Below are 144,179 nucleotides of genomic sequence, written 5' to 3'. Positions count from 1 at the left end.
TAGTCTCAAATGAAAAACTTGGCCAATGTATCCTGGTCAAGTAAACACAGAAAATAATGAACAATCTTATCATTGACCTTTACCTAAATAATCTGGAAAACTCAAGGTAATCAGTTCCTGAGGATACTGAGAGTCACAAAAATATGCTTCAGTATCCTGATTTGCAATTCTTTAAATGACTAATTTGTTATGTGCCTTTTCCAATGTTTACTGCATAAATTGCAATGAGCTGATTTGTGATAACCAAGCAAGCAGGAGGTTCCAGGTGCAATGCCATCTCAGGTAGGCTGAAACCAGCATCAGCACCCGAGGTGCGATGAATAGCTTGGCCAGGAGTCTTGCTTCTGAGCAGCTTCCAATTGCCCTAGTGGAGAAAGTGCAAGACTGTCTGTATGGTTGTTACCTAGCCTTAACTGAACTACTTCACAGGCACGGCTGGTAGAGCTGCTGCCTCACAGCTCCAGCATCCCTGGTTCGATCCTGGTTTCTGGTGGATCCTGGTTTCTCGCTGTGACCCGTGTGGGATTCTACCGGGTGCTCCGGTTTCCTCCCACATCCCAAAGTTGTGGGCGAGTTGGAAGGTTGAAACGACGGACATTAAGTACTGCTCATGTACAGTTGAGGGATGGAATCTGCAGGGGAGTTGATGGGAATTTGGGGTGAATAAAATAAGTTGTGGGAGGATTAGTATTAAAGTTAAAGCTTACTGGTTAGCGTGGACTCCATGGGCTGAAGGGTCTGTTTCGGTTCTGCCTCTCACTACAACCATGTATTTGCCAATGTATTCTCAATGGACTGAGCACTCTGAATCAGCTCAGAAAGCAAGGAAGTTATTCTCTTGGATACACAACAATGTTAATCCACCAGTGGGGCATTGGATCCAATTACGGTCAACACACTCCTGGAAGGATGCAAGGGCCCCAGAGAGGGCACAGAAAAGGTTTGCTGAAATAGTCACCGGGATGAGGGATTTCAGTCAAAATGTTCAACTGGGGAACCCGAGGCTGTTCTTCTTCAAGCAAAATAGACTGTGAGCAGATTTACGAAAGGTTTACAAGATCATGGTGAATTTAAATAAGCTGGCTCGAAGGAAGCTGTTCCCATTCACAGATGGTCCATGGAGCAGAGACACTGATTGGAAATGAAGGGCAAACGATGGCCAGAGAAACATTCTTATACAGAGTAGTTACTATTGGAACTCGCTGCCTGGAAGGGAGGTTCATTCATTCATTCATTCATTCATTCATTCATTCATTCATTCATTCATTCATTCATTCAAGTGGAAACCCAGTCAATGTTGCTTTGCAGAGCCACTTGAGGGAAAATTATTCGGGACAGCACAGTGGCAGAGTCAATGCCCCACATCGACAGACATCTGGGTTCAATGCTGACTACGGGTGCTGTCTGTACGGAGTTAGTATGTTCTCCCTGTGACCGCATGGGTTTTGTCTGGGTGCTCTGGTTTCCTCCCACATTCCAACGACGTGCAGGTTTGTAGGTTAATTGGCTTCTCTAAATTGTCCCTTGTGTGTCAGATAGAACTAGTTTACGGGTGATTGTTGGTTTGTGCAGACTCCGTGGGCCAAAGGGTCTCTTTCCGCACTGTATCTCTAAACTGAACTAAACTAATTTGCAGGACTTTGTGGAAAGAACAACAACGGGTCTGTTTGATTTACTCCACGAGGTGGCTGTACAGCCTCGATGGGGCATATATCCTCCATCTGTGCCATCGCTGCTCAAAGATTCCAAATAATGGAGCATAAATGCCAGCAAGGACAGGGTGGGTTGTGTGGTCTGTTCGTATTTTCTATGTAATCCTCTGGAAAGTTGATGCATCTCAACTCCACCTGTACATTCACTTGAGCTTTGGCTCCTTACATGGGGGGGGGGGGGGGGGAGCTGTATCCTTACAATGCCAGAGACCGGGGTTCGATCCTGACTGCGGGTGTTGTCTGTACGTTCTCCCTGTGACCGTGCAGGCTTTCTCCGGTTGCTCCAGTTTCCTCACACACCCCAAAGACGTACAGGTTTGTAGGTTAATTGACTTGGGTAGAATTGAAAATTGTCCCTAGTGTGCAGGATCGTTTTTAGTGTAAGGGGTGATCGCTGGTTGATGCGGAGTCGATAGGCCAAAGGGCCTGTTTCCACGCTGTATCTCTAAAGTCTAAAGTGTAGATGCCTTTAGACATCATCTGGAATAAAATATAAGTGATTAATTCTGATGCTGAGCTGGATATTGATGTTGATTCTTCTACCACCTATCCACTGCAGCTCAGAGGTAGCGCTCTTGTAGGGTTGCCAACTTCCTCACTCCCAAATACGGGACAAGGTGACGTCACCGCCCCGCGCCCCACGTGACCTCACCGGGTGGGCCGCCATTGGTGGAGCGGGAGCACCTGGCTGGGTGAGGTCACGTGGGGCTCGGGGAGGTGACGTCACCATTTGTCCCTTACTTGGGAGTGAGGAAGTTGGCAGCCCTGCTAATATGGGACACGGGCTGTCCCGTACGGGACAAACTCATTTAGCCCAAACTCCGGGATGTCCCGGCTAATACGGGACAATTGGCGACCTTACGCTCTTGCCTGAGATCAGGAGGCTTTGGGTTCACTCCCGACTCCACGAACCTGGAGCCCCTGGATTCTCAAATAAATAGAGAGCACACTGGTGCAAATCGGTGCCGGCTGTGATTTGTTCTGAACATTTTCATACCTCTACTTTCCCTCCCTCCTGACTCTCAGTCTGAAGAAAGGTCTTGACCTGAAACGTCACCTATTCCATTTCTCCAGAGATGCTGCCTGACCCGCTGAGTTAAAGGAAAATGACACTCCTCGGATATGGTTCCCTGCAGTGCCCAGAGCCCAGTCTCTTTGATTCCAGCCTTTTGCAAACTGCATTGAGTTGGCAAGGGCTGTGCTGGGTGCCTTTGTTTACTGGATGGGAAACAAGAGCCCCTCAATTTTCAAAGCTTTGCAGACCATAACAGTAGTATTGCAGGCACTTACAATGTCCCCGGGCTGCCTGCAAGTTTACAGTACTGACTGTAATTGCCTGATAATGAATATCTAGCCTGGAATAAACTGGCCGCAGAAAGCACACATCCTTTCTTTTAATAGTTTAGTATACCACACTCTCATATCTCTCCTCAGCCATCTACTAAACAATCAGGCATTTTTTAAACTTTATACATAAACTCCTAAGGCATGCTGTTCTTGATGTAGTGGCTTCAAAACACTCTGTAGTGGGAGCCATTAACAGTTGACAAACACAGTTAAAAAGAGTTGGATTTCTCTCTAAAAGGTTTTCAACATCTGGTTTGCGCTGTGCTTTTGAGGTTCCTCCAAGGCCGTCCGTAATTTACAATCCAATTAGAACAGCTACTTTATAGTCCCTCTGTCATTACTTAGAACTGGCTCCTCAGTCTGAGCTTATTTCCTCTGTAATTGCTTGAAGCTCAAAATCGATCAGCTCTGGAAACTATTCTGACAGACGACTTTGTAGAAACAGGGTATGATACAGCAGGAAGAGGCCATTCGGCCCCTTGAGCTGGAACTGACACTTTGAAAGAGCTCTCCAATTAGCCCCACTCCAAATAATTATCCAATTTCTCTTTTCAAATGTTACCGTTAGATCTGCTTCCACCGCCCTCTTGGGCAGTGCGTTCCAGATCACAGCAACCCACAAACAAAACAACTGAAAAGATGGTTTCCTCATGTCGACTTTGCTCCTTTTGCCAATTGCCTTCAGTAAGTTACTGAACCTTCAGCCATGGGGGAACTGCTCATATTATTTATCTTTCCGAGCCCATTCCTCTACTTACTGACTCCTTTTATGGTTGACATTAAATCTTCTTTTAAGTTAAATTGGGGTGTGGCGGGGGGGGGGGGTTGCAGTTTTTGATTAATTTAGAGTCAGTCCAACTAATTAGCCCTTTTGGAGTTGTTACTTTCTTCTTTAAGTGTTGAACACTGAATGTTAATAGGACCGAGGCAGGCAACTCAGCCCATTGAGTTGGCATGATTCTTTTGACAACAACACTCTCCATCTTTCCTGCTTTCTTAACTTTTGTTCTGTGAAGAATATAGGCATTAATGTGCCTGGAAACCAGGTCAGAGAGGTGTTCGGGGACATGGCAGTTCTGGATGATGAGAAAGGTTTGCATTTCTTTTGTGCCTTGCATCCGATCTACTTGCACTTTATTCTGTTTTAAAACTGTTACAATTTGTTTCATTGGGTTGTTTAAATTAATACTGACTAGCTAATTAAATTATTGCATCGTATGGGAGGCGCATTCCCAATCTCGTTGTACCCCTGTACAATGACAATAAAGATATATTGTATTGTATTGTATCATCGCTGGATGCACCAATGTGTTTCACAACTAATGCAGTAGGTTTTAAGTGCACGTGGTGCTGTGGAATCGTGGAGTTGTATAGCACAGAAACAGGCCCAGTGGCCCACTATGCCCATGCTGACCATTGCACCCATCTGGACTAGTCTGGACTTCACTGGCGATTCAATTGTTTGTCTAGATGTACAAGTATCTATGAAGAACAACTGCCAATTTGTGCAAGGCATATGGTCATGCAAAAGAGCACCACAATAATGACCAGGTAATCTGTTTTAAAGAGTTTGGCTGAAAGATAAATATCATATCATATCATATCATATATATACAGCCGGAAACAGGCCTTTTCGGCCCACCAAGTCCGTGCCGCCCAGCGATCCCCGTACATTAACACTATCCTACACCCACTAGGGACAATTTTTACATTTTACCCAGCCAATTAACCTACATACCTGTACGTCTTTGGAGTGTGGGAGGAAACCGAAGATCTCGGAGAAAACCCACGCAGGTCACGGGGAGAACGTACAAACTCCTTACAGTGCAGCACCCGTAGTCAGGATCGAACCTGAGTCTCCGGCGCTGCATTCGCTGTAAAGCAGCAACTCTACCGCTGCGCTACCGTGCCGCCCAGTGAGCAGGACACTGGGGATAACCAAAAAAAAGCAGAAGGTACAAATGAAAAGTGGAATACAGGAGCAGTGGTTGTAGGAGGCTTTAACTCTTCCTCATTTGATTATTCGTTATTGTACCGCGGTATTTTGTTTGCACTGCTTCAGATTGCACTCCAACCTTTGACCCATTGTCCTGTTTTGCATTCATAATTGTACTTATTATTGCAGCTATCATCACCATGTATATTATTTATTCCGAGAGCTTCATGAGAACAAGGAGTTTCATTGCACACTGGTGTATATCACAATAAACCAAACTGAATTTTCATCTAAATCGTTAATGTATATTGCAAGCAACAGAGGTCCCAGCACTGATCCTTGTGGAACACCACTGGTCACAGATCTCCAGCGAAAAGTACGCCCCTCGACCACTATCCTCTGCCTTCTATGACCAAGCTAATTTTGGATCCAATTTACTGACTCAATTGACTAACTTTCCAGACCCCTGAATTACTCACTTTAGGATTCAGCACTTATAGAACTGCCTCTTCTCAGGCTGGGTATGGTGCTTCCAGCTGCCAATACCTTCCACTTATCTCCTCTGGGCATGTACGAACCTGTCACATCAAATCCCAACCTGACCTTTTACTGAAATACAAAACATCTGGCGAAAAACATGACAGAAACGTTCTCCCAGCACAGGCAGAGGGAAGTTGGGTCTCTGTTGCAGTATGTAAGATTCTAGCCAGGACATTCAAAAGGTGATGTCAAAGAGAACTCTTCACCCAGAGACTAGTGGATGCCAAAGCTCTCAAAAAAAGAAACCATTGAGAGTAGTAGTCAAATTTCAAAACAAAAGTAGGTAAGATTATGTTGAGCAAATTTATCAAAGCTAAGGCAACAAATGGTGTGGACATACAGGTCAGATCCTGTAGCTGATCTGCCATTGCCTGTCGTGACGTTAGGCAAATCAACATCCCAAAGCAAGCATGACCTTGTCAGATTGTCACAGGGAACACAACTGGTTCATTGATTAGTGCGGGTGTCAGAGGTTATGGGGAGAAGGCAGAAGAATGGGGTTGAGAGAGAAAGATAGATCAGCCAATGATTGAATGGCGGAGTAGACTTGATGTGTCAAATGGCCTAATTCTGCTCCTATAACTTATGAATATATGAATTAAAGCTTCTTCAGTGTAGGGAACCTGTCACTTTTGCCCAGACTGAGTCTACACAACACCTCAGTTCCATGACGATCGCTCTCCAAAATATACCAATCCAGTCCGTTAATCAACCTACATAGTCACCATCCACCGAGGGCAGTTGAGATGTGCAACCACCATGGGTTTTTCAAGCAATGTCTGTCTTCAAAGGACATTTTTTGTGTAAATCCCACCTGCATTATTTGCACAGGATTCATGTTTTGGTTCAAGGAAGCTGAAGGCTTGACTAAAGAAGTGGATTTTTTTTCCACTGGGCACAAGATAAAAGCCTCTAAAGTGATCTCAGATGGCAGTCATTTGCCCTTCACTCCCATGAATCATGCACGTGTTGCAAGGTCATTCCTTCAGGCCATGGTATTGGCACATAATCTGTGCTGGTCTTTCACTGCAGTACTGAGGGAGCACTGCCCTGTTGGAGGTGCTGGATTGTTTTAGACAAAACATAAAACTAAGGTCCTGTCTACCCCATCTGAATGAGAAGCATTGTAAGACACAAGTCAAAGAAATTGTTTGTCAATATTAATTCTTCAACTAAGATCACCCAAACAGATTTTTTGCTCATTATTGCAGTATTGATTGTAGGGGGTTTGCTGTGCACATTTTGGCTGCCAATATTTCTACGTTATGACAGTGCCAACACTGCTTTGGTTATGGTACACTTTTGAATGGCCTGGATCATAAAGTCCCTCAATAAATCCACATTCTTTCATCTCATCCGGTGCCAGTGCAGGGAGTTGCTTTGGAACCCATAGCCTATAGGGCTAGTAGATACAGACTTCATCCAGTATTCATCCCTAAGGGAATTAGGTCAGGCATTTCCAGAAGAAAAAAAAACTTGCCTGGCTGTGTAAAGAGGAGGAATAGGGACGGGGGGCTTCAGTTCTGAAGGAGCCAGTGCAGACTCAATGGCCAAACGACTCGAGTCATAGAGTCATACAGCGTGGAAACAGGCCCTTTGACCCAATTTGCCCATGTCAACCAACATGCCATATCTACACCAGTCCCACCTGCCTGTGTTTGGCCTATATCCCTCTAAACCTATCCTATCCATATACCTGTCTAAATTATTTAATGTCATGATAGGACCTATCTCAACTACTTTCTCTGGCAGCTCGTCCATACACCTACCACCCTTTGTGTAAAAAAGTTGCTCATCAGGTTCCTATTAAATCTTTCCTCCCTCACCATAAACCCATGTCCTCTGGTTATCTATTCCGCTACTCTGGGTAAAAGTGTGCATTTACCCTATCAATTCCTCTCATTATCATAAAAATGTATGTTGATGGTCATCTCTTCCCAATGGAAGCTGAATTCTAACACTCACCTTTATCTTCCTGGGGATGTTTATTCAGGCCCATTTTGCCAAGTCCATTGGGACGTCTATACTAATAACCAACCTCAGTAGACACTATATTGATCCCATTATCTCCTCTCCCAGGGCCACGTTGCTTCCAAATTCTACTTCACCATTCATTAATACACTAAAGAGCACAGGTAGGCCTAATCAGACCTCCCAAAAAAAGTTGTCCGATTCAATTAAAAAATATTAAATTCAACACTGGCATTTCACGCACCAGTTTATGCACTAAAGCAGGACATGTGAAGTTCCCATCAGAAAGTGTGCACAGCATGAGTGGTAGTCCCATGCGGTGGAACCAGGTCCAGCAAGTCTTGCATGAGATGTGGAGATACGAAGAACTGCCGACACTGGAATATTGAGCAAAACATAGAGTCATGCTACTTATCCTCTCCTCCGTCGTTATGATACCCATCGACTCCACCCACCCCTCACACAGGAAAATGGTCCAGTCCCAAATAAGATCAATTTAGTTTAGAGATCAAAACATGTAAACAGGCCTCAAGGCCCACTGAGTCCACGCCAACCATTGGTCACCATTCACATTATGTTATCCCACTTTCCCTACATATTAGGGGACAATTTACAGAGGCCAATTAATCTACAAACTTGCACGTCTCAGAGATGTGGGAGGGAACCTACAAAGTCACAGGGAGAATGTGCAAACTCCAAACAGACAGCACGCAAGGTCGGGATCGAAACCAAGTCTCTGGCGCTCTGAGGCAGTGGCTCTACCAGCTGTGCCACCCTTTGAGTCTTGTGCTGAAATAGTTATTGGTCCTGTGGCTTAGCAGCGCATAAAGCACATAGTATGCAAACACATTGTAAAGCAAACACGTTCAAACAAACATTGAACATACAAATTAGGAACAGGCACAAGCTCGTCTACTCTCCAGCCTGATCTGTTGGCACCTCAACTCTCCATTACTGAACACCTTTCACCCCTTGATAAAATCAAAGATCTCTGCCTTAAAGATATTGAAAGTCTCTTTTCACCTCCCTTTCCTGATCAGGGATACAAGATGATCCCAAGATTCAGAGTGTCAGTGTAATGGGGGGAGGAAGGGTGAATGATGAAGGTAAGAAATTCACCTTCAATTTTAATTATTGTTGGAGATTTAAAATATACATCATTTTTTAAAAGTTCCAAAGACTCCCAACTCTCAGAGAAACAAAAGTTTGCCTCGTCTTGTGTTAAATGGCTGACCCCTTATTTTCAAACTGATGCCCAGCTCCACATTCTCCCACAAAAGGAAACATCCACATCGTCAAGCCCCTCAGCATCGTCAATGTTTAAATGTCCTCTCATTCTTCTAAACTCCGCTATCAAACCATCTAAGGGTTCTGGGCCTGAAACGTACCACAGATGCTGTCTGACCTAAAGTCATACGGCATAGAAATGGGCCCTTCAGCCCACCAGGTCCGTGGTGACCACCAACCACCTATCCCATGTTAATCCCTTTAAAAAAAAAAATCCCCACATTTCCATCAATTCCCCCCAGATTCTACCACTCACTTGCACACTGTGGACAAAGTTCAGCAGCTGTTCGGTAGTCTTGTTACTTTGTCGGCGCCAAAATGTGGCGACGCTTGTGTACTGCCGAGGTTGTATGTAAAACAGAGCATTTCTCTGTGCCTGGGTACATGTGACAATAAAGTCTCTGTCTGTCTGTCTGTCTGTCTGTCTGTCTGTCTGTCTGTCTGTCTGTCTGTCTGTCTGTCTGTCTGTCTGTCTGTCTGTCTGTCTGTCTGTCTGTCTGTCTGTCTGTCTGTCTGTCTGTCTGTCTGTCTGTCTGTCTGTCTGTCTTACAGCAGCCAAGCAACCTACCAACCCACAGGTCTAGGGAGCAAAGCCAAACAACCAGTGACCATGGTCACTGGGAGAATGTGCAAACTCCACACAGACAGCACCTGAGGCCTGGATCAAAACCTGAAGCCTTGAGGCAGCAACTCTGAAACTCCTGCTGAGCGTTTCCAGTAATTTTTATTTTTTTTAGATTTCAAACATCTGCAAGCTTTTGATTTTCAGTTGCACCAGAATCCTCTCCTTCTCGTCTCTGGGTTAAGGAGGACTTGCTTCCACCTACTTGCATTTCCCTTTGCGCCAACCACCACCAGATCCCTTACATGTTTAGGGTTTTTTTTAATTCCTCATTCTCTGGTCTGTTTCTTTCATTGCAGCCACAGTCCACATATCCCATTCCCCGAGGACCGATGTGTAAACCTCTTTGCAAATAAAACTTGATGTGTTTAAATACCTCACCCTTGACGATAGCACGCTATTATAATCGGAAGCTGTCTGTCAACTTCTGTCTGCAGAACAGCCATGAGCCTGTGTGTTTGGCTGGCAATGCATTCTGCTCTGCCTGGTCCCAGCACACTCACTTAATGGCTGCCAGTTGTGCCCCTACAAACTGTTGACCTCTCAGGCTATTTAAGGTAATTTGTTTGCTGGGCAAAATATATTTAATGTACTTGTTTTTTTCCTTTATTTCCACCTATTTTGCAACTCCCCTCCCACCAGCAACATCACACAATCTCCCTCCCTCCCCCCCTTCATTTAGCTGTGGCTCGGTACACCCCCTCCTCCAAAGGACTGGTCTTTAATGAGGCGGCTTCAAAGTGCGATTGCTCGGCAGCCTTGCATGTTTGGGACGGAGCGAGGGTTGGGACTGATGCACAGTGACTGCATTTCCGCCAGTCTTTCCTACTTAGTCTCCACAATGTGGAAAGCATTAGCAACAAAATACACTGATTGCCCGGGCTTCACTTTAATGTTTGCAGTTCTTTGGGTTTATTATTTTATGACTCTGCAGTTAAAAAAAAACCTTTCTCAGGTCCTCCAAATTACCTCCTCTCTTGGGCGAGAGTCTGAGAGCCCCATTAAACCCAGCTCTTGTGCTGTGTCGTTAAGTCGTGCCAAGACCACTGGGCTCTGGAATCCTGGTGGGGGTGGGAGAGAGCCGAGTGCCTTTGTGCGCCCCAGACCACGGTCATTACCTGTGTACGTTTCACATGGTGCGGGTAAATGTCAGCCTGGTCCAACGCAGGACGGGCGCCAGGGAGGTTCCGCGGATTCTTGGAAGCGGAGGACTCACTCCGAGTCGTAACTGGGGATTCCGTGCCGCGGTCCAACCGCACTGGCTTCAGCTGTGGTCCCCGCCTCTCCCGTCAGCGCCGGAATGAGATAGGAATCCAGAACAGAGCGAAATCATCTGCTGCAGGATGCAGTGGGTCAGGCAGCATCTAACCCAGTGGGTCAGGCAGCATCTGACCAAGTGGGTCAGGCAGCATCTGACCTAGTGGGTCAGGCAGCATCTGACCCAGTGGGTCAGGCAGCATCTGACCCAGTGGGTCAGGCAGCATCTCACCCAGTGGGTCAGGCAGCATCTCACCCAGTGGGTCAGGCAGCATCTGACCTAGTGGGTCAGGCAGCATCCGACCCAGTGGGTCAGGCAGCATCTAACCCAGTGGGTCAGGCAGCATCCGACCAAGTGGATCAGGCAGCATCTAACCCAGTGGGTCAGGCAGCATCTCACCCAGTGGGTCAGGCAGCATCTGTGGAGGGGATGGGCAGACAACGTTATGGGCCGGGACCCTTCTTCAGACTGATATAGTAGGAGGGGGGGGCAGAAAGCTGGAAAAGAGAGGCGAGGACAGGACAAAGCCTGGCAAGTGACAGGGTGGAGAACCAAAGAACTGCAGATGGACTCAAAATGCTGGAGTAACTCAGCGGGACAGGCAGCATCTCTGGAGAATGTGGACAGGCAAAGTTTCAGGTTGAGACCTTTCAAACTAAATGGGATGGGGGGGGGGGGGGGCGGGCGAAGGGGGGGAGGAAAGCTGGAAGAGCCTTATAGATAGGTGGATACAGGTGAAAGCGGTTGATTGGAAGTAAGTGACCAAAGTTAGAGATGAAATGCAGACCAAAGGGCATCAGACAAGGAGAACGAGGAGGAGGGAAATGTAAAGCCAGAGGGAGGAACATGGTTGGAAGGGGACGGAGGGAGGTGGGTGGAGAAAAGAAGGAAACTGGAGCGCCCGGAGAAAATCCACACGTTCACCGGGAGAACGTGCAAACTCCGTACAGACAGCACCCATAATTGGGATAGAAGCCAGGTCTCTGGCAGCACTCTACTGTAAATGTATTTGAATATCAAAGGAGCTTTAAAATACTATTACAAGCTCTTCACACTAAAAAAAATGCATCTACTGGTAATCCGAATCAAAGCAAAATAAAAATGCTGGAAAAACACAGTTGGATAAACTGCACCAGTGGAGAGAGAGAAACAAAGTTAAGATTTCAGGTGAATGGTCTCAAACCATAATGTCAACTGTCCACTTCCTCCACAGATGTTGCCTGATCCACTGAGTTTGTCCAATGAGGTTATATTTGTTTAAGGTTTCACGATGATGACCCTTTCCCTGTTCTGATGAAGAGTCTTTGACAAAAAACATGAACCCAGTTTTTCCTCTGTTCAGATGCTGCCTTACCTGATGAGTATTGTAAGCCTTTTCCCCTTGTTACAAACCCATTTCAGTTTAGACCGGTGGTGTTGCTCCACCTCTCCCTCCCCCAACTTTATCTCCTGTCACAGAGTGCCAGGGGGCGTGGGAACAGGATCTCAGTAACAATCTCCTGACTCCTTGACTGGAGACTCAGCTGGAGTGATGCTGCCACCCTGCCAGATAGGTGTGGTCAGGAGGCAATTCCAGGGACCCGACCCGAAACGTCCCCTGTCCATCCCCTCCACAGATGCTGCCTGACACAACTGAGTTCATGCAGCACTCTGTGTTTTGCTCAAGATTCCAGCATTTACAATTCCTTGTGTCTCCAGATTAAAGTTCCATTTGGCCCAAAATATTTGCTCGGCTCTTTGGGAATTTGGGGGAATGACTTCCATCATTTGCACCAAACGGGATATCGGTCGTGAATCTGCAACACCTGGTGCAAAGAGAAAATCTACCTCTTGTCACAAGTGGATAATGTTGAGAGAAAAGCACACACTTTATAATGCAGCCTTCAGGAAATTAGTGAGTGCGTCTGCCTTCTTGAGTCAGATGGTTGTAGATTTGAGCCTTTCTCCAGGGATTTGAGCAGTAAATCGAGGCTAGCACTACCGAGCAGCAGAGAAGGAGAGTTATCTGCCAGGAGAGATGGCCAACCAAGGTCTAGTCTTCTCTCTCACGAGGATGTAAAAAGAAAAACCATTGCATTATTACAAAGAAGAACAGGAGAGGTTTTCCCCAGGATCCTGGCACCTATTTATCCCATCTATATTTGTGGTAATCAAAAATTGTACACGCCCCGTCCAATGGTTCAATTGGCTACCAGCCTGGGTTGATTCCTAGGGCCCATTAAGTAGCAAAGGTTTAATGTCCAATGTGTGGTGCATTTTACTGAGCTTAGCCAAAATGACTCAAGGGTCACTCTAATTGTCCTAGCAGCCTAGAAGAGAAGGAATGTCAAAATGAGTTATGGGTTCAATGCAAGAACAGTGAAAGAAGTTAGTTCCAAGTCAATGCCATGCATATAATTGATAAGCTGTTCCTGTACATTAGGTGTCATCTCCAAGCACCCGAACTCAACCTTGATCCGTCCAAATGGCCATACAATTGACATCTGTCATTGGGTTGTGGTTCTGTTAGTTTGCATTAAGTGCACAGTTCAATATCCCCTTCTATATTAAGCTGCTGACAAGCTGATTTCATACAGCATTTCTATTCTACTGTCAGCGTTGTCCTTGAACCTTTAGCACCGTGTCTGAAGATTGTTCATTCTTGGACCTTTACAGAGAATGAAAACAAATGAATTCTTTGAAAATGATAAATAGAAAGAAAGGGTTTGTATTTCTATGATACTTTGTGTGGCTTCATGATTTCCCCAAGTTCTATTCAGCCGATGAATTGCTTTTGAAGTGCACTCGTTGGGATGTGATAATGCAGTGGGGAAGAGGGAAACCTGTAATGAATCTGACAGTTTTTCTCTCTAGACTTGTTGGATTATCACACAACTTTCCCTTGGTCCTTGCTCCCTTTTTATCATTGATCACTCCTTGTCTTCCAACCTATTACACACCTTCCCTTTACTTCCCTCTTCCTCTCCCATTCTCCAACACTGTGCTGTTTTACGCATCATCCCATCTCTGATTTCTCCAGTCCTGATGAAAAGGCATGGGCCTGGCGCAAGAACTCTGTCTCCCCATCAGAATTGCTGCCTGACCTGTGAAATATTTCCACCGCTCTCTCTCTGTATCTGAAGTGGTCTGCAGCTTTGTTGCAGCCCGGTGCAGTTGTCTATATGAGTGTTTCTGTTTAGATGGGGGCATGGGTGAAGAGTGACTCATGCACAAAGGCATTTTACCACAGCATATGCACCAGCATGTAATAAAGGCCTTTGAAATCTACTAAGCCATCAATTACATGCTTATAGTAAAGTAAATATAGAACGTCAGTGGAAAAGTAGCTTTGTGTGAATGTAAGATAATTGTGGCACTTGGGTGCATAATAAGATAATACTGGTCTGCAACAGGCAATCTGAAGTGGCTTATTGTGACTTGTTTTGTTTTTCCTTGCTACTTGTAAAACCGACCCATGATAAAGGTGCTCTCTGAAAACTCAATAAGTCTATAAAGAGTTATCCCTACTTGAAAACCTGTCCCAATCCGTTTCCCTGACTCTGGACTCAATGCAAAGTTTTTTAGTCTAAATTATCCAACATTTTCCATCTTTTTAAACATTTACACGCTCCCTCTTTCTGTAGATGCTCCTTGATCTAATGTACTTGCACTAAACTAGTTGTCACTGTGAGAGCAGTAAGTGTCAACACAATTAGCCATAATAGCCGTAGGCAAAACAGGGAGTGGAAGGGTTTGTGATGAGATGGGAAATGATCCCAAATCTTTCTCCTATCGCCTCGGAATGTTTAAAAGTTCAGTGAAGGGGAACAAAGAGAATCCCAAGATCAGGAGACCAGAAGCATAGGGGCAACACATTAAAACTGGAGATAGACACAAAACGTTGGAGTAACTCAGCGGGACAGACAGCATCTCTGGAGAGAAGGAATGGGTGACGTTTTGGGTCGAGACCCTTCTTCGTCACCACCCGAAACGTCTCCCATTCCTTCTCTCCAGAGATGCTGCCTGTCCCGCTGAGTTACTCCAGCATTGACACCAGCATCTGCAGTTCCTTCCCACACATTAAAACTGGAGGCGGGCTGCTCTGTGGTGATAAACATGGAGTCACAAAGGAGAGTAAAAAAATCAGACAATCCAACGGTATGAACATTGAATTCTACAATTTTAGGTAACTAACCAAACCGGGTGGCGAAAATGCCAGGAAATTATGTGTTGGATGTGGAGTGATGCCACATGCAAACTGGAGGAACAACACCTCATATTCCACTTTGCCTGTTCAATTCCCTCACAGATGCTGCCTGACCTGCTGAGTTCCTCCATTACTTGGTGCTTTGATATACAAATGGAATGACATTGAAGACAAAAGGTGATAAGAACATCAGAATATGGCAAACTGCATTTTGAAATTAAGGTCCAATTTGAAACGTCAAGGGCAGCAGCATGTTTGAAATCAATAGGATGGAAAGTATAAGTTGGAAGATTGGATGAAGCCACTCTACCCTTCAAGCCTATTCCATCATTCAATAAATTCTTGCTTGCTCTGTATCTTAAATCCTTGTCCTATCTGGGCTCCCATATCTATGGTTCATAAAGATTATCGGGCTTACATATAAAAAACAAACAGGAGAATACAGATGGAGTTTTGGTTAAACAAATCTTCCAGCCTCAGATATAAATTGTTGTTTGCAGAGCAGAAATCCAAACATTCCCATCTTTTGCTTAAGCCAAGGAGTCAGAGTTGAGTGGAAAACCTGTTTCTGTACAAGAACCAGCACTTCCAGAGGGAGTGGGAGAAAACCGGGCTACAATTGAGTGGAGGTGATAACTCAAATGTTTCAGCAATGGGTTAACATCTGTCCTTTGCAAACTTGGCAGGTTTCCCCTTTCTAGGAGTGCATGATGCGAATCTGGGTGCTTGCCCGGCTCTCTGTATGAGCTCCTGGCATGCAAAGCTCTGTGCCAAGATAAAAAAAATTACTCTCAAATAGGAAGGCTGACCTGATTAGAAAGATTGTGTCTTCCAGCAATATTTGTTGTGCAAAAAGGAGAAAATAAGTGTCCTATGCTTACAAATCATTACACAATCCCAGTGTTTCCCAAACTGCTTTGAAGGTGTGTCTCTGTCGTACTTGTACAGTGACAGTTCTGTGCTATAATCTGCTTTGGGAAACTGGATGTTGAATTTAACTGAGACACATCTGAGAAGCTGGAATGCAAGAAGTAACCACTGCTGCTTAGTGTAAGCTACCAAAGTGATCTTTCTCCACCCCCCCCCCCCCCCCCCCCCCCACCCCCGTGTCTTTCCAGCATCTATCTTTCCATGACCTCACATTGCCTATTCCACCCATAGTATTTTTGTATCAAAGGGCTGGTATCTGCACCTAAACCCAAGAACATAGAACATAGAAAACATAGAAACATAGAAAAATAGGTGCAGGAGTAGGCCATTCGGCCCTTCGAGCCAGCACCGCCATTCAATATGATCATGGCTGATCATCTAAATCAGTAAATCATCTAAAATCAATACCCCGTTCCTGCTTTTCCCCCCATATCCCATTCCCCATATACTGTCCTCTGTGGCAATTTAAGGGTGGTGTGTGATTCCCCCATGTGTGACAACTGCTGAGCTTTCCAACTGGTGCACACCTTGACAAATTGACCGTGAAAGATATCATAATTTCACACCCATTGGCTAATTTGCTGCCATGACATTTGCCTCTGCAGAAATAAGAACTCCCAATAAGAACACTGGAGCAATTTAAGAAAGTCACTATCATCACCTTTACTCCTGCAGTTAGGGGTGGACAATCAATGCTAGTCATGCCAGTGATATCTACATTCAGTGAATGAATGCTAAAAAAATATATTACGTGTGTGGTCCTTCCTTATACCTGTCCTTGCACCAGACTGAGCTCTGGTCCTGAGATGGGACCTTGTCTCCTGATTGTTTCCTGGTCAGGTCACTAGCCCACCTAAGTGAGGTTGGGCATTATCGTGGGCAGCAACGTATCCTTTCCTGATTCTGCTCTATCTCCCAGATCAGAAGGGCGATTACACCTCTGTAGTGAGCTGGATTGCGAACAATGAAGAGGGAGTAGAGGCAGGAGATAGAGAGTTTAGTAACATGGTGGCAAGACAACAGCCTCTCCCTCATTGTCAGCAGGATAGAAGAGCTAGTTATTGATTTCAGGAAATGAGATCGATTATACACCTCAATCAGCATCAATGGTGCCAAAGTAGAGATGGTCGAGCTTGAAGATCCTGGGTGTAAATGTCACCAACAGTCATTGTCCTGGACCAACTACATTGAAGCTACAGCGGAGAAAGCACATCAATGCCTCTACTTCCTTAGAAAACTGAGGAAGTTCAGATATCCCCAACAACTCTTACCAACTCCTACTGATGCACCGTGCAAAGCATCCGATCAGGATGAATCCCAGCTTGATTTGGCAACAGCTCTGTCCAAGACCACAAGAAATTGCAGAGCATTTTGGACAGAGCCCAGTCTATCGCACATACCAACCTCCCCACCATCAACTCTATCTAAACTTCATGCTGCCTTGGGGTGAAGCTTGAAAGCACCTACCACCAGATTCAGGAACAGCTTCTTCCCCGCTATCACCAGACTACTGAACATTCACTCATGTTCGGGCGATCTCCCAACTTACGTCATTATAGAATTTTCGCTGTAATTGTAACGCTATAATGCTGTAACATTATATTCTATACTCTTCTATTTTTCTCTTTGCACTAGCTGTTGTACTGTGTATGGCTTAATTGTACTAATTACTGTAAGATTTGACAGTATAACACGCAAGCAAAGCTTTGCACTGTATCTCAGAACATGTGTCAATAATAATAAACCAAAGCAGGCATCAGTTACCTTGCTTTGAATATTTGCTCTAAATGGAGGACCACATGTAGGCATTATTAACAAACCCTAGAACATTGGAGTAAAGGTCGTCTTTAGTTTAGTTTAGTTTAGAGATACAGCACGGAAACAGGCCCTTCGGCCTACCAAGTTTGCAACAACCAGCCTTCCCCGCGACATTAACATTACCCTACTTACACTGGGGACAGTTTTACATTTATACCAAGCCAATTAACCTACAAACCTATATGTCTTCAATGTGTGGGAGGAAACCGAAGATCTCAGAGTAAACCCACGCAGGTCACAGGGAGAGCATACAAACTGTACAGCCAGCACCTGTGGTCAGGATCGAACACAGGTCTCTGGCGCTGTAAGGCAGCAACTCTACCGCTGCATCACAATAACGCCCTTGATGACACAACATGACAAAGCAAAGATAGCACACTACCCACCCCAGGCCAAGTACCAGTTACAGAGTCACCACAGAATATAGTCAATGTTCAACTAAGGGCAGCCATGAGAACACCAAGGACAATCATTTAACTTTGCTTCCTGTTCTTTAAAAAAAAATTATTCATGTGACATAGATGTCACTGGCAATATCAGTATGTATTGCCCGTCACTAATTCTTCCTTAGGAATTAGGAATACTTTATTGTCACATGTGACTAGCCACAGTGAGATTCTTTGCTTGCATACCTAATGTATACAAATAGCAGCCACCTACGGCGCCGACAAAGTTACAAAGCACGCCGGCTCCCCCTTTTGTCTCCCCCCCCCCCCCCCCCCCGGAACTAAGATGTAGTTAATGTATCATGTTGGGGGATTGGATGTCAGCTGGGTAAGGCAGTAGATTTCTCCCCTGAAGGATGAGTGGGTTTTTGTAACAAATATCCGATTACCACCAGCCAGAAGAAGGGCACTAACCCAAAACATCACCTCTCCAGATTCTCCAGAGATGCTGCCTGACGTGCTGAGTTACTCCATCTCTTTGTGTCATTTTTGGAAACCTGCATCTGCAGTTCCTTGTTTCTCCAATTACCATTACTGGTACCACCTTTTGTCCCAGGCTACTTTAAACCTGAATTCCTCAGCTGCCGTGGTGGGATTTGAACACGTCTCTGGATCAACGACCAGCCCTCCAAGTTCCAGCATTTTCTGTTTCGTATTTCATTTAGTTTCACCTTCCCTAACTTAACCATTGCAATGTACGGACTTAGATTATATTCTTCAACTCTTGAGGTCAGAGTCTTACAGCAGGAAATAATTTAGCCAGCACGAGCTGCATCTTTCACATGTTATTTTCAGTTGGAGATGTTTTGTCTGCAGTGCTGGAGGAACACTCAATGGTTGCATCCTTCAGACGTGCCCTTCCAAATATAAATAAATATCATGACAGAACTCGGCCAGGCCAAACTTTAGAAATCATTAAGAGCTACGTTATGTGAGTTGGCAGTCAAGAAATCTATTGCTTCAGAGTCCTCTTTGCTTCCCGTCTGATCCAAAACATTTTTTTGCCGGTGGGTGGCAACCATTTAAACTTAAAAGACCTCAGCCTCATGTTTTTGTCTCTGCTGATCCAGTTTGTCTGCTCAGTGCAACAACTCAACTATACTGTGTTAGGCCAACGCCAGCTCTTTGAAAGGGGTTTCCAATGAGTCGCATTCCTCTATTCCCTCCAAAGCTCTGCAAATGTTTCAGGTCCAAGTCCATATTCCAGTTCGCTTTCAACCTTCCCAAATTTTTTACATAGCAACATAGAAAATATTTGCAGAAATTGGCATTCGGCCCTTTGACCCAGCACCGCCATTCAATATGATCATGGCTGATCATCCAAAATCAGTACCCCGTTCCGGCATTCTCCCCATATCCCTTGATTCCGTTAGCTCTAAGAGCTAAACCTAACTCTCTCTTGAAAACATCCAGTGGATTGGCGTCCACTGCCTTCTGTGGCAGAGAATTCCACAAATTCACAACTGTCTGGGTGAAACAAAATGTCATTGGTCATTTGTGGGCTGTAGGCACCGATGACACGGCCAACAGTTTACACGCACTCACACAAGCATAAAGGTGAACAAATGTATACATGCACACGCACACATACATGAGTGCATACAAACACAAATATGCACACCCAAACACATGGACATACATATGCACGCATGCACATGCAGACATGCACAATTAATCCTGAACTGAATATCAGTGTGGGCCATTTCAGAGTTAAGAACCAACTGCTTGCCGAAGTCTTGAGTCACATGTAGGTTAAACAGAGCATGGACATCTGAATTATTCTGCTGAAGGATATTAGGAGACAAAATGATCTTTATATTAGTTCAGGCAGCTGCCTCTCTCTAGCCTCACAGAGGAGTTCAAGTGCACTAAAGTCAGACTAGAGATGACCCTGTCAGAATCGAGGGACACTGTCATCCGAGCTGCTGCCCCAACCCTGGCAACAGGAAAGAAGTGGACGGCTAAGAATGCGACACAGCAGGCAAAATCTGCGCTCCACCAAGGCGACATGATAGGGCAAATCCAACATGGAAGAAGTGGCTTGGGGCTTGGCAGAAAACGACCTTGCTGGAACAAGGCATCCTCACTGGAGCGCCGGAGGTTGGTCACGGCTGAAATCCGCCGACAGGAGGAGTCGAGTAGGTGTGCCAAGGCTGTGTCCCAAGCTAAACAGGGCCAGTGGATGAGATGGGAGAGTGTGGAAAAGTGGAAGATCAGCTGGAAGGACATGTGGGAGATGGAGGCGAGCAGGATATGCTTCCTCATTCGGGCAACCTATGATGTCCTTCCTAGCCCAAAAAATCTCAACCAATGGCTGGGCGAAGATCCATCATGCCCCCTGTGCTCAACACCAGTCACGCTTAAGCACATCCTCACTGGGTGTAAAGTGAGCCTCTCCCAAGGATGGTACGCCTGGAGACATAATCAAGTGCTCAAATGCCTGGCAGCGACTCTGGAAATCAGGAGAACAACCAACAATGCCCTGCCGCCCAGAACAACCAACCCAGTTATACCAATTGCCTTTGATCTGGAGGGAGAACAAAGGCAACAGAAAATTCCACCAAGGACCAGGTTTGGACAGCTGGAGGCAGCCCGGGATTGGCAGATGCTGGTGGATGCCAACGGCTTACAGTTCCATCAGAGATAGCCATCACAAACTGGAGGCCTGATCTTGTCCTCTGGTCGAACTCTCAGCGCATGGTGTATTTTGTGGAGCTCACAGTCCCTTGGGAGGATGCTGTGCAGGAAGCCTTCGAAAGAAAGAAACTGCGCTACACAGACCTTGCAGCGGAGGCAGAACAGCGGGGCTGGAGAGCAAAGATCTGCCCGGTAGAAGTTGGATGTCGAGGATTCGTGGCAAAATCTACCGTAAGACTGATGAAGGACCTGGGGATCAGTGGACAAGCCCTACGCCAGGCTATCAAGGAAACATCACGGGTGGCAGAGCGGAGTAGCCAATGGCTCTGGCTGAAGAGGAAAGACCCCATTTGGTCTCCCAAATAAACCGGCTAGGCAGATGCAGAGGGGGGTGGTTCTGGGACGCCAGAATGCACCGCTGAGCCTACTGGAAACGTCGTGGGTCCAATCAGCGAAACGGCGATGAAAGTAGGTGCCCACTTGATAACCCCAATGACGTGTCTGCCTAGCCTTTCTCAACATCAGAGGAGCATAGGTGAGTGCATAAGCCTCCCATCACCACCGGGAGCAAGTTGACATTTGGCACTTTGGATTTTTTACATCTTGTCCTGTGTATTTGGAAACAGGAATACCAAGTCACCGTAGCTGATACTATTTAATAGGTCAATGTGAAAGATTCCACAGTGCTACATCAAAGGAGACAGAAGACTTTGATGAAGCTGTATAATGGTCTTGAGGAGTTTGGACAATACATAGAGGAGAGCCACCCCTTCACTGCACGAGGATCTGCACAAGCAGAGATGTCTTGCTGCAACTGTACAAAGCCAAGTTGGGCCAAAGGGCCTGTTTCCATGGCGCTATAGCTCAATAACTCTATGGCTGAGTTTTTAATCATCATGGAAACAGGTCCTTCGGTCAAAGATCACGACGAACAGCAATCACCCTGCACGCTTGCACTATCTTACACACTGGGGACAATTTACAATTCATAGAAGCCAAATAACCTACAAGCCTGTACGTCTTTGGGATGCGGGGGGAAACCGGAACAACCAGGGTAAACCCACACAGTCACAGGGAGAACGTACAAACTCCATACAGACAGCACCTTTAGTCAGGATCGAACCCAGGTCTCTGGCGCTGTAAGGCAGCAGCTTTACCACTGCGCTGCTGTGCCGCCCTTAATCTTTCCTAAAAGATCCTGAGACAGCTGACATCAACCTTTGCTTGATAATGTTTCCTTGAAGCACCCAAGTATATTTTGCAATCTTAAGGGTGCAATATATACAATGTTGTTGTAATAAATTATCCCACAGGACATACAAAAATATCAACTCAGTCAGGGAGGGAAATAAATAATACTTGCTCGGGTTTTGTGGGGATTTGGTGTCTTAAAGGGCAAAAAGAAACAGACAAGTTTTATTTCATTGAACAAAAGCATGGTGAAGATTAATGCTGAGTGTTCCCACATATAAATAGATTGCATCTATCTTCCACAACTCAGTGGGACAGGCAGCATCTCTGGAGAGAAGAAATGGGTGACGTTTCGGGTCGAGACCCTTCTTCAGACTCCCTTGGTTGGTATGGATGACTTGGACCAAGCTGTTTCCCAGCAGTTTGCCTCTAACTCCAACTCCATTGTAGCACAGGGAGAGTGCCGCACAGTTGAAGATGGAAACGTTGGGATGTAATGTTAAACCAAAGCCAGTCTGCCTTCTCAATTGACAGGAAAGGTCCTATCATTACTTCAGACGGCAGTTTTCCCTGCCGTTTTGTGGCTGACATTTATTTTTTAACCAAATTTTTTCACAAAAAAATGTAGTCATTATCGTTCTGCTATCTACGGGGGGTTGCTGCGTACAAATTGCCCGCTGCATTTCCTGCATTGCATCAGTGAACACACGAAAAAAGGATTGGAAATGATAGAAAACATTCCTCCTACAACTCTCACCATCCCCCTCCTTCACCACACCACACCACACCACACAATCTGTCCATTATCACATGCCACACACCCACCCACACAAACATCTCCCCAATTTGCACCTCCGCAACGTAACCCACTCTCACGTTCCCCGCCCGCGAACCCTTGCCAACCAAACATTTCCCTCTCCCCCTCCATTCCTGACATCCCCACCACATCCACCACCCAAACTCTATCTCCCTTTCCACCTCAATATACCCCTTTCTACCATCCACTCCCACCTCTCCAATAATCCTCACCGCTCACTCTGTCCCTCCTCCCTCTCCTACTATCCTCCACCAACTCCCCCCCCCCCCCACCCGTCACATCCCCTTCCCCCACCCCCCAACCTTAACCACAGTGATCTGCCCCCACCACCACTCCTCCAAGCCAGGTATCCTATCAGATCAAATTGCACCAATGCGTAGAACAGGGGAAACAGCTTTGATGTCGGACTGTGGAGTGTCCACATACTGAGAGGTGCCGTGGGGTTTTTTGTTTTGTTGCTTGTTGTTCTCACTGGAGCCTTGGCCAAATTTAGAGCCAACTACAGGAGCCAAGTTGGACAGGGAGATGTTTCTGGAGAAAACAGCCAGTGAGCGGGTCACGTGGTCCACACTGACAAGCCTGGAACTTCCAATGTTAGGAACATCCAGGTCCACGGTGCGCATGGGCCAATAATCTTGGCAGGGGCTGTGTTTGTTTTGTCACACTATTTATCCTTCCTTCCCTTGTAAACAATTGTTTAACAGGATGCAGTGGTTAAACGTATAGTTTAAAAAAATGATTGTTTTAATAACACAGGCATGAAAGGAACAATCCTTCACCATCTGGATTCAATGTCATCTTTAGAGAGACGCAGTTCTTCCATTGCTTTAAACCCCACTCTTCTTCCAAGGAGAAAAGGAAGACTTTGATTTCTATTGAAATGACAACACTCAAAAGCATATCTTGCAGCTAAAATATTTACAGGTTGCAGTTAATGTTGGAATATCAGAAACAAGCAGCAGGAATCCAGGGTAAATAGCCATCGAGCTCTACCGCAGGGAAACTGGCTGTGTAGCCCAACTTGACAATGCCGATCAAGTTGGCATTCTGAGCTACTACCATTTGCCTGCATTTAGCCAATCGCCCTTTAAAGCCTTCTGTCCAGATGCCTGTCCAAATGTCTTTTGAAGGACCAGAGACCTTGAAAAAATATCAGGTGTGGATCTGGAGAAGATGGAGGCTAAATTCAATAACCCTGAACAAAGGTATGACGAGAGGCACGATTGGCATTTTCTTTCTGTGTCTTTCTTCTGTACTACTTTGCCAGGATTTAGGTAGTTCCTGATTCATTCCAGGTAGTTGGGTGTTCATCACAGAGGGATAGCATCAGAGAGGTATTGAATTGGGGAGGCCTGAATCCTAACCTCACCACTGCACATACATCTATTCCAGTGAGTGACTTGGTTTATTCATCCCCCTTCATTGGGGGCATTGTCATGCCCCAAGCATCACTGCATTACTCCCCCGCCTCCTCAGACCCTCAGACACTGCACTTTTTAGGCTTCCCTTTGCACCCTTCCTTAAGCTTATCCAACACACACTGCTGCCCATATCCCAGTGCACAGAACGTCCCATTCACCCGTCACTCCCTGGGCTTACTGACCTAAATGACTCCATCTGCAGTGTTGCACAATTGTACCCACATTGAAGGGAGACATTCAACTCAGCCAGCCCTCTAAACATCAGCCCCATTCCCTGTAGCTTATTCTCTCTCACATGTCCATCAATTCCCCAATGACCCTACTGCCAACCAACTACATCAGGGGCACACTAAAGCGGCCAGTTAACCTTCAAGCACATCTCTGCAATCCTTCCGGTCCGCTTTTCAACTCCGTCCCAACCTCAGCAATCCCCCTTGCAGCCCCCACGAATGGGTGGATCATTCTTCAGCCTTACAAACCTTCCAAGGTCACTGCACCCCTACAGTTCGAGCCTCTTGCATGCCTGATTCTATTGACCCACCATTGGCGACCTTGCCTTCAGTTCCAGGGGCCCTAGGTTTTTAAATTCCTTCCTTAAACTTCTCTGTTGTTCAATGTCAACATCCTTTCTTAAGGCAGACCATAAGGGCCACCTACTTAACCAACTGTCAGAGTTGTTGAGAGACCTCCTTACATGGTTCAGTGATGAATTCTGTTTGGTTACTCTAACCTAAAGTACTTTCGAATATGTTAAGCCTTTGAAAGGTCCATTTAAGTACAAGTTGGGTTGACAACCAGTTCAGCAGAAACCATTGAGTCGTAGAATCATATAGTACGGAAACAAGCCTATCAGCCCAGACGTAAGAGATCACATTTCCAATAAGCCCATTTTATTCTCCCCACAATCTCATCAACTCCCTCTCGATTCTGGACCTACCTGCACAATGAGTGCAATTTACAGTGGCCAAATAACCCACCAAATAACCCACCAAATAACCCACCAAATAACCCACCAAAACACCGCAGCGAGACTCCTGACGGGAACCCGTAAAAGGGACCACATCACGCCGATTCTGGCCTCTCTCCACTGGCTCCCTGTACGGTACAGAATCAACTTCAAGCTCCTCCTATTCACATATAAAGCCCTAAACGGACATTCCCCCCCCTACATCAAAAATCTTCTAACCCACCTCTCTAACTCCAGGTCCCTCAGGTCGGCCGACTTGGGGCTACTCACTATCCCGCGGTCTAGGCTTAAGCTCAGGGGTGACCGCACTTTTGCGGTTGCAGCTCCTAGACTGTGGAACAGCATCCCTCTCCCCATCAGAACTGCCCCCTCCATCGACTCCTTTAAGTCCAGGCTCAAAACCTATTTCTACTCCCTAGCGTTTGAGGCTCATTGAGGAGGTGCTGTGAACTGTTTTGTATGTGCTGTTATGTTCATGTGCCACTGTATGTTTCATTTTTTCCTTAGTACCTAATCAGATGTACAGCACTTTAGTCAACGTGGGTTGTTTTTAAATGTGCTATACAAATAAAATTGACTTGACTTGACTTGACACCAATCCACGTCTGCCAAATAACTCACCAACCCGCATCTGCCAAATAACCCACCAACCCGCACGTCTTGGGTATGGAGTAGGAAACAGAAGCACTCAGAGGGAGAACAGGAAGAACATGCAAACTCATCGCAGTCAGACCGAAGTAAGCATCAAATCTGGTATTGGTTTAGCACTGTCATGTATACCAAGAAAATTGTTTTGTGTGTTATCCAAGCAAATCATACCACACATGAGCATATTAGGTAGTGCAAATGAGAGCAATTACCAACTGCAGAATATACTGTTGCAGCTGCTAAGAAAGTGCAGGTGAAAAAATGTAAGGGCTGCAACAAGGTAGATTGGAAGATTGGGAATTCATCCCTAGCATATGAGAGGCCGATTCAGTAATCTGATATCAGCAGGGAAGAAGCTGTTCCTGAATCTGGTGGGACATCCTTTTCAACTTTTCTATCTTCAGTCTGATGGGAGAGGGGAGAAGAGCAAATGACCAGAATGTGAATGATCCTTGATTATGTCGGCTGCTTTTCCACAAACTGTTGATGGAGTGAGACTGGTTTGCGTGATGAACTGGGCTGCACCCACAACTCTGTAATTCCTTGCAGTCTTTGGCAGAGCGGTTGCCAAACCAAGTTCTGAAGCATCCCAGTAAGATGCTTTCTATGGTGCATCTGTAAAATTGGTCAGAGACACTGAAGATAGGCTGAATTTCCCTTGTCTTCTGAGGATGTAGTGGCATTTGGTTTGCTTTCTTGGCTGTAGTGGCAGAAGAAATTGATGGTGATGAACTTGAGGCTCTCGACCATTTCCACTTCAGCACCATTGATACAGTATGTACTCCATTTTGGTTCCTGAAGCCAATGACCAGCTACTTTGTGTGGCGTACATTGAGGGAATGGTTTTGTCTTGACACCATGATACCAGGCACTCTACCTTCTCCCTGTACTCTGCCTTGTCATTGTTTGAGATCCAGACCGCCACGGTGGTGTTATCTGTAAGCTTGTAAATAGAGTTAGAGCACAATTTGGTTGCACTGTCGTAAGTGTTTTGGGAATATAGCAAAGGGCTGAGAATGCATCCTTGCTGATGCAGTGTTGAGAACTATCATGGAAGATGTTTTGTCGCCTATCCTTACTGACTGCAGTCTGTAGGTCAGGAAGTCGAGCATCCAGTTGCAGAGGGAGATGCAGATTCAGAATGACAGGAATTTGGAGATGAGTTTGATTGCGATTATGACGTTGAAGGCAGAGTACAGTCAATAACTGTGAGTCTGACATAGGTGTCCTTATTATCCAGTTGTTCTGGGATGAGTGTAGAGCCAGGGAGATGGATCTACCATGGATCTGTTGTGGCAGTAGTGAACTGCAGTAGATCAAGGCTGTATGGGAGGCTGGATCTAGATGACTGTTGTTGTGAGGCAGCAGCTCCACAAGCTGCATCACTGCGCTGCCACTTTTAGAAACAGGATCTATTGTCATTTGTAAATCTCATACCTATGCCAGTCGATGACATGACCATTCAGTCTAACAGGAGGCACCTATTGCAACACCTTCTACTTTTTCTAGGCTGCTGGATATTTAAGGTTGTTATTCCGATGTTTCCTTCGTACGCTTAGACCTTCCAATCCCTGAGGCAACCCCTATGTCTCTTCCCAGTCATGTATTTCTCTCTGCTTTAATCTGTTAGCCCAGGACACACACCGTCCTATCTATGGGAAAACCAACTTCACAACTGCTCGGAAGGGCTTTAGAATTTTGATCCGGTTGCCCTGGGAAATAACAAACAATGCCCTTCACCAAATAAAACTTCTCAAACTGCAGAACAAGATGGCTGGATTCAACTTAGTATTTTTGCCAATGTATGACCAAGTATGATCCAAATTTGTATTCGGTTGTATGAGTTTAACTGTACCTGGCAGTGTTGTGACATAGAGGCATGGAGTTGCACTCCTGAAGTTTGCTTCCAGTGATATCAATGGCAGTGGATTCCACATGCACATGTGCCTCATATTGTAAATGGCCCAAACACACAATAAAATGTATATCCAATTTTACTCTATATGTTAACTGTTGTGGTTGAATTCTGTTTAACCTCTGCAAATTACTGAGGATGACTGAGGAAGAAAGATTTCCATTTTCAGCGTGCCCTCAAGAGGGGGGTGGGGGGGGGGGGGGGGGCACCGAGCTCACGAATGTCTGGTCAGTCTTGTAATGCTGGAAGTACAGAGACATGAAGAGAGCTGGTAGAGGAGTCACTTCAGCACATGGTGACTCCTCTACCAGCGTGGAGGTAGAGGAGTTGCATTTCTAATTTTATGAAAGCTGTGACTTTCCTCATTCCTTGTCGATTTGAAGCCAACTCAAGACCACCAGCAAACAAAAATTGCTTATGATAATTGTTCAAGAGCAGAAATGTAATTCTTTTTATAATCCACACGTCGGTCTTGATGCCCAGCCAACAAATGTCTCTCGCCTGAGACATGCATATGTGTACATGCACGAGTTGGCTGCCTTTAGCTTGTTGATATTTGGAGCTTGAAGGTCAGCGAATACTTTACAAAGGATCTGTGCCATCAGGATTGTACAAATTCCAAGTGCAAAATCTTCAGTCAGTGCACCCACAATGCAGTTCCTTGCTAAAATACAATTATGGCCAGTTCTATCCATGTACCTGTCTAACTGTTTCTTGAATGTTGGGATAGCCCCTGCCCCAACTACCTCCTCTGGCATCTTGTTCCATACCCCCACCACCCTGGTTCGCCTACTCTGGGCAAGAGACTCTGTGCATCCACCCAATCTTTTCCTCTCATGATGTTATCCACCTCTATAAGATCACCCCTCATCCTCCTGCACTTCAAAGAATAGAGTCCCAGTCTACCCAACCTCCCGATAGCTTAGATCCTCTAATCCTGGCAACATCCTTGTAAATCATCTCTGTACCCTTTCCAGCTTGACAACATCTTTCCTATAACATGGTGCCCAGAACTGAAGTGGTGCTACATAAATGCAAGTTATTCTTTATAATTAATTGTTTCACTTAAAGATTGATTGGAAGTGAGGGGGTTAAAGCAGAGCATTCCAAGCTATATTCCTGTTACATGCAATGGGGAGCATAATGTTATTGAGGTCTGTGGTTTCCTGTGAACTTTAGAGATGTTTTAAAACCAGCAAAGAAACCAATCTGTGAAAATGTTTCCTGTAATGATTCAACTCCAACTTTCAGATCCAGTTCTCCTTTAAAGAGTATGTTGGTCAGAGCCAGAAGCCTAATTCACTTTATAAGACAGGTATGTGCTTGTTTCTCAAGTTTGCATTCCTTCGACTGCAGGCAAAAGAAGCTGAAAAACCTCTTAAGGCAGATAATGCTTGTTTAAAACTTGCCTCTGCCAACCAGCAGGGCCAACCTGGTCACGTCTCACTGAAAGCTAATACCGCCTGTTATTCTAAGAGGCAATTAGTGGTGAGGCCTCTCTAACTTCAGAGATGGGAAAGGAGAAGCTTTAACAGAGATTAGTGTAGGAGATGCAATGTAAAACTAATAGGCAGAAACTGGACCTATTTGCACACATCGATCTGGCTATCAAAGCTGTTTTGCGCATTGTGGATCACACAGGCAATTATTTCCAGGTTGATTAGCAAACATTAGAGAGATTGGCCCGAGCAACTCTGGGCATTTAATAGCCTCATCTAATGGGCTTTGCACATTTAGTAGTGGAAATTGGGCAGCAAGTACAACCTGGGTCCTGAGTTTTTCCGCTCATAGTAAAACAAGGGATACGGACAAAGAGATGTTGATTGAAGGATTGTCACTGGAACATCAATGTTCTGGACACAGCCACTGCTGCCATTAAGCATCACTGACAGAGATCACAGAATCTCTGCATTATGCACTTCACTGCAATATTCGCAACCACTGGCCCCTTGATGACCGTGTAACATGCAGTGTTTTGTGTCTTCTCACGCATTGGGTAACAAAGTCTGACGGGTGCCTTAACTCAGGGAGAACCCCATGTTATCTTTTACTCTGCTCCTTTGCAGCAGTTCATCCTGCCTTGTACATGTTCTGTAACCATTAACTCGTGGGGAGCATGGGAATAATGTGACAGTTGCCACTGGAAACCAGTGTCACACACTGTCTTCCTGTCTCCACCTATATCCTTTCTTTGTCCCGCCCCCCTGACATCAGTCTGAAGAAGGGTCACGACCTGAAACGTCACCCATTCCCTCTCTCCTGAATGCTGCCTGACCCGCTGAGTTACTCCAGCATTTTGTGACACCTTCATAGAAACATAGAAACATAGAAAATAGGTGCAGGAGTAGGCCATTCGGCCCTTCGAGCCTGCACCGCCATTCAATATGATCATGGCTGATCATTCAGCTCAGTAGCCTGTACCTGCCTTCTCTCCATACCCCCTGATCCCTTTAGCAAAAAGGGCCACATCTAACTCCCTCTTAAATATAGCCAATGAACTGGCCTCAACTACCTTCTGTGGCAGAGAATTCCACAGACTCACCACTCTCTGTGTGAAGAAATGTTTTCTCATCTCGGTCCTAAAAGACTTCCCCCTTATCCTTAAGCTGTGACCCCTGGTTCTGGACTCCTCCAACATCGGGAACAATCTTCCCGCATCTAGCCTCTCCAACCCCTTAAGAATTTTATATGTTTCTATAAGATCCCCCCTCAGTCTTCTAAATTCCAGCGAGTACAAGCCCAGTCTTTCTAGTCTTTCCTCATATGTAAGTCCCGCCATCCCAGGGATCAATCTGGTGAACCTTCTCTGTACTCCCTCTAAGGCAAGAACGTCTTTCCTCAGGTTAGGAGACCAAAACTGCACACAGTACTCCAGGTGCGGTCTCACCAAGGCCCTGTACAACTGCAGCAGAACCTCCCTGCTCCTAAACTCAAATCCTCTTGCTATGAATGCCAACATACCATTCGCTTTCTTCACTGCCTGCTGCACCTGCATGCTTGCTTTCAATGACTGGTGCACCATGACACCCAGGTCACGTTGCATCTCCCCTTCTCCCAATCGGTCACCATTCAGGTAATACTCTGCTTTCCTGTTCTTGCCGCCAAAGTGGATAACCTCACATTTATCCACATTATATTGCATCTGCCATGCATTTGCCCACTCGCCTAATCTATCCAAGTCACTCTGCAGTCTCCTAGCATCCTCCTCGCAGCTAACACTGCCACCCAGCTTCGTGTCATCCGCAAACTTAGAGATGTTGCATTCAATTCCCTTGTCCAAATCATTAATATACACTGTAAATAACTGGGGTCCCAGCACTGAGCCTTGCGGTACCCCACTAGTCACTGCCTGCCATTCCGAAAAGGACCCGTTTATTCCTACTCTTTGCTTCCTGTCCGCCAACCAATTTTCTATCCACCTCAACAGTGAACCCTCAATACCGTGTGCTTTAAGTTTGTACACCAATCTCCTATGTGGGACCTTGTCGAAGGCCTTCTGAAAGTCCAGATATAACACATCGACTGGTTCTCCCTTATCCACTCTACTAGTTACATCCTCGAAAAATTCTATAAGATTCGTCAGACTTCGATTTGTACCAGCATCTGCAGTTATTTTCCTACGCCACTGGAAACCATATGGGTCTCGTTCCACTGCCTGACTCTGAATGAAAACCACCCTGATGATTTTTTCTCTGTGGATTTTTCACTCACCTGCCTGTTGGTTGAGAATTATCTAACTGGCACTGACACTGCACACAGTGCAAATTCAGAGTCCCAAAAATTATCCTATTTCTAGGCACATATCTTCTGAATGCATAAATTATGTTTGTGCCAAGACGACATGTGGGAATTGGTGGAGATCTGACTGACCCCAAGACCACATCTGAGTATCTAAATTTTGAGGAAGTTTGTCGCAGAGTTGCTGAGCTGAAGTCTGAGCTGCTGATATTACAGTGAATTGGGGGAAGGGAAAATGTACATGGAAGCTTGATCGAGGTGGAAGTCATGCCCTTTACGTTAGAGAGGGGCTGCATTTGGCAGGTGTCTGGGACAGAAGAATGTGACTATAAGGCAGGAAATCTCAGCCTTCAATCTTGCTGACATCTATTGTACTAGATGCCTGTTTAGATGTGAACCAGACAGTCTGACAACGAGTAGTTAGTTGTTAGACTCCATGATCACACTCGTAAGCTCATAAGTTATAGGAGCAAAATTAGGCCATTCCGCCCATCAAATCTACTCCACCATTCAATCATGGTTGATCTATCTTTCCCTCTCAACCCCATTTTCCTGCCTTCTCCCCATAACCCCTGACACCCCCAATCACTCATGGCTTGATGGTGTTGACAATGTCCCTCTTCAGATGTTCGTTCGCACACTCGTCCACGCACAATTACCTCCCTCATTATGGCACTGGGAGGGATGCGCTAGGTGGGCCGATGTGCTCTTTCAGATAAGACTTTGATAATGGTCCTGTCTCCACCGTCAACTGCTGGCTATCAGTAACATCACTGACACCCACAGCACTTTGCAGCACATTGATTAAACAGTAGGTTTAAGCTTATTATTGTCATGTGTACTGAGGTACAGTACAAAGCTCTGTTTTGCATGCTATTCAATCAAATCAGATAATACTATAAGAAAATAACTACAGATGCTGGTACAAATCGAAGGTATTTATTCACAAAATGCTGGAGTAACTCAGCAGGTCAGGCAGCATCTCGGGAGAGAAGGAATGGGTGACGTTTCGGGTCGAGACTAGAGACTGAAGAAGAGTCTCGACTCGAAACGTCACCCATTCCTTCTCTCCCGAGATGCTGCCTGACCTGCTGAGTTACTCCAGCAATTTGTAGATAATACTATGATACAATCAAGCCAAACTCAAGTGTGTAGGAATGAACTGCAGATGTGAGTTTACACCGAAGATGGACACAAAATGCTGGAGTAACTCAGCAGGTCAGGCAGCATCTCTGGAGAAAAGGAGTAGGTTAACGCTTTGGGTCGGAACCCCAAACTCATGTAGTGCTTTCTGTGTGCAGGATATACCCTGGTGGTGAATGCAGAGGGTCCTCTTCAGTGATCTGGTCAACATTCATCCTTCGATCAACAGCATTAAAACAGATAATATGGCTATTATTTTGCTCTTTCTGTGGGATCTTGGCTGAAACAGTGGCCGAACTTCAGAAATGTTTCTCTATGAAATGCTTTGAGAAATGCTTGGATCCTGAAAGGTTCTTTAACAACACATTCAGGGAGGACTGAATGGGGCAGCAGAGGTGTGAAGGGCCAAATGATCTCGTGTCTTGCAAAGCCCATCCTGGGAAGCTAGTGATGTAATTAAATTTAAACCCCAGACCAGCTTTCCAGTGACATCATCGGAGCAGACATGATGGATGGTTGAATATTAGCCAAATGCAGAGTAATTTTTAACAGGAGGCTGTCAGTTGTGTTTGGATTTGCACATACCTGAGTTGGTGTGGGTCCTAAATACCTGGTAAAGAAAACAAAATGCCTAAGCTTTTGTTGACAATAAAATAGCATGAAATCCAGCCTTTTATCCCACCATTTACACAGCATTACTGGAGTAAACAATGAAAGGCAGATTGCTACATGAGGGCCCACCTAATTGTGCAAAGGCTTCCCAAACAACGGCCCTGTAGAACAAATGTCAGGATATCAGGCATGGATAAAATCATATTCTAGATTCTCATAGTGTGCTGTGAATGACCTCTCTGGCAATGTACTGGTTTCTGCATTGTGCTTCAAACTGCATTTCTGTCTCAAGTGCACCATGTGCCTCAGTCTATGTCACACAGATATGCAGGCAACAGAAGGATATGGATCGTGTGCAGGACGATGAGATTAGTTTACCTTGACATTATGTTCGGCACAGGCAATGTGGGCAGCAGGGTCTGTTTCCGGGCTGTACTGTTCTATGTTCTATGTCTGTGCATAGCTATGTAGCTGATGGAGTCTCGATGCCTTTGTGTCGATGCATTTCCACCTACCTGACCCCAACACAGAAACACTGCAGCCTGACAGTCAAAATCCATGGACGGATTTTGGAAAACATCAATAATTTTCCATAAAATGCTGGAGTAACTCAGCAGGTCAGGCAGCATCTCGGGTGAGAAGGAATGGGTGACGTTTCGGGTCGAGGCCCTTCTTCAGACTGAAGAAGAGTCTCGACCCGAAACATCATCCATTCCTTCTCTCCCGAGATGCTGCCTGACCTCATGAGGTACTCCAGCATTTTGTGAATAAATACCTTCGATTTGTACCAGCATCTGCAGTTATAATAATTTTCCATACCTCATAATAAAGGCAGGCATTGGTGATTAAATTTACCACCAGTCTTTGGCTGCCTCCATTTATCCCTTGTATTCTACAAATCTTCTCTAGTTGGTTTTCTATGTGCTTTGAGCTGACTGATGAGGCCAATATGCAACCCACAGATGATCGATCACAGGTCAGGCAGACCGTTGGGAAATGGAGCACCACTTCCACCATTTATGCTGGTTTCTGTGTGCTCCCAAACCATGGACAATGCCCTCACTACCAGCTTGAATCCATCTACACTTTGAGTAGTCATGGCCCAGAAATTCCCAGGAGTCATTGAGAATGATACTTCTTCAATGAGGCTTTGACATCTCCTAGAATCGTCTTCCAATTGGCTCTCTGCCTCATAGCCTCAGAATTAAAGGACATTCTTTTAGGAAGGAGATGAGGAGAAATTTCTTTAGTCAGAGGGTGGTGAATCTGTGGAATTCTTTGGCACAGAAGGCTGTGGAGGCCAAGTCAGTAGATATTTTTAAGGCAGAGATAGATAGATTTTTGATTAGTACAGGCATCAGAGGTTATGGGGAGAAGGCAGGAGAATGGGGTTAGGAGGGAGAGATAGATCAGCCATGATTGAATGGCGGAGTAGACGTAATGGGCCGAATGGCCCAATTCTACTCCTATCACTTATGACACCAAGATTAGTTTATCCTGTGAAGAGTCTGGGGAACTTTGTGGAAACCATTTCTGGGAACAGTTGCTAAATCCTGTGTAGCCCTTTTAAATTAAATTGGGGCAGTGACCTGGGACCATAAAGGTAAGCACTGCAAAGTGATTTGATATTTTTTCTTATTTTAATTAATATTTTAAATATATTAATATCAGCCACAGGCCCTTCAAATACATTGCATTTTAAAAAATGTTTAAATTTATTTCGGTTGTTTCTAAATATCTGCAATTTTAATCAGATAACATGTTATCAATGATATCGACGGAGGGATCAGCCACTTGAGGCCTAGTTGTCATTTGCAGCCTACTTTAGCTCATCAGTCAGTCAGAGCACAAGGTCCATAGCTCAGTTAGGCCCGGAGGCTGTTTAAAGTGAATAATGTCCCAGGGATTGCCCAGGGTTGGGGATTAGACCAGGTTCAACATTATCTGACGTATTCACCTCATCTCTCTCTCTCTATGTGATCCATTACGTATTTTATCTTCTTTTCAGATTTCCAGCATATGCAGTGTTTTGCTTTTGACCTTCTGAAGACCAGTTGGCCACATCATAAAAATCCAAAATATCTTCATGTAACACCTTACCTCACACAAGTCCTATCCTTCTCCAGAGAGCAAGTCTCAAATTATATCCTCAAACAACAAACACCGAGTGTCTCCTTGGATTGCCTCCAGTAGTTCTTTACATAATGATGTGACCAAAACTGATGTAGCGTCGACAAGCCCAAATATTACTCCTACATAACCTTAAGATAATTATAGATCATACCCCTGTGCACATTCCAATCGTTTATTTGGTGCTATTTCACCACCTGCAAACAATGAATCAATGATTTATTTCAGACAATCCAATTACTTGGTTTTATCCATTTACAAAAGTGGCCTTAAAGGTGTAGTCCATGTTAACAACTGAACATCATAATTATGCTTGCGTGTTACCACAAGCAATGACATGGAGATCTGTCAGTTGGCCTACAGAAAAAAAAAAAATAGCACTTCAGTAGTGCCTTTCAGATGTCGCACAGTGTTCTATATCCAATGATGTACAATTGAAGTAGAGGAAATCCAGATTGTGTGCCAGTTTTTGCACAGCAAAACCCTGCAAATAGCTTTGCAGTAATGACTGGATGATATGTTTTTCGGTGACGATGATGGAGGGGAAAATATTAGGCAGGTGACCACAAAAATTATCCAAGTTCTTTTTCTATGGAAATCTTTTACATTCACCTGTGACAACAGATGGATCCTTGGTTTAGTAGCTCACTGGGCAGTGAGGTGATCCCTCAGTACTGCATTTTGATGGCAGTCTTCATTCTTGTACACAATTTTCTGAATTTGTACATCAGCTTCAGAGGTGAAAAGAATGCCTCCCAAAATGTGTTTGACTCAACACGACCTTCTGACCTATGAAAACACTAGAGACTGCTGACGCTGGAATCTTGAGTAAAACACAAATCGCTGAGGAACTCAGCAGGCCAGGCAACATCTGTGGAGGGAAATGGACAGACAATATTTTTAATCGGGGGACAGAAAAAACACAAAGTGCTGGAATAACTCAACAGGTCAGGAAGCATCTCTGGAGAACATGGATAGATCACTTGTGTCTTTTTTTGTAAACCAGCATTTGCAGTTCCTTGTTCCTACATTTCTAGTCAGGACACTTCTTCAGATAAATTGTGCATTAATAACAATGCTATGGACATCTACCAGTTGACCTATAGAAAGAATAAAGTTGCCCTTCAGAGGTGACTTTCAGATGTCGCAAAGTGCTGTACCTCTTGGCCTTTGTATATACGAGTGATTCAAAGAATTGCAATAAAAATTAAATTACTTTGAAGTGTATGATAAACAAGTAGGCAGGGGTCCATAAACCATCAATGAAGCAAAAAACATTTGCTCCATCAATTAATCTTAAGTATTTGCAAAATAATTCCTGTCGTTTTCTCCTGTAAGAGCCTAGAAAAGCTAGCCCATGTTGAAATATTACGCTGAGATTGAACCTGTTGTAATTAACCACATTCAAAGGTTTCAAATGTCTTTTATTGTCACGTGTACCAATTAAGGTACAGTGATATGCGAATTACCATACAGCCATACTTAAAAAAAGCAACAAGACACACAATTACATAAAAGTTAACGTAAATATTCACCACAGCCGATTCCATACATTCCTCACTGTAATGGAAGGCAATAAAGTCCAATCTTCTTCAAAGTGATTGCTTAAATAATTATCAGGTGTAAATGAATGAGTTAAAACTTTCTTATAGGGGCTCCATCTTCATGGAAAAGCTGGAAAAAAATTGTTTACAATACAATAACATGGCCCCTACTGAGGCATGGGCTCTCTGCAGGGTTCTGCCAAACAGGCTAGGCCAGTCATCCCTTTTAACCAATGCTTTCAAGATTTCAAGATCAATTTATTGCCACGTGTACCAATTAGGGTACAGTGACATTTGAGTCATCCTCTATTTAATTTGCACTGTTGTTGCAGAAAGATAAGCAGGTAGGCGGGGTAACATTAGGAGATATATTCACAAAATGCTGGAGTAACTCAGCAGGTCAGGCAGCATCTCGGGAGAGAAGGAAGGATTAGGAGAGTTGTACCGCTCATTGGCACCATTACATCTGTACCCTGCAACACGGTACCTTTGACATTTTAAGTCAATTTGCAAAATCTGAAGTTGCAACCGAGGTATTTGAGATCAAAAGCTTTATAAGTATTAAGGATGGTCTTAAAGGAGGAGAGGTGGAGGGGACGAGAGAGGGAAATGTACCTGGACCAACAATGAAGAGATACAGCCTGGAGACATTATCAAGTGACTCCAGTCCTGTGTGTTGTGTATCTAGCTGTTTAATCAACAGATGTGGCATTGACTTTAATGCTTTATGTGATTGAATAGCTTGCTAACAGTGAATGTCTGGGTCTCACCCGCACGAATATTTACATACCTGCACTCAAACACACGTACACTAATGCAGGCACATGCTTGTATCGACACACATAGACAGACTTGCTTTGACATGCACACTCACGTGCACATACACTCACACAGACCCATATGCATACATCCATGCTGACTGATACGGACAGACCATACACACACGTCCACATAGACACACACCCACACATGTTCACGAACTTACGCACTCAATACACACGACTCGCTGGCAAAGATTCAGCTCCTTTGGGAAAGGTGTTGAGGGTAGTCCTCACCCACAGAATCACTGTCCAGTGAGAGAGGAACATGAAGTTTGTGGCAGATTTTACCCATATCACTGTCACAGGGCAAAAGACATACCCTTGGTGCTACTTACATTTTTCTGACATGAACTGCGCCCTGTTTAAAAGACATCACATGAGGATCAGGCAAGGGTTTAAATTATAACAGTGAGATTTTTACAAGGTGCAGACATGATATTGGGGCTTGTGTCCTTCTGATGTGCCAGCTGTCTGCTCCACTCTTGTTTCCCCAGGGTGCAACAGCCCTTGTCTTTATTAACTCCTTTCCAGGCTCCAGACTGCAGTTCAAGGACAGTGCATGCTACAGTTCAGTGCCTTGTCAAAATACCCCACGTGTCAGGCTGCAGAACCCTGGAGTCGCATGCTGAAGCGTGAATAATATTATTGAAGCTGGGCAGAGGAAGGACAATGGGCTGGGTAGGTGAGGGGATAAGGGGAGAGTAGGGTGAGTGCAGAGGATATGAGAGGGCAGGAGAGTTGGGGAGGAGAGGATAAAAGAGGGAGAATTGGCAAAATGAGAGTGAGGGGTGATGTGGGAGGAGGGATGGTGGGGCAGAGTAATGCTGTGGGGGGGGGGGGGGGGAGGGGAGTGAGGGGGTTAGTGCAGAGGTTAACTGCGCAGCACAGAATCAACAATAAAATGAGTGTTTCCCCAAATCAATATAATAATAAATGTTATTTGTCATATGTAGGTTGGCACAGGGTCAACGGTACAATGAAATGTATTTGACAAGACAACGGGTCACCTCAGCAGTCATATGCCAAGGATAAATAAGATTTTTAAAAATGACATTAGTAAGGTAAAAAGACAATATTAAAAATAGGTAAAAATACAATATTAAAAATAATCAACATATATGATTTGAAATGTGTTTGTGAGTTCAGAAGCCTGATGGTAGAAACTGTTCTTAAGTCTGGTGGTACACGCAGCCATACTCCTGTATCGTCTGCCTGACGGTAACAAGGAGAACAGCCTGCGTGCTGGGTGGCTGTGGTCCTTGATGATGCTGCGTGCCTTCCGCAGGCACTGCCGGTAGAAAATGTCCTGAATGGCCGGGAGACAGTTGCCAGTGATGTGCTGTGCCGTCTTCACCACTCTCTGTAGTGATTTATGGCTGTGGGCAGAACAGTTCCCGTACCAGACTGTAATGTTCTGTAAATAACCAAGCTTCTTTACTTGAGACCAGTTTTATTTAGTTGCTATTTGCTCTTGTGACCTAATTACTCTGTAAACAGGAAGCAATCTAGTTTTCCTCAGTTTAAACAAAATACCAATGCTCTTTTCGAGGCTGACCTTTGATTGACTTCACGCTCAGAGATTTTGAATGGAGTGTATTCTTATCCTGCTGCCGCCGGTCTTCAGCTTCTTGAATGGTTGGGAGAAGGTAATGATTCCTTACAGGAACAGCACCTCGAGCCAGTCCTGACATTCAGTTACGCCAAGGCTGCCCTGCACCTTAACTCCTTTCAACCATCTACTCTTCACTTTGCTTTAATACCCTTTGGCAGCAAAACCTCCTCAGCCTCAGGTTTTAAATTACTTGTTTAAGTGGTCTGCAGCTTTTTGTGGGCGAGTATTTCTGAGAAATGGCTCCTTTGGCCTGGGCGGTTCTTACTTATTTCTGAAATATGATCCCATGTACCTGAGAGGCAATCCCTTGTTTCTGGGGAACGAGCTCTTATGTTAAGGACATAATCCCTATTTCTGGTCCAATTCCCTACATTTGGTATTCATAAGGGTGTGATTGCATAGTTGTTAATTTACTAGCCTTATAGTTTTAGACCACTGATCCAGAGACGCGAGTTTGAATTCACACAGCACAACGGAAATAAAATTCAAGTAATTAAAAGGACCCAGAAATGAAACTCCACCAATCCCTCTATGTGATTCCAGAGCCTCCTATGTGTTGAGTCTTAGGTGCCTCCTCAGTTCAGACAATTAATAAAAACTGGCAATGCCAGTGACACACAAATCACATGAAGGGCTAATTAAAGCTTCTTGGGAACAAATCCTTTCTGTCTGTCAGTCTGTGGCCTTTATGAAGTCAGCTTTCTTTGACTCAGGAAAGGTTGGGATGAGGGAGGAAATGTCTGAATCTTCCCCTTCCCTTGTAACATTCACTTCTGAGCAGTTCTCATTGACAATCAGTACAATCTTCCCCCGGTTGAGACAAACAATAGCACTTACTCTCCACAACCCAGATGCTCTCCTGGCCAAGATTAATTCACAAAGAGCTGGGACTTTGCTGCCTCTCTGCAACCTCATAAGAACAGAGGCCTCTGATCCAGATGACTTTTTTAGACTTTAATGGTACAGTGCGGAAACAGGCACTGCGGAGTCAGTGCCAACCAGCGATCAACCCGTAGATTAGCACTATCCTAAATACTAGGGACAATTTACAATTTTACCAAAGTCAATTAATCTCCAAACCTGTACATCTTTGGACTGTGGGAGGAAATCGAAGCACCCAGAGAAAACCCATGTGGTCACAGAGAGAACGTACAAACTCCTTACAGACTGCACCCCTAGTCAGGATCGAACCCAGGTCTTTGGCGTTGTAAGGCAGCAACTCTACCACTGGCACCACTGTGCCACCCTAACATTAAAAGATTGGTGTAGGAATGACTTCTGCAAGTCAAGAGGTTTGTAGGCGACAGAAAACAAATCCCTTCAGTGGCTAAGTCAACAATCTCTAAAGCTGCCTATGCATTGAAGTACATGTAGGTGCACCAACCTCATAAACCCACGTCACCTCAAACCTCCCTTACACTTTGGAGCTGTTCCTTTGCCCTGAAAGCTGCCGTTTAAGTTTAAAAAATCAGATTTTTTCTGTGACAAATGCTTTTGAACATTTACACAACAGAAATTTGATGGGCCATACAGTCAAAAACCTGGGGACAGTTCAAGACTGTGTTGTTTTCTGAAGACTATCCATTTTGTACACAGGTCTGGGTAACCTCCTTCAAGAACATTTTCTCTTCAAACTTGGCATCATCTGCTTCTTGTGTCTTCTCTTCCTGCCGGTGTCCCTTTTCACAATATTTCTTTTATTGCTGATACTGTGGTCGTAGCTCCTCTGAACTTGCCTCCCTTCCTAGTTTGTAAATAGTCCAATCTTCTCAATTTTTTGTTGTGGGATCCTTTTTATGTCACAATCCAATAAATATTCCATTGTGTTTCTTTTTCATATTTTTGCTGTTTGTTCACCGGGTGTGGACACTGCTGGCGATACCATCATTTGTCGATTCCAAATTACCCCTGAACAGAGGCCAGTAATTATAACTACTTTGCTATGCCATGGGTGTGGAGTCCATCATGGGCCACACTGGACAAGAACAGTAAATTGTCAACTGAAGCATGTTATACGTTAGTGGGCAAGGATTTTGCAAATGATTACCCCTGTAAGCAACTTTCAGAAGACTACCACCTCCTCTCTCCCCCCCCCTCCCACCCACCCAAGTCCTCTCCTGTTGCGATAAATTTAAACTTCTCTTTCAGAATGCAATTGGATATCAACTATTGGTGATTGTCATGCTCAGAAATAGGATGGCAGCAGAATTCTCTAAATGGACTTTGTCCACTTCATCCCTTCATTTCCCCTTCACTGGGTCAGTGCCAAATAATAATAAGGGAAGCCTGTGGCCAAAAAGAACCACAATAATCTGTGGCTGGTCAGATAGTAAACCTGGAATAAAAGTGCGAATTAAACTGTGGTGTGGAGACACTGGAGAGTGGTTCACTGGAGCAGCCAGCAAGATAAAGACGTACGACAGGAAATTCTTAACAGAAAGATTGATCAACACATGCAATGGACTTCCTGATATGTAGTGTGAACAAAAACTCTGGAGTCACTGAAGCCAACAGCTGGATGCTGTGTTGCAAGGACTGGAAGTTCTTTCTCATATATTAAAAACCGGTGCTGTGAAGTAACCTTCTTATATTTAAGAGGGTAAGTTCACTCTAGAAATATCTGCTTTTAATGTGGAAATAAACAGGTGACTCTTTATCTTCACATGACATGAAATATCTAATGTGTCTCAACATCTTAGACAATAGGTGCAGGAATAGGCCATTCGGCCCTTCGAGCCAGCACCACCATTCAATGTGATCATGGTTGATCATTCTCAATCAGTACCCCGTTCCTGCCTTCTCCCCATACCCCCTGACTCCGCTATCCTTAAGAGCTCTATCTAGCTCTCTCTTGAATGCATTCAGAGAATTGGCCTCCACTGCCTTCTGAGGCAGTGAATTCTACAGATTTACAACTCTGACTGAAAAAGTTTTTCCTCATCTCCGTTCTAAATTGCCTACCCTTTATTCTTAAACTGTGACCCCTGGTTCTGGACTCCCCCAACATTAGGAACATGTTTCCTGCCTCTAACGTGTCCAACCCCTTAATAATCTTATATGTTTTGATAAGATCCCCTCTCATCCTAAATTCCAGTGTATACAAGCCTGGTCGCTCTAGTCTTTCAACATATGACAGTCCCGCCATTCCCGGAATTAACCTAGTAAACCTATGCTCCTCCCCCTCAATAGCAAGAATATCCTTCCTCAAATTTGGAGACCAAAACTGCACACAGTACTCCAGGTGCGGTCTCACTAGGGCCCTATACGACTGCAGAAGGACCTCTTTGCTCCTATACTCAATTCCTCTTGTTATGAAGGCCAACATTCCATTGGCTTTCTTCACTGCCTGCTGTACCTACCTGCATGCTTCCTTTCAGTGACTGATGCACTAGGACACATAGATCTCGTTGTACATCCCCTTTTCCTAACTTGACACCATTCAGATAATAATCTGCCTTCTTTTTCTTACCACCAAAGTGGATAACCTCACACTTATCCACATTAAACTGCATCTGCCATGCATCCGCCCACTCACACAACCTGTCCAATTCACCCGGCAACCTCATAGCATCTTCCTCACAGCTCACACTACCACTCAGCTTTGTATCATCTGCAAATTTGCTAATGGTACTTTTAATCCCTTCATCCAAGTCATTAATGTATATTGTAAATAGCTGCGGCCCTAGCACCGAGCCTTGCGGTACACTAGTCACTGCCTGCCATTCTGAAAGGGACCCATTTATCCCCACTCTTTGCTTTCTGTCTGTCAACCAATTTTCTATCCATGTCAGTACCCTACCCCACTAATCTCCTATGTGGAACCTTGTTGAAGGCTTTCTGAAAGTCGAGGTACACCACATCCAACAGCTCTCCCCTGTCAATTTTCCTAGTTACGTCCTCAAAAAATTCCAGAAGATTAGTCAAGCATGATTTCCCCTTCGTAAATCCATGCTGACTCGGAACGATCCTGTTACTGCTATCCAAATGCGCCGCAATTTCGTCTTTTATAATTGACTCCAGCATCTTCCCCACCACTGATGTCAGACTAACTGGTCTATAATTTCCTGTTTTCTCTCTCCCTCCTTTCTTAAAAAGTGGGATAACATTAGCTATCCTCCAATCCACAGGAACTGATCCTGAATCTATAGAACATTGGAAAATGATCACCAATGCGTCCACAATTTCTAGAGCCACCTCCTTAAGTACCCTGAGATACAGACCATCAGGCCCTGGGGATTTATCAGCCTTCAGTCCCATCAGTCTACCCAACACTATTTCCTGCCTCATGTGAATCTCCTTCAGTTCCTCCATCTCTGGCACTAGAACATCTGGGAGAGTGTTTGTATCTTCCTTAGTGAAGACAGATCCAAAGATCCAATTCGTTTGCCATTTCCTTGTTCCCCATAATAAATTCCCCTGCTTCTGACTTCAAGGGATCCTTCTTTTCCACTTCTTTACCCCAGCAGCAGTTTAGTAATGATTACTAACCCGGCATTGGCCTTATTCATTTTCTTTTCTGCAGTACATTAAACATCTCCAGGTGGAAGAGTAGGCACCATTCAGAGTTATGCACCTGATCCAGTGCCCTTGAAATCAACCCTCGGCATCTCTGAAGCTGCATTAGTTTAGAAATACACCGTGGATACAGGCCCTTCGAGTCTGTGCTGACCACGGACTCCTGTACACTAGTTATATCCGACACAATAGGGACAATTTACAGAAAGCAATTAACCTATAAACCTGCACATCTTTGGAATGTGGAAGGAAACCGGAGCACCCGGTGAAAACCCACACGGTCACAGGGAAAACGTACAAACTCCATATGGACAGCACTCATAGTCAGGATTGAACATGGGTTTCTGGTGCTGAAAGGTAGCAACTCTACTGCTGCGCAACTGTGCCACCGATGGATTTTCTCTACTATTTTATTGCACTTCACCTTAAAGAATTTGCCTCTTCACCTAGTTTCACATGCCCAATCAGCTGGCCAATATCTTATCCACTGGATGATTTTCAACCTGGATTAATACCACCCTATTACTTAGTGATGTTGATTGAAGAACTGCGTAACATTGCTCAGCCAGATGTTTGGCAACATCCCATGTTCACAGCTGTACTTCATCAGGATCATCGAGTAACCAGGAATGGAAATGCTGGCTTATTTACCCATACTAAGCTCATGTGCAATTCCTCAATGCAGTTGTAAACAGATAACTCAGTAATGCTGGGATGGCAATGTTTATTTATCTTTGAATGGACTATAACCCTAAAATGGGCTAGTTAGACCAGACAACCTCCTTGTTCATATTATCTGCAGATCTTTACTGTAACAAATGCCATTTTTTCCCTTCAAATTAACTCTAATGGCTCCCTCCTGATATCAAAGGAACTGTTTCCGTAGTTGCAGTCATCCAACATTTGGACAGTTGTAACAAAGTGAATGAAAGACAAGAAACTGCAGATGCTGGAATCTTCCAGTTGGAATATTGTGCCCAGTTCTGGTCACTGCACATTGGGAAGAATGTCAAGGTTGAAGAAGAAATTCACCAGGGTGGTCCACGGATGGCGGATCACGGATACATGGCTTGACTGCACAAGCTGTGCTTGTTGAAGGTTCAGAGGAAATTAAACAGAGCTGTTCAAAATAAAGCAATGCCCAAACAAGGTAAATAAAGGAAAGCTTCCATTTGTCAGGAAAACAGAGCTGAACAGCAAGTTATTCTTGATCTGGGAGGGTGATGGAAGCTGATCAAACAGGAATTTGTAACATGTAAAGCAGGAAAATATGCAGGGCCAGGTGGAGGGGAGTGGTCAGCTCTCACAAAACACCAGCACAGAAAAAAAGAGGCCAAATGGCCCATTTTAAAGAAAATATGGGATGCATTGTTCCTCGAAGGCATTTTCCTGCAAAGGTCACTATAGTACGTCTGAGAGCAGGATCCATGGTTAAATTTTGTTTACGCTATCTGTGAATTTAACAGCACATCATTGGTAAATGCCAATTTTTGTTTTTTGTTAAACCAATATCAAATCAAAATTGTTCAATTATGGAATGTCCAAGATCAGTATACCACATTGGCCATGGCTGGTTAAAGCAAAAGTTACATCCTGCATCCTCCAGAGATGCTGTCTGACCTGTTGAGTTACTCCAGCACTTTGTCCTCTATTTAATTTCCTCTGAACCTTCAACAAGCACAGCTTGTGCAGTCAAGCCATGCATCCAGGATCCGCCATCCTTGGACCATGGTGAATTTCTTCTTCAACCTTGGAATTCTTCCCAATGTGCAGTGGCCAGAAATGGGTACAACTGGAATTGAACTACTTTGGACCAAAGCATCTAGCTAGCTTCTTCAGAGAAGTGTGATATAATGTAACCCCGTACAAAGACTAGATGCAACCAATTTATAATGCAAATACTTTATTATCAACAAGTGACTCATCTTGTTGTTTTACTGGTACGTTAGCTTTTTTGTCTTGGTACTAATAATAGGGCAGAACTATACACCAAACCTAGGCTTTCTTCCTATTTTTGGTGTATAATTTAATCTGGTGTTGAATGAGTATATATAAACCAAAGTGCATTTTCCTGTTGTGTTCTGTATTCATATACATTGCACCATACATAAATAATTACAATGTAAAAATGACTCCATATTTACAAGTATAATATATAATTCATATAATATATAAAACTTTATATTAAATCTAGGTAAATGATATTTGGAATAGTCTGGTCTTTTTTAATATAGGATTTAATTCCTGGAGGTTGACTGTTATCTGTTGTTAAGCATTATTTCCAGCCAGCAGGGACAAGATGTTATGAATTGTCTTGAATAACAAGGACCCCAACCTTTTGCAAAGCTAATTCGAACACTGTTTGGGTCGTATGGCCCATCTGCATAGTCGGTATCTGAAGACTGCTGCAAAAGGCAGGATTTTTCATAGTCAAAAACTTTAATTGAATATCCTGGCATCACTTTCCGAACAATAAGAGTCCGAGAATTGGGAATGTCCAGCGTCGGGGAATTGACAAAGATGGGATGTTCACTCCGGTTGTAGGCCCAGACCCCATCTGGCTCCTTGCTCAACAAGATCCCATAGCCGATTTTACTTTGAGTCCTTTTGACGGTCTCACTCCTGTTATCCAAGGCTAAGTGTCCGAGGCAGAAGCCATTCCCATGAGGTAGGTCATAGAATATGCTGACAGACTGTTCATAAACTGTGTAGAGGCGTCCAACCCTGGTCCGGTGTTCCCAGTAGGCCACAATACACCAGTGGCTCTGCTTCATTGTGTCGGGTGAGAGGCTGGCATCTGAAAAAATAAAAAGAAAACCATCAGGATATCTATGGTCATGTCATCCGTACATGTGATTCAATGTTAACTTTGTAAACAAAAGCAAACTGTATTTCTATAGATCTTTTGACATCCCTTTCAGGATTACCTAGTGTTTTTATTTTGCAAACAATTATGTATTGGAAATGAAGTCACAATTATAACAGGAAACTTATCAGTCAATTAACACAACAAGCTGTGCTTGAGAAGGGGATGCAGGGATATTGAAAAAAAGATTAGGGGGTGGTGGAAGCAGAAGCGATCAAGGATTTGATCGTGCACTGGGGATAATAATTTGCAGAGCAATAGGGAAGAGCAAGGAATGGAACTGACTTGGTTGCTACACCAAGAGGCACCGTAGGCCAAAATGTTTACTTTCATGCTGTAATAATTCAATGAAACGTGAGATGAAATGTACACAAAAGGACCTTGTCAACAGTGGCTCAATTGGTAGCAATGAGGCACAACTAAGCTCGATTCCCTCAATGGAAATCCAGCCAACAATGCCATTATCGTACTGACGGAGCACTGCAAAGTCGAAGGGTACCGCCTTTCAGACAAGAGGCGTAACTGTTTTTTTCCCCTCCGCCCCACTCCTCCCCAAGCTATCATTCGAGTGGAGGACACTGCAATGGTCCTGACAAACATTCATTCTTCCCAAAGTCATTCCCAAGAAGATTATTTGGTCATTATCACTCAGCTGTTTGCAGGGGTTTCCTGTGATGACAGGCTGCTTTATTTCCTGAATTACAAAGTGACTACACTTCACTTATTGAAATGCACTTTGGGATGTCTGGAAGCTGCAGAAGAAACTACAGAAATACGTCTTTTTAAAAATTCAATTAATCACACTCACGTTTGCTATTCAACTGGAGAAGTTCAATCACATAATCAAAGTCATACAGCACAGAAATCGGTCCTTTGGTCCAACTTGTCCTTGCCGACCAGGTTTTATAGCTGAGCTAATCCCATCCTACCGTGTTTAAACATTTCCTATCCATATCTATTCATATAAAATAACATACGACTTATTTTCAAATAAATATTGATTCCATTCAATTTTAGTTGCCAACTATCTTTCTAATCACCTCTTATCTGTTGTCAGATTCTGACCAATTAAAATTTAGAATGAAAATTGTATGTAAACAGTAGGCTGTAACATGCAGCTACAGGATGTGGTCAGTGGGTGGTGTGGCAGAGTGAAATTGTAAAGTCTCTCAATTCAGCCTATTCATTTTTAAACCAATGAAACAGCATCTGACTGCCACAATTTATTGACATTTTCCAATGAATTGCAAAGCTGACATTGCATCCCATTCTCAACTAGCTATCGCAACGTCATTACATGTGGTGGAAATTTGGAAAGTTTTCCGGAGAACTTGCTTGACCATTAATACAAGGTGTTTGTAGACTTGAAAAGATCCAGCAGATAATATCTACTGAGGACTGAGTTTGCCTCCACATTCCTAAACAAGTAATCAAAATATGATCAATGTGTATAAGAGTGTAAGAACCAAGTAGGAGGAGTAGGCCACGTGGCCCTTTGAGTCTGATCCACCATCATTAAAATCCAGCTGATCAACTCCAGTGTTATTTTCCAGCATTATTGCAATAGTATCTCTTTATTTCCTTCATGCCTAGAATCTATTGATCTTCTGGGTGATTACGATGATGCAGACACAGTTGCCATGTTCACCATCCTCTGATTGAAGAAATTTACCTCATGTTATGATGCCACTCAATATTCTGGGTCACTGCCCGAGGGGATTGTGTATGCGATGGTTATGGAAAAGTTATATTGCCATTTATTAGCCAACAATATTAAGTGAAATGAGTAAAATACTGTTACAGTTCAGACTCGAGCCGAGCACGTTTGAGAGCCTGAATTGCTTAAGCTTGTTTTGATGTTTTATCTTCAGATATAGTTCTGTAGGCTAGTACAATATAGCTTCACAACCAGTCTGAGCACTGAATTAGCTCGTGGTTACACCATGGCTCTTTGGAATACAACTGGAGTGAAACTATAAAAAGGTTGTGTCCTTCTCCCAAACTGTCCCACAGTGTATCTTCTGATCATGCACTGCGCAGGAGAACCAATTGATCTGTAATCTGTGCCTTTTCATCAGCACACTAAATGGACGGGGTTCTTGATGAACACCCACATCATCTGGGTTAATTCCTCATCATTTCTTTCCCTCCAGAATGCACTAGCAGTCTTTGTATTTAAATACAATTTTATGATGAGATTGTAGAATTTACAATGATCCCACTGAAAAAATAACAGATTTTAGAGGGTTTTACAGTCGGACCTGGGAGTCACTGAGTTCAGGGGTGACATATTAACAATGCTTTACAAGAAATGTATTCTATATTAATGTGTATTTGATTAAATGTTGTTTCTCCTATATTACATTTGTATCAATTGACTGCATGCCTGGAGTAATGTTGGCATTATTATGCTCTACAATTAAAACGCAATTGCTAGTTGATCTCAAGCTCCCACTATGAATTTATATTAGAAACTATAAACGATTACAAACCCAACAACTGCAATCTTTTCTTTTCAAAGTCATCTTTACTATTCTAGTTCACTTTTCATACATGAATGGAGACATTAGAATAACCAAATGAAATAGCACAGGGAGAAGCTATTTGGCCTATCTGGTCTATGCAAGGAATCTAGCACTTCCCTCACTTAATCTTAGCCTTGCACTTCCCAGGCATGGATTGGCAGCTACCAAGCGCCAAAGAATCCATGGGACAGGCAATGACTGCATTAGGTACAGCCTACTGGCACCTGCCCCAAACTCTAGATAAGTTAATGTAGAAACGTTAACCCCTTACATTGTGTTTGAAATGTTGATCTAATCTTGAGTTTTTTTGCCTTATTGAAGAATCGTGGCCTGATTAGAGTGATAAAGAAGGCATATGGGATGTTTATCCTCATCGATATTTGGTTATGCCACGTTGAGTATTATGTGCAGTTCTGGTTGCCCCATTACAGGAAGAGTGTGGAGGATTTGGAGAGTGTGCAGAAAATGTTTAATAGAATGCTGCCAGGATTAGAGGATATTAGCTATATGTAGATTGGACAAGCTGGAATTGTTTTCTCTGGAGTGTCAGAGGCCAAGGCGAGATCTGATAAAACTATGAGAGGCAATGAAAGGGTATGCCTATCATAATAGAACCTTTTTCCTCAGGGTGGAAATATCAAAGACTGGAGGGCATATAAAGTGAGAGGGGGAAACTTTAATGGAGCTGTGCAGGGCAAGTGTATTTTTTATTACATAAAGGGTCGTTGGTGCCTAGAACATACTGCTAGGGGTGGTGGAGAGAGCAGATGTATCTGTGGCATTTAAGAGGCTTTTATATATGAAGGGAATGGAAGGATATCGATCATGTACAGGCAGAAGAGTTTAGCTTAATTTAGCATCATGGGCCAAATGGCCTGTTCCTGTGCATCTACTTTCTTCCTCGAGACACAGCCAAAATGTTAGCCATATTATCGGACCAAGGTTTTAACAACAAGGCAGAGTGTAGTCTCATTTGCCTGTATTGACCACATCTCTCTAAACCTTTTCTATTTGTGTACCTGTCTAAATGTCTTTAAAACATTGTAACTGTAACAGTTCATTACCTCGCCTGTCTCTCAGGAAAGCCACAGGTTATTTAAAATATAACACAATATGTGTTCAATAAGTTGTGTTCAAAGTAAATGCTAGAAACTATTCAGTGCACAAGATCCAAAAGCAGCTAAAAGCTGGTTGAATGAGGAATGTGCGCCCCGAGACATTTGGATCGCTCAGTAGTTCGTTAACAATGCACTGAGACCACTGGAATACAAAGAAGGGTTCAATATATGCCAAATAAAAGCTTCCTACTCCCAGTATTAATATGTCAAAACAGCCTGTAAGATGTTCTTGTCTACTTGGAGGGCTTTGACCTCATCCCACCAGCTCACTTCTTCAACTCAATCATTAAAATTAATCCTAAACCAAGAAATCATCGCACCCTCATTTCCCCAAGGACTCCAAATCCCATTCAAGTTGCAGCTCATAGGCATGGCATTACAGTTATTGCAAAAATGCAGCAGAACATTGCAGGGAAAAACATGAAGGACTGTAACCATTCAGCTAAAGCCATGTTCTGGAGAGGCTGTATACTCCAAGCATATTAAACATTGTGCAAGCATGTAATTAATGAGAATCAAACAGCCACAGGTACACTCCCCCTACGGCACACCCACCAAGTCATTAACAAGCAGACTAAGCACCCTAAGAGCTGTACAGGCTGGCTTAAATTATTTGGACGCACATAATCTGCAGCCCGTGAGACATAGGGGAGTGTAAGAGAGGGGTGGGGGTTCTTTGAGCTTGCATGTCTCCGAAGCTGTGTTCAGCTCTCTGACAACTTATCAGCAGACAGTGCCCTCTCGACCTCCCTCGCCTCATGCCATCAGCTCTGATTAACTCACACTGTGGTGATGCCATTATTTCCCTTCAATACACTCGCTGCCACAACAGGTCTAAAGCCAGCCTCCTGTTCTGGAGCGGAACTGCCTCTCTAATACGTTTCCCATCATGAAATTGCACCCCTCTCCCTCGATCTTTCATCTCAAACCATCTCTCATACCTTGTGTACTCTCCTTTCAGCTCCCATGTCAAACATTGCTAGTCTCTTTGTCACCACACAGTTCTCCATCAAAACAAATAGTGCTGATGTATTGAACACAAATTGCGAAACTGTTGCATCTTCCCCGCACAATACCCAGAATCCATTGAACACCCACCATATCTGAATCAGCCACAATGATAGCAGCTACACGAATCCAGTGAGGCACCAATAACTCCTCTCCTTCCTGAGTGGGTAGAGGGAGGAGGACTTGGCAGGGGAAACAGCTCTGGAGATTTTTTACGGGCTGCTCAGAAGCAGATCTTTCTTCTGATGGCTCTTTAAAATTGTTTCCAAGTTTCATTAACAAAGGAGTTTGAAAAGTACATGCTCTGTTCTCGTCTGCTGTAGCTGGCATAGTTAACCCTTAAACACCTCTCAAATGCACAACATCTACATAGAGAACGACAAGCAGAAAAGGAACAACCCCTGCAGGCTCCCCTCAAGTTACACGTCTTAATTTGAAAATACATTGCTGGCTCTTCATTTAGGCTGGGTCTAATACATAAAACTCCCTATCCAACACCAGTACCAGAGAGCACCAGTATCAGAAGGACTGCAGCGACTCCAGAAGGCAATGCACCACCACTCTCCAAGGGATAAATATGGATGGACAATAAAAGCTGACTTTGCCAGCAACAACCACATCCCTTAATAAAAAGTTGAGCTTCCTGTATCTGGTAACCCATTAGTATCCCCAAAAGTAATTTAGCTGAATCTCTGGTTTATTCTACTTTGTTTGCTCCTGAATCTGAAAGGATGGCCTCCTGTGCTAGGATATTCTGTGATTCAACACTCTTCCCAGAGGAATATTGGGTGATGGAAATAAGGAATCCCTTGACTCTCAGTCTGACAAAGGGTCTAAACCCGAAACATCACCCATTCCTTCTCTCCAGATGCTGCCTGACCCACTGAGTTACTTCAGCATTTTGTGTCTATCTTCAGAGTAAATCAGCACCTGCAGTTCCTTCCTACACATGTAGCGGTGTCAACACAGGGTGATCTCTCTATCTTCCCCTAATGATAGCGGAGTCGGGGGTATGGGGAGAAGGCAGGAACGGGGTACGGATTGTGAATATTCAGCCATGATCACATTGAATGGCGGTGCTGGCTCGAAGGGCCGAATGGCCTACTCCTGCACCTATTGTCTATTGTCTCACTCCTATTCCCCACCTCTACCTATCCCATTTCAAGATCTATTCCAGGATTACCATTAGAAACAAATTCTGCTAACAGTCAGTTGTTGTGCTGCCTTTGTTCAATAATTCAGCATAATTTGTGCACTAAAATCAAATGAATTAAGCTATGCAAATAACAAATTGTGACCCAATTACTTAATAAGCACAAGTTATCAGATAGCCAGAAACTTTGAAGCCGACTGCAGCTGTCTCACTGGCTGGTGCCCTCGGGTCTGCAAGGCTTCATTCCTCTCACCCTTCCTTATCTGAGACTGGATTCCCCAACAGTTATGTGACTGTTGATTGAGGAGAGTTCAACGCTCTTTGCTTCAGTAACTTCCATTGACTGATAACAAAACCCAGGAATTCATAAGCAAGTCAGGAGCTGGAACTCAGATGGACTAGCCCTAGTAATAGCCACCAGTCCACACGACTACACAATCAGACTGAGCAGGCGGTATCTGCAAGTTGTAACTTGGAGTTTAACATTTAGTAACTGCTCCCAAATCATGATCATATGCAACGGATAAAAATACTTCATTTTCTTTTAATAAGCAACTTTTATTTATATAACGCTCTTAATGTGGTAAATCGTCCAAAAATGCATTACATGAGCCTTTAAAACTTGACCCCTCAAGCTACAGGACAAAACACTGGGTCAGTGAGTCTGAGGAGAGGGAGAGAGGGGAGTTTTAGAGAGCAAGTCTTGTGCATCAAATGCTTCAAGCCTCCTCCTAAAACCATTGCTGCAATGCAATGAGCACAGATCCATGCTGAAGACAGAGGATACAGATGCTTGTTAAGTCAAACCTGAGTAAGTAGTGGCAGAGCTCCTGCTCAGTGTTTGAGGTCATGAATTTAGAGATTTGAGTAAATAACCTCAACAGACTGCCCTGAGCGAGTGCTGTACTGCCCGAGGCGCTGTCCTGCAAATGGGACATCAAACTGAGCCAGTGGCTGCTTCTGAGGAGGAATGAAATTGATCCCACAGTACCACTCCAAAGACAGCAAGGTATTTATTGGCAGAAATTCTGGGGCAATAATTACTCTCCAATCAATATCAGTTTTAAAAGGGTTAAATGATCATTTATGATGTTTTAGTTTGGAATCTATCTGTGCTTCCAACATTACTTCACTGCTCTGGGACATCCAGAGAGAAAAAGTGGCAGAAGTGGCACCTCCAACAATGCTGCACAATGCTGCCTTGACAAAACCATCAATGGAGTCCCCCGACTGTCCAGCTCCAACACCCACTATCCAGAGGACTGGCTGACTACTTCCTGATGCCCTGGGATAAATGGCAACAAAAGAAACTTCAAGCCTATCTCCGATTTACCATCCTCCCTATTAAAGTAACAAAATGTTTAATACACTTTCTGGATCCAACTGCTCCGAAAGCTGTTGGGCCCTTGGACGGCTAGCTGCCGCAGCAGTGGTTGCTTTTGTGTTTGGCCCAGGACACAATTTGTTTTAAAAGACGTGTAGGAAAGAACTGCAGCGGCTGGTTTAAATCGGCCAAAAATGCTGGAGTAGCTCAGCAGGACAGGATCTCCCCGCTGAGTTACTCCAGCATTTTGTGTCTACCTTTGTTTTAAAAGACCTTACTCCAGAGGATGTGAACATCACTGACATGACCAGCACACACAACTCACCCTTAAACGAACAACATTTTGGGTGTTTTTAGAGAGTTAGCTTAGAGTCAACAATATTGATGTGTTTAAAGTTACACATGGACCAGGCAGGATAGGAACAGTAGATTTCCTTTCCATGGGGGCAATTTTGAGCCAGTTGAGTTTTATTTTAAACAGTCATGGCCACCATTAATAGAGTTAGCTTTTCAATTCCAGATTTATTTAATTACATGGTGACATTTGAAATCATTTTATCAATAGGCCATCTTACAAACAAAATAACTGAACCACAATGTTACTGTGCGCTAGAACACACCATCAAATTAGTTTAAAAAAATTGCTCATTGAAACACATTGCCATGAAATAACTCTCATTCCAAGCACCTCACTGTGGCATTCCAACGTCCTTCTGTGGGTACAGAATCACACCAGTAAAATATGTTTACACTTCAACTAAATTTTAAAACCATTCAAATATTCAACCATTCATTACCATTTTGAGCATTTAAGGAAAATCCTAAATAAAAAGAAAGACATTTCCATCCCACATCCATCAGCTCAAAATTCCCCAAGTGTTGGACAATTGTTGCTGTCAGGAACAAGTGAGAGAAGGTTATAAGGAGTAGGACAACTAGGTCGATATGGAAGAGGCAGCGACTACTGTGCAACATGCAGGGTCGGATCTAGACTTCTGAAGACCCAATGGATGCTTTTTGAAAGAACATTTGTATGTTGCCACCTGCTCTATTCTTCCATGCCTTGTAGGCCATGACCCACACAACTCAACACACAACCAAATCACCAAATAGAACATGCTGCATCGGCTCGGCAGGTCAGGCTGCGTGTGGGATGGAGAAAAAGAGCTAATCTCCAGATCAACAATTTTCCATCAGTACGGTAACGCGTCAAAGGACAAGCTTTAAGTGCAGAGAAAGACTGAAAGCAGAAGAGAAGGTCAGTGCTAGGATAGAAGCAGGAAAGATTAAATGACTGAGCAGGATGACAATAGACAATAGGTGCAGGAGTAGGCCATTCAGCCCTTCGAGCCAGCACCGCCATTCAATGCGATCATGGCTGATCACTCTCAATCAGTACCCCGTTCCTGCCTTCTCCCCATACCCCCTCACTCCGCTATCCCTAAGAGCTCTATCCAGCTCTCTCTTGAAAGCATCCAACGAACTGGCCTCCACTGCCTTCTGAGGCAGAGAATTCCACACCTTCACCACTCTCTGACTGAAAATGTTCTTCCTCATCTCCATTCTAAATGGCCTACCCCTTATTCTTAAACTGTGGCCCCTTGTTCTGGACTCCCCCAACATTGGGAACATGTTTCCTGCCTCTAATGTGTCCAATCCCCTAATTATCTTATATGTTTCAATAAGATCCCCCCTCATCCTTCTAAATTCCAGTGTATACAAGCCCAATCGCTCCAGCCTTTCAACATACGACAGTCCCGCCATTCCGGGAATTAACCTAGTGAACCTACGCTGCACGCCCTCCATAGCAAGAATATCCATCCTCAAATTTGGAGACCAAAACTGCACACAGTACTCCAGGTGCGGTCTCACCAGGGCCCGGTACAACTGTAGAAGGACCTCTTTGCTCCTATACTCAACTCCTCTTGTTACGAAGGCCAACATTCCATTGGCTTTCTTCGCTGCCTGCTGTACCTGCATGCTTCCTTTCATTGACTGATGCACTAGGACACCCAGATCTCGTTGAACTCCCCCTCCTCCTAACTTGACACCATTCCGATAATAATCTGCCTTTCTATTCTTACTTCCAAAGTGAATAACCTCACATTACACTCGTCAGGATCATTTCAGAAACTGATTCTGCTATGCCCATTGGTTCCTCATTTGAGACGCATTTAATTTCTAGTCTCATTAATCCCCAGTATTTCCCTTTCCAATTTGGTGAATGGTTGTCTCTTTGAACTGTTTACTCTGTTCCTCTTTCCAGACATTTCCTGATGAGTTTTATCAGCATTTCAAGTCCCCCCCCCCCCCACATTTTAAGCACCTGCGATATTTAGATTTTGTAAATCTTTAAACCCTTGCTCAATGGTAACATTATGGGAAGGGGAAGACACACATTCTTGTGTATTTGCAAATAAATGAAACACAAGTGTAAATGATGCAATGATCATCAGGAATGTGATGCAAGCATGTTAGTTGTTAGTCTGTAATAAACCTCTGAAGCTCTTGGTGCCTCCAGGATCAATAGACAATAGGTGCAGGAGTAGGCCATTCAGCCCGAGGAGCCAGCACCACCATTCAATGTGATCATGGCTGATCATTCTCAATCAGTACCCCGTTCCTGCCTTCTCCCGATACCCCCTGACTCCACTATCCTTAAGAGCTCTATCTAGCTCTCTCTTGAATGCATTCAGAGAATTGGCCTCCACTGCCTTCTGAGGCAGAGAATTTCACAGATTTACAACTCCATGACTGAAAAAGAGTTTCCTCATCTCCATTCTAAATGGCCTACCCGTTATTCTTAAACGGTGGCCCCTGGTTCTGGACTCCCCCAACATTGGGAACATGTTTCCTGCCTCTAACGTGCCCAGCCCCTTAATAATCTTATATGTTTCGATAAGATCCCCTCTCATCCTTCTAAATTCCAGTGTATACAAGCCTAGTCGCTCCAGTCTTCCAACATACGACAGTCCCACCATTCCGGGAATTAACCAAGTAAACCTACGCTGCACGCCCTCAACTTTATTTTCTGTCTGTCAACCAATTTTCTATCCATGTCAGTACCTTACCTCCAATACCATGTGCTCTCATTTTGCCCACTAATCTCCTATGTGGGACCTTGCTGACCTTGTGGGATCATGGCTATTCCAATCTGACCTCAGCTCCACTTCTTCCATTTTCCATGACACTTTACTCTTCTGTAGCCCAAAATCTCTGCCTTGCTCTTGAATATATTCAATAGATAAGCTTCCACCGCTCTCTGGGGCAGATACTTCCAAAATCATTAAGATGTGAAATTCCTCATTTGTCTTAAATGGGTGACTGTCTATTCTGAAACTAGTTCTGAATATCTCCAGGACAGATGTTCTTTCACAATTTATCTTATGAACCTCCTCTGAACTCATTCCCATACAGTATATCATTCTTTAAATTAAGAAACAAATGATCTTAACAGTATTCTGGGTGTGGTTTCATCAACACCGTGCGCATTTATAGTGAGACTCTGCTACTTTCATACTCTCGCAGTAAAGGCCAACATTCCATTGGCCTTCCTAATTATTTTCCCTACCCGCATACTAACTGCCAGTGTTCATGTCTGGGAGCACCCAGCTCCCTCGTGTATCAGTGTTGAGATCTCTTTCTATTTAGATAATGTTCTGCTTCTCTTATCTTCTTGCCTATGTGGAAAAGCTCATATTTTCCAATGTTATTCTCCACCCACCAAACTTCCCCCCCCCCCACCCACTTGCATACCCTGTTCCTTCATAATTCTTTGCAATCTCCTCACAACTTGCTTTCCTATCAACCGTAGCATTTTCAGCAAACTTAGCTGTAATGCACTTCAGCCAAGTCATTAGTTGAGGCCTGATTGCAGCAGCATCCTTAAAGTTAGAACTCGTCAAGCTGAAAATGACCCATTTATCTTAAGTCTCTGATTTCTCCTCGTTTATCTTCCATTAATGCCCATATGTTACCCACAATGTCATGAGCTCTACCCCAGGCACAACAGAGCTAGACCATTCTGGGTGATGTTCTAAAACACTGTCAAGCATGGATGAGTGAAAGCCGTGGATTTTGCCCCTGAAAACCTGCTGAAGTTGAGAGGCAAGTGAAACCTTCAAACTGCAAGTTGCAGAACCATGGCATTAAATGGAGTTAAGTCACACATCAGTCATATTCTAATTGAGTGGCTTTTGGGTTGATTGTCCATCACAGTTTCTTTAACCCCCAGACCCGTGCAGCATTGAAACAGTTAAAATGTGTGTGCAAACAGACTTAGTGGTTCCAGGCACTGACAAACTCAGCGACCTACTAGTCAGTGATTACACACTGGAAGATAAGTGAACTGAAAGTGTTAAATCAGTGAAAAAATTGTGGGTGAAAAGTCAGCACATAAACCCAATGAGGTGAAGAAAAGGGGGGAGAGTGACACGAGGAAAAATAAAGTTTAAAGGGAAAATGTTTACTGATAAGTGACAGAAGGCAAGTATGTGGGGGTAAGTTTGATAAAATGCAGACAATGAATGAATGTGAGAGGTAATGGGGCAAAATGGAGTAGCAGGCAGGAGAGAGGTGAAAGGGGAGAGAGAAGGGGGCTGGTAATAAAGAGATGGTGCCTTAAGGAAACTATTAGGCAGTAAATAGGAGATTGTGTTCTGCCTCCCCCATGCACATTTTACGAGTCTTCAACAATGCTTTGCTGAAATGCAGCCACTCAATTCCTTTAACTTTTAAATTTTCAGACATACTTTTAAACAAAACCTCAAAAAGCAGATTGCCTTGCCCCTGAAGACTCGATCTCCCTCAGCCAGCCCCTAATACAAGGGGCCTGCACTGTCTCATCCGTAGCCAACTATTAGCTTTTGCCTGAAGCAATTAGGTGATGCCATTATGGAGACAGCGGGGGAGGGGCCCTGAAAGCTTTGAGTGCAGAACAACACTGCCAAATAAATTGGGAAGAAAATTCAGTATTTGAATTCATGGTCCAATGGTGTGCCACAAAAGCCTGATCAATATTTTGACTCAGAATTAGAGAGGTTTAATATAATGGCTCTCACTGTCTTCCCTGTTTCGAGGAAGTGGTACAATTCCAGCACTTTAGAACAACTATTATTTCAGAGACAACGAGAAGTTATAACAGCAACATTCAGCCTGGCGACACTGCTATCTCTCCCATCGAAAGCCAACTTATCAGCCTGACAAACGCAGTGAAACAGAGCTCTTGTTTATATATGGGGCTGTTTCAAGCAGTCAGCACTTCCCCTTTGCAAAAACCATGCTCTCTTGTAGGCAGACGATCAGACCGAGGAAATTTAAAACTGTAAAAAAAAAAAAGACGTGTGCTGCAAAATAATTATTTCTAAAAATACGAAGGACCAAGAAAAGAGGAACAAAAACCCACAAAATATTTGGATGGATCTGATTGAAGTTGGGAAGAAAAAAGGTGCCCTGTACTTAAAACCCACAGGAAATGTCTGCCTTAAACAAAGATTTTGCATGTACACTAAGTCTTTCACTACTTTAACACGAGAAAAACAGCAGCAGCATATTTCCACATAGCAAGATCCCACAATCAGTAATTTAATAACTATGTTTAGTTTTAGGGATATTAGTTAAAAGATAATTATTAGCTAGGGCAGACTGAACTCTTAAGTTATATATCCCTGGAGCAGACGGAAGAGATTGGGAAGGGACAAACAACAGTGGAAATTGAAAACATGAGTGGAAGAAAATAAAAGGAACTTTGAGATTTTGTTTATAAAATGAGGAGAGGGCAGATAGTTTTTTCCAAGGCACGAGGGAGTCTTAAACTAAAACGCATAAGTTTGAAGTGCGAGGGAAAAATTTAAAGATCTGAGTGGGATGTTTTTCGCACTGAGAGTGGTGGTTATTTAGATGAGTAGTGTCAGATGAGTGGTGGAGGCAAATAAAATTACAATTTAAAAGGAATTAGGACAGAGAGGCAAGTAGAGGGATATGGGCTTAACACAGGGGAAATGGGATTACAGTTGTCACGGACAAGATGGGCCAAAGTTGATTCTGTGCCTCTGAGGGTAGTGTGACAAAGGGTAAGAAATATTTAGTCACATGGCAGAGTTGCAGTAGATGTCACATTGATGTGATGGCACAGATCAAAAGATGGCAAGTTCCAGCTCTGCTTCCTGTAAAGTGGTCCCTACTTAGGATTCTTTACCAAGGATCCAAGCATTGCCAGCAGAGTTTGGATTCTGCTCTGCCTAAAGTTTACATCAACCAATAGGCTACTGGGCCATCAATCCCATTGCCATCCATGGGATCCTGCTGTGCTGACATTGCTTGGATCCTTGGATATTAAGGGAATCATGGAATATGGGTAATTCCACAAAAGTCATGCTGAGATAAAGGATCAGTGACAATTTTATCTCGTGGGTACAACAGGTACAAGTGGATAAACAGCCTTTTTCTTCTTCCAGTCTTATGTGTTTTCTCCAACAAAAAAAACAGCTACTCACTTTTGAGAAAACACATCACGGGAAGTCCCTTATTAGTGTAGGGCTCTGAAAGAAAGCTCTTGTTTTCAGAAAAATCCTTAAATAGCCCCACCCCGATCCTTACTTTGAGGCCCAGGAGCCTGCCACTTCTTTCCTAAAGTCCAACTGCAAAGCCTCCTCCCTCTTATCTCAGTGTGGGTTGAGCAGGGAGTCGAGTTACGTCTCTGGAGACAGGCAGATAATAGCGGGCTTAAAGATGCAAGTGGCTCTCTGGTTTCTCACTCACATTCTATCCTTGGTATAAGGGTTTTATTTGTCAAACATCCTTGTTCTATACCAGTTACCATCCATGACTATGCCAGTTACTAGATTCCACTTCAGTAATCCATCTCAGGTTTGATGCTTGATCACTTGATCAGAAACTTGTGTTTCACAGATCCCCATCCCAGAGGAAGCAGGCCAGCTCTTTCTCCCCATTCCTGTGTCTATCCCAGTGTGCCTAAACAGGGCAAATGGGCTTTGTCAAGGAAAGCCCATGGTTCTTGCTTGTTGATGAAGTCAAGACCAAACCTCACCAAGGTCACGAGAAAGAGGGGGAAGCACGAGAGGGGGGGGGAAGCGCGAGAGTGAGAGAGGGGGGAAGCGTGCGAGAGAGAGTGAGGGGGGGAGCGTGAGAGAGAGGGGAGCGGGAGAGAGAGAGGGGGGGAGCGGGAGAGAGAGAGAGAGAGAGCGCGAGAACCGGGGGGGGGGAGTGAGGGAACGCGAGGGAGTGCGAGAGCGAGGGAACCGGAGGGGGGGGGGGGGGAGCGAGGGAACCGGTGGGGGGTGCGAGGGAACCGGGGAGCCAGGGAGGAGGGGAGCCAGGAAGGAGGGGAAGAGAGGTCTTACAGATAGTGGGAAAGGTTTTGGATTGTTTTCACGGATGTTCCAACAGAAACATATTATTTCTGCACACTAGATCCCACAGACAAGTGTATGAACACAACCAGGCTACCAATGTTAGAATTAGCTGAGAAATAAATCTTGGCTGGAGATGTAATCAGAGAATCTCTATTATTATTTGCCAATATTTATGCAGGTTCCCTACATTCATTGATCACACATCATTGATAAGGCCCAGAGTTATGCCCATGCAAATGCCCGTCCCTTTCCTGCCACCCCCACACATTCCAATGTAATCCATACTGATTAGGCCCGAGCTTTCTCAGTCTGTCTCTCAACAAGAATGAATCCTACTCTGTGGGGGTGAATCACACTCCCCTCAGAACAAGGGCAAACTCTCCACCCCCGAGAGCAAATATTTTGCATATCTATAGCATCGTTCACACCCCCAGGGGGCCCCACAGTAATCAGTCAATGGAGTGCTCTAAAGTGCAGTTCCTGTGGGCACCTGATGTGGGGAAACAGAGGTGGTGCACACAGAAGATCCCACATAGAGCAATGTGATGATCAACAGATCATTTTATTTCCCAGTGATGTTTGCCAAGACCCTGGTTATCTTTTCTCCAACCAATCAGTCCTTCTCTATCAATTTTATCTCTGTTGTTGTATTTTTCCCCTCTGATTTGGTTTAGCCATAATTATGCAATACAGAAATGAGTCCGTTGGTCCACATGCCCATGCTAACATTTTTGCCCAGCTATGCTAATCCCATTTGCCCGTATGCTTCCATTGCCATGACCATTCAAATGCTCCCTTCCCTCTTACTCCACTAGCAAAAGCTCATGATGTGAATAATTTATCTTGCTGCCTCACACCCACCCCAGCACCTGCTCTGTTTCATTTTCCTTTCTGGAATTTCTTTGTCCAGCTGGCAAGGTACCCAAGAGAACATCTCGTACAAAAGTCAGCATTTCTGACAGCGCAGCACTCCTTTGGTACCATGCTGGGACATTTTGTAAATCCAGAGCAGGGGGCAAGTCCATCGGCTCCAGTCTCTGAGAAAGAAAATCTTCCACTGTGCACGATAGAGCACAGCCCAGGGAGACTGGGTGCTGGCAACCTTACTGCTGGTTCTTACTGTGTTGATCAAGGCAGGCCTGATCAAATGAACCAAGTAAATGGCGTGGCATTTCCCCTTCATAAATATATAATCTGTCCCCTATTCCTTTCCAAATAAAGTCCCCTGAAGGGGAGTGGCTCTTGCACAACAGTCAGCACAAGGCATTCTGACCAAGGAGACGCAAACACAATTCTTCCCGATCCAACTCCACAAAGGACCCTGACTCAGGGAAGAATCCAGCTCCTGGTGTGCTTAACCTACAAGAGGAAGCAGCTCATCTCAATCCAGACTTTTTCAATTATGCCCAAATGCCCAAATAGCCCCCCCCCCCCCCCCCCCCCCAAAAAAAAAACCTTGTAAGTCTCAATTCCTGTGTACTTTTTCCAACTCTGTGTGCCAGAACTGTCTTTTGAGTTCAGGGCACCACTGTGAGTGATCTTAATGGAAGCCAAGAATATACAAGTCCCTTGAAATAGTATTTCAGTTCAGTTTGAATGAATCACTGTGACTCTTCCTGTTTTGAGGTGGAAGGTGTCACAAAATGCTGGAGTAACTTAGTGGGTCAGGCAGCATCTCAGGAGAGAAGGAATGGGTAACGTTTCGGGTCGAGACCCTTCTTCAGACTTCTTCTTAAATGAGGTGGATCTCACTTGTTGAATGCCAGACATGCAGCAAGGGCAAGAAAGATAAATCAAGTCCATCCCACATCCAACTCTTCCATCTAAGTGGTTGGACGCACATCCAATGAAAATTTATAGGATGCAAGACAACTCTTCTGGTTTGTTTTGCTTGGATTAAAAAACAAATAGCTAAATAGCCATATCTAGTTTAATAGACATATCTCCAGAGTGATTTTCAGCTGATTGGGTACTTTTGAATTGTAGTCACTGTAATAATACGGGAGGTACAGCCAATTTGCACACAAGGACCCAAAGCCTCAGTAATGGACGATGGGTAGAGATTACGCGGGTTCTCATTAATGCAAATGCAATCTCTGCAGCCAGGTTATGGGTGTTTCTAAAGGTTGCCTGTACACTCCTTGATGAGAGATCATGGCATAAATTAGAATTCAAGTGTATGATGGCACCTGGTGTGATGACATATATATGCACACGCTTTTCAACCCAGCATTAACTCTTTTCTGCAACTCGGCCTATCAAATTCCCCCTGAAAATAATGAAAATTCCTGGAATTCCTCAGCCTGGGGAGTGAAGATTTTGGCTACTTTTCGACCTGGGGCTAGCTTTGCAGTCAAGGCTTCTAATTAAATCTCTCTACAGGTCCATGCAGTGCAAGTTTCCCTTAGTTTCGGGATTAACGTAGTCATTTATTACTTCCCAGGGGAGAAATTATGGCAGTTTATAATTTACTGTTTTAAAAAAAGTCTTAATGCTGCCACTAATTCGGTAAGGTGTGTTGCTGGATATGCATATCTTGGACTGTGAAAAAAATGTTTTTGTAACTTTTTCTGCTGCTGAACTTGAATCTAGGAATCACGAGAAAATGGTCAACACAGGAGCCAATTGTGCTTGTGCTAGTCAGCAACAAACCTCCTAGCCCAATCCAAACTCCCAGCACCAGGCCCATAGACCTGCAAGTTTTGGCTCTTTAAGTATACATCCAAGTACTGTTCAAATGTGAAGAGCATTTTTGTCTCTCTCAACCTTTTGGAGAGCGGGGGGGGGGGGGGAGGGGGGAGACACCTTTTGTTACCTCCCATCTAATCCTTCTACTGATTACTTGGAGTCCATGCTCTCTAGGTTTTGACCCCTCAAATGATTTTCTAAATCCCATCAGTTTACACACCTCAACCATCTCTATTAGCCTCCTCTATTCCAGAGAAAACAACACTAATATTTCCTCATAGCTACAGTTTCCAGTACTGCCAATACTGTACCTATAAGAAAACATTTGAGTTGTGGTCTCACAAGTAAAGACTGATGGATGCAATGAGGAAATCAACCTGAAGAGGTGAAGGAAGAGCACCACACAAGTAATAAATCACTCCTCATGGATTCTCAATGTCAATGCTTTGGTAAAGTCTTGACAGTTTGCATTATTGCACCTCTTCTCCCACTTCACATTTCAGAAAGATGACATTATATGAAGACAGATTTTGTAACACCTTTCATAATGTCAGGACATCCAATAGACAATAGGTGCAGGAGTAGGCCATTCAGCCCTTCGAGCCAGCACCGCCATTCAATGCGATCATGGCTGATCACTCTCAATCAGTACCCCATTCCTGCCTTCTCCCCATACCCCCTCACTCCGCTATCCTTAAGAGCTCTATCCAGCTCTCTTGAAAGCATCCAACGAACTGGCCTCCACTGCCTTCTGAGGCAGAGAATTCCACACCTTCACCACTCTCTGACTGAAAAAGTTCTTCCTCATCTCCATTCTAAATGGCCTACCCCTTATTCTTAAACTGTGGCCTCTTGTTCTGGACTCCCCCAACATTGGGAACATGTTTCCTGCCTCTAATGTGTCCAATCCCCTAATTATCTTATATGTTTCAATAAGATCCCCCCTCATCCTTCTAAATTCCAGTGTATACAAGCCTAATTGCTCCAGCCTTTCAACATACGACAGTCCCGCCATTCCGGGAATTAACCTAGTGAACCTACACTGCATGCCCTCAATAGCAAGAATATCCTTCCTCGCACAGCTATCTGGACTACACTTCTTCCCACCCGGTCCCCTGCAAAAAGTCTATCCCCTACTCCCAATTCCTCCGTCTACGCCGCATCTGCGCCCGGGATGAGGTGTTTCAGACTAGGGCTTCCGAGATGTCCTCGTTCTTCAGAAAAAGGGGCTTCCCCTCCTCCATTATAGGTGAGGCCCTCACTAGGGTCTCTTCTACATCCCACAGCTCCGCTCTTGCTCCCCCTCCCCGCACTCGCAACAAGGACAGGATCCCCCTCGTTCTCACCTTCCACCCCACCAGCCAGCGGATCCAACATATCATCCACCAACATTTCCGTCACCTACAACGGGACCCCACCACTGGCCATATCTTCCCATCCCCTCCCCTCTCTGCGTTCCGCAGAGACCGTTCCCTCCGTAACTCCCTGGTCCACTCGTCCCTCCCTACCCAAACCACCCCAACCCCGGGCACTTTCCCTTACAACCGCACGAGATGCAACACCTGTCCCTTTACCTCCCCCCTCAACTCCATCAAAGGACCCAAACAGTCTTTCCAGGTGAGACAGAGGTTCACCTGCACCTCCTCCAACCTCATCTATTGCATCCGCTGCTCTAGATGTCAACTTATTTATATCGGCGAAACCAAGCGCAGGCTCGGCGATCGCTTCGCTGAACACCTGCGCTCGGTCCGCATTAACGCAACTGATCTCCCGGTGGCCCAGCACTTTAACTCCCCCTCCCATTCCCAGTCTGACCTCTCTGTCATGGGCCTCCTCCAGTGCCATAGTGAGGCCCGCCGGAAATTGGAGGAGCAGCACCTCATATTTCGCCTGGGCAGTTTGCGGCCCGGGGGTATGAACTTCGACTTCTCCAACTTCAGATAGCTTCTCTGTCCCTCCCTTCCCCTCCTCCTTCCCAGATCTCCCTCTATCTTCCTGTCTCCACCTATATCCTTCCTTTGTCCCACCCCCGACATCAGTCTGAAGAAGGGTCTCGACCCGAAACGTTACCCATTCCTTCTCTCCCGAGATGCTGCCTGACCTGCTGAGATACTCCAGCATTTTGTGAATAAATATTTGTACCAGCATCTGCAGTTATTTTCTTATATCCTTCCTCAAATTTGGAGACCAAAACTGCACATACTCCAGGTGCGGTCTCACCAGGGCCCGGTACAACTGTAGAAGGACCTCTTTGCTATTATACTCAACTCCTCTTGTTATGAAGGCCAACATTCCATTGGCTTTCTTCACTGCCTGCTGTACCTGCATGCTTCCTTTCAGTGACTGATGCACTAGGACACCCAGATCTCGTTGAACATCCCCTCTTCCTAACTTGACAACATTCAGATAATAATCTGCCTTTCTATTCTTACTTCCAAAGTGAATAACCTCACACTTATCTACATTAAACTGCATCTGCTATCCGCCCACTCACACAACCTGTCCCAGTCACCCTGCAGCCTTATTGCATCTTCCACACAATTCACACTACCCCCCAGCTTAGTATCATCTGCAAATTTGCTAATGGTACTTTTAATCCCTTCATCTAAGTCATTAATGTATATCGTAAATAGCTGGGGTCCCAGCACCGAACCTTGCGGTACTCCACTGGTCACTGCCTGCCATTCCGAAACGGACCCATTTATCCCCACTCTTTGCTTTCTGTCTGTCAACCAATTTTCTATCCATGTAAGTACCCTACCCCCAATACCATGTGCTCTAATTTTGCCCACTAATCTTCTATGTGGGACCTTGTCGAAGGCTTTCTGAAAGTCGAGGTACACCACATCCACTGACTCTCCCCTGTCAATTTTCCTAGTTACATCCTCAAAAAATTCCAGTAGATTTGTCAAGCATGATTTCCCCTTCGTAAATCCATGCTGACTCGGAATAATCCTGTTACTGCTATCCAAATGCTCAGCAATTTCGTCTTTTATAATTGACTCCAGCATCTTCCCACCACTGATGTCAGACTAACTGGTCTATAATTACCTGTTTTCTCTCTCCCTCCTTTCTTAAAAAGTGGGATAACATTTGCTATCTTCCAATCCACAGGAACTGATCCTGAATCTATAGAACATTGAAAAATGATCTCCAATGCTTCCACTATTTCTAGAGCCACCTCCTTAAGTACCCTGGGATGCAGACCATCAGGCCCTGGGGATTTATCAGCCTTCAGTCCTATCAGTCTACTCAAAACCATTTCCTGCCTAATGTGGATTTCCTTCAGTTCCTCCATCACCGTAGGTTCTCCGGCCCCCAGAACATTTGGGAGATTGTGTGTATCTTCCTCAGTAAAGACAGATCCAAAGTAACGGTTTAACTCGTCTGCCATTTCTTTGTTCCCCATAATAAATTCCCCTGCTTCTGTCTTCAAGGGACCCACATTTGCCTTGACTATTTTTTTCCTCTTCACGTACCTAAAAAAACTTTTGCTATCCTCCTTTATATTATTGGCTAGTTTACCCTCGTACCTCATCTTTTCTCTCCGTATTGCCTTTTTAGTTAACTTTTGTTGCTCTTTAAAAGAGTCCCAATCCTCTGTCTTCCCACTTCTCTTTGCTATGTTATACTTCCTCTCCTTAATTTTTATGCAGTCCTTGACTTCCCTTGTCAGCCACAGGTGTCTCTTACTCCCCTTAGAGTCTTTCCGCCTCTTTGGGATAAATTTATCCTGCAACCTCTGCATTATTCCCAGGAATACCTGCCATTGCTGTTCTACCGTCTTCCCTGCTAGGGCCTCCTTCCAGTCAATTTTGGCCAGCTCCTGCCTCATGCCTCTGTAATCCCCTTTACTATACTGTAATACTGACACTTCCGATTTTCCCTTCTGCCTTTCCATTTGCAGAGTAAAACTTATCATGTTGTGATCACTGCCTCCTAATGGCTCTTTTACCTCTAGTCCCCTTATCAGACAGATCAGGATCATTACACAACACTAAATCCAGAATTGCCTTCTCCCTGGTAGGCTCCAGTACAAGCTGTTCTAAGAATCCATCTCGAAGGCACTCTACAAACTCTCTTTCCTGGGGTCCATTTCCAACCTGATTTTCCCAGTCTACCTGCATGTTGAAATCTCCCATAACCACCGTAGCATTACATTTGTGACATGCCAATTTTATCTCCTGATTCAACTTGCACCCTATGTCGAGGCTACTGTTTGGGGGCCTATAGATAACTCCCATTAGGGTCTTTTTACCCTTACAATTCCTCATTTCTATCCATACTGATTCAACATCTCCTGATTCTATGTCACCCCTTGCAAGGGAATGAATATCATTCCTTACCAGCAGAGCAACCCCACCCCCTCTGCCCACCTGTCTGTCTTTTCTATACGTTGTGTACCCCTGAATATTCAGTTCCCAGCCCTGGTCCTCTTGTAGCCATGTCTCAGTGATCCCTACAACATCATACTTGCCCATGACTAACTGAGCCTCAAGCTCATCCACTTTATTTTTTATACTATGCGCATTTAAGTACAACACTTTAACTTCTGTATTTACCTCCCCTCTCACATCGGTCACAAATGGCCCTGCCCTTAATCTCTTTTCCCCTCTAGAACTTCTGTTCCCATTCTTCCGAGAGTCTTCTGCATGAAGGAATGATATTCATTCCCTTGCAAGGGGTGACATAGAATCAGGAGATGTTGAATCAGTATGGATAGAAATGAGGAATTGTAAGGGTAAAAAGACCCTAATGGGAGTTATTTATAGGCCCCCAAACAGTAGCCTCGACATAGGGTGCAAGTTGAATCAGGAGATAAAATTGGCGTGTCACAAATGTAATGCTACGGTGGTTATGGGAGATTTCAACATGCAGGTAGACTGGGAAAATCAGGTTGGAAATGGACCCCAGGAAAGAGAGTTTGTAGAGTGCCTTCGAGATGGATTCTTAGAACAGCTTGCAGCGTAGCAGCGTAGGTTCACTAGGTTGATTCCCGGAATGGCGGGACTGTCGTATGTTGAAAGGCTGGAGCAATTAGGCTTGTATACACTGGAATTTAGAAGGATGAGGGGGGATCTTATTGAAACATATAAGATAATTAGGGGATTGGACACATTAGAGGCCGGAAACATGTTCCCAATGTTGGGGGAGTCCAGAACAAGGGGCCACAGTTTAAGAATAAGGGGTAGGCCATTTAGAACGGAGATGAGGAAGAACTTTTTCAGTCAGAGAGTGGTGAAGGTGTGGAATTCTCTGCCTCAGAAGGCAGTGGAGGCCAGTTCGTTGGATGCTTTCAAGAGAGAGCTGGATAGTGGAGTGAGGGGGTATGGGGAGAAGGCAGGAACGGGGTACTGATTGAGAGTGATCAGCCATGATTGCATTGAATGGCGGTGCTGGCTCGAAGGGCTGAATGGCCTACTCCTGCACCTATTGTCTATCTTGACGGCCAATAACTAAATTCTGAAATATAATCAGTCACAATGAAGGTAAATTTAGTTTGCATCTAACAGTCTCCCATAGATGTCAGTGAGATAATGGCCACATCACCTACTTTTGGTTCTAGACCAAATATTAACTAACAACGCCAAGAAAAACTCATCTGTTCTACAAGAGTGCCATGCATCCACTTGCATCCACCTAAATTTCCAAAATGGATCCCATGTTTAATATTTCATTACATAATTTGGCATCAGCAAGTGTATCTCGCTCCCTAGGTGTTCCATGCTTAATATTATGACCGAGACTTAAACAAAAAAGCAGTGGATAAGTGAACACTCAATTTTCTCATTTTTCTTATGCTAAGGATGCCATTCCGCACATCGAGTCTATGGCAGCTCTCAGAAAATTCCCATCAGTCTCAGTGAGCCATTTATTTCTCCGTAACCTATTGGTTCATATGTTCACCATTTTCCCCCGATACTCCCATCATCCACTTGCACTCGGGGAACTTTACAGTGCCCTATTAATCTAGCAGCAGTCGTTTGGAACGTGGGAAGAAAACAAAGCACTCTGGAAAAAACCATAAAGGTCACAAGGAGAAAGCGTGAACTCCAAACTGCCTTGACCTCAAAGGCAGGTCAAACTAAGGCTGCTGAAACTGTGATGTAGCAGCACTAACCATTACACTACAGAGTCATTAGCGTAAATTGCATGTGCTCAGTTTGCGGAAAGGCCAAACACCAACTTATTTAAGAGTTCAGATCCTGACCACCAATGTATACCTCAGCTCCCCCCCCAGCCCTCCCCCACATAAAGCACCCATTCTTCAGGTTAGTAGAAGGTTTTTTTATTCCATCAGTCTAGCCTGCTGCATATTTCCGCTCAATATTGCCATTAGCAATACATTTCTAACACAAAACAACATAATTTGTTCTACCGATCCCCCCAAACCACGCTTTTTTGCTTTTCTCTCTCTCTCGGTTCTGATTAAGGGTATTGGACCCAAAACATTGGCCGTTTTTCCTATAAAGATGTTGCCGGACTTGCTGAATGTTTAGAGTAGCTTCTGCTTTTGTTTCAGTTTTCCAGCATCTGTAGTTTTCTGACTTTGAAGAAACCCTTGCTGCACTTCCCCTCCCTAATCTTGAATGTTGCAATGGTCAGTCAATTCTGGAAAGGATTGAACTAAAGGGTTTGAAAATATTCATGTCCCAAAATCAATCTACACAGGAAAAAAAAACATACATTAAACTCAGCAACCATAGGAACAGTGGTTATTAGAGTGAAATAGTGTGTAGTCTGCGCCTAACTCTCATAACAATATCCATCACCATTTGTTCATTAACGGGTATTGTCAAATAACCTAATTTCTCTCGCATTGTTGGTGAGGCAAGGAGAGATTTTCTCTTCCCAACTCATCAACGTTACTGGAGTATAGAGGAACATATTGGGGTAGACAAAACTGGAGATAGGGCGAGGGGATTATTTCTGGCAGAATGGTCACCCCCGCACCCTGCATCATACTATTAAGTCAAGTCAAGTCAATTTTATTTGTATAGCACATTTAAAAACAACCCACGTTGACCAAAGTGCTATACATCTGTAAGTGGAATCACCCCCAAAGCCAACAACTGTTGGGGTGTCTTGAGGTCATAAGATGGACATGGGAACACAGTCCCTCTGAAGGCATTCCCCCATGAGGTCCCTCTAAATGTACCCAGGAACTAATTAATATCTCCAAGCAAGAGAAATTGGCCAAAAAAAGGTAATTGAAATGTCAACGGTAAGCTTGTAACCCAGGCCCTAATTTGATAATCCAATGTATTGCCCAGTAGCCAAAAATATTAACCAGATTTAAAAAATGAAAATAATAATCTTTATATTCTTTTAAGATGCCTGCAGAGCCCATATATACAGTCGACAAAGATGTTCTCATGGCTGAAATCCACAAGAAACCAAACTGAAAAAGCCTGTATTTCACCAACTTACCGTTGTCATCTTCAATTCTGAGCCGCTGGAAGCCATGTTAGCCACCATGGCAACAGCAGGCCCACCGCTTCCTTCACCCAATTCATTTGGAAATGGGAGATTACAATGGGCTGTTCTGACTTTCTGTCACGAGAACATAAACTTGCAAAATACAACTACGCACTGGAATGAAACACACAGCATCTGCTTGCTTGGGGCCAACAGCATAGGGTTAAAGAGGCCTCTGTAACATGTGTGGGGAGGGGGATAGAGAGAGTGAGTGAAAGAGAGAGCGAGAGGAATGCTCCCCATTTTTCAGAGGATGACATGGCTTTCTCCAAAAGGTCAAGTGTCATAACCCTGACAGAGTGGGCCTCTGACTGAAAGGAAACAGCCACTAATGGAGACCCAGAGCAGTTTATACAAAGCATGCTGGACTCCAGGCTCACTATAGTACAATAAATACACCTCCCAAAGTGAAGGGAGTTCATTAAGGCCGTGGTAAGCCTTTTTTCTGCTGTCTGGCTGGGCTGTCCGGTCTAAGAAAACAAAAGAGTTATTAACATTGGCCCTGTCAAGCCACTTACAAGAGGAGTGGATAGCAACAATCTTTGTGTAATTGTTAGAGGTTTACTGCTTTATCGTACACATTGACCAGAGCAGAGTCCCACCCACAGCCAGTGTTATTGATCAGAATCAAATGGTTCCCAGATTCAGAGGCTGGGTTTATCTGTCACCGAGCAATCCTGCTATATTCAAATTCTTTCTTACAGTGCAGCGTCAGGACACTGGACCAGGTAACTCCATCTAACACCATTGCAAACTCCTATTCCCTTCTCCATCATATGTTTATGCAGCTTTAAATTAAATTAGTTGAGCAACATGGTAGTTGTTAATGAACTGTATGCAAAGATCTGGACCACTGAGGCAAGTGACTTCCAAATCCCATCATGGGAAATTTAAATACAAGTCATTGAATAAATCTGGAATAAAAGGTATGCCTTGATAACCGTGAAACCACCATAAAAACACACCTGGTTTACCAATACAGTTTAGGGGAGGAAATCTGTCATTCTTACCTAGACGGCTCTATATGTGACTCAAGTCCCTCCTTTATGTCTCCTCATTAAAATTACATGGAGCGGTTGATGTTAAAATATTGAAAGCCCTGGTTTTGGAAGTCCTCTACGTGTCAAAAACATCCTCTCTGAAGCTGGATGAGTGCAAAGTTCAAAGATTGATTTTTAAAAAAATGGCATTAAATTCTTCAACCAGCCACCACTATGAAATGGACAAATATCTAACAAAGCTCCCAAAATGTGGGTTGGACAGGCTGGGATAATGCAGCAGCAGATTTCTAGACACTGCTTTTTGCATTTTCTTGATCCTGCATTACTATAGCATGTTGACGATGCACAACTGGGACTTCTTCCTGTTGCAGGAAAATGTTCTGATGTGACAATCCCTGCGGATCCCTCAAACATACCTTGACAGGTGTACAAACATCACAAATGTAGGTTTTTCTTCAGAAAAAACAATATACTCTGGCTTGCAGGAAACGAGGCACCCAACTTGCAAAGAGCAAGATTCCATAAACAGAAAATGACAGATTGCCCACTTTAGAGACGAGGACACTGGGACAAGACAATGGGGTCTTCAGCTGACACCTTCCTGCCTCCAGCTGACACCACGGTGTGGCTTAGTAACTATAGCTGGCCTCTACTTCTTGCAAGCTCCTGGAGCAGGTGGGGAGACCTACTGCCCATTCCAAAACCGGCAACTTACTCTGAAATGGTCAGGCAGTCTCTGGGCTCATAGACCGAGGCAATAAATGTTGAGCCATCCAGTGTCACCCACATCCCCAAAATATATAAGTTTGGAGAACGCCAAACATTCAATAGCACCAAATGGTCACTGCATTTAACTTGGAAGCAGGAGTCTCAAGTTTATTGAATCTAGTCCAGTGAATAACTACCTTTGTCATGGAACAAGACATGGGTCAGCAACTGTTGTCTGTACTGTCCTTGGTTCCTTAAATGGCCAGGCTGAAAGAAACCACCGGGCACCAGGGAGCCGAGCACAGTATCACCAGCCAGGCCTGTGGGCAGTTTCATGGTGATCCCGAGACCAGCACTTATCCAGACTAGAATGGCAAAAGAACCAAATGTGACATAGAAACTTTTTATTTAATGCAGAGTGGTTGGGGTATAGAATATAAAGCCAGGTAGGAGTCAGAGGCTGGTCCAATTGTAGCATTCAAAAGGGAGAATGAGTTGGCAGGACTAGTGGCAGAGGAGTTGACTTGGATTGTGCTGGTTTGAACCCAAATAGCCTACCTTCACTGAGGGGAAAAAGATACCAGAGGAGAATACTGCACAATTCCCATCATCTTGTTAGGCAAGAATCTGGAGGACCACAGACATCCCCTATTACCACCGTGTCGTGCCCTAGCTTAGCTGGTTCAGTAGAGACAACGAAGAGGCCTTCCCGAGTGACTGTGTTGGGGCAGTGCACTTCTTGAAGGCCTTGCGACTGGAAGAGCAGATCGCCGAACTTCTGCAGCCCCTCCAAGTTCGAGTCTCACAGCGGCCATGGGAACAATGTGACTTTTGATCACTAGAGTTCAGAGAAAGGTTCCCAAACTGAAAGTCGCTGGCAGCTTTTGGTGGAATGCTACAAACATGCACCGGAATCAAACCACAGGCAGGCTCCCTGTATCAGTCCCAATCACAAGGCACCCACCACTCTTTACCAAAAAGGAGACAACGAAGTGCAGTCACTTCTGCAACATGGGAAACCGAGTCATGGATGCACAAGGAAGACCACACATATAATGGCCTGATCATGTTGTTCAAATGTACTTTAAGAATAAAATAATTCCTTTCAAAATTGTGCCTTGGGCTCTTTTGGCCACATCTGAGAGACAGGGAGGGCCCTCGGTCCAGCATCTGAAGGCGCATCTCTGATACCATAGCTTCACCAATGTGTCAAGTGGGTGTTGACCCTGGAATGGTTCTTAAATTTTCTGGAACTGGACAGGAGAATAACCACTGAGTCATGGTTGAGTTTAGAGATACAGCAGGGAAACAGGCCCTTCGGCCCACGTTGACCAACAATCACGGAACACTAGCTATATCCTACACACTGGGGGCAATTAACTTACAAACCTCCATGTCTTTGGAATGTGGGAGGAAACCAGAGAAAACCCACGTGGTCACAGGGAGAACGTACAAACAGCAGCTGTAGTAAGGTTCAAACCCAGGCTTCCGGTGCTGTAAGGCCGCAAACTCTACCACTGCGCCGCTGTCACAGTATTCCTCATGTAGTAAAATCAAATGCCCGATGTCCTCTTGCCCGACAGTTTATGCAATTGTCGTTCTCAAACCCAAAGTGTGCCCAACTAGGATCTGCACTCACCAAAGCATGGCAGTATGTGTCTGGCCCTTAACGCAGAAGCAGTTTGTTGGTGGAAGGGTTGAATAACAAAGAATAAAAGTGATTGCCAAAAACACAAGGGTGGCAGCAGCTCATGACTCTTCTTGCAGCTGCAGAGACCCAGGTTCACCCTCCTATGGTCCCACCTATGTGGAGTTTGCGCGTTTTCCCTGTGACTCGATGTGTTTCCTTGAGTGCTCCGGTTTCATCCTACTTCCCAGACATGCTGGTTGGTAGGTCAAATGGCTGCTCCAAACTACTCTACTGTATGTGGGTGAGGGGGACATTGGAGAGTTTATATATAGACAGAAGAGGGAAAGCAAGTGTGCATTAGTGTGCACATGTGCTGATTGTCAGAGCGACCATGATGGGCAATACATTCTATTTCTGTGCCCTTGTTATTTAATTAACTTTTACATTTGTGTTAAGAAATCACTGCGAGGATCAGTGAAGGCAAATTAATATCTGGCATCCTGAAGGAGCTGGATAAGTATCCAGAAGGATGGGATTTGCAGGACAATGGGGAGGAGGGCTCAGGGGAATGGGCCTTGGTCTTGCATAGAGCCAGCACACACTCAATGGGACAAATGGCCTCATTCCATAATGTAACAAGAGACTGGAATTAGAGTCGTGAATCCTTCAAAACTCCCATCACCTTGCAAGGTGAGAGTCTACTGGAATCGCAGCACACAAGACCCATTCCTGCTGGTTGGGGGCACAAACCAGTCTTCATGCTGGAACATGCAATTCCATGGAAAGACCAAACTTAAACTGTGTCCAGGTCAACATTAGCCCTTCAGGTTTTGAGCAGAGCTTACTGGGCATCAGGAGCTTGCAGTGTCCAAACTGAGTGCCTTGTTTCTTTACAATACAAAAGTAACTGCAAAGTACTTTGGGATGTTTTGATAGATGCTCTAGAAGTGGGCATAGAAGGTGCAGGGAGGATAGAGTCATAGGACCAAGGTAAAGCCCACGTCGTATTGGGCAATGCCAGTCAGAGTCCTGGGAAGATCGGGGTTTCAAAATGCTCCAGACTTCTCCCCAACAGTGATAGCCTGTTAATCAACCTACAATTACTGCATCCTTAAAATAACCCGTGGGTAGTGAGGTGGGATACAAATATAAATATAGCCCCCCTCATCACCCACATTTTTTATTTATTAACAATGTTCATTAACATTGAGCAATGGCAGTATATTGGCTGATTTGTGATTACCAAATAACCTGCTGACAGTCTTGATCTGAGTTGACATGAGAGTGAACATGTGGAGGAAGTCTGATTGCTGGCAACAGGAGGTTGGTAATCCAGGGATATCCTTGGTTGTGATATGAAATAACAACTTGCAACAAGATGGTTCTATAACAGTGAACAACTTTGCCACCTTGAGTTCTTATGAATGCCTCGCTATCCTTGGAGCTCGGAGAACACTGGGATCAGCAGCCAAAGCCCATCTGGCAAACACTGTACAGAGCCTTGAGAACCACAATTCTTATATACGTTTATTATCACATTAATAAAATAATAATTCATTTTATTGTTTTATTAATTTTTCGGCATACATTCAATGCTTGGGTCTGGAAGATGATTCCAAATTCAACAAAGGATATGGGGTAGTAATGGAAAAGAGCATGTTCACAGGTGGACATGTAACGGGAAAAAAAGCAGCTTGTCCATTAAGCTGCTCCAACCCATGAGGCATACGATTCCTTACCTTAATCTCGCCTACCTCACACTGTACAACCCTTACAATCTCCTCAGAGGAGCAAAGAAAGGAAAACCACCAACTATAAGGGAAAACCAGATGCACTGTCTTTTGTGAAGAAAAGTTCTCTAGCCTGCTATCAGGCAAGCAGATCCCTGGGCGATGGCAAATCCTTAAGACCTACTTCCTAATTGGAACCAGTGCAATCAGAATAGGAGGATTGCTTATTCTATATTGGGAGAAATATTTCCAGAGTTTGAATTTGGAAATCTTTCCTGGTTTATTTTCCTAGACTGTCTCCCACCTGAGGCCCTTGCAACAGATCGGGCTAGCAATGCTCAGCATTTACAACACTGTCGATTCCGTTTCCGGGCCAGTATGTGTGTATTTGACTTAGGCCAGCACTTACACCAAAGAGTAGGGAGGGAGGGCTTATGGTCAGCGACACCCTTCAGCTGCTGGGCCATCCTTCGTGGAATAGGACTTCTAAGTACCTCCAGTAGCAGCTGAAATAGAGCCAGACACTCCACTATTCAAATTAAACCACTTCATGGCTACAGCTATGGGAGCTCAGCAGTGCCAGCACACAACTAAAAATGGGCCAATTAATCATTATGAAGTTCTTCCCCTGCCGAGGCTCCAGAATTTCACAAACCTGGAAGGCAGCCCATTTTCCATTCAGTTAACCCCTCATGTACAAAGCCTTCCTGATGGAACACATACCCTTTTGGTAGCATCTACCTTCTGGGTGATAATATACAGTGCAGCCAAAGCCATTCTGCCCAAGTTGTCCATGTCAGTGTTTAAGCCCTCCCACCTTGTGACCTCCTGTACTCTTCCATCTTCCTTTTTTATGAATCCAAGCTATTGGGCTAAATAATTTCACTTGGGAGAAACACATCTGGTGTTACATTGCAACTATGGACCATTACTATGGTAACCATCACATTTCAATATATTGTAGACCAAAGGCAACCATTCGGCCCTTTGGAAGGGCTACCCAAATAATTCTGTTTTCCTGCTCATCCCACAAAGGCCAGCAAGAACTTCCTTTTTAAGTAGTTATCTAATACCCTTTGCAAGGTTATTATTGAACACACGTCCCTGCCCTCTCAGGCACAGCGTTACAAATCACAACAACTCACTGTGTAAAAACAATGTTTCTCCTTGCTCTTTAACAACTAAAGTGGATCTGGATGTTTTCCAACTAAACTTTATTGGAATTCTTCTTGAACACAGCAAAGCATTTAAAGCAGTTCGTTCCAAGTAGTTTGGGGATATTTTAAGTCTTTGAAGAACATTTTTTACTGTGCTGCAAAATGCAGCAAATAAAATCTAATTCTCAGACCTCAATCATGTGCTTATATGCTAGGCTAGCACACCAGTGCAGTACTGGAAGCATGCTGCACTGTTCGCGATGCAGATCTCATCTGAATGCTCCAATGGTTCATTCATATGCCTAGTAGCACATCAGGTAGTGATGCTTTCTCATAGCTTCAGGGGCCATGACCAGAGGTGTTGCTTCTGTGAAGCTTACACATTCACTCAATGGCTATGTGGGTTTTCTCAAATGTTTTGTTCTGTTTCCTACCACATCCCAAAGGTAGGGTATTGTGAATTTTCCCCAAGTGTGGGTGGTTAGCAGGAGAATTGTGAATAGTTGATGGACATGTGAAAGAAAATAGGCAAGAGGGAAACAGTTGGGGGTGGGGCAAATGGAAGTGATAGAAATGCTCCGAGGGTCAGCATGAACTCGATGGACTGAATGACTTCTACATTTTATAAAACAAAATAAATTAGGAAAAAAATTAAAGAACTATTGAAAGGAGTTCTGTCATCGTTGCTAATATTCAGCCCGCCGCGGGACACCATTCTGCTTTAGTTAAACATTTTGTTCAAGATGGCCGCGCCGTTGTGTTTGGCTGCCTGCCACTGTATGTTGTTTCTTTTTTTTTCCTAATCAGATGTGCAGCACTTTGGTCAACGTGAGTTGTTTTTAAATGTGCTATACAAATAAAATTGACTTGACTTGACTTGACAATTAATGCCATTAAAAGTAAATCAGACTGATATTCCTCTTTGTAGGATCAGGAATGGTGTCTGCCATTTTTAACCAATAATACTGTCCACAATGTGAACCATCACACAGCAGCTTATATTTGAAAGCACTGTATAAATACACAACTTCCTTTTGTTAGTGCTGCGTTATTCAGTTGATCTGGTGCCAACTACACTGACCTTAATAACTCTCAATAAACAAAACAAAAACACCTCATTAGGGCTAGCTTTGCTGATAATCTTCCACCAGTACCAAGAGCCAAGAGCTTCTAATGGACAACATGAGACATTCTATGATTCTGGTTTGATAAGGAGGAGGTATTTGGATAAACAACTCCAATACATCTTAAACAATCTCTCTAGGGAATCACTGTGGCTCAGAAAGGACATTGTAGTGGGTTTTAGATCTCACTGGTGTAAATAATCCAAAGTAAAATTGAAAAAGTTGGAAACATTTAGCAGGTTAGGCAGCATCTATCAAAAGAGAAACAGGGATAATATTTCAGTTTTTTAAATAGCATATTTCCAAAATCTGCCGTATTTTCACTTTCAATAATATTTAATCATCTGCCCTGGGTAACAATGACTTCCTAAAGATGTTTTAAACTGTATTGCTGGTGTCATATGTCCAAGTCTCTACTCCTTAGAAAATGTTCACTTGCTTGAAACTTTAACCCAGTTTCTCTCTGCACAGATACAGATTAATTTGCTGAATATTTTTGACATTTTCTGCTCCATCTATACTGAAATATATCAAACATATACCAATAGTTAAACTGTGTGCCAACAAAGGCACATGATTTGTGACCATTTGACGCTGTGGAGGGGGCTTGGGGAGAAGACACAAAGAAATAAACGAAGAGAGAAAGATAAGCCAAGAAAGAAAATGAAACAAAAGTTAAAGAGGAGGAATATTAATGAAACGACAACATTCAGGAATATCCTGGCCTCTAGTTTATCAGAATATAATCCAACAACATTTAATCAGCAAATCTATCACAATATTTTTAATCATGCTGCCAATACTTAGTAAAATAAAAGAATTCAAAAGACCCGGCAGAGAAAAGATCCAAAACACTCATGTATGCACTCTCATTCCAGATAGTAAAGGATTCTTGTAGAAGCAAGGAACCGCAGATGTTGGTTTACAAAACAAAGACACAAGATGTTGGAGTAACAGCCGGTCAGGCAACACCCCAGGGAAAAATGGAAAGGTGATGTTTTGGGTCGGGACCCTTCTTCACAGATTGTGGGGGTGAGGTGGGGAAGAGAAACGATTCTTCTTCTTCAAGGAGAACAAATATGGAACTGCTTCTATTTGAGGTGCAAACACACACAGTATTGGAGGCAATCCAGTATGTTCAATTGAAAGAGTGGGGAGGGAGAGAGTCTAAGGGAACAGGAAAACCCAAACCATATCACTACCACATCAAGTACAAAAGAAAAGTCAGAACCAAGTTCATTTTTTAAAGATATTTGTGTAATTAGGTTCAACGTTTTCTTGCTTCAAGGCATCCAAATAAAAGGTTCTCCTGTATTCCAGGTCTTTAATTACAAATAACCTTTTGATAGTAATTGGATCGAGGGATACAGTACTCAGCCATTCCTGTTGTGTGCACTTTCTATTCTGGTTTGACATTAACCCTGGCACAGGGCACATTTTCAGCCATGTTCTGTAATCTAGTCAGAGACTGTAATGAATGGCGAGTTCATTCCACAACTGGTGAGGGAGGGAGAGGGTGATGTACCAGTCAGATCATTTCGCTGTCGCTGCTTCATTTTTGACAAAGGAGCAGATAGAAAGAAAGTTGTCTCTGAATGAACCATGCCATTTCTAGAGCAAAACACTTCTGGTTAAGTAGATCAACATGGTGCAGGAGCTAAATGCCGAGGTATTTTTTAAACCACAATAATTTGTATTATAACACAGAATTATTTGAAGACAGAAGTGATTATGAAACATATTTTGTGCCCAGTTACACATGTTCAAAGATATAGGCTTTGAGGAACATAGAGTTGAAAGGAATAGCGGTTTAAGGAGGGAGTTCCAGACAGATGAACCATAGCCATGGAGACACAAGAGCCAGCAGATGCCGTAATCTTGAGCAAAACACAAAGTGTTGGAGGAAGTCAGTGGGTCAGACAACATCAGCAGAGGAAATGGATGACATTTAAGGTTGGGTCTCTTCTTCAGACTGAGAGCTGGAAAAGATAGGACAAACCATGGCAAATGACAGATGGATATAGATGAGGTGTGGAGGTTAATTTGCAGATGGTAACAAAGGTTAGATGTGAAAAGTGTCGGAAAGGAGTAGAAGTAAAATATAAAGTTGGAGGGTGGGATGTAGGACAGAAGATGAGTGTACGAAGGAGGGGAAAGGTGCAGAATAACAGGGGGTGTTTGAGATGGTGGGAGAATGGAGGCAGACTGGGGTGGGGCACAGATGAAAAAGAGGGGGCAAGGGAGTATTAGTTGATGTTGGAGAATACATAGTTCATAATGTTAGGTTGTAGGCTACCCAAGTGGGATATGAAGTACTGTTGCTCCCGTTTGTTTGTGGCCTAACTCTGGCAGTAGAGAAGGCCAAGAACAGAAAGGTCAATATGGAAATGGGATGGAGTTAAAATGGTTAGTAACCAGGAGATCCAGCAGGCCTTGGTGGACAGCGCACTAGTGTTCAGCGAAACAACCAGCTACTCTATGCCTCGTCTCGTTAATGTTAAGGAGGCCACATCAGGAGCACCATAATGCAGTAGACGGTTTGAATAAGATGCACATGAACCTCTATCTCAACTGGAAGGGCTGCTGGGGTCCTTGGATGGAACCGAGGAGCTGCAGGATATGCTTTACATCTCTTGCAGTTGCAGGGGAAGGAACCATGGGAGGGGGTGGGCTAGGTGAACCAAGGAGTTGCGGAGGGTGTGGTCTCTACAGAAAGCAGAAAGGATTGGGGATGGGAGATGTGATTAGTGGTAGGATCAAATTGAAAATGACAGAAATGTAGCGAATGAAGTGTTGAATGCAGATACTGGTAGGTGAAAGGTGATGACAAGGGAGCTCTATCCTCATTGCATCTAGCGGGAGAGAGGTAGCAGGAGTGGAACTGCGGCACACAGGAGGCACGAATGTGGGTTCTAGCCACAATAGCATTGGGGGAGCAGGATGAACCATGCCTGCTGAAGAAAGAGGACGTCTTGAATGAACAATGGTGGAAAGCTTCAGCGTGGGAGAGAAATTGAGAGTAGGGGATGCTGTCCTTGCAAAAAACAGGGTGGAGGTGAGAGGAGGTTATGTCGAGGTGAAATCAAGTGTGTCAGAATGGCTTAATTTTAGATAGCTGGCAGGGACAGGGATGGAATATGTGTCCGAGCAATAATGTGATGAGATTCAAAGGCATGGCTTAACTTCCTAATATTTAGCCAGAGGAAATTTCTGCTCAGCCAAACCATCTGACAATCTGGAAAGGCAGCCAAACTGCAGTTCTCTCCTTCAACTTGGATAGGAATAGAATTAGCTATAAAGGGAGCACAGGTCTAAAGGCTGGATCAGACAATTTAATGGTGCCAATGCAGTGCAAGAGCCCACAGATAGTTACCTGGGCACACTCAGGTTATCCAAGTCCTGCTGCTTACTGCGATTCATTGGAGGGGCCTATGTTTGGGGGTGGCAAAAAGTTAGAATAAATTACCATTAAAAAAAAGCAAAACTAAAATCTTCAGGGTTTAACTATAAACCACAGTAACTTGGAGCTATCACAATACTAGAACAATAGCCGTAACAAAGCAGGAAACCTGATTGAGGCCCATACTTCCCCCAAGTAAACAATTCACAACCAATTCAGAGAGTGCACGGCACCATAGTGGAAGTACTCAAGCCTTTATTTTTTCCACATCCCTTACCTTGATCAATCCAGCTCGCCTGGGAGACGCTCTTCAAGTCTATTATAAAGCAGCTATAAAAGGCTGAAACTGGAAGCCGAACAGAACTATCGTCGGATTGTCCAGCAATTGGCACTGTAGAAGAAATCACAGGTTGCTGAGCCCCTGTCCGGCTTCCTCTCCCCATCAAGCTATTTGCAAAGAGAGGATGGGGGGTGTTTGAAGAAAAAAAAGGAAAATGGTATTTTAAAGAGGGCAAACTGCTGCCATTCTCTTTTGTTTCAGGTTTGCTTCACTGAAAATGGCCCTGGCATTCAGCCAGCAACGCTGCAGTCTCCCCACCACTGCAGGGTTCAAAGAACGGAAAGAAGGGTGAGGGGGGTGGGGTCACTCTCCACACAAGATGCATCAAAGTAAACAAAGTCACAGTGAGAAAGTTAATAGACTACAGCATGCAGCTACAGTATATGCAACAGCAACCAATTAACAGGCCACTTTCTATCGGTATCAACACAAATGGTTACATTTGGGCTGCTTCTAGCTGAAGACTTTTCATGGCCTTGAGGGAAGGGAAATTACAGAGAGTGAACACTTTGTGATCCTAAAGATTTACAGTGTTAAGAGTTGTTATAGCACAGAGCAATGGCTGCAGACCATTGTAAGAATGAAAGCAGGAGCAGGAGATGGCCTTTTGATTCCTTGCAATATATTTGCACTCATACAAAATGTCAGGATGCCACACAACACTTTTGCAGCTGACAAGGGCATTAATTGAGTATGGTCACTGTTGTAAAGTAGCAAATGAACAGCAAAATCCCACAAAACAGCAAACACTTATATATGCTTTCCTTATTGCCACACATACATATCAATTACCATTACAGGGCATTTCTCAAATCAAACAGTTCAGGGATTTCTTCATCTTCCTTGTAACATTCACATGGATTCCTGATTCAGTATTGCCAGTGACTGGGTATCCGTGTCCGAAGTAGGATCTCAATAGGATCCCCCATTCCTTACCCTCACCCCCAACCATTCAAGCAAAACAAAAGTTGCAGATGCAATAAATCTGAAATAATAAATAATAACAGAAAGTTCTGTGGATGCTCAGGTCAAGCAACATCGCTGGAAAGAGAAGCAGTCATTGATGTAAAACGCTAAGTTATATTTCTCTCTCCAGAAATGCTGTCTAATTTACTGAGTATTTCATTAGATCATAAGTCATAGGAGCAGATTTAGGACATTCAGCCCATCGAGTCTGTACGCCATTTGATCATGGCTTACTAACTTTTCCCACTCAACTGCATTCTCCTGCCTTTTTCCCCATCCCATAACCTTTGATGCCCTTACTAATCAAGAACCTATCAATCTCCGCTTTAAATATACCCAATGACTTGGATCTCCACAGCCATCTGTGGTGATGAATTCCATATGTTTATCACCCTCTCGCTAAAGAAATCCCTCCTCAAATTCATTCTAGAAGATACGTCCTTTTATTCTGAGATTGTGCCCACCGACCGGTCTTAGACTCTCCCACTACTGGAAATATCATCTCCACATCTAGTATTTAGTGCATATATTCTGCTTCCATAAAGGTTTGATTGATACTAGCAACTGATCTGTGAGCACAATGGGGTACAGCACAGTTGAATGAAGGTAAAAACATAACCTTTACAATGCAGCAAACCTAGGAATAAAAGTCACCCTCATTACCAGTGTGAGACCTCACTCACCCAGGTGTGACCTGACAAGAACAACCAAACACAGCAGCCAATTAAAGGAACATTCTGACATTAAGGCTTTTTTAGTCCCACGGAGGAGAGATGATGGTAAACACACACATATTCTTTTCGACCTGAAGTATGGTGTTGATAGTTGGATATAGTTCTTTGAGGCAGGAATGGGGAAACATACTGTCTTATTGTCGACGGAAATGTGCCGAAGATATGTACAGACAGAATGCGCCGGCTCATTATACATTACTATTGGGTAGAGAACCAACGAGCAGCTCATTCAAGACAATGATACAATTAGTTACCCGTTTCATTTCATCTTACACTTTAGCCATATAATAATGAAGTCTGAAGTATGGTCCCAACCTGAAATAACACCTATAAATTTTTGTCAGAGATCTGCCTGACCTGCTGAGTTACTCTAGCATTTTGTGCTCATCTTTAATAATGAAATATGACACGTAATTACATTGCTCCAAGTGAGTATTTCCCACAGAGAAGACTCATTGGATTATGGTCCTCAGAATGGAGATCACTTTTGGATAAAAGATTAAAACTCTACCCGACTAGTCGAACCAAAAATGCTGTTCAATAAAGAATCCCGTCACAGCAGGCAGCATGTGCCCACACAAACCCAGCATTGGAGGAGGAGCCCGTATGTGCAGGAAAATAGGCTAAAATGTGATCAATGCACTGAAGAGCTTTTTGGTCAGCCAAAATTGTCAACCATTAGTCTAACTCAAGAACTTCTATTTTCATGCCCAACCTGATTTAGGTTCCATTCGATTTAGGGTTAGATACTCTCTAGGGGCATAACTTCCATGAAAATTGTTAACGGACTGAGATAGTGAGAGGCAGCAGAGATCATTTAACCCAGTCTGGTGATCATTTGATATGCAATCTTCAGGCACCAGAAGATGTTGGACATTGGTCCTTTGAATTTCAATGAGTGCTAGATTGAATGCTATGTGGTACTAATCATGCGAAATCAGAAAACCTTAGACATGATTTCCCAAAAACTGCAGGAATTGTCTTTTTAAATCCCAATTTAGTATGTAAAGTACAAAATCAACAAGCACCAACCAAATTATGTTGAGGAAATAGCAAAGAGAAAGCAAAAATTCAACTGTAACCTTTGTGGACTCTCCATGCAATTAGAGTCACATTTGTTTTCAGCTACTCCAATCAATACTGGCAAGTGATTGGACATTTAAATATTATTGGGAATATACCAGCATCTAATTCTGATGCCCTCTAAGATGGTTGCAAAAGAATGGAACATTACCCTGCAGGAGCCAATTTGAGGTGGTACGGTGGTGGAGCAAAGTAGTAGTTAAGAAGAAGGAAGGGCATGCAACCTGTGGCAAGCTTGACCTTGAAGTGAGCAAATCTCACGCACAGAGTCTGGAACAGGACTGTCCAATACATGGATATCCTTTAACGTGAAAAGCACAACACAAATGGTTGTGTGATTTTTTGTTTTAAACACTCCCTATGCTATGATAGTTTACACTGGGTGTTTCTGGGAAAGCAACTCCATTGAAGGGCTGTAAGCAGCTGTGTTTAATTGTGCCTGGGGTGCTTAGTTTTAAGATTTACTGCTTTAAAAAAACGCTCCATTGCAATGTATAATTGTGCTGGGCGAGTTGCCTGCAGACAGGGAGGAGACCACAATATTAATTCTGAGCAGCTGACATTGACTTCTCCCTCACGCTCACTTTCCTGCTCCCTCATTAACATAATGCATGGAAAAACATTCCAAGAAGCAGGGCAAACACAAAATGTTATCAGGAAGACGAGCCCATTCATCTCACTGAAGCTTTACTAAATAACGAGCCTTCTAGAATATCTCATATTTAGCATTTTGGTTTTGGAGTCTTCAAAAATATGAAATATTTTTCTTGAAACACCCAGGCAGACTATTTCATATATTTTTCAAGTAAAGAGTCCTTTCTGGTAATTGCCTTGAATTTTGTCCCCATTAAATTATCTGTTTATTCCTACCTTCCTGGATCAATCACAGAGGCGCAGCTGGTAAAGCTGCCGCCTCATGGCGCCAGAGACCCGTGTACGACATTGAATGCTGTCTGGGCAGAGTTTGCAAATTCTCCGTGATCGAGTGGGTTTTCTCCAGGTTCTCTGGATTCACCCACATCCCAAAGATGGATGGGTGTTTAGTTTAATTGGTCTATATAAATTGCCCCTAGTGTGTCAGCAGTAGGAAAGTGGGATAACATTGAACAAGTGTGAACAGATAATCAACGGTCGGCGTGCTCAGTGGCCCCAAGGACCCGTTTCCGGGCTGTATCTCTAAATTAAACTAAAACTAAACAACCTTTGAAACTATTTTGAGTTTACCTTTGCTATCAAGTAGGTTCGTAACAGACCAAAGGAAAAACCTTGCACAGCAAAAATTGTTATCTGAAATGCTACCAATGGAGTTCATCCTATTAGATATGAAACCCTTTTTACACGAGTTTCACCATTTCAATAAAAATACACATTTATAATCAAATCTAGCAAAATGTCCCAGAACACCTCGGAGCATTGGAAAAACACTCCAACACCATTTTCATGAAACTTTCTCAGGCAATTGGGAGCTCAGCAATGGAGTTGGTAGAGGGAAAAAGGAGGAAGGATGTGGAGAGTGAAGAGAGCAAAGGAATGGGGATCAGAGTGCACTTTCTTAGAATCTGTTATCTGGAAGGAGTGCAGAGGAGATTTACAAGGATATTGCCAGGACTAGAGGCCCTGCACCACAGGCAGAGAGATTGGGCATGTTAGGACTTTATTCCTTGAAGTACAGAAGGCTGAGGAGTAATTCTATAAAAAATCATGAGGCGAACAAGGTGAATGCACAGAATATTTTTCCATGGGTAGGAATCAAGGAGAGGACATGTTTAAGGTGAGAGGGCAAATATTTAATAGGAACCCGAGGGGCCAGTTTTTCCAGAGGGTGATGGGTATATGGAATGAGCTGCCAGAGGGGGTAGTTGAAACAGGTACTATAGCAGCATTTTAAAAGACATTTGGACACTTCCATGGCTAGGAAAGGTTTAGATGGATACAGGCAAATGTGACTAGCTTAGCCTATCTAAGCTAGATGGGCACCTTGGTCGGCATGGATGTTACACCGAAGGATCGATTTCTAATCCACCTCATTAAAAAGAGGGCCAATTCCTCAAGAGTTTATTTGGTCTATTGAGACTGTGAATGTGCTTTCCAAGTGCAGTATATACTTGTGCATCATGTCTTTATGTTCCCAAGCTCATTGAATGACTGGGACAAGATTAAAAAATGAACCCGTGTTGCTACTGCTTATACTAAACACCACGATTAAGTACTAGCACCATCTAGTAGTTTACACAACCCAGATAGCCCCACATGGCCAATAAATGACATATCCTGGAAAGGTGTAAATGGGACTCTCATTATATGTGACCTTGTTTCTTAGAAATGGAGAGGAACATGGAAGGCCATCAAAAGGCTCAATAACCAAGTTCTGCGTGTTCACTAAGTAGCTGTGTCAGTAATATTGCCTTTCCCATTCACCATGTCACTCCCACTAACTCCCGGGTCCCTTCAAGGTACTTGCATAAAATCTAATTGTAACAAATTTTTATAGAGTCATGTCCAGAGTGCATATTTGTCATGTGCACAAGACTTTGTGGCTTAACTGGCACATTAGGTGAAACAACAGCAAATAATAATAAATGATCAGTTATTCTATGTAAACAAGAACATGATAGCCCAAAACCCAAGTTATGTAGAGCAAACATAGTAGTGAAAAGTCCACTGGAATTTAGTAGGGTTGAGGTGTTGAAATCAGCTTGTAGCGAGTGTTGTGTGGGGCGTTTTAAAGGATCGGTTGGCTTTGTCTAATGAGTCAATAACCTACTTCCTCTAAAACTGAACAGTGCTATGCAGATGATACTGAACTACAGACCAAATGCTTAAGGAATGTGAATTATCAGAGAGCTTGGATACCGAAAACTTGACTTGAGAACAACAGAGTCTGCTCTCATGTGCTGAGTCTGCTCTCATTCAGGCTCCACTCTCCAAAACAGCCAGTTTTGTGATTTGGCCTGTGTGTGGAGCCAAGACCAACAATACCCAATACCAATCGGAGGAAGGGCAAAAACACATGCATTTGTGGATCAGATTTGGAATGCCTGCAGACTGTAGGGAAAAAGCAAAATCAAGAGACACACAGTGTTTTGCAGTCAAGATCTTGGCAGAGAAAAAGGTTACTCGAGATCTGTCCTCAATTTCAGACTCCGTCATCTTCGAATTCAATTTTTCTACTCCACTGAAGCCAAACTTCTCTGGATAATCCCAACACTGTCCCTATTGCTTCTAAAATGTTCCAATCCCTTTGCACGAGTCAGCAGTAATGTGGATAGGACTCCACATTTGCAAGTCTATCACAGCACAATGTTTCATTATATCTGCTTACCTCTCCCCATTTCCCCTAGTGTTCAAGAATAAGAAATTTCCCTTTTATTTAAAGCAAAGATACATTTTACTTGATTCTAACCTAGAGTTCATGGTAAAGGTAGCTGCAACTGAGATAAATAGCATAGAGGGTACAAAGTTTGACTGCCATGGTTGGCATTCAGAGAACCAGTATCATATTTACTACCCACAGTTACCAGATTAGTAGTAGATGTCAATCATTACCCTGCCTTCAATGCCTATCCATTTAACCAGAAGATTTACCAGGGCTCCAAGGACCGATTATTAAAGCTGGAATCTTTAAGACGCAATAGATTGGTGGATCATATTCAGATTCAATTTACTGTTATATACAGCAGGGTACAATGAAATTCCTTGTATGCATAAAATTCATGGAGTACACAGTATACATAATGATAGACACAAATGCAAACGGCAGAATGGTGCAAAGTGTATAGTTTATTCATAAATAGATATGAGAAAAATGGATTTCACAGAAAGTGAAAAAGTGGTAATATTGCACTGACATCTGATTGCATCCACATGGAAGCTAACTCTTTAATGTATACATGAAAGTTTACCACTGGTATTAGGGAGGGGCGGTTCCATAGAGCGGAAGTATTTTATTGGAGGCTGTTAAGGAATTCATTAACTAAGAAAAAGCTTGCAAACTAGTTGAAGATCTCAAAAGATGAAAAAAAGAGATCTAATCTTTGCAGAAATGGTTTTCATGAATGAATTCAATAACCATTACCCTTACTGGCTCCAGTTTACTGGTGTGCCTTAGAGGTTACTATGATGAATTAGCTCAAGTAGTTAGCGTAAATCACAGTGCAAACTCAAGCTTCTCCTTTGAAGCATGACATGGGCAAAGAGTCAAAAGGCCTCTGCTGATAACATCGCATAACTCACGCGTGCTAGATCCCAGTGTGCACAGAGCTCAGTCCCGATGTTATCTATTGAGAATGAGAGCCAGATAGACACAGAGTAAGAGAGAAAGAGAGAGAGAGACACTCACACACATAGTCAGACCGAGAGCCAGAGAGCAAGACAGAGAGAGACAGTGACACACACACACACAGAATAAAAAGGTGATGGATGGTTGGGGTAAATGCCAAAGATGAGGAATTGGAACAAGGAGAATGGGCAAGTAAAGGAGACGGCTGCAATTCAAAAGGATGGAGTGGGAGGCGTCAGGAAGGTATAAGCTAATATTAATTACCGTTTCTGTGGAACACAACACAATCAGAGAGACCTAAAATAGACAAGGTAAACAAGTTTCTTTGCATTTGCTCTGTGGGGACATTCCTACACTATTTCCGGTTTCCAGCATCTGCAGTTTTTTTTACTGACACTGTTCCTTGTGTTCTTTCTATATCTGACCATATTCATAATTTCCTTTTAAATTTGACAATACATGTTTGAAAGTAGAAATAATTATCTAAAAAGTGTAATAAATATGCATTTAAACCAGTATTTGCATTTATAAACTTGAGGTTTTCCCAAGCGAATAGCCTTTGCATCTCTGATCAAATTCCAAATGTCAAGAGTCAGTCAGCCACTCCAGTGCTGAAAAGGGTTCAGGACGTGCCAGCTTTGCTGCCCTCCTTTTCATCCTCTCTGATGCTTAGCTGTAGTTATTAGTGGGAGAGTGACTCAGAAAGGGAACAAGTAGTGTAAGAAAATAACTGCAGATGCTGATACAAATCGAAGGTATTTATTTCCACAAAATGCTGGAGTAACTCAGCAGGTCAGGCAGCATCTCAGGAGAGAAGGAATTGGTGACGTTGCGGGTCGAGACCAGACTCAGAAAGGGAACAAGATGATTTCTTGTTGGAGTTGCTACCTAGGCAATATTCCCTCACGTCCTCTGGGAAAATCCCAAGTTGCTGGTGCAGGTGTTGAGCTCAGAGTTACACCTTCCAAGTGCACAGTTATTGAGCAAGAAGCAAGGAGATAGTCAAGGCTCCAGCTGGTGCATAGTATTTAATGACTCCTGGAGAAAATGCAGGTGCACTGAGCAGGATAAGACCATTATTAATAATATGCTTCTTTCTCAGCAGTCCCTTGGGATCAATCACTCTGGTTTTGTGGTTCCGACATGAACAATAAGACAAATGTTGGAAGTGCAGATTCTTCCAGATGAAGGGCTAGGCAGCTGAATAGTCCACGAGGTGGTGACCTCCTTTGTCTTGTACTCCCAATGTATGGCCTGTAAGTTCTCAATACTCTATCGAATGCTCCTTTGTCACTGAGTGACCACTGGTCAGAAATTCCCAAGAGTCAGCGAGTACATCCTTGAAATTTTTTTCTACATATCTGGTCATCTCCTCTGATGGCAGGACTGGAGAAAGTGTGTTTGTTTCAGGAATCTGGTGCTGCACGAGAAAACAATATGGCCCATCTGATGTGGCCAGCTGAGTATGATTGGGATGTTATCCTGGGAGAAGATACTGAAGTTGTTTACTTGGCCTTCCAGTGAATTGGGAGGATTTTGCAGAACCCGTGTTGGTGGCATTTTCTCAATACCTATAGATAACTCAAGTCCCAGAAGCGAGAAGGTATATAAACTCTGCTGCATGGGTGGGGTAACAGAGGTCAACACCTTTAATAAATGAAGAGGCATTAGCACAGATACAAAAGCTAAAGATACTAGTTTAATACTAGCCCTTTTTAAAATATGGGGTGGAATTTAAAGTTGTTTTTATGTAACATTCTGGAAGTACTTCAATGTACAGTTCTGGCTGTTGCACTTTGGAAAAGTAAAAAACTTTTGAAACGAAAACAGTTCAGATTTACCCAAATATTATCAAATCCTCAAGGATTCAATAGGAGGCAATATATTTTGATGATTTAAGTTAGGGAACAGTTTATTGAAGATATTTTTAAGACTTTGATTTGAGTTGCAGGACATGGATGTTTTGGTATCGTGTTGGTATATGTCCTGGTGCAGATGACTTACTCTTCCATCCCAACATTGGGAAAGGCAAGATCCTCTAAACAACCAGGAAGAGCATAATGTAATTTCAATGGGCGAGGGGGTAAGAAATGTGGAATTAGAAAGCTTGGCTGGTTTCCTACAAACCAGTGAAATATTTTAATGGAAATGTATATATTTCACAGCATCATGGAAGAGTACTTGGAATCAACAAAACATTGGATGTCCAGCGTTGCAGGAATCTAGCAAATGGACAGTACACAGAAGCCACCCAACAAAAGACTAAATTCTTCTAAAGACATGGCATCAGCTCACCACTCTTCCCCAGCCTTGCCCGCAACTCAAAGGAGTGAAAAATCAGTGGAATTCAAATTCAAACCCCCTTTAAAAGGATTGCATGCAATGTCAGTTCCATGAAAATAACACTATTCACCTGAGGACTTGGGTGGTAGTGATAGGGGGTGGGGATAGTTGGTGGCATGAGGGTAGACAAATAGATGAAAGCAAAGAACAGACAGAAAAAATATAGACAGGAGGGAGAGAGTGCAAAAGGTAGAGACAGAAACAAGAGAGTGTCAAATATGCAGTGGAGAGAAACAGGGAAAGGAGAATAGAGAGAACTACACAAAAAGAGAGTGAAAGAAAACCATTGCACACAAAGAGTTAAAATGAACCCCTGGCTTAATGCGCAGAATAGGTCAGTTTCAAAACTCAGACTCCTATCCTGTGCACTGGGTCTGTCTGCTGGGAGAGCATCAATCACCCAGCCTTGCTGTTAGTAGTTTCAGTATCCGAACTTGCACGGTTGGGAGACAAGTATCCGATTTCATGGAGACTGCACTCCATTTTAATCGGTATATTGTTTTTGTTAAACATTTCCATTACAGAAAACCTCCCAAATTTTTTGTTTTAAGATCATAGTAGATAACAAGTCACATACTATTTCTCGGTCTGTGAAATGTAATAAATTCTACATGGCCTGGGTAGACGAGTAACAGAAAAAAAAACAAAGTCTTGACTCGAGTTCAAAGGACGAAAATGTAAGAAAAAGTTAAGTGCTGTTCAGCTGCAATATAATTGCAAATAGAAAATGATTCTAATTATGGCCGGCTCCAAAAGGATTTTGTCCTTCTTTGCACCTCTCCCTTTGCAAAGGTTTATAACTAAACTTGGCTAACAGATCAAGGAAAGAAATGGGCAAAGAGATATTTTATTAGCATTTGTTGAATTGGCTGACTCCTGTCCCAATACCAAAACTCACTGGCAGGGACCTTTGCTAATTTATTTCAAAGCAAGCGGTTACATCTGTATGTGGTTAATGAAACAGAAAAATGCTCTCTGGGTTGGGAACTTTACGTCTGATCAGTTTTCTCACCAAACTTTACACCCAAAGGCGTCAACATACATCTGCTGCATAGCCCTTATTTCCATTTGAGAAGCTAGGTAGAAAGTGTACAGGTAGGAGCTTTGCCACAGTGGGGTCCACAACTTTGTGCGGGCTTACCAGGATAGAATTTCCACCAACTCTATCTTAGAGTTTATAATAATATAAAGATTGTATTATTTATATAATAAGTGTCTTTTTATACTCTAAAAATACAATTATATTCTATCTTTATGATAATATAGTGAATAATTATTGGACTGACATAGTGAATCTGTTAATATATGCAAGGATAATTAGGGCAACTGCCAAAAAGGTTGGACAAGGTTTGTGGTTTAAAGGGGGAAAATAATGTAGAGAGGTTTAGTGAGGGAATTCCACAACTGGGGCCCAGGTAACTGAAGACAAGGCCACCAATAATAATAATGATGTGCTTAAAATTGAGCAGATTAGTGTTGGAGGAGGTTAATAGAAAGGAAGGGCATGAGGCCAGAGCAGGATTTGGAAACATGAAATGAAAATAGCAAAAGTAATCAGGGACTTCTGGATACAGAACCTAAGAAAATGAGAAAAGACATGGGAGCAAGTGAGTGGGAATCAGGGTCCTTCCTACAAGGAACCCCGCCTCGAAGAGTGGACGCCGATGCCATCACACTGCAACTGAAAGAGGAAAAGGGCTTTGGATGGGGCCTTTTCCTATAATCTCATGGATTTTGAAGACAAACTGAGCCATCTCAGGACTGCTGTGGCACTGCATTTGGAGTCTACTGGAACACAAGGGTGACATGGTGGCGCAGTGGTAGAGTTGCTGCCTAACAGCGCTTGCAGCGCCAGAGTCCCGGGTTCGATCCCGACTACGGGTGCTGTTTGTATGGAGTTTGTACGCTCTCCCCATGACCGCGTGGATTTTCTACAGATCTTCGGTTTCCTCCTACACTCCAAAGACAGGTTTGTAGGTTAGTTGGCTTGGGTTTGTATACTTGGTATAAGTGTAATTTGTCCCTAGTTTGTGCAGACTTTTGTTAATGTGCGGGGATTGTTGGTCGGTTCAGACTCGGTGGGCCGAAGGGCCTGTTTCCGCGCTGTATCTCCAAACTATAAACTAAACATGACTCAAAGTCCTGGCAAAAGATAGTTTCCTTTGAACCGCTGGGGTGGACAATCAATGTTTTGTGGGCTGCCAATAAAGGGACAAACTAGGGTTCGAAGACAACATCCCATCAAGCAGCACTAGCTGGACCAAGATTTGACTCCCAGTCCAACAAGTCATGCAAGATCAGTTGTCGAATGAAGCCAAGGGAATCAGGGCTATAAAGGAGAGTGATGGGCAAGAGGGAAAATTTAGCTAGTATCACCACTCATTAACACCCAGCTATGTGATCCCTCAAGGATAACCTTGCCTAACAGGATTACTGGGATCCCGGCTTGTTTTGACGATAAACTTGTCCCCAACATTAATAAGGAGTTGATGCTGCGACACAAGGCTGAATGGCTGGGCAGTTACCTTCCAAACGTACTGCAGATTTGCCAAAGATAAGCCTGTAATTTTTGATGATCATTAATAAAGTCATGGGAAAATGATAGGCCCATTTTCCTGATCACTGGTAGCCTTATGGATAGGCACACGCATTCCATGGATGAGCAAATTGGACAACAGGGAGGAGACCATCTTAACCATGTACAATAATTTCCTTCCTATACACACACCAATTAATCATCGCAGGAAGTCCACACACAACTACATCTGGACATTGAAACCAAGTAACGCCAAAGTTGCAGGCCAAGAATACTCCATGTTCCCCTCAAACACATTTCAGGGCACATGCAAAGCATGGATTCAAACACGGAAGAAATTCAGTGCAGCCACAAAGCTAGGGAAATGCAACCAAACGATATGTTTACTCATTGCAATGAAGGACATTCAGCATCATCGATGCTACCTGACCCGCGAGTGTTCCCATCTTCTCAGTTTTTGTTTTACAGCAACTGTACTCTTTATTTAGCATGTTACCTGCAGCCGAGGATCACTTACACTTCTATGACCCCGAGGGTTTCTGTGATTGCCAGTTGAGCTACCTCTCAATAGCGAATAAGCCAGGACCACAGTACCTGCCAACAGCAGGCTCCAGAACTTGGATGGATGAAAACAAGACCGCAGTGACCTTGTTATCATTACAGTGCAATTGATTGATGATCTTTGTAGAGCAAGTCAGTCAACACCTATCTCCGTGCATCTCAGATATTCAGCCTTTTTTTTTACTGCTGGCAGCAATGTCTTCAAGGTTCCAAACTCTGGAATTTCTTCCCCAAATGCCTCATTAAAATGACCCAGCTATTTGCTGCTGTCCCAATATGTCTTAATTTAGCTCAGCATGAAATTTTGCATGGGAATGATTCTGTGGTGTCATGAATGCCACTAAATGTTAGTTGTTACTGCAGAGGTGAAACCAAGTGATGCAGTGTGTTCGCAGTACAGGGCATAGAGCCTCTCTCTCTCTCTCTCTCACACACCCTCTTCACAATGTGCCAGCTCAGGCCACGCTATGGTTCCAATGGCACCAGAGGTCCTACTGTAAGCTCAGCCAAGTGGCTGTTTTCCGTTGAGGTTTGGCAGCAATTCATCAGGAGGGGTGTCACAGCCAAGCGAAGCATTGATCTGACATTCAGCCACAAGTCCACACACATCTTCCAGCAGCCGTTACTGCACTGGACTGTAATCTGAACTAGGCACCTTGATAAAAATATTTATTCCACAAAATTAACCTCGGTGTAGCACTCCTCCGCTAGGGAAATAAAAATAAAACAGATGGGAGCCTGAGCAGGCCATTCAGCGCCTCTCAGACCTACTCTGCCATTCAATAAGATCATGGTTGATCTAATCTTGGCTCCAACGGTAACTTGACCCTCCTATCGACCAAAGGTCTCTCCCTCTCTGCTTTGAATATATTTAATGATTCAGTCTCCACGGCTCTCTGGGTAGAATTCTAAAGATTTATGACACATTGGGGGAAACTTCCCCATCCTGTAGATGGCCCCTAATCATGAAACTACGCCCCCTAGTTCTTGAATATCCTCATTGCATACCCATCAAGCTTCCTCAGAACTTTATTTGATTGAAATCAACCCAACATAATCTTCAGAGTATAAACTTAATTCATTGTGGCATAACTTTGTGGAATCAATCGCGTGAACATTTGCTGTACTGCCTCAAATGGAAGTATCTCTATCCTCAAATTAAGAGGCGCAAAATGCCTCAGATATGCTCTCAAAAGTCTTGCATAGTTCCAACAAGACCTGTTAATCTTGTATCCTACATCCCTTGTAATAAACATTCCATTTACTTTCCTAATTTCTTGCTGTAACAGCAGGCTAACTTATTTCTTTACTAGGACACCCAGATCTCGCTGAATCCCAAAAGCAGATGCCTTATTCTCAAAGTTCCATAGTATGCCACTTTTTCCATGTGAATAACTGGGGATTAGCTTTATACATTTATGAAGAAATATTTCCTCCCCCACTGGAGAAAATACTTATTTGATGGCCAACAACCAAAGCAAAATACCTGATAGGTCAATGATCTGAAATCTTAACTCTGTTTCCACCTCCACAGACATTGCCTGGCCTGCTGTGTTTACAGCATTTTTTGTTTTTGTTTAAACAATTTAAGTCAGTCAAGGAATGAGTTCCTCTGATCAATCTCAACACCGTTTTAACTTGCCACAATGAAACTGCAAGCAACAATAGGTTTACCCCTCCACACAGCTGTTACATCCTTGGTGCAAGTCTCACATTTGGTTCCTCCGAGAGCCAGCTTGGAGAATATCAAAAAACTCATTGAGGCTTGATCTCCTTTCATCCACTTCAATTAATACAAAACACACAGCGTTCAGATTTTTGGCAGTAATAATTTCTTCCCCAAATGACTTATCATATCCTATCATATCATATATATACAGCCGGAAACAGGCCTTTTTCGGCCCTCCAAGTCCGTGCCGCCCAGCGATCCCCGTACATTAACACTATCCTATACCCACTAGGGACAATTTTTACATTTACCCAGCCAATTAACCTACATACCTGTACGTCTTTGGAGTGTGGGAGGAAACCGAAGATCTCGGAGAAAACCCACGCAGGTCACGGGGAGAACGTACAAACTTCTTACAGTGCAGCACCCGTAGTCAGGATCGAACCTGAGTCTCCGGCGTTGCATTCGCTGTAAAGCAGCAACTCTACCGCTGCGCTACCGTGCCGCCCTAATTTTGCTCTCCTCTTTGTGGCGATTTGCCAATTTTGAGATAGCCTGAGCAGTCAAACACAGTCCGCCATTTCCATTGGCGCACCTCTCCTGGAGGACATGAAATGCAGTGCTACATCCCTGCCACGACCAAAATAAAATTGGTAAAAGTCAGCCGCTGGCAGAAGAATCTAGGGTGATTCTGGATGAATCCACGTATGCTCTGATGTATTAACGCACAACCATAAAAGTTTAATACCAATAAAGCAATCCGCAAGCTTTGTATGAAGTCCCAATTTAACAATCCTTGCAAGCATAAAACAACTAATCCATCATGTACAAAGCAACACAGTATTAAAATCCAAGATCTAAACTGATTTCACATATCATCAGTTCAAACTGACACAAGGAGTCAGACCAGCTTATACTCAATACCAGGTGAAACTTTGAAAATATTTTTGGAAGAATTCATTATCAATCAAGTATTTACAAAGGAGATAGAAAAACAGACAGTGCATCACGATCACTGCACTACCAACAGTACCAATCTTAATTCAGGCTTCCCAATGCCTGTTCCATTAAAACAATATACACACCATGTTGGCAACCGAAAGCCAAACTGCCAGCCTACCTGAGAAATCTCCAGGCGTGATATTTGGGGAATCGGTGGCTTCTGTTTCCGTGTATGACACTGTGCATTCTGATGGAATAGAATAACAGATTTTTAAAAAAATACATCATATAAAACATCTACAGTATTGTACTCAGCAGATCTCTAAAGAAATTCCTTTCTTAAAACCCACAATAAAGCATCTGGACCAAAATGAAAAACAAGCTACACCCCCCTCATTACTCGATGTTACAATTTCAGTTGGAACCAAGATGTGGAAGCCCACACGTTTAGTGCATAATATTTTTAGTTTTAGACATTAACAGTATCCAGACAGAATATAGAGTAAAACTGCAGAAATATCAAACATAACTTGCATGATCTAAGCCATCAAAAGCTGTGTAAGTAAAGGCCAAATCTCTAAGTAGTTATAGTCCTCCTCAATACCATCGGATTAGTGTAGGGAGCAGAACACATCAGGGGAAAATCAGTGCACTCTGAGCATTACTTTCCTTTAGGTGCCTTTTTAAATGTTCACTAGAAGTTTTTGCACAATTGATTTGCTTTGAACAATGTTTAAATTGGGAAATGTTTTCATGATGAAATAGTCAAGAGTTTAATCCAGGCCAAACTGAAGCTTGGCTGCTGACTGATTGCTTGCAACCTCAGCACCACACATTCGCAACCACAGCCAGCCTCACTGAAGCTTCAATGTTTGGCAAGCCACCATGTAAAATAGCAGCAGAATTCACAAGCTCTCCTGATAGCTACAGGCTTCCTCTCAAGTCATGGTAAAGGGCCAGCTGAACTAGCCAATGCATAGTTGCTTTATTTAATTCCAATTAAAATCTTTCCAAGCCAAATTACTGCTATAACAAAACCCTTGTTTTAAAAACAACTGAAAACAAAGTCATCATAAATCCAGCAGCCCTCCCTGAACCACTGGTTCTGAGATGGCAGGTGCCCACTGGCAATGACAAATCCTTAACTTCATACAAGATATTTAACATGTTTAGTCAGAAAATAGTTTATGTTCATTACGAAAAAAATGGTATTGTACGACAGTGACATAATCACTTCCTTGCAAACTATCACCAACTTTTATAAAGTTCTAATTTCATAAATAAACTTACCCAATGGCTTTTCTTCGTCATTTGGAGAGAATCTGGAGTAAGGAGGAGGTGGAGAATCTGAAAATGAGGACATGGGAATTACAGAAAGAAAAAGTGAAGAGAAAAAAAAATCCTGCCTGCGCCTTGAAGGTTTAAATGTGGAGAGTGAGCATGCAGTAATTGCCCAGATTCAGTCGTCAGATGAATGAGGAGCCAGGCTGGCGCCAGGCATATGCAAACTGCATATTATTGCCACTCCTTCACCTAAATAGCTTTGGAACTTCTTAGGGAAAAAAGGAGAAAAAAACACGAGTTGAAATCGATCTCATTTCAAAGGGATGATTCCAGATCTGATCTCCTCCCGCAAGGACAGAGAGGGAGAGGATAAATCTTTCAGTCGCGTTCGCTGTTCTGGTAATCAATTGGGAGTTTTAAACAAACCGTTTAGACAGTCGGGAGTTCCTTAAAAAGGGAGCTTCTGGGAGCACCACGTGAAAAGGCGCGGCCAGGTGAAAGCCGAGCCACTTCTCACAGACTCTTTAAGAAACCCAAGTGTACTAAGGAAGAAACAAAACAAAAATAACTGCCACTCAAATGATCGGATTGTCTCATTTTAAAAACGACATTTGCGTGTACGCGGTGTGAGAGCAAGGACCTGAAACTGGACGATTCGCCTAACAATGCAGTCTAAACTGCCCGATAGCTTGAATCGGTGACATAAAAAGGTTATCGCGTCACGCATCAGTAATTCTTAGCTATTTGTAAAAATGCAACAGAACTTGAGACAAGGCTGTTTTATTAAGAGACAGTAGTTCCTTTATATTGGGCCAAAATTAAATAAACTCATGTTTTTTAAATATAAATGTTCGCTATTAACTGCCCCAGTATATATATATATCGGTCGGCTTACTGGTATTCCAGTCACGGTTTAAGGTGAGACTTAAAAAAAAAGAATCGTTTGCAACCAGCTTTGCATGCCCCCACCCTCCAAACCAACACGCTTTCTGCCAACTATGGAGTCTCAAGGATGGAGATAGTGAGTGTGCATTTTTGAATAGACAATCTTCAGGTTAGTTGGCATGCATATCCCAGGTACTCGAACCCCTTTACATCCTCGAGAATTGCGGAGAGCACCCGCGAGTTAATCTCAATGTGCCTTGTGAAAATCATGTTTATTTTTTAATGTTATTAAAAGCGGCTGTAAAACGGTGACCTGAATAATGAAATGGTCAGTAATTAAATTCTAAACTAAGCAAATATATATATTTTTTTAAACAGATTAAATTTCACCAAGGTCATTGCATATTGGGGAGTTCACAAAAATAAAAATAATCCTTTCTAAATATGTAATAAATAAGTTACAGGAAAAAAAAAGTTTGAAACCAAAATCCAACTCTAATCCAGTGTTGTGAAAACCTCTACAAAACCCAATGCCTGGTCCTCACGAGGCGTTGACATAGATTAAATTAGGTAGCCCACCAGATCCCGTCTGTTGGGACATTTTTAAAAAACATTTATTTATTAAGACATGCTGTTGACAGTTTCATGGTTTCAGTCTTAGTGTTGCTTGTGGGAAGAAAATGCACAAAAAGTGTATTGAAACGCCTAGGGCCGCATACCCCATTTCATTTCAATCACTCAGAGTGATCAGATTTTCATAGATTGCCCAGTGTCGAAATATCTTTCTCCATCTCCCCCTCCCCCCAAAAAACCCTCTAATCTAGACGAAGGACATCAAGTTTCACCTGTTGCCCAGCCCTGTCATTACCTGTCTGGGATACATACATCTGTTGAAACCTGATGAATGAGTGAGACAGACAACCAATTTACAAATGGCTTGAAATGTACATCTCTGTAATGAATTAAAACTCGTGAATGAAATATAGCCCGGCCTATAAACGAGATAATTTCCCATTTATGTAGGGAAAAAACTACAGATGTTGGTTAAAATCAGTCTGAAGGGTCTCGACCGGAACGTCACCCATTCCTTCTCTCCCGAGATGCTGCCTGACCCGCTGAGCTACTCCAGCATTTTGTGTCTACCTTAAATTCCCATTTATTTCTGTCCGTTAAATAATTTATCCCAATCGGTTTACAAAATTAAATGCATTCCTACAAACTGTACATTGTAAGATTCACTTTTCCTATTTCTTTTAACAAACATTTTGATTTTAACTTCACAAAATGGCACATGTAAAACTATGGAAAATATGATCGAGACCGACTGTTGTGTTATATAAACCTTGAGTATTTTTCGGGAAGGGGGGGGTTTAATATACTGACACATAATTTACGTTAAACTGCAGGCTCGGAGTCGTTTCCAAAGAAATGTGACATTTGTGGCGGGCTGGCTCACATAGGTCCGACATGTGCTAAAAATATAGACTCGGCGCCCAGGCACTGAGATGCTCACGTGGCCTCAAAACCTGGTGCTGGAGGTTCAAATGGGAACCTTTCACTTGCAACCCCAAGATAGGTTCTGTAGCTGTTTTAACCTAGCCGAAAAAATGAAACCCCGTGGCAAGCGAGGCACCCAACAACACGCCGCTCTCTCCAAAAGAGGCTTAACACGAATGCAACGGCACAAAGGTGGTGAATCCCTCGGGGATTTTAAACGTGTGAATGGGAGAGGGGGATGGGGGAAAGAAAGATTAAAAAGTTCACCTGGGCCGTACAGCCGACTGAAGTGATATGGGTTGCAGCAAACAGTAGCGTGGTCCGCGCTCCTGGAAAAACCCTCGCAGGGATAAAGCCTCTTGAGTTCGAAGAGCTGCTTGAGGTCAGGCCACCTGAAAAGTCTACAAAGCAAGAGCTGGGGGGCCAGGGTCTGCTTGCCAACCCTCACTTCGTTCCTAGCCATTAGGACACAAGCAGTATGCAGTCCCCCTCTGCTCTCCACCGCCTGAGACAGCAGTTCCAGGGGTTTTTCCTTCAGTCTCTTCAGCAGCGAATGCGTTACTGACTTGAGCTCGTTTAACGATCCGGTAGGGTCGCTCCAATCCTCCGTCTCCTGCCCATTGCTCCCCGTTACCCGGCTTCGCCAAAGTCGCCGTACAAGGCCCGAACGTTTGGATCTGAACATGCGACGATTATAATCGCGATATCCGGGGAGTGCAATTTATAACCCCGCAGCTTCAGAAAGCACCCTTGTCCTGTTTCTCCCCCCTCTCTCTCGCCTTTTTTCTGGGAGGAGGGGGTGGGAGGGGGAAAGAGGGAAGGGGATTTTTAAAAAGGGAGATCAGACGGCATCAAGCCGAGGAGAGAGCCGTGCACCAGCACAGCCAGGCAGCTCCGGGACCAGATCACACCTACACAGTTTACCAATCTGCAACATTCGGCTATAAAAGGGTACTGTGCACTGGAGTAAAAATCTGCAACAGTAACCACTGCAAAACAAAAATTGCAACAGTAACCAATACAAAACAAATCGCACTAAACTATCACATCCAGAAAAGCAATGCACAGGGAAAGGGCAGAAATATATATATATTTAAAATTCTTCTGCGGGATTTGCAATTCCTATCCAATGTACTGGCCCCCGTTCCCCTCTCTCAAAACACCTCTTGATTTTTCTTCAAAGCTGCAGTCTTCAAATGCTCTTTTGCCTCCGCTGTAATAGATCCAAACAAATTGCAAGCGAGATCTTGAGTAATTTCGATTCTTTCCAGTAATGCACTGCAGACCACCAATGCAACGTGCCAGTTACAGGCATACACAAGAATCCCGAGTTATTAAAAAAAATGAAATATAGACAGGCGTGAGGTGCAGAGTAGATTCAGCGGGTCCGCTCCGTGCACCCTGTGCGGACAGTTAGACTGCACTGTGTGGATTTTCTCTCTCACTCTCTCTCTCTTTACAACACACTGGGCCTCCTAGGTTACATCTCAGCCATTGGCTGTCCGTAATCATGTGGTAGTCTAGACATTTTGGCGCGGCTCAGATCTGTGCTGATTGTTGCGCAAACAAGGTTTCCAGTTTCTTAACTCTTAGCGCACCAGAGATTTTCTTGCAAACATTGACGACAATTTTTTTGCGTAGCAGAAATTATTATACAAAGAAGTAAGCCGCAAAGTGCTTATTAACACGGTTCCAGCCTCTCCTCCCGCTCCAGTTGGACTGGAGGATCGGGTTTTCACCGACACGCTGATCGCCCTTTAGCACCGAGGTTCCAGCCTCAGATACTCCGCTTCAGTCCGCGCAAGTCCAACATTCATCCCTTTCACATCCCAAAGCTCGCAACCACTTTTTTGGAAGAACAGTCACTATTGCAATACAGAAGTCAAAAATGTGATAATGGATTAACAATGTGTATTATGATAAAGAACCAGACTTACTGGCGATATTTACTGGGTCGGGCAGTATCTGGGGAAGGAAACATTTCACGTCCCTAGCCTGGGTAAATGTGTTTGGCGATGTTGATTGCAGGGTGAATTTTGGTCTCAAGATACTTCACCTTTGAAATTGCGCCAACTGATATTTTTAATGCCCCGGAGAAAAGACAGAAAATACGAAATGGGAACAGAAGTCGACCACTCGGCCTTTGACAGTTACGTTTCATCCAAATGCAATACATCCGACAGTACAGCAACTTCCTTTTGTACTACACTAGACTCAGGAGTGGAGTTGAAAAGCCAATTGTTGACTGAGGTGCTGGTAGACTTCTCAGCTCTACTGACTTATCGGTCAGAGTGAGAACTGGGGTATTGGGGCAGAGTACTCTGAGGTGAGGCAAGGAATTATGAAATCTCCACGAACACACTGAAGCAAATTTTAAAATACTACCTAATACTTTCCCCTCTTCCAGGATGAGAGGTGGTGGGGCATATTGAAGCATTTCCAAAGAAGCAACCATGGAAAGTTCTTCATCTCTTTATTTTGTATCTACTACAAGCAGCCCAGTTATCAAGAGCCATTTGGGATGCCTTAAACAAAACTGACAAAATTATTTTCTAAGATTCCCTTACCTTTTCTAGTCCCATTCCCTTATTTTGGCCCATATCCCTCTCAGGCTGTACAGATGTATTTTAAACATTGTAATTGTACCCACCTCTACAGCTTCCTCTGGCAGCTCGTTCAATATACACACCACACTCTGTGAGAAAAAAAAATTGCCTCTTAGATTCTTTTAAAATCTTTCTCCTCTCACAATCTCTGCCTCTACTTTTATACCCATCCCTGGGGAAAAGACTGGGACCATCCTTCTTATCTACATCCTCATGATTTTATATATCTCTATAGTTACCTCTTAGTTTCCTACACTACAGGGAAAAAAGTTCTTGCCTCTCCTTAAGCCCATCAGCCCCAATGACATCCTTGTGAATCCTTTCTACATCCTTTTCAGTTTAATGTCATGCTGGTTGAAGATCATGCTCATGTTGGAACTACATTAAAAACATTCATTAGTTTTAGCGAGAATACTGCACTGTGTACTGTTCAGTTCTCCACATTAAAGGAAGGATGCAATAGAACTCAAGTGGATAAAAAAGAGCTTTACAAGGATGTTGGCAGAGGTGGAGAATTATAGTCATGAGGAGAGATTAGCTACACTGGGTTGTTGTCTCGGGAGCATTAAGGCGCGGTTGACTTGTGGGCTCATTTCTCATTCTTATTTACTCCAAAGAATATATGTCTAGACTACGCAATCGTTTCCCATATGGGAAATTTACCACCCCTTCACTAGTCTAGTAAATCGTTGCTACTCTCCCTCTCTGTCATCCATCCTTTTTGAGGTACAGATTTTATTTGGTTACCCATATAACCCAGATTCAGCAGACTATTTGGTCAAATCCCAATCTGGGGTATCCTACATTATACTAGTGATTAGACTTCAAAATGAATTCATTGGTTGAAATCCCTTTAGGATGTCTGGAAGCCATGGAGCTCAAGATGTACTCATGTAACTTTTCCTTTCTATATATATCAGAATTTGTACATGCTTCGGATTAAAATCTTCCTCTTTTGTTTCCATCGGAAAATTTACACTGCTTTTGAAACATAATCCGAGGCATTTATAATTTCAGGCTTGACCCCTCAAAAGTGTATCTGAGTTCCACCCAGCACAGATTTCAAGTATATGCAATTTTATCATTGTGGCAACATAAGATAACTAAATTTTTGGCGCAATCTAGGATGGATACATCAGTGAATCAATGGTTCTTTATTGTCCAGTGTGCACTGCACAATGAAATTCTTTTGGCATAGATTACACATCCACAAGTTGCCATACTTTGGCGCTATTTACAAAAGTTCCAAAGTCCAGTCCATGTGCTCGATGTACTGGAGCAGCTCCCAATGCAGGTAAGCCACAGGCTGATGCAGGGCTTCATCTGTTGCTCTTGACAGGCTCAGCCCGCGAACCAACGTCCCTCTCCTTGCCCAACCGCCTCTGTGTCCCGGGGTGCAGCCAACCTTGAAGGCGCTGGAGGCAATATCCCAGTCCCTCTTCTACCACCACACTCCTCACGTCTGTCATCATCATCGACTCCCTTCTCTTTGGCTCTCCGGTCTTTGGGGTCCAACTCGGTGACAACCGAGCTTTCCACCGGTGGCTGCAGCAGCCAGGCCTGCTGCCGCATGTGGCCTCGGGCGGCCCGCCAAATCTTTGTTCATTCAGCTTTGCTGCATGTCTTCCTTCATGGAGGCCCTCCAGGTCTTTTCTATTCAGGGATGTGAGCATCGCAGACAAGGGCTGTGTTTGTTATCTATCTTGAATTGCACTTGATAAACTGATCGTGCGTTTCCTTGAACCACTGCAGATCACCTGATGAAAATACTCTGTGTTCTTGGGTAAGGAGTTCCAGTATTTAGACCCAGCAATAAGGGAAGAAAAGAGGTAAATGTCCAATTCACTGTGTGTGATGTGAAGGAGAACTTTGAGGTAGTGTAATTCCATGCACTTGCTTCCCCTGTTTTTCGAAGTTTTCAGGGTGATGGATATGGGGTGCACCATCAAATAAAATATCCTGAGTGATATCACATGGTAGCTGTAGCCCTGTTATGTTGCTACCAGAAGCAGTGATGTTTAAGGTGGTGCATGTGATATTAATCATTCATGACGTTGTCTACTATTGGCCTCCAATCTTCTTGGAAGTTACAATGCACTAATCTAGATAGCTGGACAGCATTGAATCACACTTCTTACTTGTGCCTAGTAGGTGGCAGACTTTGGAGAATGGAGAGTCGGTAGCTGCAGAACGCCCACCTTCACATCTGACGTTGTAGTTACATTATTTATGTAGCTTTCTGTTCAGCGATAAACACCCCAGGATGCTGGGATAGGATGGGGGCAGCGGTTGGTGGTGGAGTGTAACAGCAATGTGATTGAATGTGAAGAGGAAATAGACAATAGGTGCAGGTGTGTTGGGACACTCTGAGCTGGTAATTTTCTCACATATAAAAAGTCTAAATATTATTTGTCAGTTATCAACCTGTGAATGCATGGCGTCCTGGTCTTGCTGTATAGAGACACAGACTTTTAAGTTTCTGGTAGTGGAAAATGCAGAGTATTGACCCTACCCCAATCCCCCCTCCCCTTCCCCAATCATCTCAGACAAGCATGTGCCACTGCACCAGACCAACATTGTAATCCATCTCTCATTATCTTCACCTTGTACATTACTGGATTAAAACTGTGATGCTGAAATAGTGACAAATGTTTTCTTACTAGGAGTTGGGCTGTGTTGAAACTGCCTGAAATTATTTTTCTACAAGCAGAACAGACTTTAATCTTGTGAGTAGTGATGGATTTAAACTTGAGTATAACGATGAAAGGCCACCAATACCACTGCACCACCCAGTCCCCACTTGTCTGATAAATAATTGAAAATCTGAAGTTGATACAAATATGGAAATTAAATGGATTGTGACTGGTGGGTTAGTAGAGGAGGTGTTATGACTAGGCAATTTTCTAACAACGGACCCACCTTTCAATCTGCCATCTGTATCTGCTATCAAGGCAAAACACTATTGATTACTGACAAAAGATCTGCATAATGAATATTTATGGATGCTAAAACAAATAAAAATATAAAAGAGAAAATGTATAACATTCTATCGTAATATTAGCTTTTATATTGCTGAAAGTTCTAATGAATGTTAGCCTTCCAGAGGCAAACAGCTGTTTTTATCCTAATATTAGAGTAAAAAGTGACTCAAGCTTCAACATTAATGTAATGTCCTCATTACATGATAAATATCAATAAATATAATTTTGATACTATAAAGAACAGTTATAGGATTTCTTAGTCATTACCCCACTTCTTTAAACTCTTCCTTTGGTTCCTGAGATATATTTCATGCTGTCATGCCAGTATCAGTCATTGAGCACCAAATTTATTTGTCTTGGTTTTTGTTAGAACTTCCTCCTTAAATACTTTTATCCTGCTTTGTCTCTGCTTGCTTTCAGTTCTGAGCATCATTGACAAGTTCAAGTTTGCTTCCCATACCTAATTGCTTGAATGGGTGGAGCTGAGCTATTATCTTTAACTGCTATTATCCATGTTTGTTAAGTGGGGAATAGTTCTAAGATAAATTGTTCTGCTAACCCTTTCACCTCACTCCAAGGCCAAAGATAGGATTTGATTTCCACCACAACTCTTCATATTCAACAAATGTAATTTCCAACACCCCCCTTTTTCTTCTCCATTTTATATTCTGAAAGGTGTAGTACCTCAGGAGGCAGTAGTTCAACTAGTCTCTCTCTCCTCTTCCAATGCAATTGCAGAAGATGCAACACCTGGTCTTCCACAATCTCCATTCCCTGTGTATTATGCTCCAATCACCCTTTCCAGCTGAAGCAGAAATTTAGTCAAGTCAAGTCAATTTTATTTGTATAGCACATTTAAAAACAACCCACGTTGACCAAAGTGCTGTACATCAGTGCAGGTACTAAAAAAGAACATACAATGGCACACAAACCTAACAACACATACATAAATAGTTTACAGTGCCCCCTCAGAGGGCCTCAAACGCTAGGGAGTAGAAATAGGTTTTGAGCCTGGACTTAAAGGAGTCGATGGAGGGGGCTGTTCTGATGGGGAGAAGGATGTTGTTCCACAGTCTTGGTGCTGCAACCGCAAAAGCTGCACCCCTGAGCTTAAGCCGAGACCGCGGGATAATCAGTAGCCCCAAGTCGGCCGACCTGAAGGACCTGGAGATAGAGTGGTGGGTTAGAAGATTTTTGATATGGGGGGGGGGGCAAGCCCGTTTAGGGCTTTGTATGCGAATAGGAGGAGCTTGGAAGTTGATTCTGTACCGTAATAGGAGCCAGTGGGGAGAGGCCAGAGTGATGTGGTCCCTTTTACGGGTACCCGTCAGGAGTCTCGCTGCGGCGTTTTGGACCAATTGCAGGCAGGACAGGGATGATTGGCTGATCCCAGTGTATAGGGAGTTGCAGTAGTCTAGATGGGAGGAAATAAATGCGTGGATGATTTTTTCAAGGTCGTCAAATTGGAAGAATGGTTTGATTTTAGCTATGGTACGAAGCTGAAAGAAATTGGCTTTTACCACAGAGTTGACTTGCTTGTCAAACTTTAATGCGGAGACAAATATCACGCCAAGGTTTTTGACATGCGGTTTGACTAGGGAGGATAGGCTTCCAAGGCTGCCTGTTATTGTTTTGATGGAGTCGGGGGGGGGGGGGGGGGGGGGGGAGAATAGGATCTCAGACTTGCTCTCGTTTAATTGAAGGAAGTTCTGTGCCATCCAACATTTTATGTCCCCAAGGCAGTGCATGAGGCTGATTAAATTTGACCAGTTGTTGGGTTTCAGAGGGAGATAAAGCTGTGTGTCATCCGCATAGCAGTGGAAAGAAATGCCGTGCCTTTGAATGATTTGGCCGAGAGGGAACATGTACAGAGAGAAGAGAATGGGGCCTAGGATGGAGCCTTGTCGAACCCCGCAGGAGGCTAGCTGGGGAAGAGGAAAAATTGCCTATATTGATGGAGAAACTCCTATTTTTGAGGTAGGAAATGAACCAGCTCAGGGCAGTGCCATCAACGCCAACCCCGTACCGGAGACGGTCAATTAGGTGTGGTCTGTATCGAACAATTGGAATGACCACTTTGTGGAACACTTCTCTTTAGTCCACAAGTAAGATCCTGTGTTTTTAGTTGCTTTTCACCTTAATTCTTCATCCCATTCCCACTTTTCAATGAAGTTCAGTCTAGAGGAAAAACACTGTATTTTCCAACTGGGCACATCACAGCCTTCCAGCCAAATTGTGTTCATCAGTTTCAGATAAACAGCATTTTTATTTCAGATTTATAGAATTCATTTTTTTTCTGACGATTTTGGACAATTAAAATTTACTGCACCAATCTATACTTTCTCTGGAGTAATTTTCTGTACTCTCACATCTTATTATCAGCTCTCTTTTATTATCACCTCTTAAATTCCCCAGTCTTGCTCCCTATCACAGATCTTCCCTTAAGAGCTGATTGTCTCTCATTTTTTGCAGTTCTGATGTCCTCAATTTGAAATATTAACTTTTTTTCCCTCTCCACAGATGGTTCCTGACCTGATTACCATTTTGTTTCAGATTAAGGCAACTGTCGTGTTTTGCTTTTGATGAAAGCATTACTTGTGATCTCCCCTTCAATCACATTTTCAGTCATTTCCTTCACTCCTCTAGATTCGATTTTACCTTTGTGAATGAAGCACGTGTGAATACTTATAACACTTGCTTGTTCCGAATATTCCTAATCCCCCTTTATGTTCTCCCCAATACAACACGCTTTCACGAAAATTTGAATACTTTTATATTGTTGTTCGCTCACCCATGTCCTATATCCATTCTGAAAGTGAATCTATCACATTCAGAACTGGCCGCATCATTTCCAGTTAAGTATTCAAAATATTGATTGTAGCCACCTGATGTCATCTATGTCATTCACACTGAACAAAAGTAATTATGGTGATAAACTGCTTTACCACATCAAAGCTATTTGAATGAGTGATTGCAGATTCCCCTCCAAGATTTTTATCCTAACTTGGAAAGATATTGCTGGTCCTTTATCGGGGTTGGTTATAAATCCTGGAACTCAGTACCCAATAACATTATGGGTGCAACTTCATTAGAAGGACTGCAGTGGTTCAATGGTGAAGCTCACCACCATCTTCTTAAAGGCAAATAATGGACAATAAACATAAAAATAATGGACAATAAACATAGATAGTCCATTCCTTCTCTCCTGAGATGCTGCCTGACCTGCTGAGTTACCCCAGCATTTTGTGAATAAATACCTTCGATTTGTACCAGCATCTGCAGTTATTTTCTTACACTTCTCTTTATTGGTGATACTCAAATCCAAAAATTAAATTAAAAAAAAGTTACTTTGGTATTATAGTTCTTAAAGTGGTGGCAGTGCCAATTATGGCTATTCAATCAGTAATAGCCCACTAAAGACCATGATCTGTTCTTATTCTTGGTGTGACACATTGAGAAAAGTATCCTTGCTGTGCATATGGGGAACTCCCACTGGCACTGTATTCCTGAGATTGCAGTGTTTGCTGGAGCAGTGTGATAAGCATCTAGTTCTGGTTGCCATACTTTAGGAAGAATGTTAAGGTCCTTGAGAGGGTGTTACCAGAATTGTTCCAGGATTGAGGTTAGATTGAAGAAGCTGGGATAACTGCTCTTGGAGTGAAAGAGGTTGTGGGGGGTGTTTGACAGAAGTACACAAGATCATGGTAAATTTAAGTGAGTTGGGCATGGAAAAGCTGCTCGCATTGGCTGATGGCATTATGAGGAGTTGATGTAAGTTTCTGGGCAAGAGGTCAGGTGGATACATGGAAGAATTTATGCAGTAAGTGTAATGAATCGCAACATATGGTCCACGAGTGTGGTGGAAATTCCAATAATCAATGATTTTGAAAGGAATTAAGATTTAACACTTGTGGGAAATAAATAAGCAGGGGTACAAGTATTGACCAGAGGAAAGGGACTGATTGTATTGCTCCACAGATAGCTTTCATGGACTCCATAGAAATGCAATGACTATCAGTAATAGGTTCTGAAGCTTCTGACATTTTGTGATATTCTTGGTTTCACATGCTTCTGGTCAGACCTTCCATTCAAACTCTGGTGGAGGAATGGAAGATGCAAATTTATGCAAGTAATCCACCATGAAACCAAAATCACTAGTGATATTCCAAGAGTCCTTGCAGTTGGATTTTGAAGGTACAAGGTTGCAAGTTCAACTTTAACTCCAAGGCTTTAGCTTAAAAATCCAACTGCTACTTCATTGTAATATTTAAGAGGTACTGTCAGAGAAATTGGCTTCTGGATTATACTCTATACGGAGGTCACATCAAAATGACATGTTGAAGATATCAGGGCACTATTCTGAAGGAGATTTCTCTCTGGTGTCCTGCTCGATCAACATCACCTAAACAGTAATTTGGCCATTATCAGATTGTTGCTACTGGGAGTTTGCCATTTAAATATTGCCTGTTATGTTTCTTTCACAGGAAGTTATTAAATTGCAAAGTAATGCAATACATGCAAAATACTTTAATGCTTCTGATGGGTAAAGGACCTATGCAAATTATTAATGGAATCTCTGCCAGTGATGTTTCCATCCTGTGAGTAAATAAAATATACATAATATACCTTTGTAATAAAATCAAAACAATTTTTTTTGCGATGGCTGACAACTGCAGATACAAAACTGGGCTACAATTAACTCTCTGGTTGAAAACCAGAATATGCTGGAATTACATTGATGGTTAGGCAGCATGTGTGGAAAGAGTTATTGTTTCAAATTGACATCCTGATAAATGGTCTGATGAAACGTCTTTAATCTGAAATGTTAACCACGTTTCTCTATCTGCACTTACTGCCTAACTCTGTAACCCTGTACCTATCTTTTTATATAAGCAAAACATCGTCTCTCTCAAAATCTGAAGAATTTAATTATTTAAAGCAGTTAGCCAGTTAAAGTTTAAGTGAGTTAGGCATTGAAAAGCTGCTCGCATTGGCAGATGGCATTATGAGGAGTTGATGCAGATATAAATTTCTGGGCAAGAGGTCAGGTGGATGCATGGAAGAATTTATGCAGTGAGTGCAATGAATTGCAACGTGTGGTCCACAAGTGTGGTGGAAATGACCACAACTTCAGCAGATTGACTGCCAAAGTGTTTCTGTCCTACCTACCTTTCCAATAATTGGTTTATAGTTAGTATCTGCCACTCAATACACCAGTTGTCCCAGGTCTTCCTCCACCTGTGCCTCCAATGGTTTTTTGGTCCTGATAATACAATTAGAAAATTAAACTGAATAATTCCATGAACCAGGATTATAGTTATCTTTGTTATATTTATCATTGTTGCATCTACCATTAGCATGTGTACTCCATTTGCTTAATGCATAATAAGGAATTTCATTGCACACTGGTAAATATGACAATACACTAATCTGAATCTGCATTTACGGGGGCAGGATTATCTTCAATATTTTTACTTTGGATTTCTAATACTTAAAAATAGCTATCCATTTAAGTGAGATGATGTTGCCATAGTTAAATACTACACTACTAATCGAAGGCCAGTAATCTTGAGATTTGTCTCCAAATCCTACCACACCAGCTGTGAAATTTAAGATCAGTTCATATTCTCAAATTTAAAAAGTTATTCGACACAATGACCTCAATAACTATTGGATTACATATTTAACCAATCTGATTCACTAATCCGCTGCAGAGTAAGAAATCTATCATTCTTAATGGAACTATGCTTACCTACATTTTACCCTGAGCCCAAAGTGTAAATGAGATTTAAATGCCTTATTGATAAACGAAATAGGCGTATGTGTATACTGCCTGTCTCCCACGAATTGACTGCAATAAATAAGAGCACATGCTCCTCAGAATAACAGGGACTGGGGGCTGAGATGAGGAGAACATTCTTCATTCTGGCGGCTCAAGTCTTTGAAATTTGCTGCCCCAGAAGACTACGGGCGCTTAGTTATTCAAAGCTGAGTTCAATAAATTTATGGACAGTGAGGAAATTAAGGAAGATGTGGATCAGATGTGAAATGCTGTGAGGTGGAAGATCAGCCATGATCTCACTGAATGGCAAAGCAAGTTTAAGGAGCCAAGTGGGTCATGCCTGCCTACGTTTCCTATGTCCTTAATAATAAAACTTAATAATCTGTTGTGAATCTTGGTGTTATGCATTGCACACTTTTATGTCACACTTGCCACACCTCCAGACACATGAGACTCTTTCCACACTCTTCCACTGAGCTATTTGGAGTTAAACCTGCATTTAATCTGCTCCCCTAATCTTTCACTTGGTATAAATACCTGAGATCATCACCAATTGGGTGCGAACTAATCAGTTCTGTATCCTGTCGGTTCGATAGCAGTTCTGAGGAGTTCCAGGTCTATTTCTTTCGGTTCCATTAGAGTTTGGATTTTGGGTTTTCTTCAGTACTTCTCGGTGAGCCTGCATTTGAGTCCTTTCCATTTCTGAGCCTTCTGACAGATTAGTCACCCAGTAAGGACTCGGCAGGCAATCCTGGTGAGCTCGACCATAGTTTGGATGCTCCCAGATCCAGGACTGAGGAGATATTGGATTATCTTTACAAGATTTTTCAAACCAAGGCTCCATTCTTGGGGTTCAAATAGACCAACTTACTGGTCGAATAGACCGACTTGCGTATACTGTTGAGCAGTTGACAACCAGTGTCAACCTTGCACCGCTGCCAATTCCTCCTGTCTCCGCTAATGCCTCTCCGCCTCCGTCCACTTCCAGCTGTATCCAGCCCATTCTGGAACCAGTTTTTCCCACCCTGGTAAGGTACAATGGCGATCCTTCTACCTGCAGGTCATTCCTATCCCAGTGCTCTTTGGTTTTTGAGCCACCTCTTTACCTCCTCACCTTTCTTATGATTGTACCATTGACTTATTATCCAGTACTTTTCCATCCCGTGGTCATCTGTACTCGCTTTCTGCTCCAGAGACCAACGCCAGTTTTCAGTCTCTGGCAGGTGGTTTAATTCGTCCATCCTCCTCTCCCGCCGCGGCGGGAATTTTCTTTGTGATTAAGGATGGCGACCTTTGCCCTTGCATTGACTATCGAGGCTTGAATGACATCACCATCTCCTCTGTCTTCAACTGCCTGCAACATGTCACCATGTTTACCAAGCTGGATCTATGCAATGCCTACCATTTAGTTTGCATCAAGGAAGGAGATGAGTGGAAGACAGCCTTCAACACACCCAGCGGGCATTACAAATACCTCGGCCTGATCAACGCCCCGGCTGTCTTCCGGGCTCTGGTCAATGATGTGCTCCGCCGCTGAACCGGTTTGTTTTCATTTACCTGGATGACATCCTCGTCTACTCTAGCTCTGCATCGGAACATACCCGCCATGTCCGTCTTGTCCTTGCAGCAGCTATGCTGTTCATGAAGGCGGAGAAGCGAATTCCACCAGCCCACGGTGTCCTTCCTGCGATACATCTTCTCTGCTGGCCATGTCGAGATGGAGCCAGGAAAGGTGAGAGCGGTGGTAGATTGGCCTGAACCTACCAGTCGGAGGGAGCCACAACGCTTCCAGGGCTTTGCCAATGTTTACCACCGCTTTATCCGCAATTTCAAGATCCTGGTTGCTCCTGTCACTGTTCTCATGTCTACCTCCTTCAAGTTTACCTGGTCCCCTGCTGCTGAGGGAGCCATTCCAGAACCTTAAGCAACGCTTCACAACTGCCCCCATCCTGGAGCATCCTGACCTCAGTTAGTGGTGGAGGTTGACGCCTCTGATGTTCGAGTTGGGGCTGTGCTTTCCCAACGTTCCTCCAAGGACCAGAAGATGCACCCCTGTGCCTTCTTGTCTCGCTGCCTCTCCCTGGCAGAGAGGAATTATGATATCGGCAACAGAGAGTTGCCGGCAGTGAAGCTGGCGTTGGAGGAGAGGAGGCATTGGCTGGAGGGCACTGAGCAACCATTCCAAGTCCGGACGGACCACAAGAACCTGAAGTACCTGCGTTCGGCAAAGTGGCTCAACCCCCGTCAAGCCTGGTGCACTCCTGTTTTTCACCTGGTTTAACTTCACCTTGTCATGCCGTCCTGGATCCAAGAATGTCGCCCGACTCCCTCTCCCGCCAGTTCCGTTCCGACCAGGACAACCATTCCCACAAACCCATTCTGCCTCCCACCTGCCGGGTAGGCTCCGTCACCTGGGAGATCGAGACCACAGTTCACAATGCCCAGCGTCATCACATATTTCTGTCCCTTTGTGTCCTTTAATGCAAACCTATAGGTCTTCATAATGACAAATTTCATAGAAACAACATTTCCCTCCTCCATATGCTCATTTTGCCGTCCTGAACTTTTAGGTGGTGTCTGTCATGAACACAAACATTTAAAAACAAAATTCAGATTTATCACTTTGTTTCTTCATTTTCTACTTCATTATCCTTCAACAGGCAATTTGATTTGTTGTAAAGCATTTTGTTTCTGCTGAGAAACCTGTTGTTGGACCCATTTGACAGGAACATAGGAGATCTGACGTGTCTTGGCAGGGTGAATGTGGAGAGAATATTTCTTGTGGGAAAATTTAGAACTAGGGGTCACTGATTAGAAATTAGGGTTCCCATTTAGACAATGTTGAAACAATATTTTCTCTCGTGTAATGAGGAATTGAAACTCTTTTATTCAAAGAGCAGTGAAAACTGTCAGGATATTTTTAAGGCAGAGTTGAGAGTATTGTAAGTTTCTTAATTGCTTGGTCTCTCTCAGTAGGCACCACCATGACATGTATCATTTAGTTTTCATCCCATCATCAACATTTGCTTTCTTCTTTCATACACCCTCCCGCACCTTTCTACAAATTAAAATGTTTGATTTTTACATTTTTCTGTTGCTGATGAACTGAAAATTAACTCTGTTTTTCACCCCCTCTCCACAGATGCTACCTGTTTTTGTAGCATTTTGTTTTATGTTATTTGTGGGGTTCATTTGGATAATCAGGATTTCCTGATTTCAGCATTTACGCAACCAATCAAATCACTGGCAATTATCCTCCAGCTTTTACTGGTCAAAGTTACCAAAGGGTCTGTTCCTATTCTAAGTAAAGTTGTGGGTTAATATTTTTTGGGGAAGGGGTAAAATTACAGGATTTTTACATCAACCTTAAAATAACAAGAGTACAATTTTAAGGTTGATCTGAAGGAAATTGTGTCCATAGAAATGTTTGGAAAACAATTCAAATCCAGAGTGAGAGCACTACTTGCTCAGCTCCAGCTAAGATTATGTGTTTCAGCCCCTATACAGTGTTCAAAAACACAATGACCTCTGAGATGGAAATGAGGCCGATTAACATTTCAACCATACTGATTGTTGCAATGTAGTAAATAGTTAAATTTTAAACTCTAAATAAGCAAGATGAAGTAATTTATTGGAAGTTAAGGCTTGTTCCTTTTATTGGCTGAATCTGCAAAGACTCCTTTAAACTCCCTCTGTGTAGCTGCATATTAAACTGTCAGCTTGCTTTACAGACAGATATATATGGGGCTCCACAGCACAACCTGGTTTACATTTCCAGATCGACTTTTTGCTGATAATGGTCTTACTGTCACACCTAAAGGTCCTAGCGTAAACCCAGGTTATCTGACCCAGCTAGTAAAACTTGAGTAAGTATGTTAGTGCCTACAGTTCCCACTCCAGGAGTCTTAACAAAATCCTCTGGCTCTCAAGTTCCCTTGAATTTCAAATTCTGGTATTTGGAACTTTTCCCGAGGTACTTATGGACCAGGAAAGTGACGTGAACTACATGTTTTTTTTGCCAGAAAAAACAAAAGATTCCGAATTGTGATAAGACTGGAAGTGTTCCTATATTTCTGTGTCGATTGCTCGCCGCTTGGGTGAGGTGATGTGGAGGAGACATTGGGCAGAGTGATGGGGGAGGGCGTGCTAAATAAATTAAAACACTTACTGGCTGCAGCACTTGCAAACTTTTAACATCACCACAATCCCTGAACACAAATGAGGAAGGGAAGCAGGCCCTTCTGAAGGACGGATCTGAACGAAAGCCATTTGTCGTGGCCCTAGTAGCGCTGTCCCAGAGGCCGCTTCAGACCCACACCATCCTCCTCGCTGGCTGGCACACGTAGTCTTTGGGCTGAAGGAGGGAGCGCTGTCCCAGAGGCCGCTCCAGACCCACACCATCCTCCTCGCTGGCTGGCACACGTAGTCTTTGGGCTGAAGGAGGGAGCGCTGTCCTGCCGCAGCTGCGCTTTGACCTACCGAGCATCGGCTGCGCTGTTTCACTCGGTTCGTGAAGGACGAGGACTGCGGGGACGAGTCCTCCGTTAATGTCCGTCCGTTAACCGTTAATAGGACGGGAAGGTGGCGCAGCGGTAGAGTTGTTGCCGCACAGCGCCAGAGCAGAGACCCGGGTTCGATCCTGACTGCGGGTGCTGTCTGTGCGGAGTTTGTCCGTTCTCCCCGTGACCTGTATGGCGTGGGTTTTCTCCCAGATCTTCGGTTTCCTCCCACACTCCAAAGACGTACAGGTTTGTAGGCTAATTGGGCTTTGGTAAGATTGTAAATTGTTAATGTGGGAGGGGGAAATCGCTGGTCGGCGCGGACTCGGTGGGCCGAAGGGCCTGTTTAATGAAACCAGTCCGCTAACGTCCGTTAGCCGTTAATGTCCGTTGGGACCGCGCGCGCGCGTGCGTTCGGACGGCGGGTGCGCACGTGGTACTTCCCCGACCGCGCACGTGGTACTTCCCCGACCGCGCCCGATCCCCATCCCTTGGCGCGCCCTGGCCTGGCGCTGGCGCCGGCGCCGTCCGCTTCCCTCCACCCCTCACCAGGAGCCACTGGAAAAAGTACGAACACAGTCCCTGAACGGGAGGAGAAGTTATCAGGGATTCGATACGAAGTTATCAGGAATTCTTTGTTTTGAAGCTTTCATCCCCCTCGGGCTTGGTCCAACCAGCATTGTCTGCTGGCGGTATAGGGCCATGCAGACGTGTTTAGGTCCCGACGTGTGTAGAAAGGTAAGACCATTAAAAAAAAACCCAGATAAACTTGACCTGCTCTGCCACTCCGTGAGATTTGTAACCAATATTTTCACACAGACCCATTATCTTGCACCCAAAGTTCTCAATTCCCCACCAATTAATTCCGAAGATTCATACCATTTTGCTTTTAGAAATTTATTCTCCTTTCTGTCCTGAGTGGGTGATTTTACTTTGAAAATATAACAATTAAAAACACTGTGCTGAAGAACTCAGTTCGTCAGGCAGTCTCCACAAAGGGAAACAGACATTGTTGTGGATCGGGACCCTTAAGACTCTGCACTTGTCCACTTGGACAATAAAAACACATGTCAGGCTTGTTCATAGACTACAGTTCGGCATTCACCATCATTTCTTCCAAACTTGTGACAAAAGTCAGGGAACTCTGTGCATCCCTTTCCAACTGGTCCTTGACTTGCTCATCAACAGAACACAATAGGTATGAATTAACAACAATGCTTCCTTCTCCATAACCATACATGGTATACCCATGAATGTAAAGCCAGATACTGTTCCAAGTCTATTCGTTGACGACACCATCATAGATGGACAATACGGATAATGATATGGATAATAAGGAATGTAGGAGGGAAATTGATTGATTGAATGTTGTCGGAACAGCAACCTTGCTCTCAATGTCAGTAAAATCAAGAAACTGACTTGACTTTTAAAGAAGAAGGCTGAGGATCCACAAAGTAATCAACAGATCGGGAGTGAAAAGAGTAAAAAATTCAAGTTCCCGGGTGAAGATCTGTCCTGAACCCACCACATTGATGTAATCATAAATAAAGCCCATAAAATACCTCTACTTAGAAGATTGAATAGGTTTGGTATGACGGTGTATGTTAGAGAGCATATTGACTGGTTGCTTCACGGCATGGTTCGGCAACTTGAACTCCCAGGAATGAAGGATATTACAAAAAGTGGTAAACAATCCCCGGTTCATCACCTACATCACCCTGGTCATGCTCCCATTTGACTCTGCATCAGGAAAAAGGTCTACGAGTCTGGAAACCAACATCCAGATTCAGGAACAACCTCTTCCCGACAATTATTAGACTATTGAATTGAATACTACAAACTTGAATTAAACTCTGTTCAGTTTAGTTTATTATCACGTGTGCCGAGGTACAGTGAAAAGCTTTTGTTGCTTGCTATCCAATCAGCAGAAAGACAATACAATTCACAGTGCAAGGGAATAACATTTAGTGCAAGGTAAAGTCAGCAAAGTCCAATCAAGGAAAGTCCAAGGGGACATCAAAGAGGTAGATAGTAGTTCAGCACTGCTCTCTGGTTGTGGTAGGATGATTCAGTTACCTGATAACAGCTGGGAAGTAACTGTCCCTGAATCTGGAGGTGTGTGTTTTCACACTTCTATACCTTCTGCCTGATGGGAGAGGGGGGATCAGGGAGCGGCCAGGGTGCGACTCATCCTTCGTTGTGCTGCCGGCCTTGTTGAGGCAGCGTGAGGTATAAATGGAGTTAATAGAAGGGAGATTGGTTTGTGATGGTCTGGGCAGCGTCCACAATTTGCTGCAATTTCTTGCGGTGTTGGATGGAGCTGTTCCCAAACCAAGCTGTCTTGCATCCTGACAAAATGCTTTCTATGGTGCATGTGTAGAAATTGGTGAGTTATATGGGACATGCTGAACTTCCTAAGCCTTCTAGGGAAGTTGGTCTGCTTTCTTGGTCGTTACTTCAATATGGGTGGTCCAGGAGAAGTAGTTTGTGATATTAAGTCCTAGGAATTTGAAGTTTTCAACCATCTCTATGTCGGCACCGTCAATGCAAACTGGGTTATGTATTTTACTTCCTGAAGTCTATCACTATCTCCTTTGTCTTGCTGACATTGAGAGAAAAGGTAGGGTATTTGTGTTTTTTTGCACTATATTGGGTTTTATTACTTATTTAACTTTTTTTGTTTGTTTATTATATTATCTATTGTGTACTGTGTTTACACTCCCATTGTGCTGCTATAAGAAAGAATTTCATTGTTCCGCTTTGGTACATATGACAATAAAATGCTCTTAACTCTCTTACTCTTGGATTTATTACTAGCACATTGCATTAGTTTCAGATGGAAGATGGAAAGTCTTCTGTATCGTACAGTTGAGACACAGTGCCCCCACTCCCCACTACCTCTTACCTTTTAGAGGCCTCTGTCACCTATTAATGTTTATTATGTTTTTGTTTGTTGTATTGTTGCATTAATGTGCACCCAAAGTAGCAGTAAGAATTTCATTGTACTTTTTCTATTGCACATGAACATTCAAATGAACACTTATGACTCTAGACTTGACTATCAGTCTTTATGTTTCTGAATAAGGGTTCCAAGTTCTTTCACTTTCCCCAATTCTGTTTACCATCCTTTAAACCCTACTCACTGCCTACCTTTCAGACTTGATCTTCCAGCTCTGTAAAAATTAATTTGTCATCAATATTGTTCACAATTTGGCATCAACTGTTCCCAGCGAGCAGGGGCAGGCCCTCCAGTATCCCCGGCTTGCCCGCCTGATAAGCCCGGCTCACCCGGGGGGATGTCGGGTCCATTTGGTACAACTGGCTTGGCATAGACTTCAATAGGACCCATGCCACGAAAACGAGGATGGACCTGTGAGCAAATATTGAGGAACGAGGTGGGTTGTCGAGGAGCGAGTTGGACTGTCGAGAAGCGAGGTGGTCCATCGAGGAGCAAGGTAGGCCAACAGAAGCTCCTGGCGAGTGCCGCAGAGCTTTCCAAGAGAGGACCTGACGGTGAGTGCTGGAGGCTGGACAGGCCCGAGAACAAAGAGGTCCCATACGTGGCGACTCTTTGCATACTTTGTGAATGGTACACAAAACAGAATTTCACTGTGACATGTCACGTGAAAGAATTAATCAACAGTGCCAACAATTTTGTGTTCAACTCTTTCTGTTCTCTCACTTCATTAAAATCAATTCTATCTTTGTCACCATCTTGCCTTCCTTCTTAAGCACTTTGCAGCACCCTCCTCCCCTCCCCCTACCCTCCTCCCCCTCCCCTCCCCTCCCCCTTCCCTCCTCTGAAAGGCATTATGGAAATGTAGCTACTTGCTGTGAATTTTATGCTTTGCTGTCATTATTCCCACCACGAAATAAACACTATTGTGGCGTATGAAAACGTATAGATATATAAGCATGCTGTAGGCATCAGTGTGCAGTGTAGTTAGAGTTGAAGAAACACAATGCTTTTGTTCCAGCAGCTTTGTGCCTCCCCATAGTTCTCAATATTACCTGCTCTGCTCACAGATAAACCAAAAATATGTATCAGCGCATGTTTGCAACTACTACTTTTAGACTGACCAATACTTAACTATAATGTGAAACAGGAAACTTGTATTGTGGCCATTAAGGTATTAAATAATTAATATATCACTTCCCCAAAATTTCAGATATGAAATAAAATTCACTCTCACGGAATTATGTTAAAAAGAGGAAGATAAATAAATATTTTAAACACTTTTTCTTGATGCATGGACTGACAATGATGCAGCATTGTATTATGAAGAATAGCGATACTCTATTTTTGTAGGAATCTAACTGCCCCTGTAATATTGGAGTCACCTGTATTTACAGTAATTCTGAGGTTAACAGTAGGCTAAGGCAGACAACGTATCAAATCTGGGATATTCCAGCGTAAAGGTCATTGTTAATTTTACAGTACACAATTTCATTCACATTATGCACAAAAGTTGATGTTATAATTATCAGTAGTTGTAGGTTTGCTTGTGGAAACCCCTTTACCGTGAGCAAACCAAGTGAAGCAAAAAAAGTATTTGAGTGATACTGTATTTGTCCTTGTGTAATGGGACAAAGATACTGAGTAATACTTACGCAGGAAATTTACAGTCCAAAGTGAAGATTCTTGATGAAATTGAATACTTTTCAACAGCCATGTATGTGGCCATGGTTGGCAAAGCCAGCCTTTATTGCCCATCCCTAATTTCTCTTATTCAATGAGAGAGTTAGAGTCAACCACATGGATAGTGCTGGGTCACATGTAGGTCAGACTGGGTGAGGACTGCGGATTTCCTTCCTTGAAGGATATTTGTGAATCAGATGGGATTTACAATTGAATATTTTTATAACTATTTCAATACTAACTTTAAAAAAAATCCTGATTTATTTAACTACATGTCTTTTAATTCCCCAGCTGCCATGATTTGAACTTGCATTCCAAGTCAAATAGGGACTCGCACTCACATTGCCTTGCTGCAGTGGCTATATCAGTAAATATGTCAATCGTTGCATGCAGAGCAAAATCTCACAACTTCAACTAGTACTTGTAGATTGCCTTGAAAATGACCACAGTTTGTACAATGTGGCGGTCCCTGGTGCTGAGCCACGCGTGGTGCGAACCCTCGGCTCGGTGGGGTGTGGTCACGGAACTTGGAATGGGGAGGAGTGGCAGTTGGTAGTGGAGTTCCAGGAGGATTTGAACTGGTGGGGGGAGCTGTACGGTGCTTGAGGAATAAAGAAAACTTTGCTTGACACGTGTCCTGCTTCATTGGCTTTGCTTGACACTCGTGTCCGCTTCATTGGTGACCCCGATGGTCCAAAATAGGTATTTTGGATCGCAATAATGGACCCCGCCAGCACTTGGCCCATCGTTGCCGCCGACCAGGCCCAACAAAACGCGGTCAACAAAACGCGGTCGCACTTAAGCTGCTGGTCTGGATGTCGCAGCCCCAAGTATGGTTCCAGCAGGCGGAAGCTGCATTCCACATCCGCAGGATTACAGCCGACGACACCCGCTACTTCTATGTCGTCGGCACGCTCGACCAGGAGATGGCCGGTGCCTTACCTGCGCGAGACGCCAGCAGCCAACAAATACGAAGGCCTCGAGGCACTGCTCCGCACTTTCGGGCTCAGCCGCCTGGAACCAGCAGTGCGGATCCTCCACGTGGGAGGGCTCGGCGACGATAAGCCATCGGCCCTCATGATCAAAATGCTCACGCTCATGGACAGCCCTGCCTGCTTTTTGAGTACGCCTTCCTAGAGCACTTGCCTGACAACATCCGCCTGCTCATCACGGGCGAGTTTCGATGACCCCCTGCAGCTAGCGGAACGCGCAGGTGAGCTGTGGCTGGCCAGGCGGCAGGGCGGAGGTTCGCTTAATCGTGTGTTAACAGCGCCTTCGAGGGCACAATGACCTGGGGCTGCACCCACCAGGGGCTCCACTGAGTCTCTTGCTCCGGGAGATGCTGGTATGAATAAGAAGAATAAGTGGTGCTTCTACCACCAACACTGGGGTTCCGCGGCCCGCCAATGCCGCTCGCCCTGTTTGTTTCCGGGAAATGCCAGGGCCGGCCGGCAGTAATCACCTCAGCAGTCAGCCTGATACACTGCTTACATGCATGGGACCGGCGCTCGGCACGACGATTCTTGGTGGACACAGGGACGGAAGTCAGCATTTTACCCCCATCGGGGATGGACTTGTTCTGGGAAACCAGGGCCCTCGTTAACTGCCGCGAATGGCAGCATCATATAAATTTACGGCGTCTGCATCATTCCGCTTATCTTTGGCTCTTGCCACTTCACCTGGCCTTTCACTGTTGCAGACGTGTCCCAGCCGTTGCTGGGCGCCGACCTGCAGGCGCAATCATTTTTAGTTGACGTCCACGCTTCCGCATTGGAAGTGATCTCCTTGCGCCCTGCTGCGTCCGCCACACCAATCCACAACCTAGTGTCTGCAGTGGACAACATTTACGCCCAGATTTTGGAGGACTTTCCTGAAATTTTGACTCGGCAATTCCACTTGGCCAGCCCAAAACATGGTGCGGTACACCACATTCTCACTTCAGGACCACCGCTCCACGCCCACGCCCGCAGGCTGCCTGCCGACAAGCTCCAGATCGCCAAAGCGGAGTTTCGCAACATGGAGGCTATGGGAATTGTCCTGCGCTCGGATAGCCTATGGACTTCCCCGCTGCACATAGTTCCGAAGGCCTCCGGTGGTTGGAGGCCTAGTGGCGACTATTGCTGCCTGAACGACGCCTCCATCGCGGATCGCTACACCATTCCCCACATCCAGGACTTCGCTGCCCATCTGGCTGGGGTGAGTTCCTTTCGAAGTTCAACTTAGTCCGGGGTTACCACCAGATTCCAGAGGACGTGCCCAAAATGGCTGTAATCACCCCCTTTGGGTTGTTTGAGTTCCTGCATATGCCCTTCGGCCTTAAGAACGCTGCTCAGGCCTTCCCAACGCCTGATGGACACCGTGGGTTGGGGACTCAATTTTCTTTTCCTTTACATGGACGATATACTCGTGGCTAGTCGCTCTCGGCAAGAACATTGCGCCCACCTCCGTTTGTTGTGCCAGAGCCTCAGCGAGCATGGTCTCGTCATCAACCCCGACAAATGCCAGTTCGGCCTCCGTGCCATCGACTTTCTGGGCCACCGCGTAACGCAACACGGTGCTGTTCCACTCCCGGACAGGGTCGAGGCCATTCGGCCAGTTTCCGCGGCCTTCCACAGCGCGGGGCCTTCAGGAGTTTGTAGGGATGGTCACGTTTTATCACCGATTTGTGCCGGTGCGGCCGCTTTTCAGTTGCTAACTAGTAAGCGGCGGGACGTGCAGTGGAACGATAACGCGTTAGCGGCTTTTGACGGGTGAAGGAAGTGTGGCTCAGGTAACGATGCTGGTGCATCTGCGGGTCGACGCCCCTACAGCCCTAATGGTGGATGCCTCTGACTATACGGTCGGCGGCGTGCTGAAGCAATCGCTCGACGGTCACTGGCAGCTTCTCGCCTTTTTCAGTCACCAGCTTAACCCGGTGGAACGGAAGTACAGCGTGTTCGACCGAGAGCTCCTCACCATACACTTGGCGGTACGACACTTCCGCTATTTCCTGGAAGACCGGGACTTTACTGCCTTCACTGACCATAAGCCCCTCACCTTTGCATTCGCTAAGGTTTCGGATCCCTGGTCCGCTCGGCAGCAGCGCCAGCTCACGGCAATCTCTGAATTCACGACCGACATCCGCCACATTGCACGCAAATGTAACCTGGTTGCTGACGCCCTACCCACCCAGCTAATGAGGCCGTCCTCGATGTGGCCCCGGGTATAGATTATTCAGCCTTGGGTGCGGCGCAGCTGGCGGATGAGGAGATATGAGGCTACCGAACTGCGGTTTCTGGTTTGGTGCTGGCCAAAGTGCCGTTGAGTCCCTCCGGCGTTATTGTCCTGTGCGACGTTTCTACGGGGCAGCCGCAGCCCATTGTCCCGGCTGCCTGGCGTCGGCAGATTTTCAACGTCATTCATGGGTTGGCCCACCCGTCTATCCATGCGATGGTCGCAATGATGGCTGCACATTTCATGTGGCATGGGTTGTGGAAGCAAGTTGGTTGTTGGCCCAGGGCGTGCATTCCATGCCAAACATCGATCGTGCAGCGGCACGTCCGGGCGCCAGTGCAGAAGTTCGCAGTGCCTCGCTGGCGCTTTGCCCATGTTCACGTGGATATCATGGGCCGCTGCTTCCATCCCGGGGTGCCTCGCATCTTCTGACGGTGGTGGACCGTTTTACGCAGTGGACACTTCTGCCCTTTCGTGTGCTCGCATCCTCATGGCCAACTGAATTGCCCATTTCGGGATGCCGCTGGACATTTCCTCGGACCGGGGTGCCCAGTTCATATCTGAGCTGTGGTCCGCAATGGGTCACCTATTGGGGACGCAGCTTCACCACACGTCGTCGTATCATCCCCAGTCTAATGGGTTGGTGGAGCAGTTCCACCGCCATCTCAAGGCCGCTTTGAAGGCACGCCTCATGGGCCCCGAATGGGTGAATGAGTGGCCGTGGGTTTTGTTGAGTATTCGGACCGCCCCGAAGGAGGATTTGGCTTTGTCCTCTTCTGAATTAGGTATGACGTCCCGCTCACTGTTCCCGGGGAATTTATTCCGGCCGCTGGTGCGTCCCGGGAGCAGCCGTCATCTGTGTTGGTCCATTTGCGGGAGAAGGTCTGCGCCCTGTCTCCTGTCCCGACGTGGCTCCTGCCCATGTGAGGCCGGCTCTCATGGACTTCATATTTTTTTCTGCGCCCCGACGCCCACAGGTCGTCTTTGCAGCGCCCATATGAGGGTCCCTTTCAGGTGCTGCAGCATGGGCCTACTACTTTTGTTTAGGACATGGGTGGTCGGCGGGAGACTGTGTCTGGCTCGTTTGAAGCCGGCTCATTTGGACCTTGGCGAGCCAAAGCGGGTGGCCCAGCCTTGTTGTCGGGGGCGTCCGCCGTCACGGTTGCTCCTGAATTCGTCCGTATTGGGCGTGTCCCCTGTGTGTGGGGACGTATGCACGAGATCCGGCCGCCTCGTTCGTCTTCCCGTTCGGTTCCGTGCCTCTGGTTCTGGGGGAGGCCCTGTGGTGGTCCCTGGAAGTGAGTCACGCATGGTGCGAACCCTCGGCTTGGGGGGGGGGGGGGGGGGGGGGTGAGGTCACGGAACTTGGAATGGGGAGGAGTGACAGTTGGCATTGGAGTTCCAGGAGGATTTGAACTGGTTGGGGGTTTGGGGAACTGTATGGTGCTTGAGGAATAAAGAAAACTTTGCTTGACATGTGTCCCGCTTCATTGGCTTTGCTTGACACTTGTGTCCCGCTTTAACAACAGCATTTTATCTAAATCTCACACAAGGAGGCATCTTGAATAAAAATTCAAAAAGATTAGTGTATGTTTCTCTTTTGTTTGCTGACACAGTCTTTTCCTGATTCAGTTATTGAAGCAAGTGTAGTTTGCGCTGGGTTGAAAATAAGTCAGGTTTAGATTTTAGATTTAGATTTAGAGTTATAGTGCGGAAACAGGCCCTTCGGCCCACCGTCCAGTGATCCCCGCACATTAACACTATCCTACACACATTAGGGACAATTTTTACAGCCAATTAACCTACATACCTGTACGCCTTTGGAGTGTGGGAGGAAACCGAAGATCTCGGACAAAACCCACGCAGGTCACGGGGAGAACGTACAAACTCCGTACAGACGGCGCCCGTAGTCAGGATCGAACCTGAGTCTCCGGCGCTGCATTCGCTGTAAGGCAGCAACTCTACCCCTGCGCCACCGTGCCGCCGGTACAGGTGACCATAACCTGTTCAAGTTGTAAGTTTTAAAGTTTAAAAGATAGATGGAGAGGCAGATATGTCAAGATAAGGAATTCCTGTGACTAACACCTGATTAACCTTTTATGGTGTTACTTATGGTATGAATTGTTGATGAGACATAAAGAAGCCTCCAAGGACATCTCCAAACCTCCATAGAATCCTTCTCATCTATTCAAACAGAATTTCGGGATCAGTTCAGTTGATAAATAAATGGCAGTGCTTCTGCCAACATCGTACTGTATTAAGCAGTTAAAACAAGTTAATCATTCATTGAATATACTCAAACTAGCAACTCTCTAATGCTGCAATCCTTGCCTTTTGTGGAGCCAAATGTTCACCTAAAACTAAAGCATAAAGACCAAGCAATAATGACTTAGAATAATGTCATGAATAATAGGCAACTCACCAGATCAGAAGTGCGCTTGACTTATTTTATGATATCTTCTGAACATATTATGGACATATTCGTTTAGTCCTTGCCTGCCACTGTGCTTGTGTTTAACAGGTATTGGACTGCACATGATTTGTGCTATATTCAAAAGATTAGGCACCAGCAAAGTGCAAATAATTGAGGAGCATATTATTCCATCATCAGGATTTTTTATCCACGGATGTCCTTTCAGATCCCATCTTGACAGCTGTGGAATTAAATTCAGGCAATAATTTGGTATAAAATAGATTTATCAGTAATAGTAACCATGAAACTACTGGGTTGTTGAAATTTGGAATACTTCATTGTCACATGTGACTAGGCACAGTGAAATTCTTTGCTTGCATACCCAATGTATAAAAATAGCAGCCACCTATGGTGCTGACAAAGTTACAAAGCACACTGGCTCCTCCTTTTGTTCTTCCGTCGTCCCCCCCATCGATTTCCCCATTCCGTGTCCCCATTGTCCTTTGTTTCTCCCTCCCCCCTCCCAATTGTCCATTGTCGTCGTCGTCGTCCCCCCGCCCCGCCGGGTCCTCCATTGTTCTTCCCCGCCACCTCACGGCGGTCCTCCACACTCTCATCGACCACGGGTCGACCAGTGAGGCTTCACCTCCGCCGAGGCCCATTGTCACGAGGCTTCACTGCTGCCATCGCTTCACCGCTGCCGAGGGCTAACCGCTGCCAACACCCCCACTTCGCGTGTCCGTGTCGTCCGTCGGTCGGCGGCATCATTGGCCACCGCAACGACGTCTCCACAACGCGGCCGAGTCCTCTCCTGAAGCCTCCTTGGTGCCGACCTGGTGCCAGCCGTGGGCTCCATCGACCGCTTCTTTGACCCGCAAGGCGAGGCTCCTCCGTCTGACCCGGGAGGCCCCGTCAGGGCTCCAACCCGGGCTTCTACACGGCAATCCGGGAGGCATCGAGACCGTGGCGCCTTGATAAAGGCCTCCAGATGCTTTCCCAGTCCACAGCCACGGCCCTTCGGGAAGCCTTCTGGCTGCGTTGAGAAGCTGGGTAGTAAAGATCATTCTGATTCCATAAAGTTCATCAAGGAAGGATATCTGCTAACTTTACACAGTCTGGCCTACATGTGAGTCCAGACATTTCAATGTGACTGATGCTTAACTGTCCTCTTAAATTGCCCATTAACCCACTTTCAGGGGTAGAGAGACACAAGGAAATAAATGGAGCTGCTGGAATCTTGCGTAAAACGCAAAGTACTGGAGTAACTCAAGCAGTATCTCTGGAAGATAGGTGATGTTCTGTGGTAGGGGGAGAAATGCTGAAAAAGTGGTGGAGCTGGCAAGGGCCTGGCAAATGATAGGTGGATACATGTGAGAGGGGTTTTGATTGGCAGATGGGTGGACAAATGTTAGAGATGAAAAGGAGACAAGTGGTGACAAAATGGTGTCAAGATGAGCGGAGAGGATTCAGGGGGAGGGGTAAAAAGGGGGGCTGCATGGTCGTGGGAGAAATGGGTGTGCACCGGCTCCATTTCCCATGCCCCTGCCATGTATTTCTTGCATCCCCATCAACTCCCCTTTTGACTCTTTTGTCATTTACCTAAACAGAGGGGCAATATCAAGTAGCCATTTATCCAAATATCTTTAGAATATGGAGAAGAACAGAGTATTTGTCAGAAACTCCCATGAGTATGGGAAAAACATGCAACCTCCATGTAGACAATACCCGATATAATGATTGAACTGGAGCTGTAAGGCAGCAGCACCAACTGTACATTACTCACGGGACTGGGAAGCCACCCGAAGGCTCGGTGGGACCGCCTGAAGACTCTTCAGGGGGACCTGCCCGAAGGCTTGACAGTCGGCAGGCCAAGCCTGAAAGCTTGTTGGGCGGCATAACAGGGAGGGAGCTGGAGGTGTCGGATGCGAGGAGCAAAGGCCAAGGGGAGGGTGAACCGGGGTAATGCTTCCAGTGCCGTCAAGGTTGTCTACAGGAGGTGCCCCCGGACACAATGATGGCCAGACGAGGAGAGAGGAGGGATGTTGGTTCATGAGAACTGCACCAGTACATCAAGCGCTCAGGCTGACTGGACTTTGAATAATGGCATAAAAAATGGTGGCGCCCGCATATGTAACATATGCAAAAAGAATTTTACTGTGCAGTTGCACGTGATAAATAAAGCACCATTGAACTTTGACGTTACCTTCAAGCACCAAGCAGGATGGCAGATGTTGCTCCATGACTTCTAGGAGAAGGGGAATGAAACTATACCAGAAAGGCTCTTCATGAGCAATGGCTGCCTGATGAGAGCACAACTTGAAAATATAGAAATGGATTTATGCCGATTGTGGGACCAATCTAACACCTTCCAGTTTAAAGATCGGCTCTCACTTGCTCCACCGGAATGGCTGCAGCTGAGAGTGCCCTAAAGTTATGAGTGCAGCTATGAGTGCCCACATCAGTCGGCGGAACTGGGAACCCACCCAAAGGCTCGTCGGTCGTTGGTGACTGCCCAAAGGCTCATCAGTCGTCGGGACCCGCCCAAAGGCTCGTCAGTTGGCAGAACTGGGAATCCCTCCAAAGGGTCGGCGGGACTGCCCGAAGCCTCAACAGTCAGCAGAACCTGCCCGAAGGCTCGTCGGATGGCGTAACTGGGAGGGAGCTGGAGATGACAGACGCAAGGACCAAGGAGGGTGATCCGGGGTAATGCCTCCAGCTCCTTCAGGAGGGCTGCAGGAGGTGCCCCCGTGACACAATGATGGCCGGATGAGGAGAGGAGAGGGATGTTGGTTTGAGGGAACTGCACCAGCTCATCGAGCGCACGGGCCAACTGGACTTTGAAAAATGGACTGGGTTACCTACTGGGAACCTACAGGTTTGAGGCCAAGGATACCTACTGCTTATAGGTCTTACTGGGTCACCGACACTTTCCCAAGGTGCTGTGCTGCAGAGATCTTCCCGAGTCACTGCGCGGCAGAGGCCTTCCCGAGTTTCTACGTGGCAGAAGGCTCAACAGGGCACGGAACCCGCTCGAAGGCTCGTCTGTCGTTGGGGCCCGCATGAAGACCCGTCCGTCAGTGGGACTGGGTACCCAACTGAAGGCTCACCGGGACACCACTGGTGGTTCGGCTGGACCTGCCCGAAGTCTCGGTCGGACCTGCTCGAAGTCTCAGTCGGACCTGCACGAAGGCTTGGCGGTCGTGGGGACTTGCCCGATGTCTCAGAGGTCGGTGGGACTCGCCCGATGTCTCGGAGGTCCGTGGGACTCGCCGAAGTCTCAGTAGTCAGTGTAACCGTCCCAAAGTCTTGGCGGTCGGAGAGAATGAGAACTCATCTGAAGGCCCTTCGGATGGCGTGTTCGGGGACTCGTCCAAAGTCTCATTGGACAGCCAGACTGGAAGGGAGCTGGAGACGAGGAGCAAGGGTTGGTAAGAGGGTGAACCGGGGTAATGCCCCCAGCCCTTCAAGGTCGGATGCAGAAGACGCTCCCAGGATACAAAGCCCCCAGACGAGGAGGGGGATGTTGGTTTGCGGGAACTGCTCCAGTATATCGAGCACACGGCCCAACCGGACTTTGAATAACGGTGCCAAAAATGGTGGCACCAGCATGTGTAATATATGCAAAAAGGATTTCACTGTGTAGCTGCATATGTGACAAATAAAGCACCATTGAACTTTGACATTACCTTCAATCACCTAGCAGAATGGCAGATGTTGCTCCAGGACTTCTGGGAGAAGGAGAATGAAGCTCTGCTGTCACGGTTTAAAAATAAAGCCACTTTTCACCATACCTACCCAGAAGGAACATGCGATTACAATGCACATGTTTAACCCACACGTGGCGGTCCTTGATGTCCTCGCCTTCCTGGCTTGTTTCATCGAGGGAGCAGGAAGATGGGTGGTCATAAAAATCTGTTGGGGATCTGGACTTGCAAGTGCCAGGTCAAAGTGAAACTGAGGGGGATGACCAGACCAGATGAGATTCCAGACATCAACTCCAGCCCCCTCCCATAGAAGGAGAGTTAATGGGAGAGGGTGTTGGGGAAGGACAAGAAAGTGCCTTGCAGATGGTGCTGCTGAGGAATAAGCCGCAGAAGATGTCACCAACAGCACGGCCAACATGAAGGACATGTAGGGAAGGTCCACTGTCTAGATAAATATAGATATATATCTTTATTACGAATAAAGTTTATTTTTGAATTTAAATAAACGGCCTCTTGCCCTCTTTTTGTACGAAAAGAGAGTCTCTTGGAAGATGGCTTGATGAACGCTCAATGAGGTGGAGCAATGCAGCACTGACCTCTTCTATAGGTGAATTATTTCAAAAATCTCCGGAGTAAATTTGCTTAGGTATGGGTGAAATGTCCTGGAAAAATTGCTGCGAGAGTTTTAGTATTCTTCACAGATCTCAGTGCAGTGCATGGAATGCTGAGTATTCCTATAAATGGTGATTATGCCTTTAAATATTGCTTGAAACTGACATCATTTCCAAATAACCGCTATTAGAAGTTAGCAGTAGGCCAAGTGGAACCACTAAAATAGCACTCAGCCTCTTGAATGAGTGCTCGCAAACATTTTAAATGCCAATCACTTGTTCAACTTGCCTCATGACAACCATTCCTTACGTTCGTTCAAGTCTTGTATTGAGATGGCTTCTTACACTAAACTGGAATTTAAACTCAGAATCTCACTTTGGGCATCTCTTTAACAAAGAAAATATGACAAAAAATCATCACTCTATGACATCCTCTGACATTCTCTATGATTTTATTTTTGGATTTTTGTCTTCAGCATCAAGTAGAAGGTTATCCTTAAGGTCTTAAGACTCCAGGATGTGCCTGGAGATTTAGCAATTCTGGTGCAGTAATAGTCATATTAATTGTGGGGCCCATTGTGACTCTAAAATAACCAGTTAAAAGAGGGCAGGGCTGGGGCAAGCACTTGCAGGTAAGTGAGGCGGGGTTGATTGAATCAGGTGGGCGAAGGAAGGGTGGAGATAGCAACAAACGCAGAGAGGTAAGGTGGGGAACAAAAGGCTTCAGATTCTGGAATCTGATAGGAAAGGAAGATGATGAAGAACTGAGGAGTTGTGGCAGATGGGAACACAGGGGAGATGAGTAATGGGGGGGGGTGTGATCTAGTGGTGGAGAGTGTGGGAGAGGGAAGAAAGTGAAACAGGATGATAGGCAGATGGGGTTAATGTGAGAAGAATGGGGTGTGAGAGATGACCAGGAAAGATAGGAAGGGAGAAGTCATGCCGTTGGGTTATAGACTACTCGGGTGAAATATGAGGTGCTGTTCATCTAGTCTGTTTGGCTTCACTGGTAGTGGGGGAGGCGGAGGAAAACAAGTTGATGTGGGAATGGGAAGAGGAATTAAACTGGCAAGCAATTGGGAGATCCAGATGGTTACAATGGAAAGGGTGCAGTTGCTAGGAAAAGTGGTTGCTTAGTCTGCATTTGGCTTGCTGATGCAGAGGAGGCTAAATTGAGAGTACTCAATGCAGTAGATGAGGTTGGAGGAGGTGCAGTTGAATATCTGTCTCAACTGGAAGGACTGTTTAGGTCCCTGGATGTAGGTGAGGGAGGTGGTGTACGGAGATGTGTTACACCTCCTAGATTACAATGAAAAGTGCCTGGGGAGATGATATTGTAAGAAAATAACTGCAGATGCTGGTACAAATCGAGGGTATTTATTCATAAAATGCTGGAGTAACTCAGCAGGTCAGGCAGCATCTCAGGAGAGAAGGGATGGGTGAGGTTTTGGGTCGAGACCCTTCTTCAGACTGATGTCAGGGGGGCGGGACAAAGGAAGGATATCCTCTCCTCTCTTACGAGACCGCACACCACGAGACCCGATCAGTCACCAGACCCTGCCAGTCTCAGTGACGAGGGTTCGCTCAGGGAGTGGCATAACTCTCAGGTGGCACCACAGGACCCCCCCCCCCCCCCCCCCTCCCCCAGAACCGGAGACACAAAAACGAATCGGCGGACAAGTGAGGCGACTGGACCTCGTACACACATCCTCCTTCTCGGGGGATCAGACTGGCATAGGCGCAGGCGGAAGTGGCCGGGATGGCGGATGCCCCCGACGACGAGCCTGGGCCACCCACACCGGCTGACCAATGTCCAAGTGGGCCAGCTTAAGGGGGGCCACCGACAGTCTCACTGTCTCAAAACGAACATACTAAGCCCATTCTGCAGTACCCGGAAAGGGCCCTCATACGGCCTCAGCAGCGGTGTCCGGTGAGCGTCACGATGCAGGAACACGTACGGACAGTCCTGGAGAGCAGACAGGACGTGGGGATGAATCACCACTTGGCGAGACGTCAGGACAGGAGAGAGCGTGCCCACCTTCTGTCGGAGACACTGCAGTGTGGATGAGTGCGGCTCCTGTTGCCCATGCACCGACGGAATGAAATCCCCGGAACCGTGAGCGGAGAACCATACACTAGTTCCACAGAGGAAGAAGCCAAGTCCTCCTTCGGAGCCGTACGAATCCCCAACAAAACCCACAGCAACACGTCCATCCACTCCGGGCACGTGAGCCGCGCTTTCAGAGCGGTCTTGAGATTAAAGGGATGAACCGCTCCACCAAACCGTTAGCTTGTGGATGATAGGCCATGGTGTGGTGGAGCTGGACCCCCAACAGGCAGGCCATAGCAGACCACAGGTCAGAGGTGAACTGAGCCCCCCCGTCCGACGAGATGTCCACCGGCACCCCAAAGCAGGCGATCCAGTGGGGAGTGAGGGCTCGGGACACGTCGCAGCAGAAGTATCAGCCAGCGGAATGGCTTCCGGCCACCGCGTGAAACGATCCACCACAGTAAGGAGGTTAGTGACACCCTGGGACGGGGGAAGCGGACCCACGAGACCCACGTGGATGTGGTCGAATTGCCGGAGAGGCACAGCGAAATCCTGTACGGGCACCCGGACATGATGCTGAACCTTGGACATCTGGCACAGAATGCATGCCCCCACCCAGTTACCAACTTGTGCCACATGAACCGGGCGGCCACCAAGGCAGTTGTCGCCCGGATGGAAGGATGTGCCAACCCTTGGATGCCGTCGAACACCCGGCGGCGCCAGGGACGATGGGTCACAGCTGACCAGTTGACACATCGCACAGGATCATGGTACCAGCAGGACCAAACGGTACATCCTCCAGCACCAGACCAGAAATCGTGGTACGGTAGGCGAGCATCTCGCTGCCCTGCTGGGCTGCCGGCCAGGCGGAATAGTTGATCCCCGGGGCTACATCAAGGACGGCACTAATGGCGGGGCGGAATAACGCGTCGGTGTCTCGGTTATTCTTTCCCTCGATGTGGCGGATGCATGTTGTGAACTCTGACAAACGGCAACTGACGCTGCTGCTGAGAGGACCAGGGGGCGGACACCTTTGCAAAGGCAAAGGTGAGGGGTTTGTGGTTAGTGAAGGTGGTAGAGCGCCGGCCCTCAAGGAAATAGCGCAAAGTTGTTGCACCACCAGGTATAACTCGAGGAGCTCCCGGTCAAAGGCACTGTACTTCTGCTCTGCTGAACTGAGCTGCCAGCTGAAAAAGGCCAGAGGCCGCCAGCATCCATCGAGAAACTGCTCGAGCACGCCGCCCACACCAGTCAGAGGCGTCCACTGTCAGGGCGGTCAGGGCTTCCTCTCGCAGATGGACCAGCATCATCGCCTTTGCAAGCGCCTCCTTTGCACCATCGAATGTGGCCACGTCCTTGTGATGCCATTGCATCTCCTGCCACTTGCAGACCAGGAGCTGAAACAACGGCCACATGATCCGAGCTGCTGGGGCGACGAACCGATGGTAGAAAGTCAACATACACACAAACTCCTGGGGCTCTCACACCGTGGAAGGCCACGGGAACCGCCGAATGGCCTCGACATTGTCCGGGAGCTGGACCGCACCATGGTGGATAACACGATGACCTAGGAAATCGATGGAACTGAGGCCAAATCGACATTTGTCCAGATTGATGGCCAGGCCGTGCTCGCTGAGCTTCTGACAGAGCAACCGGAGACACGCAACAGTGCTCCTGGCGAGAGCGACTGGCAACGAGGATGTCATCTAGATAAATGAAAACAAAATCCAGGCCGCGACCCACCATGTCTATCAGGCGCTGGAAAGCCTGCGAGGCGTTCTTGAGGCCAAAGGGCATGCGGAGATATTCAAACAGCCCAAAAGGAGTGATGATGGCCGTTTTGGGCATGTCGTCCGGGTGTACCGGTATAGCCCCCCACCAGGTCGACCTTGGAAAATAACTTAACATGGGCCAGATGGGCGGTAATGTCCTGGAAATGTGGAATAGGGCACCGGTCCGCAGTCATGGCACCATTAAGTCGGCGGTAATCACCACAAGGCCTCCAGCTTCCGGACGCCTTGGGAACCATGTGTAATGGAGACGCCAAGGGGCTGTCAGAGCACTGTACAATTTCCATGGCCTCCATCTGGCAGAGCTCTGCCTTGGCGATACGGAGCTTGTCAGGGGGAAGCCTGCGCGCACGTGCGTGGAGCAGCGGTCCGGAGGTGAGAATATGATGCACCACTCCGTGCTTGGGGGTGGCCGTTTGAAATTGGGGGGTCAATATGTCAGGAAAGTCCAACAATATCTGGGCGAAGACATTGTGCACGGAAGACACCAGGTCGCGGGCATAAGGAGATCAATTCCATCGTTGCAGCGTGAACCAGGCGCTGCCCCCTCACAACCACTAACATGGATTGAGCCCAGAGGAAATCAGTGCCCAACAACAGCTGGGAAACGTCGGCGACTGAAAATCCAGGTAAAATGACAGGGACCAAAAATGAGCGGGACTGTGTGAACCTCTTACGTTCGGATGGAGCTGCCATTTACTACAGTGAGAGAGGGCCCCGCCTACCTGAACAAGTGTCGTTTCCCGATGGGGGCAAAATGCTCACCTCCGCCCCGGTGTCAACGAGGAACCCGGGTCCCGAATGTCAGTCCCAAGTATAGAGACGGTGTATTAGGTCAGTTGTCGCTGCGGCGGCCGGCCCCGGTGTTTCCCGGGTAAGAGCAGGGCGGGTGGCACTGTCGGGCCGCGGAACCCCAGCTCTGGTGGTAGTAACACCAGCGCCATCTACCGGCCGCCCAGCCCAACTCCCGGTGGATGCAGGGCACAGTCGTTGGGCCCTCCAGGGCACTGCCGTCACCCGATCGATAGAAGCGCTGCCCTGCTGCGCTGTCTAGGGCGCTGTTGACTCCCGATCCAGTGCGCCCATCTCCTGCCGACTGGCCAGCCACAGCTCGTCGGCACGCTCCGCTAGGCCAGAGGGTTGTCAAATTTCACTTGAAGGGAACAGGCGGATGTCGTCCGGTAAATGCTGAAGGAATGCGCATCTCGCTCATGAGGGCCGATGGCGCCGATCGCCGAGCCTGCCCATGTTGAGGATCTGCGTCGGTCGCTCCATGCGGCTGAGCCCGGAGGTGCGGAGAAGCAGCGCCTTGAGACCTTGATATTTGCCGGCCGCCGGGGGATCGCGCAGATAAGGAACTACACGACCAGCCGTTTCCTGGTTGAGCGTGCTGACGACGTTGTGGTAACGGGTCTCGTCGACTGTGATCCCGCGAATGTAAAATTCTGCTGGAACCATACCTGCGGCTGAGAGGTCCAGAAGGTCGGCAGCTTCAGGGCGACCGCATTCAGTTGGGCCTGAACGGCGCTGTGAGTGCTGGGTTGCATGTTGTGCTCCAAAATGACTAGTTCAGAGCGTCGGGGTTACCAATGCGGTGGGTATGGTCGGTTCAGCCCGGAATAAGACTAGACGCTAAGTTAATCCAGTCAGGAAGGCTTTATTTAGACGGCAAACCACGGACACCAAAGTTCTCCCTCTCCTCTTTCACGTGACCGCACACCACGAGACTCGGTCAGTCACCAAACCCTGACAGTCTCAGTGCCGAGGGTTCGCTCAGGGAGTGGCCTAACTTTCAGGTGGCGCCACAACACCTTATATTCTGCCTTCTACAACCCAACAACATGAACATTGAAATCTCCAATTTCAGATAAACTGTACCCTCGCTCTCCTATGTACCTAATCCTCACTCATATCCCCCCATTTCCCACATTACCCTTCCAGCACCTGACCGTCCTGTGTCTTTTACCCCCCTCTCCCCACACTCCTTCCACTGGATCCTTTTCCTCCAATCCACTGCTCACCTCTTCCCTCCCTCCATTGTTCCCATCCGCCACCATCCCTCATTCAGCTGCATTCTTCATTATGATCTGCAGCTTTTTTTCTACACCACTCCCCGGCTTCTGTTTGCATCGCTACCCTTCCTCTCCTTATTGGTATATGTCAATCAACACGTTCTCACCTGAACATAACTTTTCCTTGTTAGCTCTTTCTCTTCTAATCCACCCTTTATACAGGCTATTTCCCCTCTTCTTTTAGTTTAGATGAAGGATCTTGATCCGAAATGTCGACTGACTGTTCCCTCCATAGATGCTGCATGATCCATTGAGTTCCTCCAGCTGCCCTTTGTTTTTTGCTTCAGATTCCAGCACCTGCAGTCTTTTGTGCATCCAATCTGTGCTTTCAATAATTGTTCCTCAATAAGACTAAACCCAATTCCAAGCAAATTGATTAATCAAAGCTGTTGCAGTTTTCATGGTGCCAGTAATCGTGAGACAGTCTACTTGAGACAGCCATTGTGACATTTCCTCCCTATTTTGCAATCCTTAGATTGTTGCCCAAAAGCTAAATGTCAGAAGTTGAAGTATCCTGTTCTATCAATATTCACATAAAGGAAAATACTAGCATGTCAAGCAATGTTTGCCTCCAAGGGAACAAGACCTATGTTTAAATTCCTTTCCCCACCTATGAATTATGGAGATGGTATCCCTCTTTACTTTATACATAAGGAAATATGCAACACACATCAAGTTACACACCTGAGATGTGATGTGATAATCATAGAGGTATGACTAACCTAGTCATTAAGTGGACAGTCCAGGGAAGGGGAGTGAATACAGGCCATTTTATAGAAAAAAACAAATCAGTTAAGGCTTTTTAAACAAAAGAATTGTGGTTCAAGCCCCACTCTAGAGACCTGAACACAGAAAATATAGTCTGACATTCCAATACAATACTGCCCGACTGTTGCATTGGAAGTGCCATTTGTTGGATGTCATGAATTAAATCAGGGTTTATCCATTCTTTCAGGTGATGTAAAAATACCCTATAGTTATATGTTGAAAAATAATAGGGTAGTTTTCCCATTGACCCAGCCAAAATATATCCTGTAACCAATGCATCGGATGAAATTCAAAGAACTGCGGCTGTTAGAAATATGATAAAGAGGATGTACTCGTAACCCTTCTGATGAAGGATCATTAACCTGAAATATTAGCTCAGTTCCTCTCTTTGCAGGCACTGCCTTGAGTATTTCCAGCACTTCCTGTTCGTATTTCAATAAATAATAGATCTAGGCATTATCAACCATGCATTCTGAAGAGGTCAATGCAGTTTGTGGGATCTTACCGTGCAACACATTGATTTAGCATTTCCTGTGTTAGAGCATTGACCTCTCCAGAATGCATGGTTGCAAAGAGATTTGGATTATCCCAGAACGAATGGCAAATGGCTCCTCAACTGCATGTTATGTTTTACATTTTACCTGTAGGACTCATCCAGAAAGGGTTGGTCAGTTGTATGAGCCTGCCTTTGGTTGGCTGTATCATATTTTGTACTAGTCCAAGTGGACCCGTTGGGCCCAAACCTCTCCTGCATTGGTGCAGCACCCCCTCTCCCCCCCCCCACCCCCACTCCATCCCCCTCAACCCCCTTATCCTCCCTCCTCCCCAACCCTTCCTTCCTCCCTAAGAGATAGATTTCAACTTTAAAATGTGAATAACTTTTAAAATATAACACCGATTTCAATGAAACTTCTTCCATTAGCACCAAAGGGATGACGGTGAGTAAGGTGGGCCTAAAATTGTCGCACTATCATGTACCATTTTGGCTGTAGTTCAGGAACAACCAAACAAACAAACGAGAGTTTTAGTTATATAGATGACATCCTTCATTGCATGAATATTGTATGGCATCCATGAACCATGTCATCAGTGGGATGGCTTTTGCTGCTACCCGTTTGGTTGTCATTCTTTGGGTTGTGAAGAAGCCACTATAAATCGGTGCAGAATGAAGGCATCATGACTGCTGTGAGATAATTAAGAAAATACCCAGATTTCTGCTCTTCTCTAAATTTCAGTGGGGTCATCAATATGGTTGACAATAGACAATAGACAATAGACAATAGGTGCAGGAGTAGGCCATTCAGCCCTTCGAGCCAGCACCGCCATTCAATGCGATCATGGCTGATCACTATCAATCAGTACCCCGTTCCTGCCTTCTCCCCATACCCCCTCACTCCGCTATCCTTAAGAGCTCTATCCAGCTCTCTCTTGAAAGCATCCAACGAACTGGCCTCCACTGCCTTCTGAGGCAGAGAATTCCACACCTTCACCACCCTCTGACTGAAAAAGTTCTTCCTCATCTCCGTTCTAAATGGCCTACCCCTTATTCTCAAACTGTGGCCCCTTGTTCTGGACTCCCCCAACATTGGGAACATGTTATCTGCCTCTAATGTGTCCAATCCCCTAATTATCTTATATGTTTCAATAAGATCCCCCCTCATCCTTCTAAATTCCAGTGTATACAAGCCCAATCGCTTCAGCCTTTCAACATACGACAGTCCCGCCATTCCGGGAATTAATCTAGTGAACCTACGCTGCACGCCCTCCATAGCAAGAATATCCTTCCTCAAATTTGGAGACCAAAACTGCACACAGTACTCCAGGTGCGGTCTCACCAGGGCCCGGTACAACTGTAGAAGGACCTCTTTGCTCCTATACTCAACTCCTCTTGTTACGAAGGCCAACATTCCATTGGCTTTCTTCACTGCCTGCTGAACCTGCATGCTTCCTTTCATTGACTGATGCACTAGGACACCCAGATCGCGTTGAACTCCCCCTCCTCCTAACTTGACACCATTCAGATAATAATCTGCCTTTCTATTCTTACTTCCAAAGTGAATAACCTCACACTTATCTACATTAAACTGCATCTGCCATGTATCCGCCCACTCACACAACCTGTCCAGGTCACCCTGCAGCCTTATTGCATCTTCCTCACAATTCACACTACCCCCCAACTTAGTATCATCTGCAAATTTGCTAATGGTACTTTTAATCCCTTCGTCTAAGTCATTAATGTATATCGTAAATAGCTGGGGTCCCAGCACCGAACCTTGCGGTACCCCACTGGTCACTGCCTGCCATTCCGAAAGGGACCCATTTATCCCCACTCTTTGCTTTCTGTCTGTTAACCAATTTTCTATTGTGAATTGCATCTTGAATATCAGGCCAACTCAGGCTATGTGAGGATGCTGTTCATTGACTTTAGTTCAGCATTCAACACAATAGTCCCCAGCAGACTGGTTGAGAAGCTGCTGGAACTGGGGCTTAGCACCCCTCTGTGTGCCTGGGTCCTGGACTTTCTCACTGCCAGGCCCCAAGTGGTCAGGATGGGGGAACACACATCTAGCTCCCTCACCCTGAACATAGGATCCCCCCAGGGCTGCGTCCTTAGCCCCCTACTGTACTCCCTGTACACACATGACTGTGGGGCCAGGTTCAGCTCAAACTCCATCATCAAGTTTGCTGATGACACTGTGGTGGTGGGCCGGATCTCCAACAACGATGAGAAGGCCTACCGGGAGGAGGTGGCTGATCTGGCACTCTGGTGTCAGGACAATAGCCTCCTCTTGAATGTCACTAAAACAAAGGAGCTGATTGTGGACTTCAGAAGGGCTAAACATCCAAGGACGTACACGCCACTGGAGATAAATGGGTCTATTGTGGATAGGGTGAGCAGTTTCAAATACTTGGGAGTCCGCATCGCAGAGGATCTGACGTGGGCAACGCACATTGCCGCACTGGTGGGTAAGGCTAAGCAGCGCCTTTACCACCTTAGACAACTGAGGAAATTCAGTGCGCTGAGGATCCTTCATTGCTTTTACTCTGGGGCTGTAGAGAGCATCCTGTCCGGCAACATTACAGTCTGGTTTGGGAACAGCTCTGCCCAGGACAGGATGGCCCTGCAGAGAGTAGTGCGTTCGGCAGAACGCACCATGGGAACTACACTCGTCCCCCTGCAGGACCTATACATCAGGAGGTGCAGATCCAGAGCAAGCAAGATCATGAGGGACCCCTGCCACCCCAGCAACGGACTGTTCCAGCCGCTACGATCAGGCAAACATCTCCGCTGTCACGCTGTGAAAATGGAGAGGATGAGACGGAGCTTCTTCCCACAGGCCATCAGGACTGTCAACTTTTATAACCCCAGAGACTAAATTTTTGTCGACACTTTTTGTGCTATGTTTAGTAACTTATTAACTTTATTTATATGCTGTAACTGTAATTCTTTTTGTGCACAACCCGCAGGCATTGCCACTTTCATTTCACTGCACATCGAGTATGTGTATGTGACAAATAAATTTGACTTGACTTGACTCTCTTCTTCCTCCCTCTTCTGGCAACTTCTGCTCTTTGCTTTCCATTCCTTCTCCCAGTCATTCACTGGGAATGAATATTAGAATTTAAGCAATTGAAATAGGAGCACGTATTTGACCCCTCATGCCTGCTCTTTCATCGACAAGATCATGCTGATCTTTTATCTGCACTTAATTCCATGTTCTTTAACTCTCTTAATATCATAAAAAAAACTTCTCCATGTTTGCAAGTAATTGGTTTGTGCTTGAAATTAAAACCAAGTTCTTCTCTACCTGGCAAGCTACTCCCTGTCAATCTGAGCAAGTTTCAAGAAGCAGTTGATTGATTCCTACTAGCAACAGTTAAAGTTGACTTCTGCAGGTTGAATGACCAGCATCTCTGATACCTCATTGGTCACTTTTAGCCATAGTCCCACTACTTGATAGACCTGATTAAGAACTCTAATTCACACTGGTCATGAACTGTAGCCACAAATTAGAGAATCAGAGACAAAGGATTCAAACAGGAATTGGTTACAGTATACCCAACTACATATACAGTCTGGTGATGAAGTCAGTCAGTAGAAAGCAATTAACATTCTAATTCTGATTTATCCAATTTATGTCCAAATGAATCAACTACCATACTTGTTTCATTTGTTGATAGATAGAAAACATCATATAGTTAACTTTTTGTTGAGAAAGATAAGATGAGGTCTCATGATTATTCAATCTTTATCCCTCCCTCAGCATCATTAATGTGAATTATTCAGTCATTATTTTCTTGCTGTTTATGAGGCATGAAATGCAGTAGCTAATCCAAAATTATTTAATTGTTTGTAAAACACCCACTTGTCTACGCTCTAACCTTTTTTTCCCCCATTTTGGCAATATTGAGACCTTTCTTTTTTTAAGCATTCAAAGGTATTGTTTGATGTAATCTAATAATGGACACTAAAACAGGTGTCTTATAAACAGTAAAAATGGCTATCAAAATGCTGTGGGATCTTGATCAGCTGGGAAAGCGGGCTGAGGAATGGCTAAAGAAATTTAATTCAAATAAGTATGAGGCATTGCATTTTGGGAAATCAACCCATGGTAGGACATTCACAGTGAACGGTAGGACCCTGGGGAGTGTTATAGAGCAGAGGCATTGAGGTGTACAAGTACATATTTCCTGAAAGTGGTGTAACAGGTAGATAGAAGAAACAAGGAACTGCAGACACTGGTTTACAAAAAAAAGAGTGCAGAGTACTGGAGTAACTCAGCGGGTCAGGCAGCATCTCTGAAGAACATGAATAGGTGACGTTTTGGGCTGGGAACTTCAGACTGATTATGTTTGGGGGGGGGGGTGGGGGTGGAAGAAAGGAGCTGGAAGAGAAGAGGGGCTCGACAAAGCCTGGCAAGTAATAAGTGAATCCAGGTGGAGTTGATAGGCTGAAGGTTGGACAAAGGGCAGAAATTATAAGACAGGTGACTGGTGTGAGACAGAAGGATTGAAGAAGTGTGAATTGTGAAGCTAGAGGAAGGAATATAGGTGACAGGGGAGGGAAGAAATAGATGTCCAGGTGGGCACAGGGGAGAGGGGGGAGAAGGAAAAAGGGCATGGGGAGGGGATTGTAATCATCTAAAATTGGAGAATTCAATGTTCGCCATCTGCCAAGACCTACTGACCATTTTAACTATTCTTCCCATTCCCATACTGACGCTTCTGTCCTGGGCCTCCTACATTGTCAGAGTGAGGCCACATGCAAACTGGAGGAACAGCACATCATATTCCGCTTGGGAAGCCTACAACCCAAAGGTATGAACATTGAATTCTTCAATTTTAGTTAACTCCAGCCCCTCTCCTTCTTCCTTTACCTCCCTTTCTTTCCCCTCCTCTTCCCTGTGCCCTACCTAGATTCACCAATTTCTCCCTTCCTCCTCCCCTTCCACCTACATTTCCTCTAGCTTCACAATTCACAATTGTTCAATCCTTTTGTCTCACCTACCTTTTCATTCTAGTCTTTGTCCAACCATCTCCCTCACCTGCATCCACCTATTACTTCCCAGGCTTTGTTCCGTCTCTCTCTCTTCTAGCTGTTTCCACATCATTCCCCCGACCCACACCACAATCAGTCTGAAGAAGGGTCCTGACCTGAAAAGTCACCTATCCATGTTCTCCAGATTTGCTGCCAATCCATGTTCTCAGATGCTGCCTGACCCGTTGAGTTACTCCAACACTTTATATCTTTTTTTTCACTGGTAGATAGCGGCTGTAGAAGGCTTTGGGACATTAGCTTTCAACAGACAACAAACTTAATATAAAAGATGGGATGTAATAAAAAGGAACTGTAGATGCTGGATTATACCAAAGATACACAGAA

At 44.6% G+C, this 144,179-nt stretch overlaps 1 protein-coding gene and 1 long non-coding RNA gene across 2 annotated transcripts; both read right to left on the bottom strand.

The window, feature by feature from the left end:
* Nucleotides 1-45,669: 45,669 nt before the first annotated feature.
* On the bottom strand, nucleotides 45,670-102,580 carry smad6b (SMAD family member 6b). The gene is made up of 4 exons (XM_078427042.1): nucleotides 101,435-102,580; nucleotides 98,792-98,848; nucleotides 97,680-97,748; nucleotides 45,670-46,561 (listed from the first exon to the last, which is right to left on the bottom strand). Exons 1-4 carry the CDS (start codon nucleotides 101,850-101,852, stop codon nucleotides 46,023-46,025), a joined length of 1,083 nt encoding a protein of 360 aa, XP_078283168.1. The 5' UTR covers nucleotides 101,853-102,580; the 3' UTR covers nucleotides 45,670-46,022.
* A 5,157-nt stretch (nucleotides 102,581-107,737) lies between these two features.
* LOC144608860 (uncharacterized) lies at nucleotides 107,738-117,288 on the bottom strand. Its single transcript, XR_013549246.1, has 3 exons — nucleotides 116,705-117,288; nucleotides 111,924-112,017; nucleotides 107,738-107,918 (listed from the first exon to the last, which is right to left on the bottom strand). It is a non-coding gene; the product is annotated as an uncharacterized LOC144608860 (long non-coding RNA).
* Nucleotides 117,289-144,179: the final 26,891 nt, after the last annotated feature.

This window comes from Rhinoraja longicauda, chromosome 33 (genome assembly GCF_053455715.1).
Source record: "Rhinoraja longicauda isolate Sanriku21f chromosome 33, sRhiLon1.1, whole genome shotgun sequence".
NCBI classification, from domain to species: Eukaryota; Metazoa; Chordata; class Chondrichthyes; order Rajiformes; family Arhynchobatidae; genus Rhinoraja; species Rhinoraja longicauda.
Note: the sequence above shows the minus strand (reverse complement) of the source record. Positions and strands in the feature narration are given on the sequence as shown.

Coding starts and splice junctions, on each gene's coding strand:
- smad6b (XM_078427042.1), bottom strand. CDS start 101,852: ATGTTCAGATCCAAACGTTCGGGCCTTGTACGGCGACTTTGGCGAAGC. Junction 97,749..98,791: donor TGACGAAGAAAAGCCATTGG/GTAAGTTTATTT, acceptor CTATTCCATCAG/AATGCACAGTGTCATACACG. Junction 46,562..97,679: donor CACGCCTGGAGATTTCTCAG/GTAGGCTGGCAG, acceptor TTATTTTTTCAG/ATGCCAGCCTCTCACCCGAC.